Source organism: Cebidichthys violaceus, unplaced genomic scaffold, assembly GCF_023349555.1.
Source record: "Cebidichthys violaceus isolate CVI_PGR_0920_01 unplaced genomic scaffold, fCebVio1.0.p SCAF_21, whole genome shotgun sequence".
NCBI classification, from domain to species: Eukaryota; Metazoa; Chordata; class Actinopteri; order Perciformes; family Stichaeidae; genus Cebidichthys; species Cebidichthys violaceus.
Window position 1 is genome coordinate 4,531,355 of NW_027176384.1, and position 121,896 is coordinate 4,653,250.

The following is a 121,896-nucleotide window of genomic DNA, read 5'->3' on the forward strand; positions in this document are numbered from 1 at the left end:
TTTATCATCCAGTTTTGCAGGGATGGATGTGGGCCAACTGGGAAGTAAGCATTGCATCGTTTTCCTCAACTAAAAGCCAATTGGCTTTTTTTGCCATTGGAATTTGGATTTTTGCAGAAAATAATACTGACACGGTTTGTTTAACAAGATAATCTTCACAAATGAACACCAGTTGTATGATTTTTGAAGCATAAATACAATTGACTGAAGTAAAAAGCTAAACGTTAAACAAACTACACCACTGAGCTGAAGGCGGACAAGTGTTCGGTGTTTAGCCGTTTGTTAGCAACCGCCTTTTTTAATAAACATAAAAGTTTCAAAATTCACGAGAGAGATATTTTCGTTTTATATCTCGTAGAACATATGAAACAAAAAAGATTGAAATCTCTTCAGCTTGTGTTAGCTAAAGACCTTATTTCAGGCATCTAACCAAAAACAAATAAAAAAAAAAAAACATTAATTCAGAGGCGAGGGAACTGGAAGTGAAAGAATGTTGGCTCATTCCCAGGTTTTAGGGCTCATGCTTGCAGCACTCTATTTCAGATGTCGGTTAAAATGTCCTTTTATGGGTATGTCCTTGCAGGCAAGATGTCTAAGACATGCACCATGTAATCCCACCATTCAATTCCAACCAGAGACTCAATCAACTCTCAAATAAAGGATAAAATGTTTTTTAAAAATGTATAATAATAAAATATAAAAAAGTATATTTTCACTGCTCACATAAACTGCAATAGCAATGACCTTAATACTATTATTACTTGACTGAGGACCTTCAAGCAGACTTTGCTTTGGTTTAACGGTTTGTCTTCCAGGTGGAACAAAAGTGCAGCAGTCAAGCAGTGCTGCTGCCTCGTAAGATTTTACAGGGTTCTGCTCTTGTTGGCAGCTCTGTGGTATTTCTTAGCTGCTTTCATGCAGCAGTCTGGTTGATGCAGCCAGTTTAGAATCTAGGGCATTCACGTCTGCTGCATTTTACTAGCCTATTCATCGACTACTCCCAAAAAGTAAGTCAACTAGTCCACAGGGGCGTTTCTAGGATTTGAGGACAGTGGGGGCTTAGCCCACTGTCCTCAAAGCTTAGAATTTTTTTTAAACGCCTCTGGCACCTTACTTACTTTCAAATGTCTTATTCATTAAAAAACTCAAATGTGTACCTCGTTATTCAGGCTACTTTCCAGATGAATTATGAATTGTGATGTTAAAAGTATTGGTAGTTGAAGTAATAATTAGTGATGAGTAGAATCGTAGATCATTAAACATTTGTTAAACATGTATTGACTGAAAAAACAGTTCAATATATTTACTGTATGTAAACTAGTGGCGGGCCGTGCATTTTATACCTGGGCCTTCTGTGCTGTCCTACTACAGTTGAACCACCTCCTAATAACCTCATTATGACGCCACAGCTACGGGTTAATATTTGTTTCAGGTTATTCACATAATACTGCAACATTTGACAAGTGAAATATAATGTTACATGAAGCTCAACACCTATGAGGGCTACAAATACACTAACTGCAGAGTGCAGATACATGAATACGGGCATGATGGGTTGCTTCGTCAATAACGAACAATGTATATAGTCAAAATCAATCCAGCAAAACTGTAGTGCTAAAACACTCATTCCACCACACAGTCAAGAGCACGGGCCATTCAAATATTATTCACAGCAGAGGGAACAATATTAACCATATCATAAAAACGACATAATAGAAAAATGAACACAGTGGTAACGTTACTGCAGATGTAAAAAAACAAAAGTTCACTTACCAAAGCTGCTGTTCACTATTTAAAGACAAAGTCCATCCTCCTTTCTTTGATTACAAAGAGTTTAATACTACGGTTGTAAAGTACATCAGTGCGGTTCAGTTCCAGTAAGAGGTCCTTCTCGATTCATGGACGCCAGTGATGACAGTCGAGCCTCCCCAGTTGTATTTCTTGAATAAGTTTTAATGCATTTGAGGGCTGAAAATGTCCACTCGACAGAAGCAGTAGATATTGGGATTGTCACTGCCCAACATGTCAGACTAGCCCATTGACCAATCAAGCCGCACGTTAATGATGACGTACTTGTAGGCCAGCTAGCAGGCTCTGGCATGTCAAAGAATACGCCCAACATGTCAAACTAACAATCTGATTGGTTGAAGACTATGACAATCAACATTATCGTCCCCATTTACTTAAACTGCAAAGGGATTCACTTGTAAGTCTGAAGGCCTCCGAGTATATTTTTTTACTTAGAGACAGCATAGAGGTGAAATCTGATTGGATAAAACCTCCACTTAAAACATGCTGCGCTGGAAGCAGCGCAACTGAGGAAGACAGTAGGTATACAATGAGATAATAAGCTAATGGGAAAAAATGATTTAGAATACATGTAGTGTATTTATGTTAGCTATAACTTTGTGATTCTGTCTAGGCCAACAGAGAAGGCTTTGCTCACCCTGATGGCCCACCACTGATGTAAACATTACTTTATTGGAATATTACACTCAGGCACATCATTTTCAGATACAGTTCATGCAGATCATTTGCTGCTGTCTCTGTCTATCTTTGTCTCTCTCTCCATCATTTGCTACTCTTTCTCTTCTCTCCCCCTTCCTTCATCTGTTGTCGCTGTCTGTCTTTCTTCCTCTCCATCAGCTGCTGTCGGTCTGTCTGGCTTTCTCTCTCACTATTGTGATTGTAAGAAAGTGTGAATAGTTTTCAAAGTAAAATCTATGAGCTGTTTATGGCTGTAGTCTGTTTCGGAGCCACACTAGCACTGGGTAATGTTATGCAACGTGAGGTTTAGTAAAATTAAATAAAACAGTACTTAACATCATGATGAAAACAAATAATGGCTAGCTCATAATATAAATCACCACTTGGGCGCTCTGCAACTCATTCCCACCGGGGTTTTTTTAATATCTGATGTTTATTATAATGAAATTATGAATTTTGAGAATGTGGGTTTGTCACAAAAGCTTATTTGGACAGGCATTGCCGCGTCGCTGGCACCAAACCACAGGAACGATTAGTCTACAAAGATGTACAGGCTAGTGGTTTAGATATTGGACTATGCTGTGAAACCTAGAATCTAGAAACTAATGAAAAAGCTGCTGTGATTTCCTCCATCTCCAAAAGAGGAATGGTTTGGAAACACCTAATTATATTTATTCTAGGAGTCAGACGTTCCATTGAGTTTTATGACTGGCTGTTTTGTGTTGTAATAAAGTGCTTGTAACACTTGGGAAAGCTTGCCTACAGTAACAAAGTGGGATTGTTTTAGGATAAATGCATGGGGGGTCTACCACCTACAGTCAACATTTTATTATGTGCCATTACAGTTGGCAGAGAGGAGGGGAAAAACAGGAAAGAGAAGAAGACAACTTAATTGATTCAGAACGCTGCAGCTCGACTCCTCACTAAGACCAAGAAAGTAGATCACATCACTCCAGTTCTGAGGTCTATACACTGGCTTCCTGTCCAACAAAATACATCTCTGATCTGCTGCTACCTTATGAACCATCCCGACCCCTTAGGTCGTCTGGGACCGGTCTTTCTGTTCCCAGAGTCAGAACTAAACATGGAGAAGCAGCATTCAGTTTTTCTGCACAACATATCTGGAACAAAGTCCTAGAAAGCTGCAGGTCTGCTGAGACCCTTAGCTCCTTTCACCTTTTAAGCCCTACGCCTATTTTTAGGCCCCTGCTCGAAAATTGCATACCCATACTAAAGAGAGTGTATTTCGTAACACTTGTGAAATTTTTTCAGATTTGTAAATATCAGTATATATGTTTTATATATATATATATATATATATATATATATATATATATGCGCTTTGTCACCAATCCTGTTTGTGGTATTCATGGACAGGATATCGAGGCGTAGTCGTGGGGAGGAGTGTTTACAGTTCGGTGGGCTGAGGATTGCATCGCTGCTGTTTGCAGATGATGTGGTCCTGATGTCTTCATCGGGCTGTGACCTCCAGCACTCACTGGATCGGTTCGCAGCCGAGTGTGAAGCGGTTGGGATGAGGATCAGCACCTCTAAATCTGAGGCCATGGTTCTCAGCAGGAAACCGGTGGATTGCCCACTCCGGGTAGGGAATGAGTCCTTACCCCAAGTGAAGGAGTTCAAGTACCTCGGGGTCTTGTTCGCGAGTGAGGGAACAATGGAACGTGAGATTGGCCGGAGAATCGGAGCAGCTAGGGCGATATTGCAATCGCTTTACCGCACCGTTGTGACGAAAAGAGAGCTGAGCCGCAAGGCAAAGCTCTCTATCTACCGGGCATTCTTCGTTCCTACCCTCACCTATGGTCATGTGGGCTGGGTCACGACCGAAATAATTAGATCGCGGGTACAAGTGGCCGAAATGGGTTTCCTCAGGAGGGTGATCTCCCTTACAGATAGGGTGAGAAGTTCGGTCATCCGTGAGGGACTCGGTGTAGAGCCGCTGCTCCTTTGCGTGGAAAGGAGCCAGTTGAGGTGGTTCGGGCATCTGGTGAGGATGCCACCTGGGCGCCTTCCTAGGGAGGTGTTCCAGGCACGACCAGCTGGGAGGAGACCCCGAGGGAGGCCCAGGACCAGGTGGAGGGACTATATCTCCAAACTGGCCTGGGAGCGCCTTGGGATCCCCCAGTCAGAGCTGGCTGATGTGGCTCGGGAAAGGGAAGTTTGGGGTCCCCTGCTGGAGCTGTTGCCCCCGCGACCCGATCCCGGATAAGCGGTTGAAGATGAGATATATATATCATCTTCAACCGCTTATCCAAACAAAAAATATATAAATATATATATATATATATATATATATATATATATATATATATATATATATATATAAATATATATATATTTATTTTTATATATACTTGTACTTTTATCTTTGCTGCTGCCTTTAATTGAACCAGATTCAAGAATATTAATCAATTTCTGCATTTTACTACTACTATATTTTATTTCTTAAACTGCACTGCAACTATTATTCATTTTTTAGGTTTTTAGCATTTTAATGACTGTTTTTAATGTTTCAATGAATGTTCTTAATTCTTTTTAAATCTCCTTTTCTTTTGCATTATGTTTTCATGCTTTTAATGGTTTTATGTGAAGCACTTTGAATTGCCTTGTTGTTGAAATGTGCTATACAAATAAACTTGCCTTGTCTTGCCTTAAATACTGGCATGCTGTACTATTTTGTTTAGTTTTTTAATACAGAGATGGAAGAATAATGTCTTGACTGGCAGCACCTCAGTTAGTGAAAGCTAATTTAAGAAGAGATCATGAAAGTTAATACCTGCCATTGAAAATGAAAGAAACAATAGCTGGACTTAAACCTGCAGATCATGAATTTAAGGGGCTGTTTTACATTAGTCTCTTTTTATGAGAAACTACTGCATATTCACAGCCTTTCTTTTTACTTGGCAGTGAACACTGGCACACAAAATGGCAGCATGATGTAACTGTTAAAAAATATCTACGGGCGTTGAGTTCAGCCCTGTTATCAAATATTGTCAAATGTGATACATTAAGTCAAAGGTATAAGATACAAAGTCAAAACTTTTACTCAAAATTGTTGTCTCTTTATGGAGTGTATTCTAACTGTGCATTTATATTTTGTAAGGTTTTGGTGACAAGCATTCAAACGTACTCCAAAGAGGACGTCATGAAAAACTCACTTTTCCAGTGGTTGTGCACATACATGTGGGTATCCAGAGTAACTACCAACCTACAGTTTTTTGTGGGCTGCTTCACTCGTACCTTTTTACATTTCCCCGGGGTATACAGTATAAACCGGCTATTCTCATTTAAGTGAAAAGCTAAGAAACCACTGGTCCACATTATATGTCAGCCCATCTCAGGAGAGCCTGAGCCGAAGTTGTCACTAACTTTGGGGCAAACCCCTTCACTTGCCCAGGGGCACGCAATACAGAGAAACTTAGCTTGGTTCTTGAGCAGGTGGCAACCTCCTGGTGTGAAAAGTGTAGCCAACATAAAAGTACCTTAAACTTGCTATCTTTCAAATAGCCAGCAGGGTCGACTCCACCAGTGGCAAATAGAAGTCTGATTGTATAGAAGTCTATGAGAAAGTGACCCTACTTCTCACTTGATTAATTAACTCAGTAAACATTGTAAACATGAATTTATGGTCTCAATCACTAGTTTCAAGTCTTATGTAATACAGCATGATGTTAATTTGGTAAATTATGGTCTATTTAGAGTCAAATAGATGATAAAGCAGTGTATGCTTTAGGGCGTGGCTACCTTGTGATTGACAGGTCACTACCACGACAGTATACAATCTGGGTGTTGTTCGCTCTTACAACTATAACCCCTTCATAGTGTGTTTTCAGTTCATGAATGTTAAATGTAGCCTTTTTGGTCACCTAAAAATGTCTTATTCAGCGTTTGGTTGTATTGAGCTCCACTTTCTCATATCTCATCAGGCCAAAAAACAATTTGCGGCGGCTGAAAAGCCGAAATCGAGGCTTGAAATCTGCAGCCACAAACCAATGTGTTGCGTCACGGTGACTTTGTCCACATACAGTCAATGGTCTTGAGGAGTTGTAGCATTTATGTATTTAATTTTCCATGACTGCTTCTTTCCTTTATACAGTAGCAGTCATTTATTTGTGTTATGTAATCCTGTGCCTTTTGTTGGTCTTGGTAGTGGGAAGCATTATTAACTCATAAAGGCATTGACAAATGCTATAAAGATAAAGACATTATTAGAATTTAATCCGGAAGGCAGAACTGCTCCCCGGTGCAGCAGTTCGTCATCTTCCTCTGACATGGCTGCAGAGTAAAGACGAGGGAGTGGTGCTCAGAGTAAATGGCCCCAGTGATCCGTCATCTAAGTGCACTTGACTGAACAATACTACCTGACTGACATTCTAAGTATTAATAAACAAATTACTGCACTGTTTTCCTCTTCAGATGAACAAATTGGCTGCTGTCCCGCCAAGCTACAATAATAGCCAGTAATCTCACACACACACACACACACACACACACACACACACACACACACACAGGGTGAGATCAGCTCTGCCGAGACAAAACTAATAATAACGGGTCAATATGGGGTCAGTCTGCCTCCTGCAACTATTTTTGTAATGCAGAAATTAGATTATAGTTCATAATCTATGCTGGGATTTACACGACAGGAAGTTTTTTTTCTGAATCACTGGTGGCAGGTTTTGACGAGATGAAAAAGATTAGACCTGGGTCATGTGTAGGTTAAAAATCTAATTTACTCCTTTACTTTAAAAACCTGTGTTATTTTTGTCTCAATGTGACTCATAGTAATCTGTTGTTTGTCATCTCCTTATCCCTAAAGTGGCTGCATGTTTAGACATGTTGAGGTCGATTATATGACCTATGATGTTAGCTGCACAAACCCAGAAAGAAAAACCCAAAGGCAACGCGGCTGTGATTGATTATCTATTGTAGGAAATTAGCGTTTGAGACTTGCGGTATGTTTTGGAAAGTGATTGCAAGCAAATTGCACATTCAGTTTTTTTGGGCTCTACCATGTAAAACCACTGGTATGGTTTTTTCATTCCATTTCATTATGGTACATTTTTTTTGTAGGAAAAGCCTTTCAAACTTACGTAGTTCGCATTTTGTTTCTTAACACTTGGCAACTTGTCCCCTCCAAATTATTTTAGCTCAAGGCAGATCCTTAACTGTGCCTACACAGCTAGCATAGCAAAAGACACAGGAGCCGTTCAACTGCCTGTGAAGATAGCTGTATATTTCCAATCAAAGCGCATCTTTTGCAACAGATGGACATGAGACGACTGAAACGCCTATTAAAGATTTTGCAGTGTTTGTCCATAGAGCAGTAGCGGACTCAGGCTGTTTGAGGGGCAGGGCTGGAAAAAATACAAAGGGCACCAGCTGTATGCGGTGGGGCATCAGCACGCAGAAAACAACCTGACTAAGATTTAAAGTGTTTTTTTATGCGAGTATAACTACTGCATATATTATATTTCATACCATTTATTTCACAAAGACACACACAATGATTTCAATAAGAATGAGCTGCATAGGATGAGCTTAGCGGGGGTAGGGGGCAGTCAGAGTGGTGTAATGTGTTTGTATATCAATGACCTTGTTTTTGTCAACTTGAATGTTCCTCTCAATGGAGAGCAGCAGAAGATCTGAGACACTGCCTTCCCCACATCTGTTACTGATATTCAGTTAAGAGAATGACCGTAGGTGGTTGTCACTGGCAATGTGGCATATATTTTGAGGATGTTAAGAAAATGAAGAACACCTTTCCTCAGTAGTGCTCTTCCAAACTCTGTGCTCGATAGTCCTCTGTAGAAGATTCAAAGCTGCACTTGCACCTCTGGGAAACACATCTGTCTCTGGCTTGTTCAGGTATTTCATCAGGGATGTCAACACCAGCTGTGCCTGCTTGTTCCTTGGCTTTTGATAAAGAGGATTTTGAATTCCTCATCTTTTCTCATTGCTGTCAAGCCCTTCCACACTGGCAGTTTAAGGTCCTTTCTCTTGAGCGCAGAGGAAGCAATGGCAGTGAGGACAGGTGTGGCGATTTCCATGCATAGAGTTGATTCAAACTCTAAATCTGTCAGCCATGCCCTGAAGCAGCAGCACCGGGGCACAAAAGGACTGCATTCTCATTAATGCTGCATGGAGCAGTGTAGGTGAAGCTTGAATTGGCACTCTCCACCAAGACCAAGTTCAGACAATGAGCATGGCAGTGCATGTATAAAGCTCTCTCATTAGGGCTCAGGATTTGTGACTGCAGACCCCTGTAGCTTCCACTCATATTTGCAGCTCCATCTTAGTCTTGGCCCCTGATGTTTTCCATTTTAAACCTCTTTCTGAGTACAAGAGTCTGAAATTCTTTATTATCAGTTCCTGACATCTCACAAACTTGGAAACATTGCTCCTTAATTTCCATCTTACGGACAAAGTGAACAACAAAGGACACCTGTTCGGCATGGGAAACATCAGTCATCTAATCCAAGAGAATGAAGAATAGACTTCTTACATAAGTGGCCAGGGCCTTGTTTATGTCATTTGGGAATAGAGACGTCTGGCTTTTTCTGTTGGGACTTGATGTGATTGATATTATCAAGGTGCGTTTTAATCATAATCATAATTAGCTTGTACCAAAACAACTTCAAGGAAGTTTATTTTGTTTAAAAATGTACCACTTTTATCAAGACTCCTGAATGCCCCATTTTGCCTTGTAAGATAAAATGTTATCACTAAGCCATGATTTTCTATTTTTCCTGTCTTTTTTAGCTTTGGTGTCCATGTCTGCCCTCTTGATAGCTTCGTCCAGTGGTCCGAAGTTGCTCCATCTCATCATGTCTATCATGTGGGCTTCTGTTTTTTTAATGGTCCTTAATTTTTTTGGTGCCCTTCTTCCAGTTGTTAACGCCCACTGTTTGCCAAGCTGTCTTACTTTGATACTTTTTTTAATCTGCAACTAAAACAGAACATGGAACCATTTTCCACAGAGCACTCTAGTCAGGGGTTTCCTTTGTACCACTCTCTGTGGAGTGGCCTGCAGTGCTGTTCTTTGTTTTCTTTTTTCAATGAAGAAATTATCTCCAGTTTGCTATAACTAATGCTTATTGCAGCATGTACACTAACCTCTGTGTCACATCACACACACCTCAACCACACGTGTAGCCAGTAGCTCCTCACAGGATGCTGATTGGTCCAGACATTGGAAGCTACGACACAAACGCATTACAGGTGTGCCTCAGTGGGTACAGCGAGTTTGCTGTTGCCCCGTTTCTAATCTGTATGCCAAGTTAATCGTGTGCTGGCTCTAGCTTCCTATTTAGCATAAAAACGTGTCGTATCAATCTTCTCATGTGGCGTTTGATTACATTTCCCAAGAACTACTCTCTTCAAACAAGTCTTTGTAGAGCAAATGTAAACCTTATGGACTGTCATAAATCATTGAAGTTGTTAGCGAAGAGCCTGCACATCTTCACTGAGCTCCATTTTAGGCCTTTTACGGACTATTACATTCGCTGCATAATAAAGATGCATTTTCATCTCAAGCACCTGCATCACACAATTCAAAACACATGTCATAGTTACATAGTGAAATCTGATTTTTTTTTTATTCATTCTGACAAATTCTTCTTGTCACTGTTTGTGAAAGCCAAGTCATTGCATCCCGTCTTAAAAATCTCCTGCAATTAAATGACAGCCCCAGTTTGGTTCAGGCCAGTTTCTTGTCAATTGTCAGCTCTGCTCATTAGGAATGTGTTGCTGATGATTTGACCTGCTGCTGCTTTCTACTTGCACGTTACCCTCGGTCCTGTACTGAAGCTTTGCCCGGACCAACACTGGAGCCAAATGATGAAAAACAGACTCTCGCAGATGTCTCAGGTCGGGGGTTCATCTTTACAAAACAGACCTGCCTTTCTGCTGTTATCTTAAATCATGTTTCAATTCACACAGCCATACAAGGAGATGAATGATGAGGAGGCTTTGGACTAAATTAAAACCTTTAAAACATCACGCGGTTTTATAAAATGAATGATGGCAAGACATTAACATTAAAAACATAAATTAAGACATTGGTTGTTACAATCACTGTACACTTTCAGACTGAAGATATTGAACAATAAAGGTAATAAATGTCATTATTTATGAGAAGCGGGTAAATTGAGTTATTGAGCTCACTTAAAAAACTATCCTCCAAGGCATTAGACACACACTTTTAGGAAAATTGGTTGCTTGACGAACAGTGTGCATGAATACATGAATATGAAAGCCAAACAATGCTTTTCAACTCTGACCTCCATGATTCTTTTGGCTGTCTGTCATGATTAAGTCTTTTCTCTCTCAAACACACACACAGATGTTGGGCAATACCAGAAACCACATTTCTCAGGGTCAGTAAATTGAAAGCAGAATTATTGAGTCATCTACCCTAAATACTTCAGTATTGACAACCCTCCTTCTTTACTTTTCAATTACTTTCACATACAGTGGTTTACACCAAACCCGAGAATGCATTATTAAGGGCAGTCAGAGTAAAGTGAAAGGAGTCATCTCTATGATGTCATTTCTCCCCCCTGCAAGTGACCGTACACCTTCACTAACTCAACCCCAACTCTTCCTGTGGCCCTGACCCTGACCCTGACCGTGACTGTCAACCCCTCCAGGGCCTCTAGACAAGCTCACTAACTCGTTGACCCTCGGATCATGTTTCTGAACGTTTCTGAACGTTTTTTGCAATTATCTCCAGTTCTGTGTTGTTGGTGTGTAATACTGCTGCATACAAAGATGTCAAAGGAATTCTGTTGCAACGGTTTAACGGCACCTATATGAGAATAAGCACGGCCAAGAGTTTATCTTGATGAACGCATAGTCATTTTTTATGACATACCTCTAACACAGAGGTCTTCAACAGGGGGTCCACGGAGGTACTGCAGGCGGTCCGCGGAATTTGTGGTTGATTAGACAATTTAAGTTTTATTTATTTATTTTTTCACAAATTTAAATGTCTTTAAATACACATTAACATGAATCCAACGAATGGATAAATGGAGGCAGAAGATGTTATCTTTCAGTCAGAAATGCACATATTCAGCGACACACAGGAGCTCTCTCAAGCTGGGAACTGATTCACTCACAGCGCGAGACTAGCATGGACCTGTCCCTCCATGCCTCCTGCACACAAAGAGGAGGACCCGCCCCTATTGCTGCTGTGCCAATCACGAGGCCGCATGTTACACGCTGGCTCTGTCAGGTTCCCCGTGATTGACTGAGAGCCTATTCAGTCCCCAGCTGACTAAGATCCCAGACACAAGGATGCACGCTGCAATATTATTTGAAAAGAAGATACCGTTGTAAAAAAAAATGTTTTTAAATTAATAAACGACATTTGCTTCACCCACGAATCCTTGTGCAATAATTTTTGCAAGATATTCCTGGCTAAAAAAGTGTATGGACATTGTTATGAGCGAAAATGGATCGTTTTGTAACTCGACCAAAAAACATGAATCTGTCCATTATTTTAATAGTTCAGTATTGTATGCAAGCTAACAGGTATGTTTATGCATGGCAGTGGTACTAATAGGCCATCACTCATTTTTTGTTTTCACATTTATGTTTAAAATAAAAACGTCAATTTGAATAGCTTGTATGCATGATTATCATGCAATTGACAGACAATGTTGATATTGGCATTGGTATCAGTTGACAAGGTATGTTTATAAATGTCAGTGGCACGGCCACCCTACTCACTGTACCTTGCACATGTTTAAAATAAAAACATGAAGATAGGAACCTGTGTATTATTTGAATAGCTTAGTATTGAATGCACAATAACAAAGTGTGTTTATACATGGCACCAGGCCCCGTATAATACAAAACACAATTGTATACAATATATATAGTAGGGGGTCCCTGCTCCATCTCTTTATCAGTTTTGCCTGAAAAACGTTGAAGACCCCTGGTCTAACATAAGCATCATTTGAAGCTGAAGAGACATCTTTGACTACTGGACCATCAGTACCGGTTCCCCTCAAAGCTGCATTCTTCCCCTTCTGCTCTTCTCACTGCACATCCAGCCTCTCCCACCTGTGCATACAGATCAACTTGACAGTGGAGATATTTGTGGATTTTCTGCCGTCCCCCCAGGACCTGTATGCATCCAGGACCATGAGGCGGGTCGTAAAGATTGTTGCCGACCCCTCCCACTCTGGACATAAACGTTTTTAATCACTCCCCTCTGACAGGAGGCTGTGGTTCATCAGGACCAAAACTTCTCGCCACAAACCAGTTTCTTCCAACCGCAACCGGCCTCATCAATAAGGCCTGAGACCCCCACTGACAAGGACTCTTGTCCCCTCCCATGTCATTGCATTACTTCCCACAGACTACAGCTTTTGCTTATGCGCTGAAACGGTAGAGACAAAAGAATTATGAAATTCTCAATGTGCTGATGCTCAGTTTCAGTATAATCATGAGCACCTCTGTCAGTGTAAAATGTTTAAAAATGTCACATGTTTATATCTAATAAAGATTTCCTTCCCCTCCGTATTAAACAACAAATAAATAAAACCAGACCAGACCCAACAGCAAAAACACTATTCTTCTTTTTAAACATTTTCTTTGAATAAGTTCAAATTGAATTTGCCTCAGTGGATGTTGAACCACTGCTGGTTGTCGAGTCCATCGCGATGGTAGCATCCACAGATGATCTCCCATCGATGGCCTCATGAATGTTCAAAACACACGTCCAGGTGACCGCTGTGGCTTCTCCCCTGTCAGTCTCCATCTCAACTCTTTCAGAAGCACATTAAGGAGTTATCTATATAGAACCTTGCTGAGCGGATGTAAAAAACGGGTTTCATAGACGAGCATGAATCCAACGGAAAATGTCACATCCCTGAGCATTTACTAATATTACTTAAAACACACCTTGTATATACGTTTCAGGTTGTCCCACTTCTTACCACTTGTGTGTAGAGCTTAACTGCACTCAGAGAAATGTTTCCAGAGTGAAGTGGGCTTGCTGGCGTGGTGGAATTGTCTGTGGACACAAGGTTCCAGTGGCCTAGATTCTGGGTTTGGATACTGCCCGTTGTCAGTACCTGGAGCGAATGATAACACTGTACACTGTATAAAATGATTAAAGAAAATACACTTCATCTTAATTTCTGCAACTCTCAATATACAATAAGTGATGGTGCTGTGAGTTGGCTAGGTAAAAGTGAATTTATTACATTCTGTAGTTGGAACAGTACAATATCATCATGTCCACGCCCATGTGAAGCAATGGCTGACAAATGAGTGCAGCAGGGATCTGATTATGATCCCTGCTGCTATGAAACCTCAGCGACCTATAACGTCAGATGCATTATAAATCACTCAAAAAGATGTAGCATATCTCTTCCTAAATCAGTTCTGTTCTGCATTAAATATAAAAAGGGGAGTGAATGAAATCATAAGAAGCAATTCATTGAGTTTGCAGCCCCAAAGTCAGTGTGGATCCGTGGCAGTGTGAAATACCGCCGTTGTTCATACCTTCACATATACAGTGTGGAGTTTCCACAGCACAGTGGGTCAGGAGGCACATGATATATAGAGTGAGACATCAACACTCAGTTGAGTGTCCTCAGTGTTGATTTGAAACGCATCATTCTGTTTCTCTTTTGTCCCACTTGTTTCATGCTGCAGTGCCCAGTTTCTTTCTGCAACAACATTGTGAAACATTACATTACATTACAGTCATTTAGCAGACGCTTTTATCCAAAGCAACTTACAATTCAGTATCTATCTACACACCGTAGACGCAGCTACGGGAGCAATTTTGGGGTTAAGTGTCTTGCTCAATGACACATTGACATGACACTAGGAGGAGACTAGGCAGGAGCCGGGGATCGAACCGCCAACCCTCTGACTTAAAAGCGGCCCTGCTCTCCACTTAGCCACGGACACCCGACACACCCAACAGTAACTAGAGCTTTTAATGTGAAGTAGCAGAAAGAAATGTTTGCATTAACAGTAACTTAATACAGGTCTGACACAGCGTTAGTGAAAGGTAAACTGTGAGGCTGAGCATTACAAACAGTAATGCTGGATTACATGCATGCCTCATTTCCTGTGAATCCCTTGTGTGTAGGCAGACTCCACCACTAACAATGAAAACAACCACATAGAGAGGTATGTGAAGAGTACAAATACATTGAATGGCTATTGCTGAAAATGATGTTGACCCTTAATAATGGTAAAAAATAAGGTTTGATGTCATGAATTTCTTAACTGAAACATTTTTTCAGTTTCAGTTTCTACCAAACAATTTTGTGGGAGAAAGACAATTTTGTGTATTTGTTTTTTAAGATGTCATTGAACTCAGATGCCTCCATTTTTAGAAACTTTTTTATTTTTAAATTACTTCCTTTTTCCGTTTTCTACTTTTTCATCCCTTCTTCCTGCCCATGCAGCTCGGCTCTCTGTTACAGAGACTTTCCTCTATCTGTTTTCCTCTCTTTCTCTCTCGGTGATTTCCTTCTCTCTCTTTGCTTTCCCAGGGGGTGACCCTTCCTCCTCTTCCACATCCCTGATTCAGAACAAGAAGGACTGTAACCCCAGACAGACACACACACACACACACACACACACACAGAGTAACCTTAGCACAGCGTTTCAGGATCAATTACTTAATTAGCATCCCAGACTGGAGTGCCAGGAACAGGGTGGAAGAGAGAACAACAGAGAGTTATTTTTTTTTTTAAATCATTCTCTCTTTCCCCTCCATTATTGTTTCCCTCATGGCTTCCCTCTCCATCATCCGTCTCATGCTGCAGCCGGCTCTCTGACAAATGTTGTGAAGATAGAAACAATTCCTCTCATTGTCTCACAGCGGAATTATAACAAAATCAAACATTTTACTACACCCAAATTTATGTTCATTCATTTTTGGGCTGGAAAAAGTTGATTATCCTATTCAAATATGGACAAAACCATAGACGAAAGACCTTTCCTACAGATTACATTTACACACACACACACACACACACACACACACTGTCTGGCCAGTAACCAGAGTCATGTGATATTTTGACAGTAACATGAAGCTATTCATTTTAATCTAATGTATTGTATCATGCCCCTATAAAAGCTAGACGTGTGTGTGTGTGTGTGTGTGTGTGTGTGTGTGTGTGTGTGTGTGTGTGTGTGTGTGTGTGTGTGTGTGTGTGTGTGTGTGTGTGCAGAGAAAGAAAACCGAGATAGACAGACCACAAGCTTTGTTGCTAAATGTTCTATATTATGATTTACGTCATACTTATCTCCCACATTCCAGGGTTGTAATGAGCTATAATCGGATTTGTTTTTTAATGGGATTACCACCGACAACCTCAATCACAATGCAGTGGTTCTCAAACTGGGGTCTGGGAACTTGCAGGGGCCCAAGGGGACTCCTGAACGCTTCTAGCAGATGTGATTCTAGGTTTTGTGATCTGGAGGGCTGCTTTGTTGGAAGCAGGAAGGGGAGCCGTGTGTGTGTTACCTTGTGCACATTTGACCACTTCATGCTTCTTGGGTGGATTGTTAGCTATGCAATCTCAAACAAGAATAAGAGTCTACATAATCATCTGTGAGTCTGTGGTGCTTTGAACTTATTGCTGACGCACGCAGTGATTTCAAACTGATGAAAAAGGTGGAGATGAATCTGAGTCTCTCCAAGCGACGTGACATTTACTCATCGCGTACAACTTAACGATCATTGATGCAATCACTGAATCATCTGTATGGGTGAGAGCTTGGTGTTAGTGAGTGTCCTGCAAGACATCCGTGTGTTTATCTTAGTATGCTGTGACCAAAACACTAAAATCTCCCGGTTTTCAACGTTCACTACAAAATTGCTCTGAAAATGAAAATAAAAATCATAATATCATACTTGTTTTCAGCGCTTACATAGACATCATGTTCCGTTCCACTCATTATTACCTAATAGAAAAAATAAACAATGCACCATGCCTCTGAATTTAACACTGATTTGTTGCAACCTCCTTAAGGGGGACAAACGTCTGTGACTGCCATTTCGACATTATTTTTATGTTTTAGCCTATAGAGTTTTCCATAGACAACAATGAGATTTGTTTTGTTTAAAAAAGAAATAGCTGACAGAGAATGTGTCACTGTGTGCCATTTAGCCAGCAGCCTGTGCTTGTGCACTCTTGTGTTTAGTTTTAAAAAGGTAACTGACCGTCTATATTACACCAAAGCAAACCTTATGTTTTGTGTTTGCTTGCTGTTGTACAGTTTCTAAACTAACTATGTTTTGGTGCATTCCGGGAGACAGAGCATCATTTTTTGTCTGCTGAGGAGCTGTCCATGGTGCTGAAAGGTGCGCTCTGTATGTTCGATGTCCTTTGCGCTGAAATAATTGTCCCCCATCCGCATGAAAACATCTACGGTGTGTGCATAAGCATGCGCATGGGCTAAGGGTCCCTGTTTGGGGGTTAGAAAACATGGTCTTCAAATGTAAGCAGAGTGTTGCAAGTTAGCCAGCCAAATTAATTTTAGTGCAGGCTGTTCTTGCGCTGGTGTTTTTTTTGGCAGTTTCAGGTACATTACCGCCATCCTTTGACTGGAGAGGGCCCTGCAGATTTTCCGTTAGCATGGAACAATCCAGAAAGATGCATTCACATTTGTGATCTTGCAAATGGAGACACAAATGGCTAAATGTCTATTAGTTGTTATGCATTATACATTTTATTATATCTTTATCTACTGTATTTTTATATATATATTTGTATTTGCTCTTATTCGTATTTCTTGAATGGGTTCAAGGGATGTTTCTGGAGTCTTAGAAACAGCTTCAGGGGTTCTTGAGAGGATTTCCAGGTGAAAATGAGCACATACCTACACATACACATTCACACACATTCATGAGTCACTAAAGCTCTTGTACAGGCATCTGGATTGTAGCGTGTTGTTTTGCATTCAACGTCAGTTTCAGAACCGCACTGACGTGTCTGTCTGCATGTGTGTGAAACATAACGACGGTGAGATTTTGCTGCATTTTTTAGGATTGGTTTTAGATGTCTATCTGATGCATATAATATCTTTAAAGTAAAACTGTGTTCATCTGCTTATTTCTACTTTAAAATGTAATTTCCTTGACTTAAAACCATTGCCAGGAATTGAATATCGGATTTGAGATAGCAGGGGGTTCAGTCTTCACACACACACACGCACACGTGCACACATGACATGCACACCCGCTGCCCTGAGAAAGAGCGGTATGCTAAAAGCAGTTGACGAGGCAGCATAGAGGCCAGGTTTTGACAGGTCTCTCTCTCCGTCCCACACACGCTCTTTTCTGCCTTACTCTTTCACTCCGAACATCCGTCTCGCCCTCTGTCATACCCTACTCTATTTTCAGACGTCGCTCTCCCCTCATCTGCTCTCGTCCCAGACATGTCGGCAGCGTTTTCTTTTTTTCCCAGGGAGGACGGACACACAGCATGAATTATTTCCACCGTCCTGTCCCGTATTGAAGAGGCAGAGGGAAGGATTTAGGACAGCAGAGGCGCTCCACATCCTCCACAACCTATGTCACTTTTATAAAGTTGTCTCCTTGTTCAGTAGCTCAAGTAACACAAGAACAAATCCATCTCACGTCACCTTTTTTGCACCATATCACCGAAGTATGCACTCCCACAGTTGCTTGTCAGATGGTCGAACAGGCTCTGACAATTACACTCTACAGAAGTTGGTATTGAATGGGAAATATGTGTCACAATTTTATAACTTTCTGGTATCTACAATCCTACAAGCAAGCCCACTTCTTGGAGCGATTTGGGGGGGGGGTTTGAACATTCACGTTCCTTTTAGCTCTGTTTTGGTCTCCACCAACTCCTAAGGGACATATCTGGCTCTAGCTGGTAAATGCTCCACTATTTTTTGTATCTAGTAGCAGACTGTGTCTGTCTGCTGTTTGGTGCTGAGCAGGTAGTGTACAGTGGGTTACTAGAGGGTATTTTAACACGAAACAGCTGGGGTGGGAAAACAGCTCTAATGAAAGCCAGGAGACTGAACCAAAACAGTGAGGTAGCGGGCGATTAAAACAAAACAAGGAGCTGAAAAATGCTAAAACGATCAGTAGAGCTAAAGGGAACTGCAGAGTTTTGTCTTTTCTTGGAGGTGACTGCTGTCATGTTCCACAACAGTTTGTGGACCATCAAGATTGGAGAGCATGAACGATAAGAATGATGAAATGATGGCTAGAGACAGAAAAAGAGAGTTTATGGCTTCCACTTAGGAGGATGGGAGTTTTTGTTTTGTTTCATTGCCTTTCTCCTTATTCACGTTTGAGAAAGTAGTTTTTGGTTTTACTCAAAATGTTTCCTTGATTTCTCTCGGCGAACTGTTGATGATTTGTAATGGGGGGGAAAAAATTTTGTTTTCTCTAGTGAAGCCAAGTGCAGCCTCTACAGCCCATGTGATGAGAGACAGAGGATCTGATTTCAGTTCACCACGAGGAGAAAGCGTCAGGGATTTCAACACGCAGATTTAATTTATGCAGGAAAAACAGTAGGAAGATGGTGGCTAAATGTACACAGAGGAAAATAACATTTGATTTGTAATCTGTTTAAATCTAATAAAAAAGTAAAGTACACAAGTTGTATATAGTGGTGGGAGCCTCATTTGCCACTAAAGAATGTTTATGTGACAGTAATATATACTGTATGTATATATATATTTCAGCATGTCGGCAACAACACCATGATCCCTCACCTGCTTCCCACTCACAACCAAGATGGAGTCACTACTGTCCAGAACTGAATCCAGAGTCACTATGGTGGTAGGTGAGATCATTTTGAGCTTGTGGTACTCACTGTTGATTTTGTAGTGATTTTGTAGTCCAGCCTTTAAAATCTTAAAATTACACCAACACAATCGTGTAAGGCAGTAGCCTATATTGGACCCGTTGGCAAACAAAATATTGTTCCAATGTACATGCCAAGAAGACGCTATGGGACTGGGAGCTAAAGTTAGTCTTCCTACTGTTGACAAAGCCATCTGGAATTCACATCAAAATATTACTGTGACAGTAAAACAGTAGAAAAACTGCTTCAGATTAAGAGTCCACAATTGTACAGTGCTTTACAACCAATATCAACAATGATCACATCAGACATATGAAATTGAATTAGTAAAATCTGGAGGCTTTCTCTATTATTTGACATATGGGAAAATGACAAGCGCGGCTGGGAATAGCTACTAAATTCTTTCCCACATAGACGACCGACCATTCTGCTGTTTCCTAGTTTACCATGCGAATGCCAATGGAGTGTGTCCGCTGATTTGTGTGTGCAGAAATGCCCGGATTTTAAGTATGGGGTGTGTGTAAAAGAGAGATATCACTGCTAGATATTTCCAGCAGCTGCAATGATGCTTCATAGAAGAAAACTAATTCTAGAGTAACCATCAGGTTCTTCTAGTATTAGTCCTTTAGAGTGCTATTTTGAGTGCTGTTCCTAGAGCCGTTAAACGACCGTTCTTGAAGCACAGAATTATGGAGTATTTACACAGTAAATATAGTTTTTAATTAAAGCCACAATCTGCTTTTATTTACCAGGAACAAGTCATCGCTATCACCTTAATCCCACTGGAGGTAAGATCTCCAAGGGCTGTCAAATAGCATTCTGGGACAAAAGCTGGTAACACAAAATATAAGGAATGGTTGGCAAGAGTTAGATAAGAAGATTCACACCACTTTCCACGTCTGCAGAGTAAATATGAAGCTACCACCAGCAACTGGTTAGCTTAGCTTAGCACAAAGACAGGAAAGACGAGGAAACGGCTAGATTGGCATAATGAATTGTAACAGCATACTATACACCATGTCTTCTGTACAATAACCAAAGCGTCTCCTTGAGCCTCGTGACTGGGGTAAAATGCATAACCATAAATAACCATATTTTTTTTATATTCACGCCGTATTGGAGGGAAAAAAAGCAAAAGCTGACCTTTTCCAAACATTACATTTAACAAACCTTTACTCCTAAACCTTTGGCCCTCTGAGCCATATGTATATATATATATATATATATATTATTAATTTTTTTTACTATATATATATATATTTTTACTATATATATATATATATATATATAGTTCTGCAAAAAATGACATATGATAACTCCATCTCTAGACATGCGCTTTGCCCTTAAAGTCTGTATTCTTTATTAAGATAGTGGGAAAGTAGAGAGAGAGAGAGAGAGAGGGACAAACTAGTCCCAGCAGAGAAATCACAAGCAGGAGAGCATGTATCTCTGGACCACTGCAGTATCTCTGGGAATAAAATGCATGCAGGAGCCAGGAGTGTAAACAGATGATTTAGATCCAAGTCCTGTTTCAGGAAGCATCCGTGCTTCTAAAGTTGTTGAATTCTTGCTTGTCTTCTGCTGGTCCGTCTCTGACCTCTGCATCCCAATTACACTGACAACAGCGTCATTATACAAACAGCTGCTTTAACACACAACGCTGAGCTCTCCGAATTCCCCTAAATCCAACAAATACAGTATTAATAGAAAGACGGGGCTTTTCACGGGAGAAAATCAAGTGACATCAGGAATCCTAAAATTGCACATTAACCGCTCCACAGCACAGCACAGTTTTTGTGAAGCTCTTCCACGGTGTCAAAGTGAGTTTGCTGTTAAATTGCCGATACCAAATGTTTCATTGTTCTGTGACATCTAGGCAATAAAATTAGCCTAACATTTTGCTTTTCGGGGCCTCTAGCCAGTCCAGTCTCGGTTATGTAATCCGGTTTTGATAGTGCACCTCTTTCATGCAGGCATATAGAGCAAAACCCTGTTCTTAACTAATTCAGAATCAAACTTGTCTGCTGACAGAGGTGACTTAAGGTTCAGTCAAAAGCAGAATAACAAGGGGAAAAAAAGGGTGGAAAATGGGTAGAGCTAAAACTGTTGGTTGGTTGATGCAAATGGCAAGACTGGACTAAAGCTTTTTGTATATCTTGTGGCCATTCATCATAAATATAAAAAAAAAAAATTTCAAGTATGTCAAATGGCACTAAATATTTAAGTACTGTAGGAACTGTTGGCAGTCAGGACCAAAATAAAACTCTCATTTTAAACCCATTTAAAATCAAGGGTGTGTTGTATAAACAGTGTGGTAAGATAAACAGCAGAATGATTTTAAGTTTTTACAAGCTGGTCTGTGTTCAGAGCCGGATGGAAGCAGGCAGACATGTTTACTGTTGAGCCGTTACAATAAGACTCTGTTATCAACCATTGATGAATCTCATGACGAGCATCCCTGTTTGACCGCAGGTGTAAAAACAGGCTCCGTATTTCATAACAGCCGCAGTACCACTGTATTCTAAGAAGCGGACAGTGTATGGGCATCACAGGAGTCCTTTAAATCAGATGTCCACGATATAATGAGTTAAATTCGCATCAATAATGACTCTACTGTAGTTTTTATGTAATCCAGTTTTTCAATAAGCCACCCACATCAAATCAGTGATGTAGAGCAAAGAATACGAATAAGAATATCTGTCTAAAAGCACAATGTGGAACAAAAGTGACCCAAGTTATGTGTCCTGCTGTCTTTTCTGTATTGGAGGTTATATTGGAGGTTGAGGTGCATGGATGGGTCAGACAAACACAGGACTTTCCCCCAGGACACCGCTGTTTGTGTCCCGTGTGAAACCAAAAGTAAATTTTGATGCTAAGTGACACCAAGGGTTACCCAGTGCATTAAAAAGTGACACAAAGGGCTGCTGACCAAGCGTCCTCATGTAACAAGTTGGGAATGAGAGCACATAAAGCGACAAGCAAATAAATACAAAACTGTTATCCATGCCATCTTCACACCACATGAGACTATTTAAGTCGTGTTTGGTGCCTGTGGTGGATTTATTGACATGAAAGTCAAAATCGCAATAAGAAGCGCCTTTCATGAACACATGTGGCCCATAGTACTGTCCTTAGGCTGCAATCACACCAAGAGCCCAGTGATATACAGCTGGCAAAAACATTTTTTATTGAGTCATCAGATAGCATGCTGATTCCATTCATCCAAATGAAAAAGACAGTAGTAGACACACATAAGATAATTTCCCGGTGGACTTTGATTGCATAAGATGCATCTGTCTGACTGTCTGGTGTCAATTCTGATGGACCTCTAAGATTTTAGTTTTTAGATTGTTTTTGGGCATTTTGCCATAACCTGGTACATGGCATGCACCTTAACCACCACTATCTAAGATGTGAGTTGATATATATGACATGAAACATTATTAAGTGTATCAGCAGTCAGAGATTTTGCCACATTTGGCACACAATTTCATGGTCCCCACAAGATGAATCCAAATACCTTTGGTGATCTCCCGCTTTTTCCTCTAGTGCCGCCATGAGGTTGACATTTGTGGATTTGAGTGAATTGTCTCATCAACTTTTGGATGGATTTCTGCCAGATCTTTGACTTCTTGGTTTTGGGAGGATGGACCTAAGTACAACCGAACGCTAAATAGGACATATTTAGCCAACAAAAAGTTACAAATGAACAAACTGAAAACACACTGTGAAAGGATTAAAGTTCTAAAACAAAAACACAATTTCCATAAGGTCGTGGTAGTGTGAGATAAATGGATTTTTGATTAACTAATTGTAGATTATTGTAATGTGTGTTATAGTTAAAACGGCCAGCAGGTGTCGCCAGCTCACCACTAGGGGGATTGTCTGTGCATGGTATTCGCGCTTCCTTGCAAAGTTTCGCAGAAGAAGAACAGCAAGCGAAGAGTAACGTAGAAAACAGACACCCTCAATAAAACATTTGTTTGAACTGTATTCAAGGTGAGATTTCGAATTTTAAAGGCACACATTGTTTAGAGCAACTGTTACGCTTGTTAGCTAAGGCGAGTATTAGATTGTAAGTCGTTTGATAGAAAACTGTTGATAGGGCCGTTATTAGCATTAGCCTAACAAGCTAACCCGTTGGCGAATATGACCGCATGGTTATTTTAGTATTGTTGTCTAGTTTGTACATGTGCAAAGTTTCGCAGAAGAAGAATAGCAAGCAAAGAGTAACGTAGAAAACAGACACCCTCAATAAAACATTTGTTTGAACTATATTCAAGGTGTCTGCTGCCGTTCTTTGGTGCGCCCGTCATCCACTGACGGGAGGGCAACAGTAGCAACCTGTCAATCACAAGGTAGCCCCACCCTAAAGCATCCCCTGCTTTATGGTCTATTTGACTCTAAATGGACCATCATTTACGAAATGAACATCATGCTGTATTGAAGAAGACTTGAAACTAGAGATTGAGACCATAAACTCATGTTTACAATGTTTACTGAGGTAATAAATCAAGAGAGAAGTAGAGTCATTTTCTCATAGACTTCTATACAATACATACACTTCTTTTTGCAACCAGAGGAGTCGCCCCCTGATGGCCATTAGAAAGAATTCAGGTTTAAAGCACTTAAACGTTGGCTTCACTTTTCAGAAGTGGAATGCTGCCTGGTGATTACAGCCTCATGGAGTTGCTAGCATGGTTGTAGACTCTTAATCTTAATCTAAGAGTCTACAGTCTTTCAGTCTAGTTGTTTTACCCATAAACAGTTATTCAATTGATTTCCATAAAAAATGTACTGTATCACTATTACTGCAATGTACAAATACATACAACATAAAAAAAGGATTTTATCCATATCTCCCACTTCCGGTTCAGGTTTAAATCTATAATGTCTTAACACTAGATCAGCGAATTGCCTCCCACACTGTCCGCATGAAGAAATACAGTGTTTAAAGAAACATTTTATGAAATATGCTTACTTGAACTCTTTTTTTTTGTGTATGCTGGGTCGATCCTCTCACATGACTGGGTTTAGCAGCAAACAGATGTATTTCCCCAAATATCACACTGTTTCTATAACAAACTTAGTAACTTCCGTGTGTCTGCAGCGTGAACAAACTCCGCTCTCCCTTCATCTATCATGGCTGGTAACAGATTCAATGTTGGATGAAGACAAACAACCCAAAGACCTTACAACCTTTTAAACACTTCACTTCAAGTTTCATCCAAGGTCATCAGCTGGAAAATATGTCTGTAAGCTATGGTAGTGACTTTTAAGATGTTATGATGAAATAACTGTCCATTTCAAGAAAAGATAATAAACAAAGTGACCAGTGATAAAAAGAGAGAACGACTTACTGTCTTTTATCACCTGTCAGATCTCATGTTTTACCCGCAAGGCTTACATTTTAGCATCTATGCTAGAATCTTACAGCCGTGAAATGACAATTTCACAGACTGTCACAGTAGCAAAGCAAAGGACTCTTTTTATTATTCGGCCTCAGTGATAAAATACTGGCCACGCTTTTACCAACTTTAACAGGCAAACGCAAAAAAAAATACAAGCTTTGCTAGTAATGATAACATTTCATGTTTTCAAAAAAGGCCAGAACCATGCTTTTTATTGTTGAATGAAATGTTTCAAACCGGCCACGCTGCACCAGAGAGACAGAGGACGAGGACAGGTTGGACGCTGTCCCCGTAAAGGGTCTTATCCCCCTGCGGCTGTCGTGACAATACATGATGCTCGGAGACTAATCCAGCAGGAAGTAGAGATGATCGTTAATCACTGCTCCTCTGACTGCACGCACAGATTACACACTCAATACACAAATACATAAGTATTTATGTCATAAACATACATTCTGCTTTATCACACCGATACTAATGTGTGTATATTCACCCATTAACTATAAATTGGGAAAACTTTACATACTGTAACTGCAAACCATTTTCCAAAGTTTAATTTTGATTTTCCCACAAAAGCCCACGGGACAGACTCCCATTTTAATAAGTCACAGCTGTGCCACAAGGGGTTATAAATCAGATCGCTTTATCTATTTTATTTATTTTTTCCTCTGGGTAAATGCAGACATAATCCGAAGGTTCTAATCTAGCAGAGAGGTGGCAGAGCAGGCGGTAATCCTCCTACAACATCATCAGGGAAGGCCCCCCCCCCCCCCCCCCACACACACACACACACACACACACACTTGTCCTAGCTGGATTGAACACATCCGTTTGGGCTTTACGCTAACTCCTACTACTCTGATGAAATGGGATAAACTGGGCAGTGATGGGGAACAGAGTGTGAGTAGGATGGAGGAAGAGGGAGATCAAGTGGACGTGGGCGCTGAACAACGGACGTTCATTCATAAAGTGGTTTGCACGTCACAACAATATCCCCTCGCGTTCGTCCACGTGGAGGCCTCCCACAACATGACGTCAAAGCATCTGTCCCTATGATAAACGTAATGATATGGGAGGAAGACATGTCCTGTTGCACTTATGCACCGTTTATTCTGCATTTTAACATATCATTAATCTGAGTAGGCTGCTTAAACTACCCCAACAACCTACTGGGAAAAATCCCAAACCATAGATCTAGATCAGTGATTCTCAACTGGTGGGTCGCAACCCACAAGTGGTTGAGCGATTGAGTGAAACGCAAGTTGGACACCGACTACATGAGATATGGATTTTCTTACATTGAGGACAAAAGAGGACAAAAACCTCAGTGTGTTTTGTGCAGCGAGGTTCTGGCACAAGAAAGCATGAAGCCGTCAAAACTGAAGCAGCATTTGTTGGATCAATCCGCAGCGGATAAACTGAAAACTATTCCTCTGTCAAATGACACTATGAGTAGGAGAATTGAAGACATGTTGGATAACATCAAACAACAGACCACAGCTCGAATTAAGGCAAGCGGTCATTTTGCATTACAAAAGGACGAATCTACAGACATAACAAACAAAGCAGTTTTACTCGTTTACGTGAAACATGTGGGTCAAGGACTGACGGGAACAATTTCTCTGCACAAGAGAGCTCCCTACTACTACGACTGCAGAGGACATTTTCAGCTCAGGTTCAAACTGCGCCATCTTTTAATTAAATACATTTGAGAAGTTGAAAATTTGGGATGCGGCTTGTCATTAAGGGGTGATGGTGGGTCCCGCAACCAGACCAATTGAGAACCACTGATCTAAATGATATCAGAGCACTCGTTTGCATTTGGCAAACAAACAAGGCTAAGATGACTAGCCTGGTTAAGCTAACGCAACAACTGACACCACCAATGCCAAAGCTTTGCAAGTGAAATTTGTACTTAGATTCAGGCGTGCCGCCAGAAATATTGCCTGCAAAACCTATTTGACGACCCCAACAGCTTAGGGTTGCAGGGGTTCCGGTCACGGTGCTGCTGAGATGGGGGCCGTTGGGGACGCAGATGAGAGCCCAGCTGCTCCAACGCCTTCCTCGGTGGGACTCAGTAGATAGCAGCATGTTGAGAAGTTGCCAGGTGGAGAGCGAGACAGGTGAAGCAGCAGTTGGCCTCGGTTTAATAATTAAATATCATATTAGTGGCTAAGAATAATTTCCCGCTGTTAGGTAGTATTCAATGTTCATGTAGTATTTTTGAGGGCCCCTTCGGAGTCATCAACGTTTCCGTTATGTTACTCATTTGTTCAGGATGGAGAGCTACAGGAGATGATGTGCAGCTCAATGGTCAAACCGTTCGGTGAAGGATGGGGCTGTGATTGATTACAGAAGATATCGGACATTGGGCTTCTCCCACATTTGGCTGCTCGTCCACACTGTTGGTGGCCAAACCGATTAGTTTGCTGAGGCTGGAGGGTGCTCAGAAGATAGCTCACAGGCCAAAGTTACATAACAAAGGTTACACTTGGTGATAAACAGAGATTCTTTGGAATACATTTGTGGTTATACCGGCTGATGAACAAGAATCATTCAACTGCTTTTAGGTGTGGAGATATTACAATGATACCCTTTGGGAGACGGTCTTGGTCCAGGGGAAAAGTTGGAGATGACAGAAAGGCTGCCTTTGTTGAGCGGGGATTTCCAAGTGTAATCCATGTATTAATAAATCAGGACTTCGGGTTCTATCGCTACAATTTTAAAACTTAAATAGCAAACAGCTTCTTTATCTGCGTTCCAGCCATAGTGTTGAATCCAAAATGTGTCCTTATATTATTTCTTAAATGGGTTGGTGTCACAATTATTGGTTTGGCGCAGCTCACTAATTATCTCCATTTTGCATTAGCAAAGAGACACTAGCCGTGGTAACCGCTGCAACAGGACATGCAATCAGGCGGATGAAACTATTTTTCATAACGGTTGTTTGAATTATTGAATAGTATTTAAAGGTATTTAATCACCTTGTTTAGTGTTACACCAATATACATGTAATTCCGACTTGAGATCGTGCTAAAAGATTGTGCTCAAGTGATGATGATTCTCTAAAGATATGAGCAACCATTGACACAAAAAAAGAACACCTTCCTGCCATTCTACCCACTAATGATTGTGAGATTGGCTAAGACGTAAATTGATTTTCAGAACTCACAGTGTATGTCTGTAGTGCGTCTTTCAACTTCACAATCAGATTTCTGCGAACTCAGCCGGTGCTGTGTGGATTTGCAATGGTTTACATGCCACTGTTGTAGATTCATTTCATTAGAAACCATTTGGAATTATATTCACAGTAAATATAAACGATTGTCAATGTGAACTGAGGAATAAGACATTTTGAACTGACTCATTCTGTTTTTCTGTTAGAAACCAAGAAAAAACGTATTCACTTTTCATTCGAAAGAGCACAAGGCTGGAAGTTGTTTCCGCCGAATAAATAGACATGTTCTTTCAAGTCCACACTGTCGGTGGTTAAACGGTCGTAGTTTAGGCTGGAGGAGGTGCAGCATGTTACATAACGAAAGTTACACTTAGGTAATTAGGAGTGCTTCTTTGGAATGCATTATGGGGCTTGGTGGTTTCACAGGCTGATAAAGTCTCATTTATTCGTGGCAGGACTCTCCAAACTGCTCGTAGCTGTAGTAAATATTACAATGATACCCTTTTGGAGAAGGCCTTGATCCAGCGGAAAAGTTGAAGGAGACAGAAAGACTGCCTTTGTCGAGCGGGGATTTCCATTTATTAATCTGTCCGGGTTCTATCGCTACAATGTTTTAAAACACAATCATTAAAATGTAATATAAACAGTTATTTGTAACTTAAATTATTTTTTTTTACTTTTACTTTTCAACCACATATTGCCCACTTTCAACTTAAACAGCTTGAATTGCAAATCACCGAATTGCATGATACAATGAATACTATGATATCAGACTCAAAGCAACACCTGCATTTTGACGCAATCTTGAGGGGGCCGAAGTAAAACTGTAGCCTTTATTATTTCAGTTATCATCTTTCTAAACTAAATTGTGTTTTGCCAGGTCACCACGAATTAAGAACTGATCTAATACAGAGAGTATTACAGCAAGGCATCCCTAAGAAAATGTGCAACAAGTTGGCCTGAGATGATTCAGTGTTCAGAGTAAATACTGAACTGATCCTACTGTTGTGCTACACAGTGTTTATGAATAGAATGTGGATGTGCACAACATGCAGCCGCATGACAACGTCGTCAGTAAAAATGTCTGTTGATTCATCAGTTTTCTGTATCTCATGGTGGCACTGTGCCAGCGTACTTTTCCCAAAGAAACCAGTCTTAAAGCAGAGGCACTCATCTTGGTCTAAACAGTTGTGTGTTTTCATACCATTCAGTTACATCAGCTAATGACACGACTCATCCTCATGTGAACAAGGCAGCCTCTGACCCCTCTGATGAAAGCAAACATCAACTAATCATAAAGGTGATGACTTTCTACGACCTTTCTTCCAATAATAGTGCGTCATCTCCTCATTGGACTCTATCGTCTGCCATGTTGGCGTTTCACACTGTTGCTATTCCTGGTGTGCTTTATTCGCTACTGTATAATCCTAAAGGCCCAGTTATGGGAAATGGCTTCTTTTGGTTCTCTGTACTCAGAGAAAAGTGATGAAAATAACAGATACTGCTTTATTTACCCAAATTTGTCGCTGTGCTTGGAGCTGATGTGAAGGGGAGTGACGTACTACTTCTACTATTTCTACTGGAAGTCATTCAACTATTTTTTGAGTGATTGCTATCCAACGGGAACATAGTAGGAAGCTGTGGGCTCAGAGCCAAAGGCAATATATCTGTCAGCCGCGGAGGCTCGTTCTGCCACTTGTTCCTGATGTGCAGCACATGAGCACACATGAGGAAAATACTGTTCTGCATCGTGCTGCATCTCCCACGAAAACATTATCAATCCTGGATATAAAGTAATAATTTATATTTTCCTCTCCTTATCTGACCACTACCAAAATCTACTTCCTGTTCACCCAGACAGCTTCTCCTCCCAGGCTGTACCAGATCTAATGCTTTAAATCAGTGGCAAGCAAGTAGTGTCCACTGGGCCGAATCCCCCCCCCCCCCCCCCCCCCCCCCCCCAAACAGATGCTGAAGTTTTGCTTTCTTTTTTTAAATTTATCTACCGTAGGTTAGACTGTAAATACAAAGCTTGTGTGAATCTCATTAGACAGGACATTGGCTCATCTAATATAAATCAATTATTTTATTCTTAAACACAAATAGATGGCAGTCTACTATTGCGTGCTTGAGAAAAGAAAAAAAGTCTAATGCAACAACTGTAGAAATTTGAAAAGGGTTAGTTCAACATTTTGGGAAACAAACTGATTTTCTTTCTTTGCCGAGGATTATGTAAAAGATTAATACCAGACTCATACATGTCCGTTGAAAATTAAGTTTTTCTGAAAGTGCAGAAAAGATACTAACTTTATTCTGTAGCACAGTGAGTGTATATATCCTTAAAACATCTGTCTCTGGGACTGAAGAGGCCCCCTGTTTCCCAGCAGGCCATGTACACTTAAAACATTGAATTTGCTTGTGTGACTCTGGGGATCCATCACGGTTGTACTGTGAGCAGTGATCTGAGACGGGCAATAAATGTGATGCTCAGCATAGAGGTCTATAATCAGTTATAAAGTTTTTGTATTTAAGACCATTTCTACTTCTTTCAACATGATTGTCGTTGACTTATTAAAGCACCAATGTGTCTGCAAGCAGCCTAAAATGATGTTCCAATACAACAAAACTGCATCTTCGATTATGTTTGGAGGGAAATGTATTCCCTCCCAGATTACATTTGTTTTTATACTTCAGAATACATTTCTAATCATCTGCAGAAGTTCAGTTGACTTCTGCACAAAGAGTCCTCATGTAGCTCTTTATACAACACAATAACTGGCCAGCTTCCAACCACTGGACTTTTTTATTCAACAGTAACCACATCTGTCCTACAGGCAGACAAAATAAATAAAAATCATAATAAGTATCACTTAAAGTCCCTCTGTCAAATACTTCCAACATTGTTCTCACAACCTAGAACTTCCATGCTCTCCTCATGGCAAAAATAGAAAGCGCATTCATTCTCCTGACAGGCCGAACAAAGTTTGTGACCCTCTCACCTCCAGCCTGTAATGTTCGCTGTAACTGTCCTTCTGGAAACAAACCTCTTGATCATGCCACATTGATTGAAAGTTTGCTTCCAGGGAATTCAGTTGCTCTTGTGGGGTTTTTTTGATACCATTCTGAAGTTGACGGTTACATTTCCGTGTTCAGTTGAAGCTCTGATGTTGGCTGTTTTATTCTGAAAATTATGATTCAAAACATTTGCTTGAATCTTTCAAGAATATTAGAATCTAAATATCTCAGATGTCAAATTATTTTTGAATGAATAAGTGTTATTTTGTATTGGTTAACATTAGCATTTAGTATTTTCAAATTGCATGAGTAAATAAAAAGTAGTTCACAATATTAACATTCTTAAATTGATTGCTGGTCACAGAATTACCTCATTTATTAGTGGCAGTTTGTCTCTGTTAAGGTTTTTAAGGATTGTTTTTATGTTTTGTTTGTATGATGTATCATATCTGCAAAACATTTAAAGTAAACCTGGTTCTTCACATCTTAAACTCTACAGCACCATCTAGTGCACACGGGTAGTAATGTCTGTCTCTTTGACTCATTCTGTCATATTTCAGGCTCTTTTTTTCTATACTGTCAGTATGTCAGATTCTATAAACTGTCTAACAATTAAATGATTTTAATTCGTTTTACAGAGAAAATAAATCCCCGGAATCAACTGCAATGTGTTATATGGATGAATATTTTTTTAAACCAAACTCAGCTCAACATATCTTTTTCACAGCTGGCATTTTAATGTGCAGTAAGTGGCTAATTAGCAGCAGCTGTGGTGTTTCTAATGCACATACATGAGAAGAAACCTACAGTAAGCCAGCATATAAATTATTATATAACAATATTACACCATCATATAAATATCTATATTATTGACAGCGCATCACATTAAATGTAATGTGTTGCATTAATATGGGTTAATTTCTTTGTAGTAAATAGTACTCCACACCTGTTGTCAATCAGCCAATTATGTACAATTCTTGAAACATCTTAGGTCGCTGTTTTACACTTTCTATGGGATTGTTATTTTTTTCTATATCAACCACATTATATTTACTTCACAAAAAAATATATTTTCAGGAATATTCTTCCCAAGCACTCAAGGGAGGTACAGTGAGTTTGAAAAAGGGTCCAGAATGCAGCTGTTGATTTTCCAGATATTATAAATTTATTCAGACCAACCACAACATGGAAAAACAAACATTAGGGTTATCATCTAAGGCTCTCTCCAGACAACTAACAAGGGTGAGGAGAAAAACTTTCTGTGGACAAAACACTGCCTCCATTTGAGTAAAAAAAACAAAAACACAGACTGACCAGTTTGCAGTCTTCCATGATCTTTTATACAATATCACTTTGTGTCTGTGGCCAATCAGGGAGGATCTTTGGAATTAGTGCCACTTTAAACAAGGTGGCATCAATCTTATGGAGGACTAAAAGTGTCAAAATGAAATAAATAAATACACCATTAAATAATTACTTAAATGTGTCATTAAATAATTAAAATACCAATTATTTCAATATTTACATTTACATTTCACGATTTACATTTACATTTACATTTCACGATTTACATTTACATTTCATGATTTACATTTACATTTCATGGTCCTGTGTTGCAGTGCTTCATGAATTGTCAAACTGTCAAACTCGCCCATCAAAGTCAGTGGGTGGGGCTAACGCTAATCTAGTCTGATCCATTGCTTTGGTCTGAAGTAGAGCACCTGGATAGAAAAAAATGGAGGATCTTCATAAACTTTCTAGGGAGTTGGTGAGAGAAGTTTTAGAGTTAGCAGAGGATGTGGAAGCAGGATCTGCTGACCCAGAGCATGTAGGGAGTAAAGCAGAGGAACTTATTGAAGTTCTTGGAGTTATTTCCTCACTTTCCGACCAAGATATTGACCACAGAGTGACTGCAAATTTAGAAGAAGTAGTCCACCGCTTCTCTGGTACCAGGGTGCACCAGGCCCAACACACACGGGAACCGGGGCGTTTGGCGTATGACATACCGAGTGCAGTTCTGGAGCATCAAGTTCTTTGTGGATTACCCGCTGGCCAAATTGCAGCGATTTTCGGAGTGTCAAAGAGGACCATCAGGAGGCGCATGAAACAAAACGGTTTAAGGTATTTAGACTAAATTCATGATTTTTCAGTTTATGAATTGCCGGTCTCATCCACTCAGAAAGGATATTACGTTTAGGTAACATTACTTGATGTTTTTGTTTGTGCAGAAAGACAGACCTCTATTCAGCTGTGAATGATGAGGAGTTAGACCGTATTGTGAGTGAAATTCACAGAAGACATCCAAACACTGGCTACAAGCTAATGCGTGGTCATCTGAATGCAAGAGGTGTGCGTGTTCCAAGTGAGTATAATAATATGGGCATTATTTACATTTATTTTTAATGCGGAGCTCCGCCCTTTTGAAGGGTTAAGGAAGCCCGCTTGTGAAAAGACGTCGCCCCTGAGATGCAGAATGTATATTATAGAAGAGAAACACATTTCAGGACCGCTGACTTGTATCATCAGAACAGACATGTCCTGTGATTTTTAGCCTCCTATTTAATAGAGGTGGAACAATAACTGACAGTAATGTTCTCAGCATCCGGATGTGCCCCCACCCCCACTGTAAAGGGTAAAATATAATCATAGAAAAGTGTGTGTCGTGTGTTCTGACGATACAAGTCAACAGTGTAAAGTTCGAGCATGTGGGATCTTTTATATATTAATAGAGGGACAATATCTGACACTACAGTACATTTTTGAGGCTGTGGTGGTTCTGTAATAGTTTACTGTCTAACACACATCATGTCTTTTACTATTTCCTCAAAATAAGTAGCTAGTGAGTGTGTGGTTATTCATTTTATTTTCCTCCCCTCAGTCTCAAGACTGCAAGAGTCTTTACGCAGAGTCGATGCTGAGGGAGTCTACATGAGACGTCTAAGGCTGCGTGTATTAAGACGACGGCAGTATTCTGTTCCTGGCTCAAACTCTTTGTGGCATATAGATGGCAACCATAAGCTCATCAGGTCAGTGATATTAGCAGATAAACAATGCATCTTTCTAGATGTTTCATTGGAATTGTTTTACAATAAAGTTGTTCTTTTTCATGTTTACAATTGGCTGACAGGTGGAGATTTGTTGTCCATGGTGGGGTGGATGGATTCAGTCGTTTAGTGGTCTACCTGACTGTGGCTGGCAATAATAGAGCTCATACGGTCTTACAGAGCTTTATTGCTGCTGTTGAGCAGTATGGGCTGCCATCAAGGGTACGGTCTGATAAAGGGGGAGAGAATGCAGATGTGGCAGAATTCATGATCAGAAGCAGAGGTACTGACAGGAATTCACACATCACAGGCAGAAGTGTCCACAATCAGCAGTAAATAGAAATGTTTGGCAACTAGGCTCACACAACAAACATACCAGTTGAATGTACTTCTTCAGCATATGTCACGTAAATTAACAATTTGTCAATTTTATCCTAAACTCAGAATAGAGAGGATGTGGAGAGATGTTTATGAACATGCCCTGGACCTCTTTTATCAGATCTTCACTTCATTGGAAGATCAGGGAACACTGAATCCAGACAATGAAGTCCATCTTTTCACACTGCACCGGATCTTCCTTCCACTAATTCAGCAAAGCCTCGACTCCTTCCGAGATGCTTGGAACTTTCATGGTCTGAGGACTGAAAGGAATCAGTCACCACAGCAACTCTGGAGAAGATACAGAGAGCAAGGACCTGTGGAGGATCCTACTGAGGTTAAAGAATGATCAACTTTAACTGTCTGTTTCCCCAAAGGAATTATGGGACAAAATATTGTGCTAAATGTGCTACTTTAAATGAAACAGGTTATAGTCTCTTCAAAGTCTCCTGAGCTTTCAAAGATCAACCTCTGTGTTGTAGTTTCTACAGTGCATACTATGCACAACGGTATTATTTTACAAAACTGAATTGAATAGGCAACCTTTAATTTCTCACCGACTTGGTGACCAAAAATAACAATCTTAACTACCTTGTGTAATGACATGTCAAACTAGTTTTAAGTACAAGATTGATCATGCTTGTCCTCCATTCAGGTTCCTGAGGAGTATGGGATCGACTGGAACGGACCTCACAGTCTTCATGGAGGCACTGTGTCAGTCCCCGAGGTTCAGCTGGCCCGTGAGCTCTCAGATGAAGAGGTTACCATTTTGCCAGCTCCAGGAGTTTCTGTAACCGATGCACTTAGATTATATGTAGAGACTGTGCAAGTTTTATCAAGAATAATAGCAGACTGATGTCCAACCCATGCTTTTATTTAGCGTGTTAGAACAAGCAAGGATAAACTGAAAAAGTTTGCTTTCCTTTTAAAAAAACTTCCTGTCTCATTGTCCACAGAATGAATAACATGAATGCTGTACTGTTTACATTGAAGGTGCAGAACTGTTTGGTTCAGTAAATGGAAAAAATATGTAAAATAAAACAAAAGTCAACTACTGCACAATGTGTTAATGTTTTCAAAGACACTGAACTCGTGTCAATTGACCTGACCTACTGAACAGTGCATGCAATGACATCTGTCTGAAAAAACTCAAACAAGTCCAAATCCAGTCTGTGCACTATTTATGGCAGAGACAAGTGCTCTTTCAAAGTCCATGTAGGTTTTGAAATGAGCTGGCAGCTTTAGTGTTTGGAAGCATGTGGAGGATGTAGGAAGGGTTCCCCCAGAAATCTCCACTCTCAGTTCAGGAGGAAGCATCTCCCAGCCAACCCAGAATGTCAGCAGCTGGGCAAGGGTACCTGATGAAGCTAAGTCATAAAAAAAAAATGTTTTAAATGTATCCACGAGACATAGAAGCATTTGTAAAGAGAGCAATACATTAGCCAAATAAGGTGTTTATACCTGTTTCAATGAACATCCTTAGAAAGCCAGTGATGCGGCACGTGGACTCTAAGTCAAAGTCTTCGTCACTGTCCTCAGCTGGCCATGTAATTTTTTTGTAGGAGCATCTTAAAGAACACAAAAATTGTAATTATTTTAAAGGGAGAACTTATTTTGGTGAAGGAATATGCAGATCACATTCTTGGTAAATGGAAAATACACGCAACTCATCAAATGAAGTCACAAATATAACTAAATTACTGACTTACCTGGGGTGTGAACTGCATTTCAGCCATTCTGGGGAAAAGAAGTGGGACAACATCTGACCTAGATGTCAGCAGGGGCCATACCTTCACATCTTTCAGTCCCTTTCTCAACTGTTTAATTTGGCGCATGGTCCTCCCAATGACCTAAGAGACAGACCCGACCCATATTACAGCCCAAATCCTCAACTCAAATTTTACAAAAGTTGGCACAGTAGGGAATATGTTCATAAAAGCACAATAAAGTACTTTATAAAATCCATTCAAATTCTAATACAGAATATATCAACCCTTTACAAGACATTTACACATAAAATAATGTATGCCGCTATTTAGATGTTACATTACATTACAGTCATTTAGCAGACGCTTTTATCCAAAGCGACTTACAATAAGTGCATCAACATTGGTAATCAAAAGAACTACTAGTCACCAGAAGTCATAAGTACATTTCCTTTTCCAAACAAGCATCTAAGAGCATGAAGCAGAGCATAACTCAGAGCCAAAGTACAGTGCAGAAACAAGAAAAACAGTTAGTGCTATAAGTAGTACGAATACAATAAGTGCAACAAGCTAGTATGAAAACAATAAGTGCTAAGTGGAAGGCTCAGGGTAGCACTTCCTGAAGAGGTGGGTTTTCAGCCTGCACCGAAAGATGGGCAGCGACTCCGCTGTCCTGACGTCAGTGGGAAGTTCATTCCACCACTGTGGGGCCAGGACAGAAAACAGCCGTGACCGGGTCGATCGGCCGCCAGGACCTCTGAGCGTCGGGGCAACCAATCGCCCCGAGGCAGCAGATGTGTGTTTTCCCGGGATTTCCCTTCATTTTGCAACAAATCACATTCTACCTGGATAACAAGTTAAAGATAGTGCTAGTTGTCCTGTCTACAGTCCCAGTTTGCCTGTGATTGAGAATATGGGGTGCTTCATGCACACTTGACAACACCGTTCTGCTTAAGACATAGCTAATGGATGAATGGGGAAATCCCACTTTCTAAATTTCAGCAACTGGTGTCTGTTGCTCGAATGTTTAAAAACTGTAAATGAAAGAAATTAACAGTGGTGAACTCTTGACTGTATCAGCTTTTCACAATAGGTTATCAAAAAGCAAATTCACATAACCAGACGTGTGTTGTTAAGGTGCTCTCAATGTACTGTAGTGTGATTTTTTTTTTGTAAAGGATTACATTTTGTTTTTTATGATCTTTTTTCCTGTGTCAACATTTGTGAAATTGGAGTTTTCTTAAATATGCCACTGTCCTATCAACATTTGCAGGAGTGAGAAATGTTGTAGCAGTTAAACTGTATATACATTAAATGGTGGTTTTGAATAACTTTAACATGGCTATGGGCAAAGATTAAATATCATTAAGTATTCATAGCATGAATTTCACCACTAAAATTTGACCTTTTCCATCTCTGCCAGTGCTAACATAACAAGCCAGGGTTCACAACACTTATAATTATAACTATATAATTTCAATAACTACAGCAATGAATTCTGTCACTTAACCAGCAGAAACTCACTGCATGGAGTAGAAGTTTGTTATGAAGCCATCTCCGATTTGTTTTGGTGACTGCCGGAAGATCCCAAGACATGGAAAGATCTGAAACTGTGTCCTTCTGTTCCAGTGTAAGTTCTTCTTGTTCAAGCTAGAATCGAGACCATACAAGTTATTATATTTGCCCAAACAATAATTTTTGCAAGACAAAGTTTCTTTTATGATACATACCAGTTTTATGATACTCCTGATGTGCAGATCAGGGCAGTCTTCTGTAACAACAGTTGCCATTTCAGGGTCCCCATTGAACAGTACATGAATTACAGCAGGACTTAATCCTGTGACATGGGGACCGTCATGCAGAAAGCTGTGGGTCAACATCCTTCCTGCAACCTGGAAGAGGTTGCTTTCAATGAGTGCCTCTGATGCTGCTGGAACCAGATGGTCAGGTTCACCCTCAAATAGCAGTGTTCGGCCCATTCCTCCAGTAAAGTACCAAGAGAGCAGGGGATAAAGTCACAACAATTAACCACTTAAATACATTTTTAAAAGTGCATCATATTAACCTTCAAAATAGTAAGAGACTTACCAAGGTCTAGACTGAATCCAAACTGGAGTTTGGATATCACTGTTGTCATGAAGTAGCGCATCACTCCCTCTCTGACAGCAACATCACCTGAAATAAAATACTGATAATAACACAGTGGAAAAACAGTCGCTGACTAATACAGGTAACTGGATTAGGTAACATTTAACAAGCAAGAAAAGAATTCCATTCTCCCATTTAACAATTCCATATAAGATACTTGAGTGGTATAAACTTTACTGATACATTTATTTTACAAACTTTATATTACTTACCAGCAAGAGTGCAATGAAGTGGACATGCCCATTCTTGCTGCTGTTTGTAGAATGAAAGAAGATCCCGTTCCCTGTCCTCTTCAGAGTCCCTCACATCCATCTTCATTCTAAGTGGTTTCCCTGTTTCATGTTCCTTTAGTCTTTGAAAGCTTTGGCAGCTTGAGCTGGTTCTTTAATAAGCTTCCATTCTAAACAAACAACAACAATAAAGTTATCTATTTCAGAGAACATGTTGTGAGTTGGCATGTTACCTGCAGATACAGATATCCTCTGAGTTTACAGAAAAGGACGAAAATTCTGTCCATGTCACTGACAAAACGTGAGACTCAACATCTTCAGAATCTGTCACAAAGCTGAGTTGACATAAAAACAGCATTCTGAACAAAATCTAAATACATTAACAGTTAGAATATATAACCTATAGCAACTCTATTGTGATGACACAAACCAGTGTCTGCTTCGTTGTAATCCAACTGCTCGTTGACCATCACTGCTGGTACTACTGCACCCTCAGCTGATGCTCCAGGCCTTACTGGACTGTCACTGACTACAGCTGTCTCAGTATCATTTTGTTCACTTTGACCTCCCTCTTCTCTTTCCGATTCCTGCACCGGTGTCCTTGAAGTTAACAAAATTAAAATTATGGTCATACTCCCTTACTTGTGTGCACAACACTCTAAGAGAGACATTTTCCAAAAAAAAAAAAAGAATATGCTACCCTTACATTGCTTTAGGAGGTACATACCCATTGCAGCTCACTCTGTGCAGCCTCATCTCCGAAAAGGGAACTTCCGTCTTACAAGTGATGCAGGGGATGACTGGACCAGAGGGAGGACATGAGCTCTCCTAACAACAAAAAAATGGCTTTTAATTAATCATTAAAAGTCACCAGTAAGCTTTGTTTTGATTATGTATTAACCCTTGTGCTCCCCTTGGTACATTTTATGTACTTTTCAATTTAAAAAAAAATTAAATTAAATTTTTTAAAAAATAAATTAAAAAAAATCGATAATTTTGCCTGTGTTAATTGTAGTGAGACAAAATTTTCAAAGGTTTTCAGTTTTTTATCAAATTTTAAAATTCCAGTGCTCCATTCCATACTGTTTTATTGAGGCCTTTTTCTGTAGCATTTCTGACTATTGCTTGGCAATAGAACTCATGATATTCATGATGATTCATCTTTTGTGTTTTTATCATTTAAAATATGAGTTCATATTCCCAAAATGGCATTAAAGGGTTATTTTTTAATAAACTGACACTGCTCAAAAAATAATAATGCATTAAAAATCAATGTTGTTGTCCATTAATGACATATCCAAGGATGCTCATACAAACTGTCATTACCTAAAAAATTCCAGTGTGCACTTACTGTATAGAAAATATCATTTTGTGTTTTTATCATCAGGCATTAAAGGGTTCAAATTATTTAAGAAATACATGTACATTTGATAGTTATGATTAGGACTAAAGTTGGTCAAAAGATTTAATGCAGTGAAAGTGAAAAATATATTTTTACAACACTTTTTAGAAAAAAACAGTTTTTGCACCAAAGGTATTACCTGTTCTTTTTATTTGAAGGGAGCACAAGTGTTAAACTAGGTACTAGGTAAATGTATGTAGTCCTACACAAGCTAAGGGTAGATCCTGCTGAAGTGGCCTTATGTAAATTGTAGCTTGTCCAATCATCGTCGATGGATCCTTCAGATGGCCAATTGTGTATCCAGTGCTGGGACACTGAATCAATGCCAGATGTCGACTGCGTGTAGATCCAACAATTTTTAAAAATTCGAAGCCTCTCCCTTCTTGGAGCTTTGGAAACACTTCCATCAATTTATTTGTTATGACCATGGGATCATTGTCATTCCCTGGAGAAAAAAATTAAAATAAATCATAACTCATATTGACTCACCTAAAACTAAGCAAATAAGCCTGTGATAACTAGGCATATTATTCACACTATGAAAAGCAATTAAGTTTGAGTCAAATATGAACATTTATATACATTTAACAATATTTATGACTATAAAAAGAAATGCCGAGTAGAACTGCAAATAATTTCAACGAGCCACAGGCAGTACAAACTTTTTTGGGTTTTGGTAAATGCCTAGTTTAGCACTGATCTGAAAATGTCACTTTTTGCTCTCCAAGTCCTGAAGAAAGAAGGTCCGCTCTAAGCAATACGCTTGGGAATACATTCGCCTTGTGGTCAGCCAAACAACAGACAGTGTGTGTGTGTAGCTTCTTCGGCTAATTTGGACTTGAGCTGGTCTTCTCGTCATATTCCTTCTGGATCCACCGTTATACGGCGCAAAGAGCCTTGCAACCTCGGCTGCAACAAAGATACAGATAAACGTCACAGCTCAATGCCTCAACTTCTATCTTGGGATGCTCAAGCCAGCTTTTATACTCCACCATTAACAATGAACGTATTACACACGAAGCATAATGAGCCTACCGCCTCCAAAAACATTTTCGATTAGATCTAATTTAACCCACACCTTTGTCCCGAGTCATTCATTAGTGAGAAAGGGCACCGGCAGCTGCCGCGGCAGGTCAGTGGCCGCTGCCTCAGACACCGGCAGCGGTTGAGAGATTAATTAAGAAAACCTCGCAGATGAATGCAGAAATCACGTAATGGAAATGCTACTTCCAGCGCGTCAAATACAACACTGACGACTGTTTTATGAAATAAAAAATAAAAACAAATGTCGATAACAGCAACAGTTGCCTGGCAGCCTCACCGGGAAGTGCCACTACTAGCTGACGCTGCCACGAATCGAGCTAGCCCTTGCTGTGATTAGTAGCACACCCGGCTAACATGAAATTACTTAGTTTACCTTGGACAGGTGTACGCGATGAAGCGGCAGGGTTCTGCTGCGACTGAGCCGCCGGAGCCGGAGGAGAATTAGCTGCTTCTCGCAGCAGCTCCGGGCAACTTTTAGACATTTTGTCCTGGCGGTCTCAACGTTTGGGGTTAGCAGGACCGACTTGGCGGTAAAGTTTAGTTTAATAGTTATCTAAACCAACGTAGAGGCGAACAGCGCCACCCAGTGTATTGGAAGTAGCTCTGCATCGATCCATTATCTGGAATTGATTTGTCTTGACTTGATGCGCAGGGTAACCAATCAGGCGTTAGGATCCGCCTACCAACTTTGATGGGCGAGTTTGACAGTTTGACAATTCATGAAGCACTGCAACAAAGGACCATGGTAAATGTAAATCGTGAAATGTAAATGTAAATCGTGAAATGTAAATATAAATATTGAAATAATTGGTATTTTAATTATTTAATGACACATTTAAGTAATTATTTAATGGTGTATTTATTTATTTCATTTTGGCACTTTTAGTCCTCCATACAATCTCCCCTCATTTTGGGCTAATTGGGAGTCAAATGCACTTTGACAACAGATAGTAATCAAATGTACCCTCTCAACAGGCATAAGAAAGACATAAATATTGTTAGTGAAGTAGAGAAACAAGTAAGCATTCCCTTTTTTGGAACTACACTACGTTAGAATTTTACTGCAGGAAACAATTACCCACAAAGGTGATTTAAAGGGAAAGATCATTCCTTCTTCTTTAAGGGTCAGGGTTTTAGTCCCCTACAGAAAACCTGTGTGAACACAAAGTCTATTCACAAACATCACAAGAAGCAAGAAGAATGTACACCTTCCTCTAAACTTGCAAACCAACATTTACTCAATATTGTGAGAGAGGGGAAAATAGGCTCCAAGATCTAGCAGCATTACTTTAAGTGTGCAGCAGGTGGCACAAATGCTGCAAAGTTAGACAAACCCACACAGAGTTCATAGCAAGCTCTTTTTAGAGCAACATTAGCATCTCCAGTGAGGTTCTCAGCAGATGTTATGGCAGCAAATGATGGCATTTTACTCTCTTACTCCCGTCTTTCAGATTATATCATGCAGATATTCAATCCAACTAAAAACATGTAAAAACAATGAAGGGAAACCACACACACACACACACACACACACATTGCACTGCTCACTGCACTCCTGATGCAACCGACCCATAATTAGACAGCACATTTCCTGTTTATATGCTGCCACGACGACTGCAGCGCTGCCACGATGTTGCCTCATTACCAGATAAGACCGTGTTCACCGGATATGTCTTTTCTTTAAAGTCATAACAACACGTTTGATTTTATGTGGCATATTATTTAGCTTACATACAAATTTAAATGAAATAAAAAACATGTTTCTGAAGGAAAAACTGTATTTTTGACTTCTGTAATTGACAGTTATAGTTACTATAAACTTTTTATATAAAAAAACATGTGTTATTGGCCTGGTGGCCTGTAAAGGATAAGCCGTGTCAGATAATGAATGGATGGAAACATGTGATTATATTATATTATGTGATGCAGTACTAACAGTCTCTGCTAATCTACCAAGTACTATACAAAGGATTCAAATTCAATTGGCTTCACATTAACCAACTACAACATTAAACTATTCTCACATGTATCCGTTAGTGATAAGAACAGAATAATATAATATAATATTCTATAATAACTTTACTCTTTGAAAGTACCATTGTGCATAGTGACTTTTTTATGTTTGTTATTTTAAAGCTAGAGTTGGCAACTTTAATAGAAATAAGTTTTTGTCATATATCTGCTCAAAAGTAGTATATGAGACAGAGCATCTGTGAAAATAATCCGGTTTCTCTGCCTCCTATGGCATTTTATTACGTTCAAAGGAAAACAACCACTGAGTTCTTCCACCACAACTGGATTCATACCATCTTCACATTGTAAGAGCAGCAGATAATCAAGAGACTAAATCATGTTGAAGCTTGGAAAAACAATTTGTTGAACTCATGAATGGCATACATCCCAACAATTCGAACAAGATGCTGTAAATGTTAGTGTGTCGGCATTTTGTTTTTATTGCTATGAATACGCTGTAACATCTGGTTAGGATTTTTGTGATCTCTCAATGCTGATATGGGTGGATTAGCGACGTTTGCAGCACAGTTTCTAATGCAAGTCAGAACCTTTCATTTTGTCAGCATCATTGGTTTTTACACTCTGTTGCCTGAAAAGATAGAAGAAGAAATGTCTGAGTTACTCATCTGAGCGGTCAGTGAAAGTGAGTCATGCTGGTTTGTGTGTGTGTGTGCGTGTGCGTGTGCGTGTGTGTGTGTGCCTCCATTCACAGAGCTTGCATTGGAAACAAGACGTAGTTTCAGTAAGCGGAAAAAGAGTTTCATGCCAAAATGTGCACCAAAATGTGCAAGGTGCCACCCGGTCTGCATAAACACAACATAGGCTGCACCAGTCAGGCAGCTTTCAGTGCAAGTGGCTCTGTCTGGATGTATAGCAAACTGTATCTTGAGTTCAGGATGTGGATTTGTGGCTTACTTGGCCAGCTCGTTCTTTAGTGACTAACACTGCAACTGCAGTTAGATTATTGTCAGACCTTATTGAAATATGGTATGTATGGTCTATTATTTTTTTTAAAACTGCTAAAAGGCGGAGGACTTCCTCAAAGGTTTCACAAGAGCACATTCAGGCTCAGACTCACATTCAGACTCGCGACACCATTCACTATCAAACATCCAGCAGAGAGGAAGCACAATGGATGCGGGAGCAGTGATGTACACGTTGTTGGAGGTGCTCATCGCTGTTAGCTGCTGTCTTCGTAATGTGCTGGTTGTTTTGGCGCTGTGGACCAGTAAAAGCCTTCAACAGCCCACCTTCTGCCTCATTGTCTGTCTTGCTGTGGCCGACTTCATGGTTGGCTGTGTGGCCATACCGTTGGCTGTGGTGGTGGATGGACGAGTGAAGGCTACATTTTCTGCACCATACGGGGAAACCTTCGAGAGAAACCAGGCTACGGTCCCCACAAACAGTCTCAGAACTACCTGAAGAAAGAGAAGCAGCTAGCCAGGTCTCTGTCTCTGGTCTTGGCTCTGTTTGCCCTGTCTTGGCTCCCTCTTCACATTATGAACTGTATTGTTTACTTTGGTGGGCCGAACAATGTACCAGAAACAGCTTTTTATTGTCAAAGTTCAGCTCAACACCCTCTTCACTCTACTTGTCAGCCACTCCCTCCTCATCAGTCTAACTCCCTTCACCTGTTCACTCACCTGCCTCTGATCACTAATCAAGCCACTATATAGACTCTTGTCTCTCAAACGCTCATTGCCAGATTGTTCTTTGCTATTGAATGCCAGACTTTCCAGCGCTTTATCCCGGAGTGATTTCCTGTTGTTGGCCCTTCTTGCCCATGATATACCCGTCCCGCCTGACTGCTGGTATACTCACCAGCCTTCTGTTCCTGACCTGGATTAGTTCTGTCTGCTGTTTCTGCTGCTCTGCCAGAGACTTTGATGTGTCAGTCTGTACCTGTTAAGTTTATAATAAAGACCAACGGTTCCTGGAATCTTGTGTGCTGGGTCTATATACCCATGCAATTGGGTCTATATCCATTACAATGAAGGGGTTCAACTCTGTAACATTATTTTATTGTCAATGAACATCAAATATAAGACCATAGGGCATACCCTGATTCATTGTATAGCTGTTTAGCTAAACATAATGTATTCCAATATCACAGATCTGCAATAACTCTTTCACAAAGCTTGTAAAATAATTTTCTTGCTGTGTCATAGTGACGTGAATCCTATTCAAGGGTGTAATGGAGGCTGTGTTTGTGATTTCCAATTGTCTTACTCTATATTAAAAGTGTTTTCATTATTTTGACTCCATGTATGTCAGTGATCCTATACATGGGGATTGACAGGTTCATATTAATTGAAGTGTGTACATGTCCACTTGTCATATCGCAGGCAGTCCTCAAGTGTAACATTAACAGTGATGTCCCTTTATTAGCCTTACCTTTGTCAGTAAATTGTGTTAGTGAGCCAGCTTGCACAGTAGCATTGCTCTAGAACTGCAGCTAAATAGTATACAGACATGATTAATATAATTAGTTACACCCGTGATTAGTAAGTCAGCATGTTTGTTGTGAAGGGGTCTAGGTCAACAATTAATAAGAGATCACATTAACCAGCACTGTGCCATGCTTTGAGCTAATATTACACCTGTACTTGCAGGTTGTCAAGAACTATTTAATTGCAATCTGTTCACTCTAAACACATTTAAATGCAAAGTGTAAAGGGGTAATCTCTTCTTTAACTTTAATTTTGATTCATCATCAAACAAATCTTGATCTAAAACACTTTAGCACAAATACAAATAACCACACATCACCAAGTTAATTTGTAGACACATCTCATATTATTTGATGCCAATCAGAGAAACATTTATTCTTTTCATCACAACTGGGAAGTCTATAAATGTGTTTCAGATCTGTGAGCAGGCTGAGTTGCTGCACAGCGTTCTGCAGCAGTAAACAGTTTAAATATATGTCTTTCTAAAACTCTCTGTCTACATTGCAAAAGTCTGTCACACTTTACTAATCATTTATTTATTAAAAATGGAAAAGAAAAGGGAAAAATAAATCAATGTTACAATGAATGAACAGTATTCATTAATATATCCAGTATTATTGTTGATGCTGAATTGTCTAAAAGAGAGAATATACTGTCTTTGCTGTAAAAAGCACCATAGAGTATCAATAAACACTTGAATCAAGGAAAAGGGGCTTTAAGAGTCTGTTAACAGAAAAACAATCAGTAATAATTCCCTTCAAAACTAAACATATTCAGACCAACATTACTGAGGCAACCTAAAGGCAAGGTCTTTGTCAACACACTTGATTTGCGCAGTATTCATGTTTTTCGCTCTTTCAGAGATCAAGGATGATAATCTTGTACGATTGTCTTCATTTTCAACTGACAGACAGTTTTTATAATCTGTGAATGAAGCAAAATAGAAAATAAGAAAAAGTACTGACAACATGAATAAAACTATTTTATATTGAATTCTCTAATGTACATGGCAATTTATAATAACCCTACAATACATTTTTATAATGCCATGTATTGGATATTAAATATGGCACTGCAGAGAATAATAATAATAATAATATTTATAACTATGATTATTATTATAATTATAATAATAGGTTTGTATCACTCCCTCTGTTTTCAAATACTGACTGCAAAGACATCATATACTCTTTTTTCATGTCTCACCGTGATCAGAGTTAAAGACTTGTGGTTTGGACCAGCCGAGACAATCTGCCTGTGACTCAAACTCCTTCAGCTCAGCATCAGTGACATTCTGTCTCCTACCTGTTAAAGAGGGGACACATTGGAGATGAAAGCCTCGTGATGATATTCTGTCTACACCAGTAACATCTCACTCAGTGCGTGTTTAAAGTGCATGCTATTAAAGGCCTGTTAGAGATGAAAACAAAATACAGTAATATTAGTGAGCAATATTTTCTAAGGACGATAAGGTCTGTCTGTCATCGGGTTCACCTCTTCCAGACTGAAATATCTCAACGACTATCAGATGGATTACCTGCAGTTTTGTACAGACATTCATGTTCCCCCCACGGTGAATTGTAATAACTCGACAATCCTTTCATTTCTCCTCTAGAGCCTTCATCAGGTTAAAATGACAATTTCTCCTATTATTTGGTTCATTACCAAATACTACATTCCAATCAGTCTCAGCTATGCATGTGCTTAGTGCTAATTAGCACCTAAGATGGTGAACATGGGAAACAGTATACAAGCTTAACGTCAACAAGTTAGCATGCTGGCATTAGCATTTAGCTCAGCTGTTCCGTCACAATTTAGTCTTATTCCTATCGGCTAGCTTTATATTACTGTACATCCCCATAGTTGGAAATATGATGACATATTTTCATATTTTATCCCTCTGGTCTCCTTACTTAAGAGAAATAAAATGCTGTTATGGTCCTTTACAACCAAGCAGTCAGGACAGCCACTCTGCAGCAGCACTCTTCGTTGACCCTTTGGAGTATCTGTTTGAAAAATGTGGATGGTAATAAAACATGAAATGGGTTAAGGTAAAACTATAACGTCAAAATCATATTCACACTATATCTGTATCAAAATGTAAAAAATACAAATACAAGATTTTTAAAATGATAAAAGAAATTACATTAGAGAATATAATAAGATTGAGAAATATCACAAAAACTTGGGCAACATATCTATTTCAGTGTCCTACTAATCATTTGAAAGCCTACCAGAAGGCTCAAACGTATTTGCACTAACAATTATTATTATTATTAGAAGTAGTAGTAGTAGTAGTAGTAGTAGTAGTAGTAGTAGTAGTAGTAGTAGTAGTGGTCTGCATTGTAAAAAAAAATAACATAGTGATCAGAAAAAGCAGAGACAAAGAGACAATTTAACAAAACTCTTACTGTTGATGTTGACTTCAAACAATGTGTTGTTCTCATACAAATAATCTTTGGAATCTGTATGGCAATATCCATGACTGCAACAGATTTATTAAATATATAACAACTGAAAATATAACTTTACAGGACATGGTGATGTATGTACAAATACTCAACAAGATGAAAGGTTGCTCACCTTTTATACTTAAATTCGGCAGTGTAGATGTTCGGCGTGTCTTTGGAGGTCATGTTCACTTCACTACTTGGCCATAAATAATAACTCACTGCTGAAACCCAACAGCCTTGCGAGGAAATGGCTATGAAGTACCAACTCCCACGCAACTGAAATAACAAAAGGGAATCTTGTTCATTTATTAATTACTAATAGTTGAATTGTAAATGTTCAGGTTGGGTTCAGTTGACTTTCATCTAATAAAGCAGTTTGGAAAATACAAAGTTAGTAATTAATATGTAACTTACATCTGGAGCATTGTCCACTGGCTTGAGCAACTTCTCACAGGCCAGCGACGCAGCCTGGCACACTGAGGTGAGACTCAGCACAACAGCAGCGACACACAAAGTCTTCATGTTGGCTCTGACACCTGTTTGTCTCTCTGTGGTTGGTCTTATAGAGAGACCCAAGATATCAATGACTTATTTTTGTGCCTCATCTGCTCACCCCTGCCCTAGTGAGTACCACCCCCAACTGACCGGAATGTTTACTTACCAAACTGGGGGAAAAGAGACCGGAGGTCTGTGAGAGTTGGGGTTTCATGTGTGTTTTGCAGTTGTATAACAGTATGGTGTGTGTGCATTAGCACTTACAGGATCAATTCTTCCACATTTTGTCAAACACGACTAACAGTGTGTCCCAAATCCGTGCTACACACTGGGATTTTGATGCTGGCTCACATGTACTAACATGCACTAAAAGCATGCACAGCCGGCCCGACTATGGGTACATCCCAAGTCTCTTAATTGTCATTTCTTCGCTCCTCGATCCTCGCTTGAACCGAAAGTTGTTCTGCGCCGCCATATTGACGGCCGTCCCAAAGCTCTTATTTCTGATCTGAGGAGCGAGGATCGAGGAGTGACAAGGCCCGACTATGTCAACAAAGCACAGAGAAGATCAGATGACAACACACCCAGGGAGGGAGAGAGACTTTGTTCTGTGTGCAGTTCGTCATTACTCCACTATATCTTTACATAGCAAAATTGTGTTTGCTGCTATATCAATGTTCAGAATGTTAAATACAGATTCTTTAAGAACAATATCTTGATTTTCTGTTTGGGATGTTTAAGTGTGACCTTCCAAGGAAGCAGTGTGGTTAACGCTGCACAGTTAAGGTTGTTGCAAAGTTTTTCTCTGCATTTGACCCATCCCTGTATCAGGGAGCAGTGGGCTGCCCATGACAGGTGCCCGGGGAGCCGCTAGGGGGGTCAGTGTCTTGCTCAAGGACACTTTGACTCAGAACACGTCCCACCCAAGGATTGAACCGTCAACCCTCCAGTTATATCTCGAGTAGGGGTATATTAAAAACAAAAGCCCTTCTGAGTATTTGCCCTCTGATCCCATGTGCGAATGTACCATGTGCAATTATTTTAAGTATTTCTAAGGCAAATAATGAAACTTTAAGCTCAAAGATGATATAAACTCACTGTACTTTTATATCAACATTAAAACAACAAAGTAATGAGGAGTGAGATTCCAAGTAATGACAATTCAGCAGCTGCAGAGTCCCAGTTCAGCTCTCGGTAAAGAAAACATTAACTCAACACTCCTCGTTTCGGACTTTCCCGGCTGATGCATTCAAACACGGTCGATCAGAATCCACAAAATGAAAGGCCTAATTTCTTCTCCATTTCCTCCTTTAATATGTTCTTCTTGATCTATAAAAACAGACGGTAGCCGCTTTAGTCTCATTATACTGATCAACAGTAAATCATCGCAGCCATTAGGCTAGTTCAGTTGGTGTTAGAGCAGAAGTATCGTACCTTTCCAGAGACTGTCAGAGGGTAGCTGTCTACAAAGATCACGTAGTATGGGATCTTGAAGTGAGAAATCTAGGGGAATAAAACACAACATGTACAGCCTTGCTGTTTTGAGTGTGTTGAGCAGTTTCATTGATCACATCGCCTACACTGACCTGGCCTTTGCAGAAAGCTCTTATCTCCTCTGCACTGGATGTCTGGTCCTTCCTCAGCCTGATGCAGGCACACACCTGCTCACCTAACCTCTCATATTTCACTCCAACCACCTGGGAAACGGACGCAACCAAAATGTAGATTTAACATCTCAGTTCATTATTATAATATGAAATATATTCTCATGAAATGCACAATAAAAAGAATGTCTTCAATTGTCTACACATAGACTAGTATGTCTTCAAGGTGCGTCTTGGCTGCTTCTCCGGATTGTTCCAGTATCCGTGCATCACACAGCTGCCTCTGATCATCAGCTCTCCTGAGGCCCCCACAGGGACAATCTCCCCAGTATTAGGGTCCACCACTTTAGCCTATAGTAAAGAGACACAGGCATACAGTCACAATGTTTTTATGGCGATATGTAGATACAGGTTTTTGCAAAAAATAAGGCATACCTCAGTGTGGCTCATGATACATCCAACAGTATTTATCTTCAGCTCCTCGCTGTCTTGTGGGAATCCTATAAATGTAATGGTGCTGTTCTCAGTGATCCCATAACTATTAAAACATGATGTACACATTTTCAAATATGTTGGCAAAGCTATACTGCAATGAGTTTTATACAGCATTATTTGAAAAGGTTTCGGTGGTGGAGGTGAACGGTGGTCAGATTTATTCAGTGAACTCATGTGAAATTGGAAATTCAAGGACATGTATTCTAATACCAGCTTGTGTCCTTGTGCAGCATTGACCAATGGATGTGGCAACTCATCCCTCACTCCTTCTGCTAGAATCTCAGTTTTTAATATTATTGGCGATGTCCTGAGGAAAGTTGGGGGTAGGTATCATTTAATTTAAGACATAGTTACATTAATTATCAGAATACGTTGCAGAGCACAGAGGAACAGTGTGTCCTCAACCACAAGAGATGATGAGGCTAAATACAGATCCGACTTCCTGTTTTGGTGACTTAGGCTTTGGAGTCCAAAATCGCCGCCTGCAGGAACTTTGCCAAAGACCAGGCAGCAAGAAAAAAATACTCTATAGACAACAACAAACTCATCAACAGCAATGCCACTAAGTTCTCTCATTCTCTACACACTACTTGACAAAAAGTGAGTCTTTTTTAGCAAGTTTTGTTCTGCTCCTAGCAATGGAGTGTATTATACCTGGTTTCATGCACATTTGTTCCGCCCTGTATGTGTGTCTGTGTTTGCTAATATTGAAATTGGTGTGTGTGTGTGTGTGTGTATGTGTGTGTGTGTGTGTGTGTGTGTGTGTGTGTGTGTGTGTGTGTGTGTGTGTGTGTGTGTGTGTGTGTGTGTGTGTGGTGTTTTTTTTTCATGTTATTTGATTTTAATCTTTAATCTATATGAGCGAATGTGCGGATCGGCTTTCAGGTCAGATTAAATGACTGAATTTAACAGGATGCACTGATGTCATCACAGATAGACTACCAGACGGACAGATTACCCATGACCCTTCCTCCAGATGGACACACACACACAAATGAGTGGGGTCACAGATAGCATGTGCACCTATGGTGTAGTTTAATCTGCTGGTACAGTAGACAGTGTGGTTATCTGATACAGCTGAGCGGCAGGTTGAATGTGCTTCTGTCTTTCCAGCTGCTGCGTCATAGAACACTGTACTACATCACGAACACTAGGATCAAGACTGCAACACTAATACAGACTATTTTATTAAGATACGATCGTATGTTAATAAATTGTATTACAGGTCAATCATTTTCTCATATTTTCCTCTGATCTATGCAGATAACTGATTTTATAAGCAGTTGTTGATTTCCAGAAGAATACAATTTTATAAGAGATAGCTTGGCTTATATGGTATGCTTATGAAGACACTGCTGCACTTGGACTCTGTCCTCAGAAGATATATTTCCAAGAAATCATGGTTATTTGGAAAAGTCTGCAAATTGCACAAAAATGTCAGAAGGAATATTTGTTTGCAGCATAAAGAATTAAAGCTCAATGTCAGATGAACATGATGAACCACGCGGTGCGTTGCACTTAATGCATCGTACAGTGCTCAGGGTTATGTCTGTGGGCCATGCATCCTGTCAGCTAAGAGGATACACAACAGCTAAGAGCAGATACTGGTATGTTCAGCGTTAGACCTGCTGTCACACGCTGCTCTCGTGGATTAAGGAGCAATTAAGTGCAGAGTCAAGGACAAACCTGATGTCCACCTTGCAGGGTGAGAGGTTTGATTGAAGTTTGTTTTTTCTTTGGTGATTAGTACCAAATTAAATCAATCACCAAAGCAACCAGATACAGGACAAATCACTGTGGTCTGGGGATAGAAATAGAGGGGGAAAAATGTTGTTCTACATTCATATGTTAGAGGTTACATAGCTTGACAGGGTCAAGGATGGTTCAGGTGATGAACCAGAGAAATGCAGACAGGGAGCAGGTTTGTAAAGGATCCCGGGTAAGACCATTAGAGCTGTCCTACAGCTGAATGAGGATCAGAGAGGTTAAACGTTTCCCGGAAAGATTCACCTGCTGTGATGCCGGAGGAGTTTGACATCAATGAACGGCTTAACAAAGCCACACACGGCACTGCGGACACGGTTAGCTCTGGTTTCATTCGAAGGTTGAACTTGTGATATTTTCTCAGGTAGACAGGGGTAATAAGTGGCCGGGAAGCTGAGCAAAGATCACATTGAGTTTAAGCTGAGAGTTTACATTTGCAGAAGTGACTTGTTGCAACACTGGTGACATTCAGTTCTGTCAGTCTGTTGCGAAAGAAACTGTGAAGTCCCACAAGTCCTGTGACGGCAGCGACAACAACCTAGAGATCAAGTTGGGTGTCGGGTATTGTGGCCGTCGGACATGAGAAATCACAGTGTCCTCACTGACGCATTTGTGACCCTGATGATGCTGCTCGCTCTGTGGACCTCCACTGACTCATCAATAAAATTTGAAATAATTTGTTAGTTCTGAGTACAGTGCACTCAACTTAATCTCATTAACATTCCAGGGTAGTAGATGTTAGTAATTGATACTTGTGCTGTGTGCTTAATGCAAGGAGCATGTTCAGTAGGTCGTGGATGTGATTTTATTTCATAAACAAGAGTTTGACTCACCCTGAATCCTTGTGGGGCACAGCCATGTGCAATACCCAACCAGGGGTAATGCAGAGGGCAGGGGAACATGGAATGGTTGTGGAGTTGCTCAACTAATTTGAAAAAATTGTGTGATTGGGAGAGTATGAAATCTAGTTAGCAAGCGAGCAGAGAAGTCTAGATAATTAGCTAAAGGTATAATGGATACATGGTTGATATAGTTAGCTTGTTTAAACCCAGTTGAAATAGTTAGCTAAACATGATAGACAAACTGTTTATATACATAACTTAAAGTAATGTACTTAGGTATAGTTGAAATAGTAAGCCAAAAGTAGTTCATAACCTGCTGAAATAGTTAGCTAAAAGTGATAGATGAACTAAACTTAAAAAAATAGCTTAAAGTAAGTTATAAAGAGTTTAAATAGTTAGCTAAAAGTAGTTTATAACCCGTTAAAATAGTTGGATAAAATTGATGGATAAACTGTGTAAAAACAAAGCTTAAAGTAAGTTAGAAAGAGTTGAAATAGGTAACTAAAAGTGATGGATGAAAACTAAATTGTTTTCATCCATCACTGGTCATCCATGGTTGGATGGATCAAACAGAACTTCAAGGAAATTGTATGCATCACCCTGTTTGGTTATGATTTATGCGGTACTTGTGTCCAGGGTTTTTTTAATAGAGAAATTTATTGCAGTTGATTCAAAGCAAGTGTCAAAAATCAAAGTCTCAGAAGAAAAGTTTGTAGAACAGATGACGTCAGGGTCAGCGGTCAATACTCTATACATAAACTTTTCAATAAGCCCAGATGATATGACTATAGAGTCTATAGTCATATCATCGGGGCTTATTGAAATGTTTATGTACGTATTTAATGCTCACCAGCTATGCTAACTACCACTAATGTCAGGAAGTGTAAAATGCGAGCAGTTGTTGGTACACAGAGCAACCCGGGCTCCATGGGTGCCTTGGACCTGTGACATAAGACAGTTCACCGCCAATCTGCCTCACCCCAGGGTGCTCCTCACCCTCTGTATTTATAGTTGGGTTAGAGGAAAGGTTTGGCAGCACAAGGTGACACGAAATGTTGAATTCTGCTCTAACGCCACTGTGCAGTTTTGCATGACTGTGATATTGTGATATAAGTGCCATCTCAATGAAACCCCAATCAAAAGCAAATTCAGTTCATTCCTTTCACTCAGCACACAGCGAGTCCAGTCTACACACAAATTAGCGCCCACATTTAGTGTATACTCACTTTGACTCACATGCCAGATAATCCGATGATCCTTTTTGGTTGAGGTGGTACTTTTCCAGCATCTTTCCCAGAGATGACATCACCACAAACACATGCATGCGTGAAGGGGATAAGTGAAACCTTGTGCAAAGTGTGGGACGGAGGAGGTTAAAGCTGGGCCACAAGGTTGAAGTTCATCAATATTTTTTATATAAAAAACATTGTGGAATGTCACCAACAATTGTACTTTTAGCTACGCAAATATTCTCAGAGGCAGAAATAATTTCATTGTTTGGGTAACATGTATTCATGATCGGACTGAAATATGCATGAGCAGCAGGAGGTGCTCTGGCGCCTGACTCCTCACTCTGAGTCCATGTAGTATAATAACTGTTTCTGGACCAATATTGATAAGCTCATAAAGATTCTGTTGCTGGCTTGGTTCCTTTTGTGTGCAGCAACGAAATTACGCTAAAATGAAGCCAAAAGTATCTAATGCTGGGTATAAAATTATAAAATTACCCGGATATTCGGCATCCATGAAGCCCACAGAGCAAGCGCACTCGCGTTTCCTTTAACTCCTTTAATCCCGCCTCCCAACCGCAGTTCATTATGCCTAGGGAATTAATTTGGGATTCGGCTAGTAGGCTTTTAGGACCAAATTAATTAAATAACTTTTCATAAAAAAATGTTTTCACTGATTTGATAGTCTCTTTTCCAATGTAAGTCTATGGGAAAGGGTCTTTTTAGGTCCAAGAAGTTGTTATTCCACAGCCTGGCCACTACCGGCCGGATGCTCCAACTGGGGTGCTGTATGAAGCTGTTCCTGTTCTTTCCAGATTCTGTTTCATGTGTCTTGTTATCATAAATGATGAGAAAATAGTATGACAGCAAAACCAAACCTGTGTTTTGTTGCTTTATATTACACTTTAAGGACTCAAATGCACACTAAGTCTAAAATTCAACAACATAAAAAACACTGATACTTATGTGACTAACTTAAACTTAGCAACCAACTGGTGCACATAGTGGAACATTTAGTAGCTAAAGATGCAGGTATTTGCTTCAGGAGTTGGTGGAGACCGAAAACAGAGCAAAAAGGAGAGTGAATAATTGTCATTGTTAATATTGTGTTTACAGCTTATTTCTGTCCCCACAAGTGGACAAATAATCAATATGGGCTGCTTTAAAAGGAAACTAATTGTTTTTGGTTAAAAACGGACAGAATAGTTGAACATATTTGTAGGTGTACTATGGCTTTACAGGTACTTTAACCATCACATTATTCCTGCAGCTGGAACTCTTTTTTTCACCAGTACATTACCAGTACATTACTACCATGCATGTTGAAACCCTGCATGTTCTCATCATCTTTTCTCAATGTTCTGACTTCAGAGTAGAGGAAATAGATAGATGAATCAATATGTGGTACTTGTGGGGAGGTGTCTCTCCCCACAAGTGGAATCCACCTTCTTTTTTTTTTCTCTCTCTCTCATGTTCAGACTACGTGAGCCTCCACACATCACTCTCTTGATTATTCATGTAGAGGGGGCAAGGGTAAGAGAAGGAGAAGTGTACGTGATTTTGCTCACACTGATCAAACCCCATATTCTCTATGCTCTATCCTCTCCCCTTCGTCTGAATTTGTCCCGTCTTTTCTGCTCATCCCTTCTTTTATTTCCATCTTTTCATCTCTCCTCCTTCTCTTCTCTCATCCTTCCTGTTCTTGCTTTGCCATCAAATGTCTCCCATCTTCCTCTTTTTTCTGTCTTTGTGTTGTTTACCTTTCTCTCCTTTCCTTCCTTATCTTAGCCTCTGTCTCACCTCGTCCTCTCCACTCCGTCCTAACGTTGGCATGTCTGCAGCCTGGCACAATCCTATTAGTCGGCCATCTCGAATCCATTAACTTGGCAAGGAATAAGGAAGAGTCGGGACACCGATATAACAGGAAGTAAGACGCTGTTGTCTAACAACATCGAAGAGCCCTTTGAGGCGCTGTATCCACCTTGGCAACTTCTCTTCTTTGGAGATTTAGTTCTTTTTTAATCCAGCAATTAATCTAGTGTCTGTTTGGGCCCAAAGGGAGTGATGTTGATGTGTCGACTGCCAAGGCGGTTGGCACCAAAATGCTTGTCCTCTGCAGTCCTCCTAACAAACAGGTTTGATGCTTGGATAGCAACACACATGTCACGTACACTGTGAAGATATATGTTGCAATGTGACTGTGTTCTTCTTCCCATTACAGTTGGATGATGAATGCCAACATCAGCAACAGCAGTCTCCACAACTTTATGCCTTGAGGCAACAAAGTGTGCAAACCAGCACTGATGATGGGGCAGTTCTTCAGTTAAAAGTTTAAAGTTAAGTCATTTCCGTTGGAGAGAATTTTCACATTCCATCACCCCCAGTCCTCTATTCTTAAATTGACTATTTTTAAGTTGAAATTATTTGTGGTTGACGTGTCCCGGGCTCCCTGCAGTGTAAAGCACATTCCATGTAACCGCAACATCAAATCCAGCAAGGGACCTTTGTCACCGCTCATCCCTCTCTACTTCCTGTTTTTGATCTCCACTGTACACGATCCGAAATTGGCTCATGGCTTATGCTCAAGTTTGAACAGTATATTGAAGTTAAAGCATCAGAGTACCAATCATTGTTTCCCAGTGCCTAAGTTTTTAGTTATATTTATAACTAAAATAAAGATTAAAAAAAGCATAGCTCTTCAGCTTGTAACAGCTAGGAGACAGATCTGTATGCAAATACCGCCTCTGGATTAATCTAGCATTTGTTTGAACACACCATAAATCGGAGAGCTTTGATCAATTAAATGGATGACCTGCAACATAGAAATGTGCATCATCCACATAGGAGAGGCAATTGATGCTTCGAATTAGGTAACAATGAGAGAATAAATACAATATGAGTGGTTTGTGGACTGAGTACAAATCCTTGAGGATCTAACAGTATAGAGAGTTGAAATGTTATCTAGCTAGTATGTTGTTTTTTTTGCTTCTAAATGTTGTTGTGACTTCCTGTTATGTAGCTGCTAGCCTTACATTGAAAGATGCACCCATACAACACACCCACAATAAGTGGAACGTTGCAACAATTTTGGACAAAATATACGGACTTGCCTTAAGTGATACAAAAGAGACACTAAGATGTATTATGACATGTTATTCTGTTGTCATTTAACAAACTTAAAAATTATAAGTAAATAGTTCAAGTTAAGTTAAATAAATCACTATTAAAGCATTTAAAAAAGAGATCCATAATCTACCAATGCAATGTGACACAAAGCCAAACGTCAGGATGAATCATGTTTTAGTGACAATGATGGAACTGTGCAGAGGATCACGTAAAAGGGCTTTTATGACAGTGCCAGTGTAATCAGGAATAACACATGGTCTATTTAATCTGCTCTGCTCCATTCAAGGCCAGCTGAGTGACTTATCCTCTCCATTCAGCGCAAAATCTCCCCATCAATGGCCTCTGCACAAAGAGAGAGGGATGAGTTTTCACTCCACCACGCGAATAATGGAGTTTTGTATTCTTTACAAAACCGAAATAACAAACAAAAGGTCAACTGGAGCACTGTATACTGTTAACTCATATTCATTTAACAGCTCAGAGGACCCTGGCAGGGGGGTTCAGGTTTTGGGATTTCCCCTGTAGTATTTCTTTTGTTTCATTGTGTTGTATTGACAATCAGACAGAAACATACTGTCATACATTTCATTTTCATTCATTTTTAGCTATAATTTCGCTTTGGACCCTTATACAAATAAAAACAAACTCAATAAGTGCCTTGTCAATTTACAAATGTATAAAGACCATGGCGTTATCCTACTGGTTCAAACCAGTTTGGCCTGTTTGAAAGCAAAGACCAACAGGGTCTCTGGAGAGCAACGACAGGTCATTTATACAGTTTTGTCAATGTTCTCAGGGGTTTGAACAAGTAAACTTTCACCCATGACCATGAGAGGAACGTGAGACTCTGTATTGTATCTGCAGGGAAACCGACATGTTTGACAAAGACTTCCAACAGTCATAAAGACATAAATGTGTATTTACTGGCAGTGATGCAAGGCAAGTACAAAGGTCTGTGGGCCAGTGGTTCCCAGCCTTTTGTAGTCAGATGGATCCCCAGAGTCCTTTCAGATTAAATTAACACAAACTGTCATGTTCCAAGCATGCTCATTTCAATTTCATAAAGTGGATATTAACTGTGTAAAAGTGGATATTGTTACAATGTTTTTTCTTACAATTGACATGTTATTTGTAAGGACACTTTGTTTACATTCTCATTACACTCAGTTGGAAGTTTCAACCATTTATCCCATTACTTTTAGCTATTTTATATTGCCATTACGTTTATGTTGCTATTTCAATAACTTATCCATTACTTTTAGCTATTTCAGACATTTAGCCATTATGTTTCGCAAAAAATGTCAGCCATCTTGCTTGCGGTTACTTTAAAGCTATCTAATTAATCAGCCATTTATCCATGACATTTTAGATATTTCAATCATTTAGTTAAGAATATTAGCAATTTATTCATTGCTTTTAAGTATTTCAACCTCACTTTTAGTTATTTCAACCAACTAGCTGGTTCCTATATCAACCATGTATCCATAGCCTAAGTTTAGCCAACTATTTCAACCATTTAGCCGTTACTTTTAGCTATTAGCCGTTTCAATTTCTCTGCTCGCTTGCTTAAAGTTTCCTCACACTCTTACACTTGGTGTTCAGGTGTTGTAGCTAACAATGACTGGTTATTTTTTGCATTTATATATGTTTTCAAATCAAATCTTCCAACTGGAGAACTGCCACCTGGGGAACAAATCCACAACGACGTAGTCTCCTGTGAATGTGAGTATTTTTGTGTCTGCATGGATCAAAGACTTTATTTTTGAGTGTATGTGAGTAAATGGTTGTACACACATGCACGTATATATGCCCTGTATGTGAAGAGTACAAGTAGATTACTTTGAGCTCAAATGGGCCAGGGACACATGACCACCTAATAAGAAGGAGCTAAGCAGGTATAGGGGGCTACGAGCTGCTGAGTCATGATAAGGAGCGACAAAGATAGAGACGCGACTCTCGGTCACCTGGTGACGGTGAATCACTCTGTGAAACAATGTCTGTAGATGTTTTCAAGTGCCTATGATGAAGAAAGATGCTGAATTTTTGGTACACTCAACTCCACTGACCACCTGGACCAATCTCCTTGACTCTTTGTGTACATTCAACCTCGGTTACGTACACAATCCTTCGTCAGCGCAGCATTAGGCAGCTATTTGTGGAGCTGCTTGGCTTTGAGCTGCGTGTTAACACCGAGCCCACGTACCATTCATACGCCTGACATAGCAACTTCTCTCTCCCACAGAGATTACACACACACCAGCATAACCACCAGTACCAACGCCAGATCACAGTCTACTTCAGGCTGAGGTCGTTTGCAGCTGGGCCACCAGTAATTCAATTCATGACATGCTTTTTATTGGGTTCATAGATTAAAAAGCACTTCAAATTCAAATAAAACCCTGCAATGGCGGGGCGTAACCCAAACATTCTGCATTTTCACAATAGGATGCTTGCATAAGTAAAGTGGTCCAATATGAAAGACGAAATGCAAAGTTAGAATGCAAAGTAGGTTTGAGTTTCGGTGACGTTGTGAATGCAGACAAAAAAGTAAACCTGTGAAGAGTCACATACACAAGCTGTGTACCTATGTGTGTGTCAGTGTGTGTGTGTGGGTGGGTGCGGAGCAGTAAATGGTGTACCTGACAGCAGTCACATAGCCAGTCTGGCAACAGGATGACCAGTCTGAGCCATGACACACAGTCTCCCCATGATCCAGACTTGAGGAAATACCGCATTCAGCTGGCAAATGCCAATGAGTGTGTATGTTTGTGTGAATGAGTGAGAGAGAGGTGGAGAGAGCAGGAGAGGGGAAGGCATGCCACTGTATACAGCATCTAGAGCAGCTGCAAATTATGCCAAAGATCAGTTAGCATCAAGATTAGCCCATTTCTGTAGTATGCTATAGTGTGCTTTTTTTAAAAATGTTTGTTGGTAGTTAGTGTACAAATAGTCAAACTTGCAGCAATAATTTCTGCAGCCAGGAAGTGTACTCATGTGTAGAAAGAAGCAGGAAGAAATTATTCATAACATTAGTGCACATGTCAAAAAATGCATAGGATTCTGTTTACTGACTGGCTGCAGGTATTCTTTGGCAGTAATTTGTTAAACTATCCCCAACTTTTAGTTTGGCCCCACTTCGCCAAGCTTGGAGCGGCCCGCCACAGCTTTCCATTGACATTGCACGTCAGCCTGCGGCGGGCCTTCTCCGCAGCAATAGCAGCAGTTGAGCAAAATGCTCACTGCTTTGGAAAAGGCATTTGCAAAGCAGGAAGCAGTAAAAGTAGCAGCTCATTTGCATCTGTAAAGTGCAATTTCACAGTAACATCCTGAATGCACACAGTCACTCAGGATTTACCTGATAAGGGGCGTGCTTCTTATAGCGTGCGACTCGTGAATCTTGTGAATGGGTGAGATAGTGAAGACCGGAGTGCCAGGACACGCTGTGTACACTGCAGACTAACTCCATAAAAGGAAAAACGATAAGGGCGGACGGAATATGAATTGACACAATGGCACAATGAAAATAAGCAAACAACACACACTGTATATGATCCAGGAGTTAATTTATTGGTCCAGCAGATGCAAAATCAACTGTATAACATACTGTCCTCTCATGCATATTCCTTCAGATTAAAACAAGGGGCCTCTCGCTCCAAGCATCCAAAACTACATGAAAATAAATAATTAAATAAAACAGTTTTTACAAAAAACAAATTTTCAAGTATCTCAAGCAGAAATGTTAACAAAAGTGTTACCGAGAGAGGCGAGCAGCAGCTTCGTTCTCAACAGATCGGCCTTCCATTAGTACAAAAATACTTCTACGTGCGCATTTTCATTAAAAGACTCCCGAGGAAGTCATGTCCTATGCAGTTATATTGTATGTACAATCACATTTACAAAGATATTATTAACAGCACATGTTGTTATAACAAAAATATAGGTGCTTACATTTGTGCGTAGCATGGCAGCAAAGAGGACATCAAGGGAAAGGAACTTGAAGATTAAGAACACGGCATGCACCGTAGCGTCGAAACTACACACTGAAAAATAAATATTGAAACTGTGAAAAGTGAAATATCGACGTGATATGTGGAATTATTAGGTGAAACGTGGTGGCCATTCTCGATTCCAAGAGAAATGGCAAGAGAAGCGGCGTCAGGCTTGCAAAACAAGCACTACAGGCACTCTACGGCAAAAAACACCTTCATCACCGTGACATAAACAAAAAAAAATACAAATTCATCCCCGTTGTGCAAAATAATCGCTTATTTTATAGTGTCAAATGAAGGATTAAATAATATCGCTCTTCTTTTAAAAAGAACAGTGCTTCTGAAGAAGTGCCAAAGAGTTTACAATGTAAACTAAAATCAATATCCTTTTTTAAAAAACATTTTTAAATCAACTGTGCAATCATAAGTTGAAAAAAAAAAAGGAGGGGCTGAAAGATTTAACCTCGCCGTGAGGGTTGGTCTTTGGTCTCTGCAAATAGCAAACCAGTAGAAACTGGTTTCCCAGAGAGCCATCTGAGCTGTGAGCTGTAACAGTGATGACTGTCAGTTTAAACGAGTCACAGTTCTCCTTTCAGTCTGAATACATTATACATGTTATGTTAAAGGTTTCCCAGAAAACACAGAAAGAAAATGTCTGACAATGGCAAGAAATTGAAACTTGCTTCGTAGTGACATGTCTTTGAACAGAAACACCTGATAGGACAGTAATTCAACAATCATGATCCTTTTTGAGTAATAAAAAGTACGGTTACTTGTGTCCTTGATTGCCAAAATGTCAAATTTACAGAAAAGAATTTGAAAAATAACTTCCTTTTAACTCTTCCTTGTCGTTTCATGTTCAGTGAGCCTTCGTCAGCGATCCACTTTCCGGCCTTTTAGAGCCACGTGATAACCTCGGTGCAATTTTATTGGCAGGGCTGCAGGACGTCACGGAGGCCAGACGAGTTTCTCCTCAGGTTCTGAAAGCACACAAAAAACAAAACAAAACAAAAAAACACGTTAAGGCTTTAGACGTCTTCTGTATTTGGCCGCCAGAGATTCAACAACAACAACACAGAAGAGTGAATGATACTCTCATGTAGTGTGATCCTTAAACCGCAAGTTACATCACCTGTGTTTTCTATGGCTCGGATTCCTCAGATATTTTGAGAGGGTGTGAAAACTGCCACTGAGTTCATGAGTATGTGAACAGGTTGCTGTGGCTGAGTGTGTGTGTGTGTGTGTGTGTGTGTACAGAGTTGATCCTTAGGTGATTAGGAGGGAAGCTGACAAGATCCTCACACACCCAACAGCGTTATTCATGCGGATCCACTGTGCCAGCAAAACTAGCACAGACACACAGTTTCATGTGGGCTAATCAATGCACACTGCATGTTCATCTAACTGCCAACATGAGAACTTATATTTGGTTCACTATGGTAGACTCATTTTTGATAAACACAATGTCACTATCACAAGAAATAAAAAAAGTGAATTTTGGTAGATATTTAGTAGCAGTCAACAGCTGCTCTATACACATATTTGATTAGAACAAAACAAGCGCATATTGGAAGCTAGCTTTAGCATGCTACATTTGTGTCTTTGTTAAATAAGCCTGATGTCTATTTTTTTAGGCTATAATCCAATAGTTTGACCGTCCTAAAAACGTCTTTGTTATCCATCACAAATAACACATTGTGTTTGATATAACCAACAATACTTTTAATTTAGCTTCTGAATATTGTCCGTTTGTTCACACCATCGTGGTTTTACTGTTAACATATTTGACTAGCATGTCTAGCAGCAGCTAGCTTTAGCCTGTTACATTTGAGTCTTTGCTAAATGAGCCTGCTGGCTGGTTAGTTAATAGTTTCATTCAAAAACTCCTCTTGTTTAGTATAAACTAGAGTTAATGTGCCACAGTAATCTGGTTTAGTCTGGTTGGCAGATATTCATCTGAAGTTATTAGCGTCAGATGAGAACTACAGTATGAAGCAACTGCAAAGGCTCTACGGTGCGTTTACCTTTGAAAGACTAAGAGTGAAACCACTTTCAGATATTGGAGGATGGTTCGTCTTTAAGCGGGACAACAATGGGCCAAAAATAAACCAAAAAACAGAGACAAGAACAGGAAAGTCAGCATGAGTCAGCGTAGTACAACAAGACGATTAGGGTGACGACAACAATGACGACGGCTGCAGGAATCACAGGAATGTAAGCTGGGAAGTGAGGGTTCCCCGTGAACAAATAGAGCAGGAACAATGAGTGGAAACAGCACAGCTACTCCTAAAAACTATGTTCCAGTGACTCAGAATCTGGAACACTACAGATTTACTGGAAGGGCATGTTCTGGCAAAAACAAAAGTCAGTCATGTGAGTGAATATTTCTTTACGTAATTTAACATTTAGTGTGAAAAAACAAACTGACTTTTTTTTTTGCTGTTCACTAGGTAAGTCAGAGAAAATAAATGTCAGCAGTGAAAACTGTGTAAAAGAAGATAAAGCGACAGGAAGAGAGTGGGGGGGATGAGATAAGTAAACAAACAAACAAAAAAACAGCGAGAAAGCCAGAGAGACGTACTAGAAGTGAGCGAATACTTACAGGCAAACTTTGCCCAGCCAGCGCTGTAAGGTGCAGAGGAGAAGGCAGCAGAGCAAAAGAGGACAGGAAACAAGTGAGTGAACATGCATGCAGAGAGGAAACAGATGAAGGAATGTTTTTTTTAGCGTTTTGAGACGTTCTAAATGCTGTTCGGAAGGTTTTCCATCCTGATAAAAAGAGAATTCTCCGTAGAAACGTGAACCTCTTGGCCTTTTTGGGCATCAGCTTCTGGTGACTTGAGTCTAAATAATTTGGTTCCGGCTTTAAGAAACCCATATCAGTTAAACCCTAGTGACTCCAAATATGTAATGCTATGAAATTAAATGAAAGTGTGTTTGTGCGCGTGCTTATAAGAAAGCTACCTGTCCAGCCAGGGCGAGAGGGAGGTGTGAGGGGCTGCAGAGCGCCAGCGAGGCAACGGATGGCGGCAGCTCCTGGATCGGAGCCTCGTCTAGGTCGTCGATGCGAGGCTTCTTGATGTTTGACTCGGGGCTGGTCAGAGGAGTCACACTGTTCCGCCTGATCAAGGTGCCAGGACCCCTCCTCACCTCCTGCAGGGTCGGAAATATTAAGACGCTTAGTGATGTTCGGAAGTACTGTAGATAAAAGGAGAGCAAATGATTGTGCAGTTGTGGGTTGTTTTATTTAAATAGCTATCGATCTCCAAGAACACAAAGGTGGCCCCAGCTGTATCCAGTTCTTTACAACTTTTGTTTCTGTTGTAATGAACCGTCACCCACAATAGTTACACATGACATTGACTTCAGTTCTGTGTGGACGAGAAGAACATTTCCAGTAATCAGTTCATCAAGCATTACCTCCGGCCTGTCTCTGTGGGTGTTCACAGCCTCCACATTCAGAGAGATGGACTCCACCTTGCACCCATAGGCGACCGGGGTGAGCTTCAGCACTGTGTGGAGGGGACACTTCAGGTAGGGCATCTCCTCTGGAACAAAGGAAGAAGAGGGAAAAAGAGAGACGTGAACACAGGGGCATCCGATTGGAGTATCATAAATCTTTTTCTTTTTTTCGATAGTGACACAGAACCAGAGGGCTTATAGGGACTTGTAGTACCCACCTGCACTCTTATCCAGGAAGTAGGCCAGCAGGCAGCGCATGACGGCCTGGTGGCAGATCACCAGGACGTTCTCTTGCCTCTCCAGGTCCATGATGACCGGCTCCACCCGCTGGACCAGGTCCTGGTAGGACTGCAATCAGGATCAGGAGGGTGGGGTTGTTAATTATTGTCACTTTGTTTGATCTTAGTTATATGAAATACCTCGGAAGTAGGGTTGAGTTCTTATATCTAAAATTAAATAAATGCCAGTGGTGGTAGACTGTGTGTTTACCTCTCCTGCAGGGTAGCGATAGTAGTATTTGTCTTCATCTCTCAAAGCAAACTCCTCCGGGAATTTCTCTTTCATCTCGTCATACGTCATCTCTTCACACATCCCCTAAAAAGAACAAAGAAGAAGTATGTTATTCAGTTTAGGCAACAACTTACGTAGTTGTGTGATGCGGCGCAAAAGTGCGCGCTAGTGCAATACTCACAGCGTCTATCTCGTTGAGAGCCTTCCACTGTTCGTACGGGACTCCCAGGTGCTCTGCGGTCTGGATGCTGCGACACAGCTGGCTGGTCCAAACCTTCAGATCCGTCAGCTGCTGCTCCTCCACAAACCGAGCCAGGGCAGATGAAAACTACAGCGAGGAGGGAACAGTATTCAGCACCTGAAGTTTGGTTCGTTGATGATCTATTTCACGGTTCTGTCTGCGGCTGCTCGTACCTGCTTGCCCCGCGGCGAGAGGCCTGCGTCACCGCCCAGCCGCCCCTCCAGGTTGTCGGTGCTCTCTCCATGCCGACACAGGTAGATGGTGCGGGGCTGGACGTGGATGTTCATCAGGTAGTAGACGATCTTACTCTGGATGTGATCCTGGATTTGGTTGACGAGGAAACGCCGACCCACATCTATCACCTGGATGAAGGAGCGATCCCTGGAGGACGGACAGGATGTGGTGAGCGAGTTTGTATTGGATATCACAGACGTCCCAACAAAAACCCATGCTGATCATTTACCTGTCGTGCTGATCGGGGTCCAGAGGTTGGTAGCTGGTTTTGTAGCATTCAATTCTCCTCTGGAAATCCAACATGGCATCCGTCTGGTTGCAGTCCCGGTAGTCAGGGCATGACACCTTCACTTCCTGCGCAGGGAGGAAGATTGTCAGACGGCAAAAAACACGCCTCATCCCAGAGAGTTATAATCACTTCATGTCATTTCAAACAGCGCCGGGGTCCATTGTGACGTCTCAGCACGACTCACCATGATGTTCGACGCAATGACGCTGGGATCGTCACACACGGACTCAATGAAAAAGATCTGGGCACAGAAAGGAAAGTGGTTGAAAGTTGCCGCAGTGTCGATGATGTCATGCCTTGACTCCTCAGGTCGCCATAGCTACACTTACCTTGAAGTCGTTCTCATTGCCGAACTGGAGGATCATGTCTCGCCTCTCCCTTGTCGTGTTTGTGGCATCGAAGACCTGAAAAGGGACACGATGCCGATGGGTTTTCATCTGGACAAACTTTTTTTGTAAAAAGCGGAAGATGCATGATGGGAAACTCACCGCTACTTGGCCTCCCTCGTCTTTCAAATAGGACCTGACGTCCCTCAAGGCTGCTAAGGCACATTGTCTAAAGAGAGAGACAGCAATTTTCATTTTGCGTTATCAATAAAGAATAAACAGTAGATTACTGTTATTATGCACGTGTGTTTGTTTTATGTGTTGAACTCACTGCCTGATTTTAACGGCACACTCGTTATCAGGCTTGAAGAAGTCATAAGAGCTGTAGTTCTTGACCGCCTCCCTGCGGTACTCCCCCACGTTAAAGACTAAAACACACACAGAAGAAGAAGAAGCAACAACAAGCATGAACACGATGTCCTGGAGGCAACAATGTGACTCGATGCTGCCGGGCAAAACACTCCATGTGTTGCGCTACCTTTGGTGGGCATGCCGATCCAGTTGAGGTAGCGGGTGAGTTTCTTGGACATGTATGTCTTGCCTCGAGCCGGAAGACCCACCATTACGATGACGCTGGGGGGGTTGGCGAAGTGCGGGGCGCCAGCCGCTGCGGAGAAGGATGGGCAAGGGGAGGGAATGCGTTAGGACAACTTACAGTCAACACCTTTCTCAACAAGTCAGAGAAGGAGCAGAAGAAAGCAAGTACAGAAACATCTTGAATTTACATCTTGTGCTCTGCAACCTGAGAGGGCCCGTAAACCCGGCTACTGGTGAGCTGGCGCTAATAGCAGCTGCTCGCCAAGAGCCACAAACCTGCCCGAACTCATTTAGTCAAAACAACCTCTGCACCTCAGCTGTAATCTCTATTCATCTCCATGCTGACCCCCTCCCAGCGGGCACGTGGCCGTCTGCTGTCACCTTTCACTTCCACCTCACTGCACGTATGACCCAGATTTGCATGGATGAACGGGCTTGCAACGACCCAGAATTAGTTTTTACAAGACTGAATCGCCCAACCCCGTGAGGCCCGTGGGAGATTGTATATCATATGATATGTGGCGGCAGGTTGCTTCATATTGCCTTGGATTCACAAAGCGGGTGGCTGGGCGGAGGAATGCAGGGCGTCGATACCACGTGGAAAATATGTGCTGTGTGTCGTTGAAATTGCGAGTAAGCTACTGTAGATTGTCACATTTCCTCAGCTTCAAAGGGTCAGTGATCACTCATCGCCTGATAACGCCCTGGGAGCTAATTGATGCTTGCTAATCCTGTTTGCATAACAAAACAGCCATGTTGCTTAAACTGAAAAACGGATCAGACTCCAAGTCTATCCTCGGACATCTGGTTCATCCTTCTCTTTGCATCAAATGGCCATCATAGCTCTTTTCAACTCTCCTCATTATCGAACTGAGATATCTGAATCAGATCTGAAGCTCATGCGAGGCAGGAGCAGCAGGGGGTCAGTCAGGATCAAGAAGTCCCTTCCGGCTTCCATTTTACCCTCATTACACTCAAATCCTATCGCTGTACAAAATGCAGGACGGTACAAGCTGTAAAGTGATTTTTCTGAACAAAACATCCCTCAACAATAATCTCTCTTCTCTGTGCTCTCTTTGGTATAAACCCGGAAGCAAGGTGGCAGCAGGGTCGCACCATGCACACACGCGCTCTGCCGGCCGACCAATTATAAAACGGTACCGCTTTAAAAGCATCGTCAGACGGAGAGGTTGAGAGGCACCGTGGTAACCATGGTCACCGGAGCTTCGTCATGCTTTTGTTGGAGGGGAGGCTGTGACGTGCCGCGCGTGCTGACGAAGACCGCCAATCAATGAAATGTCAAAAGACCGACTTAGGGACACGTGCACTGATGACTGATATATGACAGCAGAACTATGGCGGCAATATTACAAGGATATTAGAGTGAAAATGTCGAATACATTGGAATTTACTTCTATAGAAACACCAATTGGTCGCTATGTTTGAACCACGGCAGTATAAGTAGCCTATAGCAGTAGTGCTGACCATAGACACACACTTCGTCATTTAAGCTAACCTAGCTATTTAAGTTAGCCATAAGAGACCAAAAAAAGGAGCTGTCCACTGCAAAATATGATTATAAACACTTTAAATCCATATAAAAATATGTATTATTCAGTTTTGCAGGTATAGACAATACCATACACACTAATAATACTGGGAATATAATTATTTAGCAATACTTTATCAGAGAAAACCGGAAGAATATCAGACATTTTATGAGATTTTACCTCTCCGGGGTGCCGGCTTGTCATCCTTGGTGGGCACCCAGATCTTTTGGATCCTGTTCTGGGTCAGCTCTCTGGGCATCCCTTAAGGACTGTGGAGCCGAACAGCACACGAGAACCGAGTCGCTTAGATCCCGGGGGCCAAAAAAAAGGACAGAAAAAGGAGGACGGTGGTTGTTTGAGCAGGAGCCTCGTCCGTTCAGGTCCAATGTCCTGAAGATATTCTCAATGTCTACAGAGCCCGTTGAGCCGGTCTAATCTGCCGGTCTGCGGCACACATCCGCTATTTAACCCCGCCCGGCTGGCCAAGCAACGTGACTGCGGTGACGAAAGCCAAAACACGCGCGCACGCACACATCCATGCATGCACTGATACACAGGCAGCCGCAGCGCCTCTCTGTGGTAGTAAATAACTCTCATAGGATGATAACATGTCATGCAATCTAACGTAGCGTACACGTTATCTGTATTGAGTGTGATAGCGCTTAATTGTTTTTTTGTATTACTAGTAGTAGCCGAAGTAACCTATATTCAACCTATGTTATTATTGAATTGTTAATTGTATTCCTGTTATTGAAATGTATTGATTTGCAAAAAAAAAAAAAATTGTTGATGATTTAATTTTATTCTAAATTGAAAATGTCTCCATACAGTTATCAACAGTTTATTGGAAGTGGCGGTTGTCTGTAACATCACTATTTATGTACACTTTGTCCACGTCTTCCTGTTGCTTCATCATAAGCCCCGCTCTTCAGTCTGAGAGGAAACGTGCAGAGCGTCACATCACCTCACGCTGCCTCTGTCCTCACACTGGGTTCTCCCACTGAGTCTTAATGGGCATGCTAATTTTATATATATATATATATATATATATATATATATATATATATATATATATATATATATATATATATATATATATATATATATATATATATACGTATATATAGCGAGTTGGTATAAATATCCAATACACCACATTTACCAAACATGTTAAAATTCAAGTGTACTGAAGACTTTTGAAGGAAAATGTTGAAGCAGAACCAGACAGTCTTGATAAATCAAATAAAAATATGACATACACTTTCTCTAAAAATGCTCCTAAGGAGCGAATCTTACCATACTTTTATAGTTATAGTTATTTAAACTAACTTAAATCGGTTGTTTTTTTTAAATGTATGTGTGCAGCCCTGTACAGTATCCGGGCTGAGACTAAATATAACAGCTCACTGAGCTTCTGCTGGTTTGCAGTTTCAGCCTGAACACTATGTCACCGGGCTTCAAATGAAGACACACACACACACACACACACACACACACACACAGACCATCTCATCCCACTTTGCAATATTTTTCAAATGCAATATAAAAGATCAAAAACTTTCTGACATTCAGAGAATCCTAAAGGAATAAATCAGTTATTTGCAAGTGCATATGATGCTCATAATTGACTTTATCGGGGCCTCATTCCGTTTAAAAACGTTTTGCTTTTTGTAACCCTTTGTAACCTCTTCAAAAAGTGCATACTGTATAGGCTGAAGATTTGCTCATTAAACTATAAGTGACTTGTACACTTTTCTGTCTACAACAGTAATGTAGTATTCCCTACAGTAGATTGTGCACTGTAAAAAAAGAAAGTATGCAATTTAAAATACTTTTTACAGTGTAGTGAAATTCCTCTGTTGCCTCAGTTTGGACTTGTTCTTGTACTGAACTCTCTCCAACCTTTCCCCCAAAACCTAATGCGTTATGGCACTCCAACTAATATCCTGTTTATTTAACTGGATTTATTCAACAGAGTGACAAACTCTTTCCTGTTGACCACCTGAACAAAGGGCATCCATGTGACAAAAGAGAACAGCAGTATAATAGTGATATCTTGTGCTGAACGTCCCTCTACAACACTAACTATAACTGCAGTTATTTTCTTAAACACATGTAGAACCAGGTCGGGTTATGATGTTTCCACCTTAAGGATTCAGTCGAGTCACAATCTGAAAAGAAAGTGTTTGGGTGGAGAAACTGTGGTTGGGAAACTTTATTTGGTTTGTGTTGTTTGTCCTGATAGTGAGGCTCTTTTGAAACTTTGCATAACAAAGAAAAAGAGTGCGGGAAGGATGAAGTTTATAGGAACAAGCGGTTTCCCTGTTTTAATACAACAAGATTATCCCCTTCCTTTAACTTACAGTAAGCCTCCTATCTTATTGTATTCTAAGGCACATAAAACATTTCACATGTTTTAGATTGTATTTTGTTTCAGGAGGATAACCCTGTCCGTCATGTCCAACTTTCCCTAAAAATAGCTGTGAATCCAAATGGGGCCTGACTGACTACAAGGTAATTAGAATAACAATTGCAATGAAAACACTTGACTAAGTCTTCAGTCTGTATTGAAATGTACTTTGAATGACATCTCTCTGTTCATTGAAAGAAGTTTGTTTATTCCCTGGCTCTCTAATAGCCTAACAGTGAATCATCAGTATCATCATATACAGTTCCCAGTGGTGCAAAGAAACTAGGTTCAACTTCTTATTTTTAGCTACTTTTTTCTCTGCTACGTTTATTTAGCAGCTATAGTCAACAGTTATTTTTCACATAAAAACAAACAAACAAGTATAATACATTGTTTAAGATGTAACCAGTAGTTGTCAGCTGTTCTGCCAGAGTGAACCTCACAGATGGCCTCCTTTAAAACACCTGTTCAAGAACCGAAGAGGTTAAAGTATAATTTCACAATAAAAGAAACGGCTAGGTAAAAGCCCCAAAAAAACAAATGAAAAAAAGTTTCTTCTGTCCTACCACATTCTCACAACCCCTCAGATTTACCATGTGACCATTTTGAAGAGTAACTGCATACAAAGTAGTTAAAACTGCAGTAGCTCCATATTGACGTTTAGCTCGTTATAAATGCATTCAATTTGTTTAGAGAGAACCATCAGCACAGTGGAATAAGGAGGAAGAGATAATCAGAAGGCTGCATCCATGAAATATAAATCCCTGACTTAATGTATTCACTCACTGGATATGTTCACACAACATATCCTGTGAGCCAAACGCATCGTGACCCCTCAAACTCGTCTCAAGTCACACCGGCTGGTATGTAGGCCAGGGATAAATATGCCGCTGACAGCCAATCACATCACTCCAATTTGCAGCGCACGTTCAGGACATGCTCTCAGCATCGCTTTCATGCCTGGTTCCTACATGTACGCACGCACACACACACACACACACACACACACACACACACACAACAGGCCCGGCTGTGGCCCCAAAAAAAACTGCCGCTGAACGTGAAACACAGCAAGTGTGTCAGTTATTTAGCTTGTTCTTTTTTTCTACTTTATTCAAAATCACAAGATGGAATTCAGTGTCTTATTTTGTAATTTCCAGCTTTTCAAAGTCATAGAATGTCGTTCTAGCTTGTCGTTTTAAAGTAGCAGGAGAAAGATAAGATGCATTCTGAGAAAATATTATTGGAAACTTTTTACTGTAGTGCGTGAGAAATATTGATAACAGCTGGTCAAACGTTTGTCTTTCATCACAGCCATACTCCCTCGACCTTTGACCTCTGCAGCCCTGCAGTATGAATGAGGGAAGGAGATCTTTCAAACGGACCTCTCTGGTCCTCTCTGTTTTCTATCCAGCCCGTTTCCCTGATCTGAATTAAACCTGCTCCGGTGGGATGCTTCCTGACGTATCAGCTCATGAGGCCCTTTTTGATGCGCTTACATAATTCTGAATGAGGCTGGGGCTGCGTTCACCGTCCCAGTCCCCTTCCCATAATCCATCAGGGCTAAATTAAGACTATCGGGCCCCTGGGATGTCCCAACACTACCATGGAACCGGTGTTATGTCAGACAAAATTCAGAGAAGGAAACTAGGCTCCATGACAGATGTGTGCAAGTTTTGAGTTACATTTATGGGTTTGCTACGGACTGTTTATACCAGGATGAAATATTTCACATTTTCAAACTGGAAAACAACTGTAGCTCATCACCATGTCTAGGCTGATTTCAAATGTCTATACTGACGCTAAAAATGTTAAACTCAACAACAAAAACGCACATTTACGCAGAATAATGATATATACATAAATAGAGAAACAGTTTATACCCTTTATTTTGTCTTGATATAAAGGTATTTTTCATCTCAGGACAAAGAAAAACAACAATAATCTACAAGATGGACTCACCAGTACATACAGACACTTCAATGCTGTTCAGGAAATTAAAAAAAAAGGTTTAATGTACAAGTGAGGAGACTATGTGCGCCCAGGGAGACATCAGAACTGCTCGCCGAGGTCCAAAACCCGAAACTTGTCTAGATTGTAGAAGCAGGCCTTGACGACTCGCCCGCCGAAATACCGTCCATTCAGATCCACCACGGCTGTAGAGGGGAGGGAGAGAGGGAGAGTTACGGTCAGACTGTACCCAAGTACACAGATAAACCTTTCGACAGCAGGATTAGTGCTGCCAAATTAAAGAAAACCTGCTTTGACAGGGTTATACATAGTATACTATTATGCAGAAGTGTCACCCTGCCTCATCTGTATTCATTTCAGATGTTTTTTCCAAAGTGTCCCAGAATGCCCTTGACCAGCTCCTGAAGGGGACTTGAACATGCAACTCTAACAATCAAGCTCTCACTTGTTGAACAATGGCCCGTGGTTGAATCACAGGGTTATTTACAAAGCCCTAGTTGCTGGAAATATGCTGATGTAATGACACCAGGAAGAGGAGAAATACACCAAACTAAATGATGCCAGGGTTGTTTTTAAACAGTTCAATAGTTTTGGAGGTAGTTTTTCCCCACCCTGTTCCCAGTCTTTGTGCTAAGCTAAGCTAACTAGCTTTTTGGCTATAGCTATATGGTGATGTAGCCCTGATGCCACCCTGGACTGACCATAGCACAATTAAAAACGTTAAACTACAGCTAACTTCGCCCTGAGAATGATTTCACGCAGTTGCAGAAGGAAAAAGGTGGGAGAGGGTTCCCTGAGCAACATCTCCGTGACCATGACCTCTGACCTCCCTATCGAGGAACAGCAAGAGACTTTCCCTCCTGAGAGCAATGCGATGTTTCCCCCTCCTCCGTGGAAATAGATCAGGCAGTGTGACACTTGAAGACGATGCGGTATGACTGAGGCCCTCCGAGTGTCTGTCCCGCTTTCCTGAGAGCTGTGATGTAAGCGCGCTTCTGCCGTTGCCGCTGGGGAGACGCCGGGGCTGCTGGGCCACGTGTGATGTAACACCGCAGGGAGTCTCACCTTGTTTCTGATCTGGGCTGACCCATTTAGAACGGGGCACACTTTCACCCGCATTATTAGAGCAGTTATACAACGGTAGGAAGAAAGTGATGCAGTTACATAAAAGTCGATCGCCCAAACTCCCCAAATAAACAGCCGGCCGGCCGGCGTGTGGAGATGGCCCACTGAAAGCAGAATCCCAACGGAAATATGGAGGATAATGATAAAGAACAAGTGGACCTATCAGCGGAGGGCTCAGGCAGGAGTGTGCGCATGAGACAACAAGAAAAATACTGACCTTTGATGGCTGACTCCACCCTCTCAAACTCCAGGAATATCCTGACAGCTTCATCATCTGGCACGACTGCAATCTGAGAAGCAAAGTTTCATTGTGATAGTCCCGTTTGATCAATGAAATCCACGGCAAACTTTGAAATTCTCTTCCCTCACCTCAAATATGACACATTTAACCACTTTGCCGTATTTCTCGCACTCCTCTTTCGTCTCCCCCTCCAAGTCCTCGTCCACCTCTCCGCGGCCCACCATGTTCTGCGTCACAAACAGAGACATCAGGCCTACTTGCATGGTACCATAATGAGGGCTAAAACTGCACCAGAAGGTCTTGTATTTACTTAATTTTCTGTTCCAATCTCAAAAACAGCATTTAAGAGTGCGCGCGCACACACACACACACACACACACACACACACACACACATACCCTCAGCAGGACCACTTTGGTCGGGTTTTTGAGGATCTCTGTGAGCGGGTTGGCGTCTGACTTCTTGGAAGAGTCCGCTGGTTGGATGGAAACAGAGACAAAGGTCATGTTTTTTTTAAAGAATATCCACAGGCTGCTGGTGAACTGGCTAAAAATAAGTTTTATCGTATTGAACTTGATTCCCGTGATATATGAAACGATTCTTGTTCAAAAGCTGTTAAAAAACTGTTCTGTTTGCTGAGCCGACGTGGTTTTTCTGTCACGACTGGCATATTTTAAAGCACTGCTTTCATTGTGTTATACATGCTGCTGAGGATACACTGCAATACTATTAGTATTCCTAGAAAACTGACTAAGCAGCAGCACAATACATGTCTTGCTCAAAGGAACACTGAAAATGTATACACAGAGCATATTACGTCTCAACAGTCCCTAAACTCTGACAAAGACCAATGTTCCCCAAACTTGTAAGGGGTAAGGGAGAGAATGTCTGAAGAGTGACAGTATTCTCATCTAAACTTGTGTTCTGTACACTATACAGTACTCATTACAGATTCCTGCACACTGGCTGCAAATCCCTCTAAAATATGAACTCATACAACTGCGGCGGTTTTGCTGAAAACAAAGCAGTGATGACAGATGATCCAGCCGTGATATTGAGTGTCCGAAAGCAAACACTGCATCTAGAAAGAAGCAAAGGATGAAGTCCACTGTTTTCATTTTAAAGCACTCAAAAACAGGATGCCACACTCCTTGTTAACTCACTTTCTCTCTAGTTAACGTTTGCTTTCACATTTTACCTCTGAGGTCACAGTCTGCGCCGCGTGTTTCCTTATTGTCGCCAACACAAACTAGTGGAGTTCTGAAAGGGACAATTCTAATCTTTAAGGCAAGAGTTTGACATTTTGGGAAATTCGCTTATTCGCTTTCTGGGAGAGTTAAATGAGAAGATCGGGTACCATCTCATGTATATATACGGTAATTATGAAGCAACAACCAGCATCTGGTTAACCTAGCTTAGCATAAAGACTAGAAGCGGGTAACAAAATCCACCAACCAACGCCTCTAAAACTCACTAATTAACAGTATATCTTATTTGTTTACTTTGTGCAAACTCCGAAAAAGGTAAAAGCTGGATTATGTATAGAAGTAAATAAGTGTTGTGGATTTAGTTTTTTAATATTATCATCTAGAGGTTTGGAAAACAATCAGGAAACAATGCAAATTATAGGCAATGAGAAGGAAAATAAGGTACAGTTATTACATCAGTTTGGGCTGACAACAAATACTTTTTATGGGGTAAACAAAGACTCGATTCAAAGCAACATTACAAAACGAGTGAAGACTGAAGTGTTATCCCACATTAAGCGTGGGCGATGCTGGTGGCACGTGCAAAACTATTGTACTCATTGCCATATTATTTTAACACAGAACTCCTTGGATTGCAAGGTTTAGGGAAACACTGCTGTTTAAATTTGGTAACTGTGCGTGACAATAAATAAACACATGGATAAAACACATGCAAACACACACATGCTGCTAGAATAAAAGACAGGCAGGACGCTACACTGTGCATAATGAAAAAAAATAAATAGAGAAAATGGGAATGACTGCCAACCTGAAAAGCCTCCGACTGAAGTCTCAGCAGCACCTGTCTGGCTGGACCCTGCTGCTCAGACACACACACACACACACACACACACACACACACACACACACACACACACACACACACAGTGCACAAAATGAAAAAGACGTGCAAACAAAGTCACAGTAAAACATCAAAACTGATCCTGGAATGACACCATGATGGTCACTGATGAGTGTAGAGCAATAATACACGTGAACATATCAAAACACTTCTATTGCAACTTAAAGTCAATGTTTGACAGACTGAGACCGAACGCACGGTCTGGAGACGACACAAGCAAAGGACGGTTCATGCAGATGACAGGTAGAAAGGACTTGAAGGAAGTGGACAAGGACAAACTGAGTGTGGCATTTATAGCATTGATCATGAGGAGAATGTGCAGCAAAAAACAAAACACACACAAACAGAGGTGGTACTTACGTTTCTCTGCGGCGTCGCCTATGATGATCTTTCCACCTCTCTTGCTGGTCTTCTCCACAGACAGCGCCGTGCTGAGGCCCTGCTCGTGCTTCCCCAGGCCCTGGCCTTCTTTGAAGCCGTACTTCTGCATGATCTTATGGGCCACCGTACCTCTGTGGGGGTTCAAAAGCGTGATTTGTTGCGATATTAAAAATTGATTTAAGTTATGACTCAAAAACATATATTGCCTGCCAGTGTGTGTGTGTGTGTGTGTGTGTGTGTGTGTGTGTGTGTGTCCCACCCACCCCATGTTGGCCAGGAAGGAGCTGGTTGGTACGGGCGGTGAGCGTGGCCGCTCTGAGTCCTCGTACATAGGTGGAGGGATGGCGGCCTTTGAGCCTCTGGCGGGACGGCCTTCATCCTCGTAGGTGTACGATGAGCCTAAAAGCACAACCGTTACTGACATGTGGTGCAGCGCTGAGGAGTACAACCACATACTTACTGTTGTTATTCTTTGCATGTATTTTGTATTCTTTGTTTTTCCTTCCTTGTGATTTTACACTGACATTCACAATGTTAAAGACACCTCAAACTCTGACGATGTAGACAATGCTGCCCTCTGCTGTAGACAAACTGCTACGTAGGAGCATTTCACACAGGATTACCATTGAGCAAACCGCTGTTCCTGCTCTATTTTGGTTCTCCTTAGACTAGTGATGAATCTAAAGACTTACCATCCTTGTCCACGAGTGAAGAAGGAGGGGCGATAGCTGCTCCACCCATCACTGAGAGATAAAGAGAAAGAAAGAGAGCGAGAGAGAGGAAATTTCAAAACGGATTTCTTTCCCTATAAGTGGACAAAAACTCATCTGGAGAGAATTTGGTTTTATGTCAGATGCTGACAAATGATGACTAAATCATCTTGGCAAAGTTGGCCTTCAGGCTGCAGCTCTGAAAACATTAAACCATCCACAGATGGCGTTTATTCCTACAGGTGCTTTACATGTGAGGTAAAATACTTACTCCGTTTCCTCCGCTCTGTGTCGTAGTCCTCCTCCTCATCCGACTCGCCCTCTGCAGCAGGGAAACGAGAGAAACCACTTGGAGCTGCGCCTTCTGGCCTGTCTTTCCTCTTCCTGCAACACACCAGGTTCAAGATTCAGACAGAGCTCCTGTGTTCCGATAAATATTCAGGATATATATATATTTAAAGCCCTACAGAACTTTTCTGGGTTTGGTCCCATGTTGTTGCTACAAGCACACAATTACAGGTGCATCAAGATCCACCCGGATGCTGAACAGCAACCATTAGGGAAAAGACAACGAGGGATTTGAGTCATGACAGTACTTTTCTCTCTCCTCGATCTCCTTCTGCCGCTCCTGCTCCCTCTGGCGCTGTCGTTCTTCTCGGTGTCGCTTCACCACTTTCTCGTAGTCGTTGGGGAACATCGGATCGTACTCGTCCGCCAACGGGATCAGCACGTCGCCAGAAGAGAAACCACTCGGCACGGCTTCCTGAAGCACAGACACACACACAAGGCCCACAATATGAGAGTGAGCTAGAGAGCTACGGACGCAGCTGCAAAACTATTTTGATGAGGATATTTACATTCATTTTCAGCAGATATGGAAGGAGTGTTCATGCAACTGGATCACAACACCACACACTGCTTGGTTACATATTAACATTATGCACTGAGCATTTTCACTCTGCGTCTTTGGCTTACATCCAGACGAATCAAAGCAATTTGAACATTCCAAACACTTTATAAACTCAGAAGATTTCATAAACACTGATAACCCGGGGTCCCTGGATAAGACAGACCTTAAGTCCAGCGGCAGCATGTGGAGGAGTGTCTGTGATCTGTCTCTCATCACTGGAGCCTCCTCTCTTTAGATCAATAACCGGAGCCAAGACCGTGGTCTGCTTCATCCGCTGGGTCTACACGCACACAACACACACACACACACAAAAACAAACTCATTGAATAAGTCCACATTGGATTCATAGTGTTTCCATGTTGTAATTGTTTGGCATTCTGAACACTTTCACGTTTTCTGAATTTTACATTTGCTTGGTTACATGTTATTCTACATTGTTTATAATCTCTACTGTATATGCACTCTCTTTTTGGACTTATATCAACAAGGTATCCTCTCTATGACAGACATGTTTCTCCTTCACTCTCCATTGTTGCACGTGACGTTACCCACCTTAGCCTGAGTCAGGGCCGCCTTCTTCACCTTCAGCTGGGACTGCAGCAGCTTGAAGTTCTTGGACCAGCCCTCGGTCTTGGTGTCACTGGCGCCCACGCCGAGGTCATCATACAGCGACATCGCTGCCCGTCAGTGCCTCTGTTTCCTGCAGACACGTTTCATTTGATTTAACGTTAGGTGGCTTTAGGGGCATCATTTCGTTCTGTAATACTTGGACAGAAATTGAGGCTCTACCTTAGCAGCAGCCGAATTGAAAAACTGGTTCACTTTTGTTGTATCCGAGTGTTTTATTCATTAAAGGTTCAATGCAACGACATGTCGAAATATGTGTCACTTATCACTTGCTATATATAGTTAATATAGACCCATCTTAAACTCAAGCAGACCAGGAGAAACTGGCTAAACATCAATTTAGCTAACGTTAGCTAATGCTAATATAGCTACTTTACTGTCTACGTCTAAACAAATTATGTTTAAAAGAACTGTATTGTTAACCTACCGGTTTTTAGAAACACCTGGGCATTAAATACATGTAACAAGGTTAGAGGAACATTTGATGTGGAGCTATCTCCTCGCTGTACGAGCCGGAAGCCAACAGCACAACAACAAAACTAAGCGCGACAATCCAGTTGTTCGACGGCACTTTCTGCTCTTGCCCCACCTAGCGGCTGGATGACTTCATCGTCACCACTGTATTACACTACAATGCACTCGTATCTCTCGCACCAGAACAACACGGAGCAATGCTTTTTTTAATGGCAGTTCTGTGCCCTCGCATAACATAGCATGTATTATCGTCGTATGTGTTTGTTAGAGTAGAGGAAGAAAATGTCAGCCTGCAGCCTAAACGTGGGCCAGTGTGGGCGTCGGACTGTTGAGTTACTCCAGACCATGTGATTCACCGCTTTGCATATCGGTCTATGGTGAAGAGGAGTGGCGGTTAAAGCGAAAGTGAATGGCACAACTTAAGGAGTAGCAGGGCAGTGGGCTGTGTCAGTGAGGATGATCTGTACAGGTCATGGTTTACTTGGTGAACATGTTTTGTGAAGTCTCCGCAGAGCTATCAGATGGATCTGGGTTCCCCTTTTGCTTTATTCTCTGGCTGCGTTATGACGATCTGTCTGCTCGGGACTGCGCGCTGCTCCAACGGTGAGTGCAAAATACACACACTTTATATATTTGATTATGTTCAGAACTCCCTTTAAACAAAATTCACTTTTACATTAATTTGATCGAAACGGTACTGCAATGTAATAGCCATTAACTAACCCAAACCATTAATTGTTGTTTACTTTTTTATTGTTATCATCGTTATTATTATTTAAACAGCTGCCACTGTTTGCCCCTGTTCGTGGCAGCTGCCACGACTCGACTTTCCGCGGCAGCTGCCACTGTTTGCCACTGTTCGTGGCAGCTGACACAACTTGTTGCGACAGTTTCCACTGTTTGTTGGAGCTGCCACAACTTGCCGCGGCAGCTGCCACTGTTTGGGAGAGGTGCCGCGGAAGTTTAGCCTTTATTTTTCGTTATTTGACAATATGTGACAATACATTAAGGTCCTTGAAGGTATGACTGTTGGTAGTTGTAATTGGTTTAGTACAAAAATGCCGATTTGTAATAGTATCGCTACTCGTTTTTAATAAACTAAGCTAATATAGGCTAACGTCAATTGGTACTTGTTGGTACTCTGTTTGTCCTGTCTATGCTAACGAATTTCATTGCACAATGGATTTATCAAACAGAGGAAAGCATCTCTATACCTGTGGTGATAATTAAAAAATATGTTGGCGCCCTGCATTTGTTTATGCCTGACAGAAGTGCTCACTTAAAGGTGTACTCCCTCTTGTGGCCAAATGGGTCAATAACGCTTGTCTTCAATATGTACTATTCCTGGGTGCAGAAAACTGGAGCAGTCACTATTTTGTAAACTACGACACCACATGAACAGTATACAGTTTAGGTCATGCTATGGAGCTTTAATGAGATGAAATAAAATGAAATCAAAAAATATGTTGGGGTGGCTTCTTGCCATTAACTTTGAAGTCCTTGTCCTAACATACATTTATTTGTTTATTTATTTTGCAGGGACAATGCACACCAATCAACAGTAAAACTGTAAGTGAGCCAGAGTTAGCCAGAGAGGGTAGTTTTCATCTGCTGTCCCTGGCCAGATGTTTGAAGGCTGCCTAAAAATTACAAAATTTCAAATAAAAATGGAATTAAAATTCACTGATAGACAGTAACGTATAGACAAAAACAATACACATATAAGCAAAAGCAAAGTGTACAACACTAGAGCAGAGCAGACATAACAGGCTGCAGCATGCGTCAGGCAGAACAAACCCACCTACAGTACAAGCACATATATAACACTGAGGCACATAACATACACATCAAAAACAGCAAATAGCAACAGTGAACAAGACAAATGCACATATAGGCAAAACAAGCAGGCAGGACAGACAGTATATCAATGCTTGCACACCTGATTGGCAACAAGCCCTTCCTTAAGGCTGTGTTTGAATGTTGTGTACATGTTTTGTGTGCGTATACAATGGGGAAAAAAAGTATTTAGTCAGCCTCCAATTGTGCAAGTTCTCCCACTTAAAAAGATGAGAGAGGCCTGTAATTTTCATCATAGGTATACCTCAACTATGAGAGACAAAATGAGAAAAAAAAAATCCAGAAAATCACATTGTCTGATTTTTAAAGAATTTATTTGCAAATTATGGTGGAAAATAAGTATTTGGTCAATAATAAAAGTTAATCTCAATACTTTGTTATATACCCTTTGTTGGCAATGACAGAGGTCAAACGTTTTCTGTAAGTCTTCACAAGGTTTTCACACACTGTTGCTGGTATTTTGGCCCATTCCTCCATGCAGATCTCCTCTAGAGCAGTGATGTTTTGGGGCCGTCGCTGGGCAACACGGACTTTCAACTCCCTCCAAAGATTTTCTATGGGGTTGAGATCTGGAGACTGGCTAGGCCACTCCAGGACCTTGAAATGCTTCTTTCGAAGCCACTCCTTCGTTGCCCGGGCGGTGTGTTTGGGATCATTGTCATGCTGAAAGACCCAGCCACGTTTCATCTTCAATGCCCTTGCTGATGGAAGGAGGTTTTCACTCAAAATCTCATGATACATGGCCCCATTCATTCTTTCCTTTACACGGATCAGTCGTCCTGGTCCCTTTGCAGAAAAACAGCCCCAAAGCATGATGTTTCCACCCCCATGCTTCACAGTAGGTATGGTGTTCTTTGGATGCAACTCAGCATTCTTTCTCCTACAAACACGACTAGTTAAGCTAGCAAACTTCAGGCCCGTCTGAAGTTTGCTAGAGAGCATTTGGATGATCCAGAAGAGGATTGGGAGAATGTCATATGGTCAGATGAAACCAAAATAGAACCTTTTGGTAAAAACTCAACTAGTCGTGTTTGTAGGAGAAAGAAAGTCACATGTTTTACCTGCTTTTTAAAAGAGAGATTAGAATCAATAAAAATTCCTAAATATTTAAAATCTGACACTACCTGTAGTTTAATAAAAACGAGTAGCGATACTATTACAAATCGGCATTTTTTTATTAAACCAATTACAACTACCAACAGTCATACCTTCAAGGACCTTAATGTATTGTCACATATTGTCAAATAACGAAAAATAAAGGCTAAACCTCTCCCAAACAGTGGCAGCTGCCACAACTTGCCACGGCAGCTGTGCTTGCCACAGGAAGTGCCTCTACTAGCTGTCGCTGCCACGATTTGAGCCAGCTCCTACTGCCTGGGAGACTGTCAGGGGGTCAAGGAGATTATCATCTATGGTGAATAAACAGATACTTCATTTTCAGTTTCAGTTCTGCGCCATGATTTTTTTTAGTATGAAATCTAAACCTATAGACGCAAAAATATAAAAAAAGAAAAATAGTTATTTTCCTTTTTTGAACAAACACCTGAAGGAAACTGGAGGATCCTTTTGAATCTTGGTAAAACAGAGTTTGAAGAGAGAGCTACTCTTTTGACCTGTGCTAATGTGTTACTGAGTAATCTAGAGATATATGTACATAAAACAGTTTATGGAGTCCAGTAAAGCAAAAGGTTAACCTAATGACGCAGAATCGCCTTACAAAAAAACCTGCATAATCCAACAGGACTTATTCACAACTGACATATTACACAGCCACTTTTTTGTAGTTCAGCAGAGGTTTTTTCCTTTGTTATCTGAAACTAACTAATAATGATAATAATAATAAAATGAGTGAACCATTTTATTCTTTCTCTTGTTACTACTTCTGTGTGGGCATACAGTATATATATTGTAATTTTGCCACATGATGTTTTTCTCTTCCAGACAGTTGTCCATGTCCAGAAGTTCCCAGAAGGCATCTAACTCTACCTCCAACAGAGAACTGCTTCAAAATTAACCAGACTTTTCGCTACAAGTGCGCAGGAGGTAACTTAAGGAAGGCGGGAACTTCCAATTACATGAAATGCAAGCAAACTGACAATGATGCTCCTCCATATTGGGACCCGTCCAACGTCACCCTCGAGTGTATACGTAAGATTTTATTTGTTGTTTGTCTTGATTCACGACATCCACGATCCAGTGGGAAAGCTTGGCCTTTTTCTAGTTATAGGTCCAGGGGATCTGACTTGAAAACATGTAAATACGTTTTGGGTTTGATGTCCCTTTAATGGATCTGAATTCAGAAGCAAACCTCAAACGGAAGCAGCTTTCCAACCCTCAAGTTCAATAACCAAAATTGAAATCAGAAAGAAGCAATGGGAGAAACGACGGATCACGCGCACTCTTGGCAGCATCAGCAAGTCGTCACCCCCTCTGGGGCTTTCTCTTTAGCCCTAACAACCAGCTCCAAACACCTGGGTTGCTTGTAACAACATCACACAAACATCTTTCATGTAGACACACGTCTGTTTGCACTTGAGGAATTAAAATGATTCATGTAAAAAAGGCCCATTGGTATCTGCTTACTGTTCGCAGCCACCCACATGTGGTTTGTTTGTGTGTTTGTAATGATACACATCACCTGACTCTAGTGGAAATGTCCCCAGTCATACAAAGTATGTCATTTGGTGGAAGGGAGGGAGGGAGTGCTGTGTGAGGATTGAAACATTGCTCTATGACAGCAATTTTAAAATGACACTGACTTGATCATATGGAGATGCACTATAATATGTACTTGTCTGTACAACACAATGTCTTTGTTGCAACTCAATAGATTTGTACTTAATTGTCAGAGAACATTATTGTATTGTTCAACTGTGCTGTACACAGTTTGTATTTCTGTAAACAGTTGGGTGGGTTGTGCCTTCGCAAAACTGCATTTTACATGGAGTGTACATTTTACATTTTACACGTTCACATGGAGCGAACCGAAGATAAAATCTTCGGTTCGCTCCATGTGGCGTGCAAAACGTCAAACATATCCGATCCGGTTAAGCTGAAATTTGATTATGCGAAGCATCCAGCACGCCAAAATAATGAATAAATGGATGCACACAAACAAGAAATGCAAAGAGTGCAAAAAACCTGCACAGCATTCGAATGTGGATTTTGTATTCAAATCTCCAAGTCATACAGTACAGCCCTTATCTTAACACATTAACCACAATATGATAAGCAGACAGAGAACAATAAATAAGAGCATGTATTTTACACCTCACCCCCTCTGTTATAACCTTCCCTCCATCTTTTCCGTAGACCTTAAAATAACCCCCTACACACAGTGATCGGTTAGGAAGTATATCTGAAACTCACTTCTAGAGATCGTCAACTCCTGGGCTCCCCTAGACCATGTGAAAAAATATGCCCGAAGCATTCTGAGTGCACAAGATGCACTTTGGTCGCAGTGTAGATGTTGTTTTATGCAACGTGTCAGGATTTAATTATGTTCTATGCATCTTAAATAAATAACTTGATGGTGGGGAAGATTGTTGAATGTTCAACCAAGTGAGTACATTTTATTTCGAAGATCTGACTAAAATTATTGAAGATACCAAAAGCCTGTGTTTCAAACTAAGGGTGTTTTTTTTGTAGCTTATTCATACTCAAGATGATATGATTTTAGACGATGAACAAACTGCTCAGCTCCTTATTCATTGTTTTTCAGCTGACCCAAGCAGAACCACAACACAACCACCAGAGAGCACAGCAACAAGTAAGTGTAAGCGCTAACACAACAACTCTAGAATGCATGTGCACTGCAAAGTTGTAAAATGAGCCGAAGAGAAGTATTTGTTTCATATTTATGATTAATAATAGTCTGATCTTGCAGAGGGTCACACTGACATTCCCCATGACTCCACCATTGCCACCACAGTCAGTGAGTTCTCTATGTGCATGAAAAAACTACAATTAAACTAATAATTAACAAGTAGGCTACTAATGATGAAACTAAAAGGACAATATTTCTGTCTCAGTGACTTGTGTTAGTAGTTGTAGTAGTCGTGTTAGTAGTAATGTTTAGAAGCAGCAGTCTTAATGGTTGTAGTACTTCTACTCGTAGGAGTAATGCTTTATTCACATGGAACCAGTCAAAAGGTACATGGAATGGCAGGTTGATACGTTGCTGTAGAGAGGAGAAGCCCCTTCTCTTCCGGTGTACCCCATGGGACCTTATTTCAGAAAAAAAACATGTAGGGTAGTCAACGTCGAGAGACAAATATTTTTTTGATCTTGTTTGAATCGTGGCATGAATGATGTTTGTCAATTTACATTACAGTCATTTAGCAGACGCTTTTATCCAAAGCGACTTACAATTCAGATTCTATCACATTTCTAGCTCTCGTCCTGCTCTCGTCCACTGAAGTTATAGACCTAACTGGTTATTTCATTCTGACAAACTGTATTCGTTCCATTATATTATGAACAACCTCGGCACAAAGATACATTTTTCACAAAGAAACCCAGAAAACGTAAATGTAACTTAGCCATTATATTATTGTCATTTATTACTTCCATGTTTCACAAGTCCAGATGTCCATCCTGAAAATGGTCTATTGTTACATACAGTTACTGCTTGAACTTATTAAACCTATTGTTAAATTAGCTTTTCCCCCTGGCCTTTTCAATATAATCAGACTCTGCAATGATGGCGGGAGTGGGGATATTCACAAGCCCTCGGCTGAGCGCCGCTGTGTTGGAGTTCTCCCCGGAGAATGAGAGGGTCGCCTCCATGCGCCTACGGGTTGCGGGGAGCAAGGCTCTGACTGTTGTTTGTGCTTATGCTCCAGGCAGTAGTTCGGAGTATCCGGCCTTCTTGGAGTCGGAAGGGGCCATCTGCCAACTCCATAGTTCTCCTGGGGGACTTCAACGCTCACTTGGGCAATGATGGAGAAACCTGGCAGGGGGTGATTGGGAGGAACGGCAGTTCAATAGCGAGACACCACTTGCCCGAACTGAGATTCAGATCGGGCAAGTGGTGTCTCGCTATTGAACTTCTGTGCTAGCCACGGTTTGGCCATAACGACCACCATGTTCGAATATAAGGTGGCTCATAAGTGTCCTGGTACCAGAACACCTTAGGCCGGAGATCAATGATCAACTTTGTAATTGTATCATCTGATCTGCGGCCATATGTCTTGGACACGGGTGAAGAGGGGATCAGAGCTGTCAACTGATCACCACCTGGTGGTGAGTTGGATCAGATGACGGGGGAGCCGGCGAGAAAGACCTGGCAAGCCCAAACGTGTAGTGAGGGTGAACTGGGAACGTCTGGCGGAGGATCCTGTCCGGGAGGTCTTTAACTCCCACCTCCGGAAGAACTTCTCACACATCCCGAGTGAGGTTGGGGACATGGAATCCGAGTGGACCATGTTCAAAGCCTCTATTGTGGACGCAGCCGCTAGGAGTTGTGGTCGGAAGGTCATCGGTGCCTGTCGTGGTGGCAACCCAAGAACCCGGTGGTGAACAACGGAGGTGAGGGAAGCCGTCAAGCTGAAGAAGGAGGCCTTTCGGGCCTGGTTGGCTCAGGGGTCTCCTGAAGCACCTGAGAGGTACCGGCAGATCAGAAGGGCTGCAGCTGCGGTGGTCGCGGATGCTAAAACTTGGGCATGGGAGGAGTTAGGGAAGGCCATGGAGAAGGACTTTTGTTTGCCCTCAAGGAGGTTCTGGCAAACCATCCGATGGCTCAGGAAGGGAAAGCAGGGCCTACCCCAGGCTGTTCTCAGCGGGGTGGGGGGGACTTTTGACCCGGATGGGAGACATCGTCAGGCGGTGGAAAGAGCACTTTGAGGATCTCCTAAACCCAACCAACATGCCCCCTGGAGAGGAGGCAGTGCCTGAAGACTTGGGGAGGGGGGCGCACCCATATCCCTGGCGGAGGCCTCTAAGGTAGTGAAGCATGAGCGGCGCCTGCCCCGTTTCTAGGCGGGGAAGTCGTTCGCACCTAACATGGTGGTCACTCCGTCGGCTGTCCCACCTGCAAGGATATACGTTCCTTTTTGAGGTGTTGGAACAAAACCTTCGGCCTTTTATCTCACCCCGTAGCTAAATCGTTAGGATTTCAGATTAATTGTCTTCTTGAAATTCTTTTACGGCTAAGCCCTAGGCGTTCTCAATGGGATGCAACCCTAGCACCCTTTCTCTTTAGCCCTTTAGGAGCTCTTTATGAAGCATCTCTGAATCTCACTTCTAGAGATCGTCAACTCCTGGGCTCCCCTAGACCATGTGAAAAAATATGCCCGAAGCATTCTGAGTCTGAGTGCACAAGATGCACTTTGGTCGCAGTGTAGATGTTGTTTTATGCAACGTGTCAGGATTTAATTATGTTCTATGCATCATAAATAACTTGATGGTGGGGAAGATTGTTGAATGTTCAACCAAGTGAGTACATTTTATTTCGTTAGATCTGACTAAAATTATTGAAGATACCAAAAGCCTGTGTTTCAAACTAAGGGTGTTTTTTTTGTAGCTTATTCATACTCAAGATGATATGATTTCAGACGATGAACAAACTGCTTAGCTTCTTATTCATTGTTTTTCAGCTGACCCAAGCAGAACCACAACACAACCACCAGAGAGCACAGCAACAAGTAAGTGTAAGCGCTAACACAACAACTCTAGAATGCATGTGCACTGCAAAGTTGTAAAATGAGCAAGAGAGAAGTATTTGTTTCATATTTATGATTAATAATAGTCTGAACTTGCAGAGGGTCACACTGACATTGCCCATGACTCCACCATTGCCACCACAGTCAGTGAGTTCTCTATGTGCATGAAAAAACTACAATAACACTAATAAACTAATAATTAATAAGTAGGCTACTAATGATGAAACTAAACGGACAATATTTCTGTCTCAGTGGCTTGTGTTAGTAGTTGTAGTAGTCGTGTTAGTAGTAATGTTTAGAAGCAGCAGCCTTAATGGTTGTAGTACTTCTACTAGTAGGAGTAATGCTTTATTCACATGGAACCAGTCAAAAGGTACATGGACAACACCTTCTGGACCGCACCGGAAAAACTAACCAACAGTCCGACGGACGGAAATATTTTTTTTATCTTGTTTGAATCATGGCATGAATTACACATATGATGTTTGTCAATTTACAATGTAATTTTGCAAGTTAATAAAGTGGCAATTTGTCGTAGCTTTGTCTTAGTATCATTTAGTTCTGTGTGAAAGCGCTCAATCTATAGCTCTCATCCTGCTCTTGTCCACTAAAGTTATAGACTTTCATTCTGACAAACTGTATTCGTTGCATAATATTATGAAGAACCTCGGCACAAAGATACAACCCAGAAAACCTAAATGTCACTTAGCCATTATGTTATTGTCATTAATTACTTCCATGTTTCACAAGTCAAGATGTCCATCCTGAAAATGGTCTGTTGTTACATACAGTTACTGCTTGAACTCATTAAGCCTATTGTTAAATTAGCTTTTCCCCCTGGCCTTTTCAATATAATCAGACTCTGCAATACATACATACTTAAAAGCTTCCCTCATAAATATCTTTATTAACAATTGGTCTAATGACTACAATAGTAACGCCCACAGAGAAAAAAAAGTCACACATTAAAAAGTCAAAATATACAAAAACAGTACTTTATTAAAATAATGAGAGTTAACGTGATCAACCTCATGGCAAACATGTTCACAAGAGTCACAGTAGGAAAACCACAGGTGTTAAAAAAGTTTTTTATAAATGCTGAATTTGTAGTCACCGGCATGACTAACTGGTAACACGTAAATGGAACAAATAGAAAGGTATTTTTGTCACTTCCTCTCCCAGTAGCAGTAGTAGTAGGAGCACTATAGCTGGTAGTAGTACTTATACTAATAGTAGCATTATAGTAGTCGTAATGATCGTCGATATACAGTGGTAGCAGAGTTGCAGTTGTCGTAGCGGCACATGTACTTTTAGAAAATGTAGTAACAGCCGCTGCAACAGTTGTATTGATATGAAACTGTGTAACACACTAACGCAAAGCTTTGCATGCATTTTCCATTTTTTGTGGTATAATTATATATCAGAATACGTCTGTACCACACAGTCACTTGTTAACTGTCCATGCATGCAAGACACCCACACACCTGGAGTCCCAAAAATCCCAGTATGAGTTTGTCTTCTTCAGCAGTAGTTTTACAAATAGTAGTGATCATGGATGGAGGAAAAGTGTAGTAAAGAAGTAGTATTAGCAGTCATGTGTAGACGTTAATGTCTTTTCTTATCAGCAGCAGCTTCCTCCAGCCCACAGATGACCCAGAGTTTAAGCCCCTCATTCTCAGTTTCTGCAGAGCCAGACAGGCCCGAGTCAACCTCATCTGGTCTGCAGGCCCCGTCAGGTCGTACACAGGGTAAATGGCTTACAGTCACGTGTTGCTTGTACATGAAAATGCATCAGGTCAGAAGATTTTATTGGCCAGGGCCTGTGTCAGTAAAACTTATAAGAAAGAGAAGATTCAAGCACACCTTGTCAGATATATATATATATATATATATATATATATATATATATATATATATATATATATATATATATATATATATATATATATATGGATAATATGTATTGCATGTAAGACGGACACTTGTAAAAGATTATCTTCCTATATTTACAATGTCTACATATGCTTTGTGGGATATTGTCAATAAAACTCTGTGTAAGTTTACGATGCATATAGTAATATTTTTTTAAGTGACCTTCAATGGAGGCCCTATAATGTGGTTGTATTTAAATCAATCAAATTACATGGTGATGTACGTAATTGTTTCCAAATAGGGACATTTTTATAAAAAATGTGCTGGCAAGTTGGCAAATCTGGTAATAGTTGACTTTGCAATTTCTATCTTTTTGTTATATATTGTCTTTCAAACTCACCAGACTTCTTGTATTTCACTGTAGCTAATGTAATAATTGTACAATTGACGTAGATTTGGCCAATGTGTACATAAGTAAGAATGGCACTCATATGTGAACAATTGTTTGGATTAAACATTTTCAAGCTTACACAAATCTGTAAAATGATCAAAACGGCACATAAATGGACCCGGTTGTTTCAGAATATGGGTTTTTAAAAGAAGAAGAAAACCTTGATGACAGTGGACATGTCATATGATCGATCATCCTTTATGTACAACTCACGATGCCTTCATCTGCCGCTGCAAAACTCTTCATGAATAATTGACCTACTGGGAAAAATCATACAAATTTTTTTCTTTCACAGGACGAAAAGAACAAGGTGTGAGGAAGACCGAAGCGACGCACCGGACAACAGCACCCTCAACCACCGCTGAGCCTTCGGACAACGGGGCAAGTGATGCTCATGCGCTTCCCCCTGCTGCCCGCAGTAAGCTTCCACACTGTTTTTGTACCCGTTTGTGCTAAAAGTCAGACTGGTGATGTGCGTACATTTGAACATTTAATGTTGAGTATTTCTCCCTTATCTGCAGCGGCGATCGGCTGTGCTTCAGTGGTGATCGTCTGTGCTTTGATCGGAATCAGCTTTTATTGTTATAGACGGTGAGCTACGGGCAAAGCATGTTAACATAACAGAGGGTTTGATTGGACAATTTATTTGTGTGTGTGGAATTATGTTCACACCACACTTTCTTTGTTTGTTGTGGCAAACTTTTTTTTTGTTGCAGTTTATTCATCAGAGACCACACAGTAGTCCAATGTGCCCTCTTATTGTTTCTCTGATTGTGATCTCATCACTGCTGTCTTTGTGCTGTAGGAGGTCAAACAGCGACATCCCACAGCAGAGGACAGAAGAACAGATACCCATGAATCCGTCTGAGCACTGAGCAGGCGTCGTAGAGTTTGACCCGTCGCTGTCACAGAGAGCAGCGGCAGAGCCTTACTGGAGCTCGTGGGATCGTCCCCATGCAGATCTCAATTAAATATTTGACCTGCGCAAATGGATCTTGAATTTTGAAGACTCTGACTCTTTTTTTATACTTCTGGTGATATTCTGTATGTTCTTATTGTCATCAAATCCAATGAAAATACTAAACCCAACAATGAATTAATCCCTCGACCAAGTATGGTCTGTTTAGCCAAAGCCTCATAAAGCTCACATTGCTTGCAGTGCAATAGAGCTCCATTGTTATCTAAAAGCGCATCACTAGGCCATACCTATACCCTGGGTGACATGTTCCTACTTCACAGTGGACATTCCTTCAGCTGTAAATAGTCATTAGCTGACCTAAGCTGCATTTAAAATATACTATTACTTAATAGTAAAAGTTGGGCCCAGCTGTTATAGGGAATTATTTAGCCTTCTTAGGAATAATTCCTATTTTTCAAGATTTATATCTAAAGTTTATAACAATGTGCTTGGTGATAAGAAGTGCCCTAACCAGGTGGGGAACGTTGGTATTGAGAGACTAATTGCTGGTTTTGCTCTTTTCATAGGAATGATTGACAATTAAGAACATAGAGTAACTCCAACTGCACCCTTTAAAACTATACAGCACACTGTGGAAGTTATAAGGCCTTATATGGCGATAGTCAAGGGGTGACAGTGGCTAAGTGGAGAGCAGGGCCACCTTTCAATCAGAGGGTCGGCGGTTTGATCCCCGGCTCCTGTTCTACTAGTCATGTCAATGTGTCCTTGAACAAGACACTTAACCCCAAAATTGCTCCCGTAGGTGCGTCTACGGTGTGTAGCTAGATACTGAATTGTAAGTTGCTTTGGATAAAAGCGTCTGCTAAATAACCGTAATCTAATGTAATGTAGTCTACTCGAGTTGTATCTTTGGAAATTAATAAGCTGGAGTAGTAAAGTGTGTTTCCGCTAGCAAACTGGAAATAAAAGGACTGATATTTTGTAAGAGCAGGCAATAGATTGAAGTTGGCCGAGCTGTTTCACCATTTGTCAGAGGCAGAACTAAAATAATGTAAAAAAATAAAAGTATGCAAGCACTTTTTATACATTCTTCAACTCATTTGGACAAGTCAGCAGGCTCGCTAGGTAGCTACCGAAAGAGCTGAAGGCTAGTATGGCCTGTTACATTACGGTCATTTTTTTTTTTGTCAGTTCTGAACTAAGCTAGGCTAATTAGCAAACATAGCTCACTGTGGCTAGTCTGCAGTTCTTCAGCTAGTAGCAGAGCATTAGCCTTCATCATATCATCTCTTATCATCTTTACTGAGCTCATTGTGACATTGCTGAACCAGAGAGATAATTATATGTCTAGCTGTTTGTTTAGCTGCATACATGCTAGCTGTTGGTACTGAGCCAGGGACACTGACCTGTGTGTCTAGAAGGGTCAGTTCACCCACATCATAAAAAAACACGTTGTCACCTATTAAAGGGTCCAGGGGTGTCAAAAATATACAGATATTTACGATAACTGAAATTTTAAATTAAATATTATTTTAACTGATAGCTATATGATTTTTTAAATTTATTTTCTAGATATCCCAAATATTTTGTTAACATAATTATTTTGGCCAAGATAATGGTGTTGTGAAATGTGACATCCCAAAGCTATATATATATATATATATATATATATATATATATATATATATATATATATATATATATATATATATATATATATATATATATATAGTACAATGAGGACAATGGTGTCTTTTATTGTCTCGGATAACCAGGGTTGTCCAAAATGAGAACTGTTATTAGTTTTCTGTGTATAGTTGGGAAATAGCCAAAATGTAACCAACTTGGTGGAATAATAAGAGTATAAAAATACAAGAAAAAGAATGTAAAAACAAGTTTTGAATTATTAAAAAGAAGAAAGAAAAACAAATCTTGGAAAATTACCATTGACGTCAATCGTAGCTGTGCTTAGAGACATGTCTGATGTCAGTTGCCAAACAAATTTGTTTACAGTTTGCTACTGCAATATTTAGACAGCGGCGATTAGTACCATGATGAATGATAATGCATAAGGAAGTTACCGCCTACACAAACTTCCTCCACCGCCCCACTTCCCCTGACAAAATCGAAATGAGACACGTCATGTTTGTTTTGAATATTGTTTCATTCTCAAAGCTTCCACTTTATGGATTGTCATGATGTAAAATATATATTCTGGTAGCAATTGTTAGCTTTTACAACTACCTGAATACATAATCCCTCAGATGCCTGTAACACTTTGTGTTTCTATATTAATTGCTGTATGACTGCATGTTTTCATTACCATTTAAGAAATTCAACCATGTTGTACATTGTTATTCTGTGTGCCTGCTTATGAACTTGTGTACTTTACATTTTAATGCAAGTACAAATGCTTTCCCTCATAGTTTAATAATGATCAGCCTGAACATCCATGAACATCCACTGAAACCACACCGATTGGATGTCCCATGGGGCCAGCAGCCGCAGCATGGATGGTTTTAGTGGCATCCCTCTTGACTTTCACTGTATTTTTTGTTGCTCCACACTGTCCATTTGTATGATGATTAAAACAATTTTCTTTAAAAAACATTAGTCGAGTGTTGCAAATTAAGGACTAAACGACTCCTGTAGTTGCTGATAATAAAATCCGCTTACAAGTCTGAACTATCACAAATGAGTAACATAATGTTCTTCCTCTACAGATGGTGTTCATTTCCCCTGGAATGAAGTTATTTGACTTCTCCAGTTCCAAAAATAAAGTGGAGCATTGCATAATACAAAAAAAAACAAAAAAACTTGCCAGGCAACATTTTCTGGTATATTCTCCCCCGTCAGTTCAGACTGAAACTCACAGCTGGTCATGTAGTGTAGATCATCTACTAGTCATGATACATTTTTTTTTTTTTAAAGTTAAAATAATATGGTTGTCAGCGTCAAACACTTCAGGACAAACAAATCTCCCAGTCAGCTAAGAGTAGCCTTAGCTACTTGGCTTGGTACTTTTAATACTAGAATAGAATATTTAACAAAGCTTTCTCATTTCCAGTAAATATGCTGAAAGACTTTTGAGGCAATGGGCCATTAGCTGAATGCTGTCTGTACTCAAGAAGCCGAGGCTGATGGGTAGCAGCTGTTCGGCAGGAAGATTTTGGACAGGATTCAGCATATCCCACTGCTGTCCAACCAATACTAAAGCAAACATGTACTCTCCTTCCATCTGCAATAGAATGTGTTGGACCTCTGCAAGTTTTATCTCGTTTAAAAATTCATAATACTTTTTGTTCTTTGATTAACAGCAAAAAGGCAAGAACTGGCAGTTTACTTTTTTTTCTTTTTTTTTATAATGAAACATACATTCAACACACAATCACAGAGTGCTCTCCAATGAAACCTCAGCCCTACTGATGGCCACTGGGAGCTGTAGGCGTTATAAAAGAGGCATCTCAACTGGATATTACAACATCCGATTCCCTTCGTCTCACAGAGAGAACACACACACACACACACACACACACACACACACACACACACACACACACACACACACACACACACACACACACACACACACACACACACACACACACACACACACACACACACACAAAAGTTTTCAGAAGACTAAAAACACTGTCAGTCTGTTTCAGTGTTGTCTGCTAACACCTAGCGATGCATGCCAGCAGTTGACTTGAAAGTCTTTTTTTTTTTTTTTTTTAAATCAACACACAAAAGGTGGTGGGTTTCTTGTTTCGAAGTCCTTGAAGACGAGTTGCGCTAGAAAAGCCCCCCAAGCATGTGGTGGTCATGGTGGCCAAGTCCTCGCGGTATTTCAGCCATCGAGAGCACGTCGTCAGTCATGAGGAAGGCGGTCGACCCGATGCGAGTCCACACACACCTCTCGCACAACGGGCCCCCGGCAGACACGCCGTCGGACTGGATGAGGACACAAGAGGGAGAATTAAAAAATAAATAAATCATAGCAAGCAATGACTCCTTTAATACAACCTTCACAAAACACTAATTGTCTAATTAAGGCTAACAGTACATCGCCCCATGCCAGACAATGTGCTGTACTATATCTCGTATCTGTAGGCATTAGACTATTGGCTAGTTATATCTTAGCGAGGAGTTGATAGACTTACACATTTCATCTGCTGTTTGCACATGATGAACGCTGAGCCGGGTGTGGTGCAGTTGGGGCAGTCAGAGACACAGCACGGGAGCGGGTCGCCCACCTTCATCAAGATGCCGGGCATCTCCGATTTCAGGAAGTATTCCTGGAGACAACAGGAAGTTATTGTCGTATTTGAAAAAAAACGTTTGGGAGACCAGCTCCAGCAACCGTTAAAAAAATACCACAGTCTGAGGCCAAGTGGCTGCGTTTTTTTGGCAGGACGGCTTCTCGAGAGGGGTCCAGCTGGTGGGCCCCATTGGATTCTGTGCTTCCGGACCACACGAGCTGAGGCGGATCCACTACTTGTATTTTATCTGCTCCATTGCTGGCATATTTTTATGCAGCACTTCCTTGTTTTTTCTTCTTCTCTCTGCACTGTTCAGGCGCCAACAACAGCAATTCGTTCATATAACTCATATGACAGCATTGGGGAGAAGAAAAAGAGAAGTCCGAACGGTGAAGCGCACACAAACTCTGCCTCAGTTTGGTCCTTGCTTCCTCTGTTTTGTGCTTTTAGTGCGTTTTGATTCACTACATCTGCTCTGTGGAGTTCATTAACTGGAAGGCCACCCCTTTTCTAAAAGCACTTAGTCTTATATGGGCTTCATAAAACCTCTTGATTGAGAAACCTCAGACTAAAGACTAAAAAGCAAGTTTTGTTTGACTTGGTGCTTCTGCTGTGGTAGGGATCCAGACTGCGAGCATTTAGGCACATTTTCAGACTAGTTTTTCGGAGACAATGCGACCATATTTTTTCTAACCAGGAGCACCAGCGTGACTTGCAAATATGAGCCCTATTTTTATGAAATAATACATGATTGCATATCATCCTGAACACCAGAAGGGAGGGAGGGAGCGAGCGAGAGAGAAGAAAAAGCCTCAAGAGATTTAAAACATCATCACATAATCATAGTACCTTCATAGGAAAAGCCCATAAGACCTGACCACACAATTTATTATTTGGTGTTTATGTTTTAAAAAAAGCTTTATTTGACTTAATTTGTTTCTCTTAAAGCACTAATTCACTTTGACTTTTCCTTAAAACTGTTTGTTGTCTTTTTTTTAATCAAAGCATTTATCAGAGAACAGTTAAGATGGGAAAAAAATATGAACGTCTAAATGTTGTGCTGGTGCTCCTGAAATGTTCAGTAAGGAGCCTCCTCATGGAAAAAGTCAGTCTGGATCACTGTGTGTGTGTGTGTGTGTGTGTGTGTGTGTGTGTGTGTGTGTGTGTGTGTGTGTGTGTGTGTGTGTGTGTGTGTGTGTGTGTCAACTTTTCCAAGCATTTCCTGAGATAAGAGCCCCTCCAGAAGCTCTTCTCTCCTGGTTACCAACGTTACTTTTAAATGAACCACAAAGTGGAAGTGGAAGTGAAACTGCGCCTGAAAAGTGCTCAGGCTTGCAGGCTGAGAGGAAAAGGTTTGTTTAAAATTATTGTCCCGTGTGAGACAAGATGTTTGACAGAACAACAGCAACATCCTACTTTTCTTGAAACACACAACCATTAAGACCCTGACAGCTACACGAGAAGACGCAGAGCTTTATTTAACAGGGGGAAAAACTGGGCGATGAGACAAGAAGAAACAGAAATAAAAATGGAAAAAACATCATGTGATTCTGTTTGAGGTGTGATGTGCATTCTCACAATATAAGAATCAACAGTGGCTATGATTAGAATATGCAGTGGCCATGTGTGTGATTCGGTCTTACCCCAGCCACTGTGAGGATGCGGCGGATGGACTTGGTGATGATCAGAGAGATCTTGGCACGAGTCACCGCTACATACAGCAAGTTCCACTCATCGTCCGCAACATCAGCTGAGCAGAGAAGAGATATATTCAAAGTTTTCAAATGTTCACCACTTTTAGAGTGATTTGAAATCTGCATTAAGTTAACATTGGGCGATATATTGGCCCTCTAACAACAGAACTAACTAAAAAAAAATCCCCAAAACGTAAGAGATGTCAGATACACTTCATCCAGGGCAAGAGTATCTACCAAAAAACCTACAACGTAAAATCTATGTTTTTTTCTATGAAAAGAAAGGTTTGCCAAAAGAAACGTACAGAACGAGAAGTCTGGATTGAAGTGCAGGTTGTGATTTGAAGAGGGAACCTTGGCAAAGTCATCGGTGATCATCACGGTGTCGAACTCCAGACCTTTGGCCTTGTGGACGGTTCCCACAATGAAGTCTGGAATAAAAACGGTCACATGATGTTACCAATATTGCTGAGTCGAGTGCATTATAACGGAAGAAAGAAAAAAATATGCACCCATATGAAATCATTTTACAAGAAAGTATACATCTTATAATGTACCAGTGAAGCTACAAAAATCCCAGTGGGAAAAAAATACAGCATATCTATAAATTGAGTTTTTCCTAAAAATAAAAAAAGAAATAATAAAAAGAAATAGTCCCAGATAAATACAGCATTCACTCCCATTTGAGTAACCATTTGTTAGAACCTACAGTGCCCCACTTTTTAGTAAATTACTGTCTTTCTATTTTTAATGAAAGTATATATTTGTGATATGTTTTTAATAACCTACAGCTTCATACAGAAGCAATGGGCTTGGTACTATTAAACATACCGTCATTAGTATATGGTATACGGTATACTTGCACAGCAACAGAGAGTCAATACTTTTGAGACCAATCAGTAGTATGTGATAAGTACTTCAATAAGTAATTCAAACTCGTACCTGCTTTGTGGAAGTCCTCTTCAAAGCACATTTCCAGGCGCTTCGCCAGCTCGGGGATGCGCTTTCCGTATTTTTCAACGATGCTGAGTTTGGCGTCCAGCTCCAGGTCCTCGGTCTGTTTGACGTACTTCTTCAAGGCCCAGAAGGCATTCGGGTTTTTGTTGGCGAAGCAGCGAATCAAAGGATCCCTGATGACTGCATCTCAAAGGGTTAGTATTTATAAAAAAAAACAATAAATAAAAAGAGATCACTCGTAGTAAACATGTGGATGAATCTCACATTTTGTCCCTTCCATCAGCTGCCAGATGTCCAGGATCCGATTCAGGCCGATACCACTAACACCCTGAAGGAAAAGGCGGACCTGTGAGTGCCTGATAGATACCACAGATAACCCCTACGTGTCGTCCCGACATAAAACATGCTTGCTATTGCTTCCTTAATCGTGTCCATTAGTATACACTCACTCCTATGAAGTGGATGCGGCACTGCGGGTTGGAATCGGTGAGCCGGACGGCTTCGCTGAAAACAGTGACATTGCATCTCGACAAGATGGCCGTCTTCCCCGGGCAAAGGCTGACACCCGACCTCAAAGCCGCTCCGACGCTGTCTGCCGTCTCATCACACACGCCGCCTGTGCAGTGGACAGGTAGCACACAGGCACAGGACAAATATGGTACTCTCATATTACGTCCACTTCCAGGGCTAAAAAGCATCTGTATTTTTGGAGAACCGTACGCGTTTCTAAGTCAACAACATATTTAAAGGTTTGCAGCGGCTACCTTTTTGCTTTCCTCCCACGAGGATCTTCTCCACTCCCTTGCACACTTTAAGGATGGTGGCACCCACGTAGGCGATCTCGGCACCGAACCGGAAGCTCTGAACAGAGACATCAGTAGCGTATGGGTTCATTTTTGTGATTCACACCGAACTGCTGAGAGTTACAACATTTCTATACACGACATTCAGAATATTGAATGTATGTAATGCATGTGTTTATGTGGCAAAACCTTATGTTATGTTATTAAGTTATCAGGAGCAGCTTTTAAATAAGCTTTACGTTGACTTATGGACTTTTATCCTCAGTAGACATTGGAGAAACCGCCATTACTGGAGAGAGTATGCTGAGCTGATTTCAATATATATATATATATATATATATATATATATATATATATATATATATATATATATATATATATATATATATATATATATATATATATATACACACACATACATACATACACACACACACACACACACACACACGATGAATGTTCTAGTTTGAACAATTTATGACATTTTTGACAACAACAAAAAAAGCCTCAATCAACATTCCACTCCATGGCCAGTAAAACAAGTCAGCATGCCTCTTTTCGGATTAGTGTGCTATATACAGAGAGCATTTTGTTTTGAATCATTGTTGTTTTCAAATATTTCTATTCATAAATATTTTTTGAAAACTTTTGACATTTGTAACAAATAGGGACGTTCTTCAATTTTTACTAAATAAAATATTTAAAATATATATATATATTTAAAATGTTATTTTTTAAATTGCGTTGATTTGTCATTCAAGATAACTTAATTCTCTATACTGTAAATGTGGCGCTGCAATGTTAGAAGGCTACCTCCGTTTGTGTTTTGTGCTTGTGTATACCTGTGTCAGGTAGAAGATGTGTGTGTGCTTGACGAGGTTGAGCGCATTGACGGCTCCTTTGAAGGTGTAGATCTGCTGATGAGGATCTCCGACCAGGACTTTTGCACAGCTCTGCGACAGAAGCACATCCATGATGACTGAGAGAGAGAGAGAGAGAGAGAGAGAGAGAGAGAGAGAGAGAGAGAGAGAGAGAGAGAGAGAGAGAGAGAGAGAGAGAGAGAGAGAGAGACAAAAAAGACAGCATCACCATCACAAAGTTGAGCACAATAATGACAAATAAGACTTTTCCCACAATCCCTGGACTGTGTGAACAGGTAGGGCATCGTTACCTGGAGTGCAGTCCTGGGCCTCGTCAATGAAAAGGACGTCGTATTGGTAAGACAAGCAGGGCTTGGGGATCTGGAGCTGCCATAACTTCAGGTAACCTGAGGATGAAAAGTTCCGTTGACCACCCGCGCAGCATTCCCTCCAACATTAGAACAACAGAATCACTTGAATCCATTGAACTCATCTGCTGTCGGCGTACCATCGTGGGTCATGTAGTAGGCGTCTACTTTGGTTTCATTGAGATCCTTCATTTTGTTCCAGATCGTCTGCGCTTCATGCGCAAACAACTAGAATTGCACAATGAAAAAAAAAAAAAAAAAAAGACACGGTTTCAATGTGACCTTTGCAGCGCTCACCCTTATTGTTCATTCACACTAAAGCGGTCTTTTTGACGCTTCATACCACTTTTTCATCCTCCAATATAATCTCCTTCCGGTCCTTGACCTTGCGGAAGTTGGGGACGTGTCCGACGGTGATGGCCTCATCCGGTGACGACATGAAGGCGTTGAGAGTCGTGGTGACAACTTTGGCCCTGGTGAAGCCGCCGCGGCCCTGGGGCAGAACAGAGTTGATGGCGAACGGCTTCAGGTTAAAGGTCAGCTTCCGACAAAAATGGTACCTGCAGCAGGGGAGATCGCGGGCGCACAACAAGGGATGTGGTTTTAAAATGGAAACAGACAGTGGAGCTCTACTTTTTACGCTTAACTTATGACTCAGGCATAACAGCATTCTGGACACTATCACAAAAAACATGATACATATATGTTTTGAGTTAATGAATCAAATGTATATCTGTGTCACCCTTAGACCCTCTATTTTTTCCTTCAGGCCACAAAACTGGCATCTATAACATGTGAAATAAACTAATAATGTAACTCTAATGTAATTAGAGAAGTTTGTCAGTATCAAGTTTAAATCGTCTAGTTATAACTTAACGCTAAAACTAAATGTCCAAAGTATCATTCAGCAAAAAAAAATAATATATATATATATATATATATATATATTTTTTTTTTTTTTTTTTTTTTTTTTTTTTTTTTTTTTTTAAAAAGGTGCCACTCTCTGTATTTATGAACACATTGAGAACAACTGAAGGGAAACTCCTCACTTCCTCCCGACGTTGGCGAAGGCCAATGAGTGGACGGTCTTGCAGGCCACATTGCTGGGGAAACGGCGCTGCGCCTCACTGGCCACCGACTTGTTGAAGGCCACGTACAGGAAGCGGAGGTGTGGCCGCTGCTCGGCGTACTTCACCAACGTGGTCGTCTTTCCCGTACCTGCGGCGGACAACACGGACCGCTCAGCTACGATCACTAACGGCGTCTGACCTGCATGGCTGGCCCACATCGCACCTCACACCTCACACAGCAACACTGACACACAACTGATCATTGTTCTCCAGCGCTTAAAGGCTGCAAGGTTCAAAATGACCACAGTTTTCTTGCAACATGTAATTGCATTTAAAAGGAACATTGATTCAAATGTCAGATATGATGAAACCAAACAAATCAAGTTTCATCAACTTAAGAGCCAACGTGTCACCAAAAGATACCCGTCATTGCCTGGTAAAAACGCTTTGAGCCACTGAAAAAGTCTTGAAAAGAAAAGTATAGAGAAAGGGTTCCTTCCCCACTAGTGTTTCTATTTCACACAAACACTACATGTGGCAAGGGCTACAGTGGATGGCGTAAAGTGTAAGTCAATGGTTTTTATGTTCAGATGTAAATGCTGTGGGTCTGAGCCACAGTAAATAATAATAATGTAAAATAATACCAGCCAGTTCCTTGTGTGTGAAAAACTACTTGGCAACTAATCTGATCCGATTGTTTTTTACGCCAGATTACTTATTTAATCATTTGATTTTTCTGTGTTCTTGACCAAGTAAAACAATTTTAGAGAATGTGGACGGTGATGGTGCTGCCACTGCACCTGCAAAAGCCACGATCTTGACCACATGGTCCTCCTGGACGTCGTGGCTGAGGATCTGCTGCTGTTCACCTGTGAGCTGAATCTGAGGCCGCCTAACAGAAACACACACAAAAACACACAAAACGGTGACTGTTAAAAAGGTAAAACTCCTCAGATATCCATTACTTCGGTCCACTTCCTGTTGGCGTATTTCTCATGCACATCAGTGACACTAAAGCATTTATGTCCTCACCGGCTCTGCCCGGAGCCGACCGAAAAGGGACCGTTCTCCATCAAGTGAAGTATGTAGTAGATATTGTAATGCAACCTGGAGAGACAAAAAATAAATTAAAAACATGAGGAAGCCGACGAGGAAGATGTGGGAATTTAAGGTGCCGACACCTGCAGCACTTACCGGCTGCTAATCTTCATCCTGCTCCTCTTCATGGCGAGCAACATCATGGCCATGTGGCTGAGGTACTCTGTGATGGCGGTGTCCGACATGCAGCCGGTGAGCAGAGACACCAAGGCCTGCACGTCACCGACGCTCTCACTCAGGATCAATATGACTGCCATGGCCGCGTACGGGTCGGGACCCTGGAGATTGGAAATGATGTTACCAGAGGACCTTTGTGTATTTGTGTGTGTGTGTGTGTGTGTGTGTATGTGTGTGTGTGTGTGTGTGTGTGTGTGTGTGTGTGTGTGTGTGTGTGTGTGTGATACCTCATTGCCAAGGTTGAAGAACTTCTGAATATCAGGAATACGTAATCTGATGGAGGCTTCGGCGTGTGGAAAAAGTCGATGTTTCTTGACACACTCCAGAACGTCCCCCGGCCTCACCCGCTCTCCGACCGTATGCTGGGCCATTAAACTGACCAAAACACACACACACACACACACACACACACACACACACACACACACACACACACACACACACTAGCAATTATCCAATATATATAAAAACAAAGATTAATTAAATGGTAGGGTTAAGCCAAATTAGACATGCTTTAAATTTAGTTGAATTCTAGAATCTAGAATGCGTTATTTAGTCTACATATTGCTCTACATGTAATATAATATAAATATCCCTTACTAAAGGAAATGCAGTCTTACACAACAAGGTGTCGTATGCTGTACTGTGATGATGCTGGATCTGTGATGCCGCTGTTCCTCAGGATGGAGCAGATCTCACGCACCGTTTCCATCTCCCTCATCATGTAGCGGAAGTATTTTTTCTTGTAGGGGACGAACTGCACAAACATCCAAAACAACAATGTTAATTTTGTGAGCTTTAAATACCATTATGTCAATGTCCAACTACTCTCTTAAAAAACTCAAAGTTCATCTCTCAAACATTTTAGGAACTTGCTTTAACACATTTCTCCAGGAACTACACACTTACCCTGCTTTTGTTAGTAACTGTAACATAACCCCCCTCAGCTTGCTGCTAATATGTAACTTAAGGTAATTCTGTGGTTTGTTTGACCTTGTTGTCCTGGACGATGTTCCTCCAGTGATGGCAGACGTGGCTGACACAGCGGTAGAGGTCCCGGGCAGGGACCAGGCACAGTATTTGCCTCAGCACCTCCTCCGGAAGATCATCCATGCAGCCCTGGGGTTCAAGTAAGACCTTTCTGCTACCCAGGAGCCCATAGTGGGCGTCAGGCAGGGCCTCCACCTCCTCTTCCACGTCGTGAATGTCACTGTCAAATTCATCATCATCTCCAAACATCTCTGCTGTGATTCCCTCCAGGTGATCGACAGCGTCCTCCTCCTTTGGCACTAAATCGGCAGCTAAAAGGCTTACATCGTCAACCTCCTCCTCTTCTTCAGGGTTTGCCACCAACGGGGCAGCCAACAGGCTGACATCATCGTCATCCTCCTCCTCTTCTTCTTCTTTCATAACCCCCAGCTCATCTTCGGGAAAAAGCTTTCCATTGAGTCCATTTGTGTGTGTGGACGAGTAGGGCTGGGAGGATTTGTGCGGACTGGAACTGATGACTCCAGTCACAGAGAAGAAGTTGCCGATGACCTTCTGTTGCCCGGCGGGACTTCCTGAGGCCGATGCTGACGGTGTGAGAGAGAAATAACAAAGATTTAATGTGTGACAACTTTAGGACTTTCTAACCAAAGACTGGTGAAGAAACAAATGCGAGTCAGGATTTTTACTGGACAAAACAATAACTTTTTTTCCATGCACAGATGTATCCCCCGTCTATTTCAATGTGACTTTGGGTACACTTTTGTCAAAACGTAAAAAGCAGATTACCACACTTCCGTCGCTTGGTGGGGGTCCTGAGGTAAAGCCGACTGGGGTTGCGAGTGCCCTGCCCGTGGTTGACGGTTTGGGGCAGAGTGAGGGCGTTAGTGCCCTCCGCACTTTGTCCCAGGTCATCACACTGCCCTGCATTCAGGTGCCTCCTTTTGGCCTTTCCTAGAAAAACAACAACAGTAAACAACATTCAAGTCATGCCAGCACACCCCAAACCACTGTAGTAGGATTGTCCTTATGCAATGCAAGTCATTCTTTATAGTCTTCCTATCTAAAAGTTAATTTAAAGTGCCACGGATAGTCAAATAGGTTAGTTTTGTACTGTACATTATCATTGACTCTTTTCAAAAGAGTTTGTCTACGTTTGGTGTTACTGTTCATTAGTTACCTGTATTCAACCCAAGCGCCAATGTCGCACTCAGACTTCACTAAATACTATCTATATGACACAAAGTGAAAAAAGTATGTAGTTATTTAAACGTTCTCCTTTTTCCGACAGACGCGTTACGTTTAGTAAGCTAGCTAGCTAACTTAAGTTACTCGCCTGAACTTCGAACTTACCCTTAACAGCCATCTCCATCTTCGTGTCCAGCGCATCCGTCTTTTAGTCACAGAACTACGTGGCTAGCGTTTAAGATTCAGGTTTGGTTCGCTGGGGCCTAAAACAAACTCATTCCAGCAGAAATGCCGTCGTCGTAGCTTGCAGAAAAGATGCAGACCCGAAGTGTCGGCGCTAGAGCTAGCGTTTATTAAACCGTAGTAAACACTGTTGCGCTAGCATACTAAGCTAACACTACTTCTCACTTGTATTTGTAAACACCAACTTGTTCAGAAACTCAAACGTATCGCCCTGGAAGTAGTCAATTCACTCACTAACGTTTGCACTCATTTATGTAGTAATTGTGGCTTGAGAAAACGTAAAGTTATCAACCAGCAACAATTTCGGCAGAGGTTCTCAACTCTTTATTTTGGTCACGAAGCCACAGGATTGGTCGGTGTTTGCAGTGTTGCGCACGCATACCGGAAGATGCATGCTGCTCGCGGGTGCGCGCGCGCGCGCACAGCGTAAAGCTAAACTTTAAAAAAATATATTTGAATGATTCCTACGGCAAAGTACGGTTCAAAAACGATATAAACTTATTTGTGGGGTTTATCAGTGATGATAAATAATATAAAGTATATAGTTTATGAACTCATAAATGTTTGATTAGACTCAGTAACCGAGCATGCCCTTGATACGATTGGTCTGAAATTTGCAAGCTTTTTTTAAATAATCTTAAAATATTTCTGAGGGCGAACTGTTTTCTGTTCTTTCTCGTTGTGTTTTTACGCATTTCAGACAGCAATGCTAGATTTATTTTAAACTGAAGTTTTTAAATGTCACATTCACTCTGTCAAAGTAGAATAAATAAAGAATGTGCTGATAACACCATTTGATTCATTCACAGTTTGATTTGAAGTGTTCTGAGAAGTTAGGAGGTAGCTGTCTGTTTGGCAGAACAGATTAGCTGCCGAGTCATGTGTCCCCTTTTATTAAATGTGTAGAAAATATCTGCTGATAACCTCATTTAATTTATAGATCTTTAAAAACAAAGTGTAGCCATTATTCTGCTGAGGTATATTGTATTACCTGCCGAGAATTGCAAGCTCCTTCTTCAGACCAGGTGACTGTTAAATGTATGAAATTCTTAATGTCCCCTCAAAACAGCCCAAAATATCAGCTGGTGATATTGTTTAATCCTAAAGTGTATTTAAAGAAACTTAATAGGTGAATGCATTATATGGCAATATTGAATTTTTTTCTGCCAGGATTTGCATCCCCCTGTTATTTCAGCCAAGAGTAATGTTACAGATGTAATAGGTAGGCTTCTGGCCTAGTGAGTCACCATCTCAGTGTTTCCTCTCCATGTAAACTCTGCCCTCTGCCTCTCTTGCAGGCAGGCAGGCAGGCAGGCACACACTCCATTAACAGCTGATGGATGTAGGTAGCACTGCAAGACCTCACATTTTGAAATTCATACTGACCACTAAGACAGCCCAAAATATCAGCTGGTGACATTGTGTGTAAAGGAACTTAATAGGTTGTCAGAGCCAAAGTATACTCCAAAATATGTGCTGGTAAAACCATTTGACTCTATATTCCACCTCTATGCCTCCCAAGTCAGAACTATATAGAACCTCCTCAAAATGTTTGAAACTAAAATAATTGCATTTCCATATATAGCAGCCCTCAAAATGTATTAGGAATAAGACGACTGTCAAACAATTAAATGACCAGAAAGACCCAACAGGACTGAAGGATTTAGCATGACATGAACCAGAACAACCAAACACACATGTAGCTGACTAGTGAGCACCTCAGTGTACAATCCTTTTAATCCTTTGCCTTAAAATCATCTACTATTTACAGTTATATTAACATGTTTACGTTAATATTTATTTGGTTTGAGGACAGTATTGTTGATGATGCTAGTTTACTGCCAACTACACATAGAGGTATTAGTGTTTAGTGGTCTTTAGTAATCTTTCAACTACTGATGTACTAGAGATATTATTTAGTGCTTACAAAGGCTCTTTTTCAGTTTTACAAAAAAATACATATTTTCCTCCATTAAATCCTGCCAAACACAACAACCTGTGTGTTCCTTGGAGAATACGGTGCTGGGAAATATAATGTCAAGCTGGCTGTAGAGCTGAAAAATACGTTTCCTGAAATAACTTTTAGTGTAACGACTCAGCCTTTCCTCTGGAGCCACCCTCGGGACAAACTCAACTATTTTTAAATGAAAAGCCAAGTTTTTTTTCAATCTTCATTGTATGTGAGTGAGTTGGAGGAGGAATTTAATTTATTCCGAGTTAATAAATATATACTTGTGTAAACATGCTAGTTGAAACACGCTCATGGTGACAAAGTTGTTTTGGAACCAGATCAGCTGCTAATGTCACCTTTAACAGATGAACTACTGAAGAAGATTCATGTTAACTCAACAACAGTGAGGGTAAAGTATGTGACAAACACAGGATCATTTTACATGCCTGATCATTTTTTAATTATTTAACTGAACTCAACATCAAAGCAGTCAAGTAGAAAGTGTGGAGCTGAAGGTGGTTCAGTGTGCTGAGTGGACTTGCTGTGATGCTGGAGCTTCCTCACATCTCATTGGTTGTGTGATGCTGGCTTTGTGTGCTTTGGTTGAAGTCCACTCTCAGTGGCTCCAGGAAGGCCAAAGACCCAGGAAGAGTCCTGCCCTGTGATATGAAAATCAAGTCAGGAATGTGGATCCTTCTCTTGATCTGCTGTTAGTGTCAGTGTCTCCAAGACTTCAGTTGAATTGTTGGCCTGCAGACTAATTCATGTCTGAATAAATCTGCAATAATCAGTAGCGTCACAAGTTATTTGAGTCTAGAAAACATTTGTAGGCTTCAGCTTTGACACCATTGAAGCAGTATAACATTGTTAAAGAAGGTAGCTGTAAGATTAGCATGTTCACTTTAGCTTGTCACCACTTTGTCACTAATGCTACTTTTGTAATCTTAAAGGAGCAGTTCAACAATTTGGAAATATGCTAATTAGATGTGAATATACCACTCTCATGTCTGTAGGGTAGCAGCCAGTTAGCTTAGCTTAGTTCATCTTAGCTTAATTATGACAAATTACAATTTTAACAGTTGAGTTTTTGTGCCGATTAAACAAACAAGATATAACGTGTTAATTAGTTAACTTGAGATCTGCTGGATTCTGTTTCCTTTGTTCAGAACCAGCCTGTTTTCCCATCTCCGATAGTCATGCTAAGTCAAGCTAATCGACTGTTGGCTGCGGCTACATATTTACAGAGTGGTATCAATCTTCTCATCTAACCGTCAGCCAGAAAGTGAATAAACGTACTTCTCAAAATGAAAAACTATTCCTTTAATGTGGAGCTTACTCACTCCAAACACAGGCGTCCACTTCTGTCCGTCTTGTCTTGAAAAGAGTAAAAAAATAATAATAATAATTAAGTTAGGAAGACAACAAATCTTAGAAAATAGAAATTTGTGATTTTTATATGTATAAACAGGTGTAGAATACTGAATGTCACTCATTCACATGATAAAGTAGTTTATATTTGGTCACTTTATTAAGCTTATATTTACCTCCAACTCAGGTGGTAAACAATTTATAGCCTAAACTGAAATTAAAGGGGACACTTAACTCGGCAGCCAATCGGTTCACCCACACATACAGTTACCCCCTAACTTCTCACTCCTCAACTAAAGTGTGGGACAGGAAATAATAGTAAGTGCTCGGATGATATCAAACAAATCAAGTATTAAATGTTTAATATTTATGAGGGTTTACCATTAAAGGAAATGTGTGTAGTTTTAATGTGTTCATGAATTTAAAAATGAAAGCGAAAGGTGCAGCAATCAAAACACACACACGAGGCTCCTTATTGTGGGGGAGTCACAAATTACAACAGAGCATTACCACTTAGAAAGCTATTTGTAGGACCTCATTTCACATGTGTGCATACTACTACTAAGCTCGGGCACACGTAGGAAGTACTTTCCCTTCTATCACTCTCTCAGCTGTTGCTGAAGTCAGTTTGAGACACAAACACCGATTCGGGAAAGCAAAAGTAGCATCACATTTATTCATTGGTCAGTAAGTTCTAGTCGTTAAGGTGAGTACCGCATCAATGTCCAGTTCATTGCACCGTGAGGTTGGAGGCACAGCATGAATTATTTCATATTAATCAATCGCTGCCTTTATGGTAACAGCATCTGTTGTACATTTTGTTAATACATCAAACAAATACTACATGTAACTATCATCACTATGCATGGGTTATTTTGTAACTAACTGATCGTCTACTTCCTCTAAAGGGAGCATTGCTTCGGTTCCCATGATGCCTTTTAGACAAAATCCAGAACAAGTATGCGTACTTAAAGTGTTTAAAGGTGAATTCATTCCTCCCATTAAAGTCGGCAAAACAGTTTTTTAGGAATGCTTTTCTGATCACTCAATAAAAATTGCATCTCACCAAACTACATGTAATCTCATTAAAAAAAAACCTGGAAGTGATTAGTTGTTCGAGACTGAAGGCTGAAACATATTCTGTGTTAAGTGTGCAAACGATTGAACAATTGGTCCCACCAGAGTAGTTTCAGTCCTTGACATGTTGGGTAGTACCTCCATACTGACAACAAAGCAGGCCGGTACATGTAAACAGAGCTCCTTCATGGGTTCACTTCCCAAATACAAGGCGTTTTCCAGACTTCCATTTCATAATTAGATTTGTGCGTTTAACACACACAGTTGTAATGGCGTCTTTCATTTTGTTCTGTGGATGGTCATTATACATCACAGAAACAGATATTAAAATATGAGGTTACATGGCGTCTAAAACCACAATGCAACAACTTTTCATATTATTTCTTATTACAATTTGGAAGGCCTTTTTTTTTTTTTCCAATACAGATTTTCCAGTCCTGTGTAGCGAGCCCTACGTAACAGAAAAGACGTTTCTTCTTCTCTTGTCCTCATCCTGGACGTTTCACTTCACTGCTTCAGGACGGGGAGCTCCCTCGGCTTAAAGAAGGCCTGAACCATCCCCATGGCGAAGATGTACACTTTGGCGTCCACCACAATTTTTTCTTTCTTCATCAGATCTGCCAGATAAAAAAAAAAAGGGGGGGGGGGGGCACAAGTCAGTGTTGTCTGTTTTGGTCCGAATGGGATGTCTCGCTCTCATAATGACATCATCACTCTGAAAAAAACCCTGAAGCCTCACCATCTATTTTCACCTGGAATTCATCAAGAGGTAAGAGAATGACTTCAACAAATTCTGCAACGAGAGGATACAGGCTTGATTCGCTCTATGAGAAAAATATATTATTTCTGATGTAATAAAAAGGAAAATAACTCACCTCCATCGCCTGTAAGGAAGAACAAAAGAGAACTAAATTAGTAAACATGTTTTTTTTATATTACAAGCTTTTTTCTGTTTCTTGTTTCACTCTTACTTTGTTCGTACCCAGAAGAGAAAATGATCAGTGATAACGGCCAAATGTTCTCTTGAATCACTCACACGTCCCACTTGAGGATAAAATAGTAAATGCTTGCTTGGACAAGAGAGTAGGGGATAAGTGAATGAATCCTATCAGTCTTCTCACCGAGCTGTTGCGTTGGGTTGATGTTTTCCCCCTCGTCTCCGTTGATGTTGACCATGACCATCTGGGTGGTGCAGTTAGACAGACCGGGGTCCAGACAGGTCACTGTGATCAAGACAATAATATCACTACTCTACTTGAATTGTATGGAACTTCTTATCACTTTGCAGCGCTTGACCCCTGAACCTCTCACACACACACACACACAGGAGATAAGATGCATCCAAGAGAGGCAGCTTATGCAATCACACGTACAACATATCTTAGTGTGAGGGTACCTGGAGTGATTCCCACTACTTCCCCTTTGTAGCCGGTTTCTTCTTTTAGCTCCCTCAACGCAGCCGCCTCTGCACTTTCCCCCTCGTCAATCAACCCTGAGCAAAGCACAGCCAAATAAAAACAAAACACAGATATGGCATCAATAGACTACAAAAGGCCCGACAGTCTCTTTTCAAATTTTGGAAAAACCTCCCGACCTGCAGGAAACTCCAGAGTGTGGCATCCCATGGGAGGACGAAACTGTTTCACCATCACCACACAGTCTTTGTGGAGCGTCCGCTTCAGCAGGGCGATAATTCCAACACCTGTAGAAGAAATGCGTTACAGCCTGCGGGACTCAGCGCAAGCTCGACTGATATAAATATATACGGCGACGCTCACCGTCTGCTTCTGTGTTGGTTTGCCTCGTTGTCCTTTTCACCGTCTCCCAGGCTCTGGTGGACGAAAAAACAAGGGGGTTAAACACTGTACGCAGGGGGGTAATGTGTGTGTGTGTGTGTGTGTGTGTGTGTGTGTGTGTGTGTGTGTGGATCGAGGCCGTCGAAAGACGGAACAGTACCTGGTGCTTCCAGCACGGTCCACGTATGTGGTCTTCTCCAGCTTCAGCCATTTTCCTGCTGCCATGAGCTGAAAAACACACAGAAAGTCAACGCGCTGCCGTGTAATCACATTACCTCACAGCTAAACAGTTCAGTGGAGAAACAACTTACAGTGTGAGCTACTACTCTACTAATCAACAGTAGAAACTGTCCTACAGAGAAGCATGTATGTGGTACACTGAAGAGTAATTTCTGCAAAAATGCAAGCAAAAGAATAAATCAAATACATACATTTTATGTGTCAATCGATCAATCTAAAGGGAAATTTGTGTAATTGTGAAATGTCTAACTTTGAGATGTACACAGCAACTTTTGTCTTGTACAATTGTAACTATTTTTTGGAAAACGTAGATCCAAAAAAAGAACATAGAAGTGGCTGCTCTGTATTGGAAAATGGAGATTTAACCTTTTTACTAATTTTTACAATTAAAGCATTAACTTTGGCAAAGAATATGGACTCAATCGAGTTAAGAAATTGCCACGAGTTAGAGGTCCCAAAAACTGAACACTTCAGTTATGTAGCTACCTGTCAGTGTACATTACAGCTTCATGTGGAGCATTTGAAGGCTACGGACGTAACGTGTTGTGTTTACTTGCCTCTTCTTTCACTATGTGTGGAGCAGTAGTCACTTTGGGTTCCTCAGAGTTGCTCATTTTCACTATCTGGACAACTGAAAAAAGGAGGAAAGTCGAGTCAGAGAAACACACACAGAGTGCCAACTACCACGTCCGGGCTGAAACAGCTAATGTTGGACGTTTCTCATCATGAGTTGCTCAATTAACGCTAGCTGCTACAGCCACGCAATGCTAACTAAGTTAAACCAAACCAAGGGTTCAACTCCCCGCATTACATTTTCCCTTGTAGCCATTCTATTCGTTTATTTATTTCTTTATTTAACGCTAGCTAGCTGCTTTACACTTAGCACTTGCTATCGGGGTTCGGAGCTCGTGCAATTGAAACTTTAGACAATCATTTAAAATCAACAGAACTAAACTCACGTGAAATCCCCACCGCAGTAGTAGTAGAGATTGAAAAGAAGCAGTGAGGAGTCACTCTGCCACCACTTCCGGGTACCGCAAACGTCACCGGAGTCTAGTTGTATACTTCAATGAGGTGAAAGACTATATTTAATAGTTAATGTTTTCCTTGAGTACCAACTAAGATTGAGTCTTTTCTACATTTTTGAAGTAGAAATTCAATAGCATACTATTACACGCAACGTTTTGGGGATAATGCAAGATTTAGTAATAATTTACAATCGATTAATAAATAAGGTTAGTTGACAGCAAAAATATTGACCAGTAGCCAAAGATACTGTCTCCTTTCTCATTAACTGTGCTTATATATTATGTAGTTGCATTAATAATGTCACATTTGAAAATATAGAGAACTGAACCGTGAGAATAAATAGTGGCGTTACAGTTTTTTAAGGTATTGAGTAATTTCTTACTTTAATAAACGATCTATGTTGCAATTCAGAGGTTTTTACGTGTGCACCCGAAAAAGGCTTCCCCCTCTGTCAACACAAATTGATTACATAATTCGATCAAAACCACGTTGACTGTTTTAACAATAGCCTTTTAATAGATACACATTCGTTCGTAACAGTACAATTAGGATGCAGTATTGCCTCAAAATGTCAAGGCGTTAAATGAGACTGCGGCCCCGATATTTATTTAAAACATCCCGGGTTCGGAAGATATTTACCGATGGACTCTTTTCCGTTACAGGATATTGCAGCATGAAGAAGGAGCAAGTTGTCAACTGTCAGTTTTCGGTTTGGTATCCGATTTTCAAGCAACATACGATTAAAAGGTAGACAGCTGACGTTTGTATATACATTCCAAGAAATATTTTCATCCTCGGTGCTGTTAAACAAAGTCCATTTAGCCAAAAGCTATCGTTAGCTACCAAACAGAAGCAGAAAACAGCTAGCTTCCATCTCTGTTTCTTACCTATCTTCATATGTATCATGTGCACTGCTACATAATTGTGTTTAAATCACTTTCCTTCTCCCTTCTCCTCCTTCCTCTTACCTCTGTTTGTCTGTTGTCTAGTATTTATTGTATTGTTTACACATATTAATTTGTGGTATCGTGTTTGTTCTTTATTCCAGTCTGATTCTTCCACTGCCTCAGAATGTAATAGAGTATTTACTGGACGATGGCACACTGGTAGTCTCTGGGAGGTATGAGGCCACTGACACATGCAAACACGCACACACACACATTCTGTTCAAGTTGCTATTGTTGGAATGAACCTGAAAACACCATGGCCAAAATCAGCTCCATCTTGCTGCTCCCCCTTTAGTCTTTGAATGGCACCAGTTATATTTGAAAAGCATGTACATTATGATCATCAGGTCTGTCTTGTCGCCGATGCAGCTGCCTGATTGACAAATACCCGTCTGTTGTTTCTCTTCCCTTCAGTGACCATAACACACAGCCGACACACACCAACAACAGCGACTCTGATGCAGAGGAAGACGTTCAGGTACGGAAACAGAGACTTTGTGGTTGTTTGTCCACTCCGAGGCTCTCTCTTGTTTTGCCGCATTTCCTGGAAAGGAAACAGGTCTTTGTTTCATCTATTCACAATCTTAAAATGTGTCGTATTTTTTGCAGAAAGAAACTGACAAAAGAGATATCTGCACACTTAGATATTGCTTTGTTTTTTGCAGAAAGGCCTCGGACCTTTGCTATAATCTGAGATGTCACTTTGTAATTTTTTGGATTAGGGGGCAATGTCATCATATTATATTCATTAATTACCTGTCTCGTTACATTACTTGTAGCTCCAACACACAGGTGAAACAAATGTTGATGTTTACCCTGCGGCCCTGTTTCTTGTTCTCTACTTCCCTCTAGTGGTCAGATGATGAGACAACATCCACTGTCACAGTGAGTACAGTCAATGCTTCTCATCAGAATGTCTGTATTCTTAATTTTGGACCCTAGACCGATTTTTAGGCCCTCAGCTCGAAAATAGCATAGCCATACTATAATGAGTGTAGCGTTGCAACTGTTAGGGCTATTTTAATACTTTTGGTATTAAAATAACCCTAACACTTGTGAGATGTGTTGATATGTGTAAATATCAGTATATATGTTACTGGTTAAGAGTGGATTAAGATGGCACACAGCACAAATTAAAAATTCTAATTTTCGAATGGAAAAAAAAAGCAATTTCAGGATATTTCTTTATTAGAAATCATGTAGGTCCAAGCTTTCCAGCTCTACCAGATCATAGAACTATATGTTGAGGGTCTCTAAACAAATTTTTACTTTGTTAAAGTGAAGCTTTATCTAGTACATCTTGATCTAGTACGGAGAGGTCAAACGAGGTCAACCAAAATGTAATTTTGTTCCAGCTGTTTCATTGTAATTTTATATACTATATATTTATATATTTCACTTCTTTTATCACTAATAGTGTTCAATCTATCCATATGCAGCAGTTTGGCATCATTTTGAGAGCCTGGATCTTCTCTGAGACTGTTAATGTTTGTCATCCATGGGATTTTATCGTCTGAATTCCAGTTTTTTTTCTTCCAGTGCCTTTCAGCCTGTGTGAAGGGCCGATTTGACCCAATGAACGTTCCATAGACGCCTCACAGCCTGCTCTGTTGAAACAACCTAACGTGACTTTGATTGACAGAATCCGTTAGCCAATCATAAAATAAAAACTACCCGAGTGTCAAATTTCTCAAATCCGATTTGCTGAGACGTATAACCCTGCCCCTTCCGCTAGCAGGCACACGAGGCACACGACGCAGCGCCAGCTTTGAATCCACACAGAGGGGGATGAGCTGCGCAGATCGATAGTAAACATGAACGGATTAATTAATTTTTTTTGCTGCAGAACATCTCAAAGTAAGGAGCTGGTTTATGATGTGATCGATTATGCGAATTATGATGATGGCTTTGTTTTGTAAGTAAAACTGCGAGGCTGTGTCGTAGCGGAATGTGAAACAAATGGCTGCGACCGTCTGGTCGCTAGCGATCTCCTGAGCTAACGGGTGTTGGCATTGAATTAATTTTTCAAAACGTTATTGGCATAAATGTGGCGAGTGGGACTGCCTAGGGGGCGCTATATTGATTGTGTTACTTGGTATTATACATAGCTTTGTCATATGTTGTGTTTGGAGTGTGTACAAACAACTGAGATGACTTTGTAGCGCAGGAGCTGCAGTTTGAGTTTATAATGCGGCATCATTATATTCGTTACTGATGAGTGCACGTTATGAGTGGATTAATTTTTGGATGCATGCGTTGCCCCCGCCGGTGGGGGCGCTCAGGCCGGATTGGTTAAGGCCCAACAAACAAATTTATCGCCCACGTGATAAAACGTTTACTGTGTGTGTGCGTGTGTGTGTGCGTGTGTGTGTGCGTGTGTGCGTGTGTGCGTGTGCGTGTGTGTGTGTGCGTGTGTGTGTGTGTGTGTGCGTGTGTGTGTGTGTGTGTGTGTGTGTGAGATAGGCTCCTGAGTTCCCAGAATTCACTTCTAAGGTGCTGGAGGCCATAAACGCTCTGGGTGGGGGCGTCTTCCCCAAACTCAACTGGAGCGCTCCACAGGTAAAACACTGCTTTAAAACCCAGCTGCTTTACAGGAATACTTCACCCACAACGCGACCATTCGTATATCAGTGACTCACCCCGAGTTACCTTAAGTTCTTGATGAGTTTGGAAGTAAATGGGGCGGCAAAACTATATCAAAACATCCGTTTACCAACTCTCAAACACATTGCTGTGCTGTTGTTGAATGTGGCCCCCATTTATGTCAATTCATCAAGACATTAACACATTTAACAACAGCAAAGCAATGTTTGTGAGAGTTGGTAAACAGATGTTTTGATAAGGTTTTGCTACCTCATTTACTTTCATTCTTCAAGACTTTTCTCTGTTTTTTGTTTTGCTTCCGCCACTTTGGAGGTTGAGTAATTGAAATACAAGTGGTCATTTTGTAGGTGAAGTATTTCTTCAAAGAAAAAGGAAAAACGTTTTTTAATTGAACAGAGGTGAATTCATTTGTAAAGTGTAACAACATGACCTGTTTTTTATTAGTATATTAGCACAACTAAATCATTTGTTGGCTATTATTGAAGAATATGGATTGCTTCTTGCACCACTGCCAGCTGCGTGATTGCGTGTGTGTGTTTTTTTCAGGATGCCAACTGGATCGCTCTGAACAGTTCCCTGCAGTGCCACAGCCTCAGCGATATATTTCTGCTCTTCAAAAGTTCCGACTTCATCACCCACGACCTCACCCAGCCGTAAGCCTCTCCATCCAGCAGCATCGCCGCACACATATTTAACATTGAGATGACAACCGCCACCCAAAAAATAATAGTACAACAACCAGGTTTGGTTATGTTTGGCAGGCTGATTTCAGTCTGCAGCAAAACACAAAAAAGTGGCAGCTGCAGAAATTGCCGTGATGCAGATTTATACCTCTCAGCTCTGCATGCCAAACATTTAGTGCAGCGAGTGATTTACTGCGGCGCACGGCCTCGGGGGAAGGTGTGTGTGTGTGTGTGTGTATGTGTGAGAGAGAGAGAGAGTGTGAGTGAGTGAGTGAGTGAGTGAGTGAGTGAAGAAAAAGCAATGTGATATATGCTTGTTTGTTGGAGTCTTTTTTTTAATTATTATTATTTTTTTTTTATAAACTTCTCTCGCAAAGGAAAACCAGCAGCCAAGCTGTAAATAGAAATCATAAACCCCAAACCCATGTGATGCTACAGAACATGTATACAGTATATTTATCTGTTTAACAGTTGTAACTGTCATTCATTTCCTTCTGCAGATTCCTTGTATGCAGTGACCAGGACTCCCCAGATCCGGTTGTAAACTTTGAGGTATTTTTTTTTTAACATTATAATACAAGTTTTATTGTCCCAGAGTTCTTTTTGCTCAGAAGAAAATTCTGTATATATATATTTTATTACTTTTTTATTTTATTTATTTTTTTTGCCTATAGAATTGTCAATTTTAGTTGTACGTGAGCCCCTCCTCCATGTTGTCCTCTGCCCCCCAGCTGGTCCTGAGAAAGTGGAGCGAGTTGATTCCTGGCGGAGAGTTTCGCTGCTTTGTCAAAGAAAACAAACTGATTGGTAATAACCCTTCGCTGTCCCTCTGTGTTCGGGCTTTGTGCCCAAACATTTGGAAAAATCATCAACATATTGGTGTTAAGAAAGCAATGATTGTTGTTAACCATTTACTCAAGTACCGGCCAATGTTGAGGCGCTTGTCTTAACTTTACTCGAGTATTTATGCTGCATTGTACCTCTATCCACTACCACCATTTATGATATAAATTCTGTGTAATGAGTGCTTTTGCTTGAGTAACATTTTAAACGCAGTGCTTTTACTATTTTTTACTACCACTGTTTTGAATGAAAGGGACCGTCGTCACATCTCCATTTTGTAATTTGTATAATGAGCCACTAAGTCGGATGAGGAGGGAAACATGCTGAATTGCTTTGCAGAAAACGTCCCACATTGGAATTAGTTTGAGAAACCTCTCCATTGTATATCAGTGATGAGATGACGTTTGAGCTGTGCTCGGCAGGCTGGTTTAGAAACGACTAACGGTGCGTCCGTCTGTTCCCCAGCCATCTCCCAGAGAGACTACACTCAGCACTACCAGCATGTCTTGAAGCAGGAGGAGCAGATCCTTCACGCCATAGAGCAGTTCTTCAGCCAGCACATCCAGTACAACTTCCTGGACGAGGACTGTGAGCATTGCCGTGCTTTTTATTTTTCTATTTTTCTTACTCTGCTTCACACCTCCTCTCAGCTCTCCTCAGGCAGAAACAGATTGCTTCAAATGCGTCATTTGTCACTCGCATAACATTTACATTTTTTATTTTCCAGGACGAATAAATAATTTAACTTTGTCTTTGTGGAACTAGCACATACAGTGTGTGTATGTGTGTATATATATATGTATGTATGTATATATATATATACAGTGTGTGTATGTGTGTGTATATATATATGTATGTATATGTATGTATATGTATGTATGTATATATATATATATATATATATATATATATATGTGTGTATATATATATAATGTGAATGTTAAACGACTGCATATGTAGTTGTTTACACTGTTGCTTTTGTCTGTTTTACAGTTGTGTTTGATATCTACAGAGACAGCCAGGTAAGCACACTGATGGGTTTGGATATAGTACTTTTTATTTAAAATGCTGCTTGCAGACTTATGCATTGTGTGTGTGTGTGTGTGTGTGTGTGTGTGTTGCAGGGGAGGGTGTGGCTGATCGACGTGAACCCGTTCGGTGAGGTGACGGACTCGCTGCTGTTCAGCTGGGAGGAGCTGACGTCTGGTGGGGAAATCGGCCAGCAGCAGGTCAGCCGTCATGACACACGCATTCTATTAGAAAAATACAAATATATAAATAAATAAAAAAGATGTCAATCAATACTGAGAACTGTTTTGTTGCAACTGTGCGGTTTCTCCGTGCGTGCAGGAAGGCCCTGCGTTTCGCTGCACCACCAGCGAGGTGACGGTGCAGCCCAGTCCCTGTCTGAGCTACCGAATCCCACGGGACTTTGTCGACCTCTCCGCTGGAGAAGACGCTTACAAACTCATCGACTTCCTCAAACTGGTAAGAACCGGGCGGCATCCTTCAGTTCTGACGAGTGAAGCCGACGCGGAAGTTGTAAATCTTGTATTTCTTCTACTGGCCAGCAGGGGGCGACTCCTCTGGTTGCAAAAAGCCGTCTGATTGTATAGAAGTCTATGAGAAAATACGCGCCCCCCCGCTTATTACTTATGATTTATTACCTCAGTAAACATGAGTTTACGCTAGTTTCAAGTCTTTTTCAACACAGCATGATAATCAGAGAGAATTTCTTCAAATTTGGCACATTTATTTACACTCATTAGTTACCTCTCTATTCAGTAGTCAGTGGCAGGGTACGCCATTCCTACGCTGGTTTCAAACGGGATTCACGGGACACGATGTGTGCACAAGACACTGAAGTTATGAACTGTTCGTTACTTACGTCATTGACGTAATCCAGAACTCCCTGGCATTCTGAGGAGGAAATATAACTGCGTCCTTACAAGTATAGCTACAAAGAACGCAGGTTGTGTTGGATAAATGTGTCATGGATATTCATTCATTCTCAGTGGTACCACCAGTAACTACAGCTGTTGCCAAATCAACCAGAACTAAAATCTGCAGGATTATAATTTAATGCCCCGGTGAAAGGGAAATTGCGGCTTCTTCATCTTCTGTACTGTGACGTGTTCCCCAGTGAAACGGGATATTTGAGCAGCGCTCAGTTACAAGAGGGATTTAAATTATATCCTTTGGATTGGATTGGATTGGATTGCGTAATAGTGGGCGGGCTTAGAATGTAGCACTAATATTGGTTGGTACGCGCTTACGTGCGCACACGTCATATTTTGTTTTACAGGAAGAAAAGATGATTGGCTTTTGACATTTGAAGAAATATATATTTTTTAATTTTCTTTTTTTTTGCATATATTTATAAATAGATGTACAACATGATCAGGGATATGAACACATTTTTTCATCGACTTTAAACCAGTTTTTCAAATAGGGGTGCTTTGGTTTACTGCAGGGGGTACATGAGATTTAAAAACAGTTCATTAAAAAAATTGTCAGTCATATATCATTTCTAAAAAAAAATTACCTATTAAGTTCAATAAAAATGTAAGATCAATGCAAACGAATGCAATCACGTCCATGATTTTTTTTTTTTTTTTTAGTTTGAGATCCTACTGCTGTTGCCAGGCACAGATATTGTAGCGTAAAACGACTAACAATGTTGACTGAATTGTCCATTATTGACATTGTCTGGCAGCGGGGTTGGTTATAGGATCTAAATTCAGTCTTTTTTTCCCTTGTGTGAATCTACTGCACTCAAGTGTGGCTAGAATCAGGATTCGTTATGAAACTGGGAAACAGGGTATAACCTGGAAGTTTATTCTCCTCTCCTGTTCTGTCTCCTCTCTTAACAGAAGAAAAGCCAACAGGAAGATTCTGAGGAGGAGGAGGAGGAGGAGGAGGAGAACGCTCCACAGTGACCCTGTGTATCTGGAACCAGCAGAGCAGCCCTCCACATAATGTTTTCCTGCATGTAGTGACTCTTTTACCCCCTCTTTACCGTTTTCTGTCACGCTCGTCTGTGAAGGGTGCGCCGTGTACCCGGGGTTCCTGCGATAGCTCCCCCGCATTAGTTTAATGGAACATGTCGAATTAGCTGATCGTGTGTGATGGCTCTCTGAGGATTCATTTTGTGTCTGCCGTCCTTGCCGATAGTAATGGCTCGGTGACACAGGGGAGGCCTCTGCGGTGTCGGTTACTTGTTAATTTCTGTGTTGGGGGGGGGGGATGATTTGTTGTTGTTTTTTTAATGGAGGAAAATAAAATGTAAGCGGATGTATTCACAAACACTGTAAAGAATGCCTGCTTTTATACTTTAAAATAAGCGTGTGTAATAATAGTCCATGTATCTTTATTGCAGTCCCCGGAGTTAAGAAATTAACTAGTCGGCGCACACGTTTCACCATCCGTGAGGCTTCTTTTCAGACTTCTTTATTTAAAAAAAGTCCCCCCCCAGTTTCCCTCTGAGCAGTTTTGACACGCTCATTGCTCCGAGCAGCTCCGGGTGCTCTTTTCCAGCTCTGTTTTCCCCCCATCATGCATCACTGTAGACTGTTGCTCCAAAAATCAAAATAAAAACACCATTAAACTTCTTGTCGTGTATTGGCTCGGCTGTCAAGTCTGGTGGGTGCTGTAAACTAGCACATTAGAAATTGATTGTGCTTCTTTTTTCTTTTTTTTCACGCAACAGCTCTCATTACGCCCAGAGCCAAATGAGCTCTGCATGTGCAGGGCAGTTCATTTTGTGTGTTTTTTTTTTTCCTTTCACTGGATTGATTTAGCAATTACAGAGAGCGGGAAAGAGCTGGTGTGATGAGAGTTACAGCTCCCTGGGTGAAAGGCTGTGGACGGGAAACGGTGCACAGGACACATGTTGTGGGGTTTGTTGCACGATAATCATCTTTTATTCTTTTTAATTTTTTTAAATTAAATCGGGCTGTAAACAAACCACCCAGACCTGGAGGAGGTGTCCTGGTGTAACCTGCGGTGCTGGAGGATTAGCTTCAGTGTCTGTACCAGTAAATACAAAGCTTAGCCAATGACCAACTCCACTCTGCAATCAACCGTAGATTAATGCAAAGAGCATATTTGGTTTTCCTGAAAAGATGTACGAGCAGTTACTAGTTTATGTGGTTCCCCTGGCTGAATGAATGCAGTATAATACACAGCAATGCAATCAATTTTACTTCATGAAGGTTATGTTCACTTATTGTTGATTCTGTTCTAGCGAGGTGTCAATACAATATTAGAAAATATATCAGTACAATGCATTACTATTCTTTTTTTTGTGCGCGTGGCTGCTGCATTAGACTGCTTTAGTTTGAGCTAGGTGTGCCTAATAAACTGGC

General features: G+C 40.8%; 8 protein-coding genes and 1 pseudogene across 34 annotated transcripts; 4 read left to right on the forward strand and 5 right to left on the reverse strand.

Moving 5' to 3' along the window:
* The first annotated feature begins 32,670 nt into the window (after positions 1–32,670).
* LOC137877376 (uncharacterized) lies at positions 32,671–35,422 on the forward strand. Of its 5 annotated transcripts, none has more exons than XR_011103526.1 (6): positions 32,671–33,065; positions 33,173–33,306; positions 33,823–33,970; positions 34,072–34,271; positions 34,433–34,703; positions 35,022–35,422. XR_011103526.1 is itself a non-coding variant. In XM_068717247.1 (5 exons), the coding sequence occupies exons 1-5, from the start codon at positions 32,680–32,682 to the stop codon at positions 35,220–35,222; spliced, it is 1,140 nt and encodes a 379-aa protein (XP_068573348.1). In that variant the 5' UTR covers positions 32,671–32,679; the 3' UTR covers positions 35,223–35,422. The 5 variants fall into 5 exon arrangements, 1 of the variants encoding a protein (XP_068573348.1); XR_011103525.1 differs by having other exon boundaries at positions 34,488–34,703; XR_011103524.1 differs by having other exon boundaries at positions 34,072–34,703.
* Positions 35,423–35,431: 9 nt separating this feature from the next.
* LOC137877377 (G2/M phase-specific E3 ubiquitin-protein ligase-like) lies at positions 35,432–41,317 on the reverse strand. Of its 3 annotated transcripts, XM_068717248.1 has the most exons (10): positions 41,270–41,317; positions 39,178–39,278; positions 38,881–39,050; positions 38,433–38,620; positions 38,161–38,247; positions 37,803–38,053; positions 37,597–37,722; positions 36,076–36,216; positions 35,828–35,934; positions 35,432–35,733 (listed from the first exon to the last, which is right to left on the reverse strand). In XM_068717248.1, the coding sequence occupies exons 4-9, from the start codon at positions 38,536–38,538 to the stop codon at positions 35,902–35,904; spliced, it is 744 nt and encodes a 247-aa protein (XP_068573349.1). In that variant the 5' UTR covers positions 38,539–38,620; positions 38,881–39,050; positions 39,178–39,278; positions 41,270–41,317; the 3' UTR covers positions 35,432–35,733; positions 35,828–35,901. The 3 variants fall into 3 exon arrangements, with proteins under 3 accessions (XP_068573349.1, XP_068573351.1, XP_068573350.1); XM_068717250.1 differs by lacking the exon at positions 38,881–39,050; XM_068717249.1 differs by lacking the exons at positions 39,178–39,278; positions 41,270–41,317 and having other exon boundaries at positions 38,881–39,093.
* A 2,362-nt stretch (positions 41,318–43,679) lies between these two features.
* LOC137877459 (uncharacterized) lies at positions 43,680–44,585 on the forward strand (annotated as a pseudogene).
* A 16,328-nt stretch (positions 44,586–60,913) lies between these two features.
* Positions 60,914–69,009, reverse strand: pfkfb3 (6-phosphofructo-2-kinase/fructose-2,6-biphosphatase 3). 2 transcript variants are annotated; one of them, XM_068716996.1, is made up of 15 exons: positions 68,746–69,009; positions 66,957–67,085; positions 66,750–66,846; positions 66,581–66,647; positions 66,422–66,496; positions 66,277–66,333; positions 66,033–66,157; positions 65,743–65,950; positions 65,510–65,656; positions 65,308–65,412; positions 65,037–65,166; positions 64,777–64,904; positions 64,321–64,509; positions 63,959–63,981; positions 62,350–63,431 (listed from the first exon to the last, which is right to left on the reverse strand). In XM_068716996.1, exons 1-15 carry the CDS (start codon positions 68,822–68,824, stop codon positions 63,377–63,379), a joined length of 1,614 nt encoding a protein of 537 aa, XP_068573097.1. In that variant the 5' UTR covers positions 68,825–69,009; the 3' UTR covers positions 62,350–63,376. The 2 variants fall into 2 exon arrangements, with proteins under 2 accessions (XP_068573096.1, XP_068573097.1); XM_068716995.1 differs by lacking the exons at positions 62,350–63,431; positions 63,959–63,981 and adding an exon at positions 60,914–62,336.
* Positions 69,010–72,846: 3,837 nt separating this feature from the next.
* Positions 72,847–79,608, reverse strand: rbm17 (RNA binding motif protein 17). Its single transcript, XM_068716997.1, has 13 exons — positions 79,477–79,608; positions 78,975–79,122; positions 78,586–78,702; positions 78,109–78,275; positions 77,784–77,896; positions 77,495–77,545; positions 77,066–77,201; positions 76,782–76,933; positions 76,329–76,379; positions 74,711–74,787; positions 74,441–74,539; positions 74,289–74,361; positions 72,847–73,131 (listed from the first exon to the last, which is right to left on the reverse strand). The coding sequence occupies exons 2-13, from the start codon at positions 79,095–79,097 to the stop codon at positions 73,028–73,030; spliced, it is 1,263 nt and encodes a 420-aa protein (XP_068573098.1). The 5' UTR covers positions 79,098–79,122; positions 79,477–79,608; the 3' UTR covers positions 72,847–73,027.
* A 262-nt stretch (positions 79,609–79,870) lies between these two features.
* On the forward strand, positions 79,871–91,365 carry il15ra (interleukin 15 receptor subunit alpha). 20 transcript variants are annotated; one of them, XM_068717014.1, is made up of 10 exons: positions 79,873–80,126; positions 83,322–83,423; positions 85,102–85,149; positions 85,267–85,314; positions 87,977–88,024; positions 88,142–88,189; positions 89,668–89,790; positions 90,661–90,783; positions 90,887–90,956; positions 91,171–91,365. In XM_068717014.1, exons 1-10 carry the CDS (start codon positions 80,045–80,047, stop codon positions 91,238–91,240), a joined length of 762 nt encoding a protein of 253 aa, XP_068573115.1. In that variant the 5' UTR covers positions 79,873–80,044; the 3' UTR covers positions 91,241–91,365. The 20 variants fall into 20 exon arrangements, with proteins under 20 accessions (XP_068573116.1, XP_068573115.1, XP_068573117.1 ...); XM_068716998.1 differs by having other exon boundaries at positions 79,875–80,126; positions 83,322–83,528; XM_068716999.1 differs by having other exon boundaries at positions 79,875–80,126; positions 83,322–83,528; positions 89,671–89,790.
* Positions 91,366–94,622: 3,257 nt separating this feature from the next.
* On the reverse strand, positions 94,623–105,338 carry fbxo18 (F-box DNA helicase 1). Its single transcript, XM_068717019.1, has 21 exons — positions 104,914–105,338; positions 104,350–104,514; positions 103,567–104,147; positions 103,194–103,330; positions 102,801–102,948; positions 102,493–102,674; positions 102,331–102,405; positions 102,099–102,190; positions 101,278–101,446; positions 100,572–100,788; positions 100,369–100,456; positions 100,172–100,267; positions 99,843–99,979; positions 98,962–99,058; positions 98,647–98,813; positions 98,462–98,525; positions 98,183–98,377; positions 97,546–97,671; positions 97,190–97,296; positions 95,448–95,582; positions 94,623–95,238 (listed from the first exon to the last, which is right to left on the reverse strand). The coding sequence occupies exons 1-21, from the start codon at positions 104,930–104,932 to the stop codon at positions 95,080–95,082; spliced, it is 3,156 nt and encodes a 1,051-aa protein (XP_068573120.1). The 5' UTR covers positions 104,933–105,338; the 3' UTR covers positions 94,623–95,079.
* Positions 105,339–108,956: 3,618 nt separating this feature from the next.
* Positions 108,957–112,456, reverse strand: nudt5 (nudix (nucleoside diphosphate linked moiety X)-type motif 5). The gene is made up of 10 exons (XM_068717021.1): positions 112,383–112,456; positions 111,981–112,054; positions 111,344–111,411; positions 111,166–111,218; positions 110,982–111,089; positions 110,784–110,879; positions 110,509–110,610; positions 110,263–110,271; positions 110,127–110,180; positions 108,957–110,004 (listed from the first exon to the last, which is right to left on the reverse strand). Exons 2-10 carry the CDS (start codon positions 112,035–112,037, stop codon positions 109,895–109,897), a joined length of 657 nt encoding a protein of 218 aa, XP_068573122.1. The 5' UTR covers positions 112,038–112,054; positions 112,383–112,456; the 3' UTR covers positions 108,957–109,894.
* Positions 112,457–113,081: 625 nt separating this feature from the next.
* Positions 113,082–121,140, forward strand: cdc123 (cell division cycle 123 homolog (S. cerevisiae)). The gene is made up of 13 exons (XM_068717020.1): positions 113,082–113,199; positions 113,501–113,572; positions 113,814–113,877; positions 114,252–114,284; positions 115,863–115,958; positions 116,550–116,656; positions 117,187–117,238; positions 117,418–117,493; positions 117,995–118,117; positions 118,523–118,551; positions 118,654–118,758; positions 118,880–119,017; positions 120,403–121,140. The coding sequence occupies exons 1-13, from the start codon at positions 113,126–113,128 to the stop codon at positions 120,466–120,468; spliced, it is 1,035 nt and encodes a 344-aa protein (XP_068573121.1). The 5' UTR covers positions 113,082–113,125; the 3' UTR covers positions 120,469–121,140.
* The last annotated feature ends 756 nt before the right edge of the window (positions 121,141–121,896 follow it).

Excerpts from the sequence above, each read along its gene's own strand:
- LOC137877377 (XM_068717250.1), bottom strand. The coding sequence starts at position 38,538 with ATGAAGATGGATGTGAGGGACTCTGAAGAGGACAGGGAACGGGATCTT. Across the intron at positions 36,217-37,596 it reads ACAAACTTCTACTCCATGCA|GTCATTGGGAGGACCATGCG; the intron begins GTGAGTTTCTGC and ends TCTGTCTCTTAG. Across the intron at positions 35,935-36,075 it reads AAATGCAGTTCACACCCCAG|ATGCTCCTACAAAAAAATTA; the intron begins GTAAGTCAGTAA and ends GTGTTCTTTAAG.
- LOC137877376 (XM_068717247.1), top strand. The coding sequence starts at position 32,680 with ATGGAGGATCTTCATAAACTTTCTAGGGAGTTGGTGAGAGAAGTTTTA. Across the intron at positions 33,307-33,822 it reads AAGAGGTGTGCGTGTTCCAA|TCTCAAGACTGCAAGAGTCT; the intron begins GTGAGTATAATA and ends TCCTCCCCTCAG. Across the intron at positions 33,971-34,432 it reads GGCAACCATAAGCTCATCAG|AATAGAGAGGATGTGGAGAG; the intron begins GTCAGTGATATT and ends TCCTAAACTCAG.
- il15ra (XM_068716998.1), top strand. The coding sequence starts at position 80,045 with ATGGATCTGGGTTCCCCTTTTGCTTTATTCTCTGGCTGCGTTATGACG. Across the intron at positions 83,529-85,101 it reads CGTCACCCTCGAGTGTATAC|CTGACCCAAGCAGAACCACA; the intron begins GTAAGATTTTAT and ends ATTGTTTTTCAG. Across the intron at positions 90,957-91,170 it reads AGCTTTTATTGTTATAGACG|GAGGTCAAACAGCGACATCC; the intron begins GTGAGCTACGGG and ends TTTGTGCTGTAG.
- rbm17 (XM_068716997.1), bottom strand. The coding sequence starts at position 79,097 with ATGTCGCTGTATGATGACCTCGGCGTGGGCGCCAGTGACACCAAGACC. Across the intron at positions 78,276-78,585 it reads ATGCTGCCGCTGGACTTAAG|GAAGCCGTGCCGAGTGGTTT; the intron begins GTCTGTCTTATC and ends TCTGTGCTTCAG. Across the intron at positions 76,380-76,781 it reads AGGCGACGCCGCAGAGAAAC|CAGGGTCCAGCCAGACAGGT; the intron begins GTAAGTACCACC and ends GTGTCTGAGCAG.
- fbxo18 (XM_068717019.1), bottom strand. Across the intron at positions 100,457-100,571 it reads TATTGGAGGATGAAAAAGTG|TTGTTTGCGCATGAAGCGCA; the intron begins GTATGAAGCGTC and ends GTGCAATTCTAG. Across the intron at positions 99,980-100,171 it reads GGCCCAGGACTGCACTCCAG|TCATCATGGATGTGCTTCTG; the intron begins GTAACGATGCCC and ends TCTCTCTCTCAG.
- nudt5 (XM_068717021.1), bottom strand. The coding sequence starts at position 112,037 with ATGAGCAACTCTGAGGAACCCAAAGTGACTACTGCTCCACACATAGTG. Across the intron at positions 111,412-111,980 it reads CACACATAGTGAAAGAAGAG|CTCATGGCAGCAGGAAAATG; the intron begins GCAAGTAAACAC and ends TGTGTTTTTCAG. Across the intron at positions 110,005-110,126 it reads ATTCCAGGTGAAAATAGATG|ATCTGATGAAGAAAGAAAAA; the intron begins GTGAGGCTTCAG and ends TTTATCTGGCAG.
- pfkfb3 (XM_068716996.1), bottom strand. The coding sequence starts at position 68,824 with ATGCCCAGAGAGCTGACCCAGAACAGGATCCAAAAGATCTGGGTGCCC. Across the intron at positions 65,167-65,307 it reads ATCGCTACCCTGCAGGAGAG|TCCTACCAGGACCTGGTCCA; the intron begins GTAAACACACAG and ends TCCTGATTGCAG. Across the intron at positions 63,432-63,958 it reads TGGCTGGGCAAAGTTTGCCT|ACGAACCATCCTCCAATATC; the intron begins GTAAGTATTCGC and ends TCCCGCTTAAAG.
- cdc123 (XM_068717020.1), top strand. The coding sequence starts at position 113,126 with ATGAAGAAGGAGCAAGTTGTCAACTGTCAGTTTTCGGTTTGGTATCCG. Across the intron at positions 113,878-114,251 it reads ATGCAGAGGAAGACGTTCAG|TGGTCAGATGATGAGACAAC; the intron begins GTACGGAAACAG and ends ACTTCCCTCTAG. Across the intron at positions 119,018-120,402 it reads TCATCGACTTCCTCAAACTG|AAGAAAAGCCAACAGGAAGA; the intron begins GTAAGAACCGGG and ends CTCTCTTAACAG.